The following is a 103,156-nucleotide window of genomic DNA, read 5'->3' as shown; positions in this document are numbered from 1 at the left end:
GAAGAAGACTAAGGCACGAGAATCGCTTGAGCCTGGGAGGCAGAGGTTACCTTGAGCCGAGAATGCACCATTGCACTCCAGCCTGGGCGACAGAGTGAGACTGTCTCAAAAAAAAAAAAGGAAGTCAGTGAAATAGAACGCGGAAAAACAACAACATCGACGACATAGAAAGTTTTTATTTATTCACTTATTGTTTTTCAAGACAGAGTCTTCTCTGTCGCTCAGGCTGTAGTGCAGTGGTGCCATCTTGACTCACTGCAACATCTGCCTCCTGGATTCGGCGATTCTCCTGCCTCAGCCTCCGGAGTAGCCGGGATTACAGGCGCCTGCCACCACGCCCAGCTAATTTTCGTATTTTTTGTAGAGAGAGGATTTCACCATGTTAGCCAGGCTGGTCTCGAACTCCTGTCCTCACGACCCACCTATCTCGGTCTCCCAAAGTGCTGAAATTTCAGGCGTGAGCCACTGCACCCGACCTGAAATAGAAAGTTCCTAGAAAGTTGTTTCTTAGAAAAGATCAACAAATTTGATAAATGTATAGCTAAACTGGCCAAGAAAAAAACTAAAATTAGGAATAAAAGAGGGGCTATCACTATTGCCCTTCCAGATACAGAACGATTGTTAGAGAATACTATGAACAACTTTATGTCAATAAGTCAAGCAGCTTAGATGAAATGGACACATTTCTTAAAGCATATAAATTGCTGGCCGGGCATGGTGGCTCACGTCTATAATCCCAGGACTTTGGGAGGCTGAGATGGGCCTCAGGATCACCTGAGGTCAGGAGTTCGACAACAGCCTGGCCAATATGACGAAATCCCGTCTCTACAAAAAAATACAAAAAAATTAGCTGGGCGTGGCAGCGGGTGCCTGTAATCCCAGCTACTCGGGAGGCTGAGGCAGGAGAATTGCTTGAACGGTGGAGGTTGCAGTGAGCTGAGATCAGGCCACTGCACTCCAGCCCTGGGAGATAAGAGTGAAACTCTGTCTCTAAATAAATAAATAAATAAATAAATTGCCAAAACCAACTCCCAAAGAAATAAAAAATCTGAATATAGCTATAAGGAAATTGAGTTCGTAATTTTAAGTCTTTCTACAAGAAAAAGAAAAATGCTCAGGCCTCATCAATTTCACAAGTGCATTCTACCAAAAATTTCGGATAGAATTAATTCCAATTCCAACCCATTCTATAAGGTCCATATTCACTTAATACCAAAGCCAGAGAAAGATATCACAAAAATACTACACACCAATATTCTCCTTTAATATCAATGTAAAAATTCACTACAAATTATTAGCAAACAGAATCCGGAAAGATAAAAAGGATTATACATCGTAACCAAGTGGGATTTATTTCAGGTACATTTTGAGGATTTTTGAGGATTTTTGTTGTTGGGTTTTTTGTTTTGCTTTGTTTTTGAGACGGAGTCTCGCTCTGTCACCCAGGCTGGAGTGCAGTGGTGTGATCGCGTCTCACTGAAACCTCTGCCCCACCCTGGATTCAAGTGATTCTTGAGCCTCAGCCTCCCGAGTAGCTACCACACCTGTCTAATTTTTGTATTTTTAGTAAAGATGGGATTTTGCCATGTTGGCTAGGCTGGTCTCAAACTCTTGACCTCAGGTAATACGCCTGCCTGGGCCTCCCAACGTGTTGGGATTACAGGCGTGAGCCACTGCACCTGGCCAGGAATGTAAGGTTTTAATATTCAAAAATGAATTAATGTTATGTACTAAGTTACTAGACTAAAGCACAAAAATTACACTATCATCTCAAGAGATACAGAAAAAGCATTTGACAAAATCCAATACCTGTTTACAATAAATATTTTTAACAAACCAGGAAAATGGTAACTTTTTTTTTTTTTGAGATGGAGTTTCATTCTTCTTGCGCAGGCTGGAGTGCAATGGTGCAATCTCAGCTCAACCTCCACCTCCAGGGTTCAAGCGATTCTCCTGCCTCGGCATCCCAAGTAGCCGGGATTACAGGCGCCCGCCACCACACCTGGCTAATTTTTTTTTTTTTTTTTTTTTTTTTTTTTGTATTTTTAGTAGAAACAGGGTTTCACCATATTGGCCAGGCTGGTCTTGAACTCCTGACCTCAGGTGATCCACCCACCTCTGCCTCCCAAAGTGCTAGGATTACAGGCATGAGCCACCATGCCTGGCCAGGAAAAATGGGAACTTTTAAATGCTTTTCCAGTAGCACTGGAGACAGGGTGAGATGTCTGCTCTCATCATTTATATTGTCACGGTGCTGGGTTTCTATGCAGTCCTCTCAGGCAAGAAGAGAAATAAAAGGTGGCCGGGCATGGTGGCTCACCCTGTAATCCCAGCACTTTGGGAGGCCGAGGCGGGAGGATCCCTTCAGCTCAGGAGTTTGAGACCTTCGAGACCAGCCTGGACAACACAGTGAGATCCCATCTCTAAAAAAAAAAAAAAATACAAAAATTAGCCGGGTGTGGTGGCTTGCACCTGTAGTCCCAGATACTTAGGAGGCTGATGTGGGAGACTCACCTGAGCCTGGGGGGTTGGAACTGCAGTGAGCTGAGATCATGCCACTGCACTCCAGCCTGGGTGACAGAGCAAGACCCTGTCTCAAAAAAAAGGCTGGGCACAGTGACTCACACCTGTAATCCCCGCACTTTGGGAGGCCAAGGCGGGTGGATCACCTGAGGTCAGGAGTTCGAGACCAACCTGGCCAACACGGTGAAACCCTGTCTTTACTAAAAATACAAAAATTAGGCCGGGCGCAGTGGCTCACGCTTGTAATCCCAGCACTTTGGGAGGCCGAGGTGGGCAGATCACGAGGTTAGGAGATCGAGACCATGGTGAAACCCCGTCTCTACTAAAAATACAAAAAATTAGCCGGGCGTGGTGGCGAGCGCCTGTAGTCCCAGCTACTCGGAGAGGCTGAGGCAGGAGAATGGCGTGAACCCGGGAGGCGGAGCTTGCAGTGAGCCGAGATTGCGCCACTGCACTCCAGCCTGGGCGACATAGTGAGACTCCGTCTCAAAAAAATAAAAAATAAAAAATATAAAAATTAGCCAGGCGTGATGGCAGGCGCCTGTAATCCCAGCTACTCAGGAGGCTAAGGCAGGAGAATCGCTCAAACCTGGGAGGTGGAGGTTGCAGTGAGCGAAGATTGCACCACTGCACTCCAGCTTGGGTGACAGGGTGAGATCCTGTCTAAAAAAAAACAAATCCAGTCAGGAACGAGAATGCTAAGGAATCAAGAGCAGCAACAACAAGCTAGCAGAACTAACAACTAACGAACAAGTTCATAAAGATCACAGGAAGAACCAGAAGACCTGCATTCACTGTCAATTTTATTTATACTTATTAACAATAAATGGTCTGAAAATAAAATCAAGAAGACAGCTTCATTCACAATTGCATAGAAGAATAAAATACTTTGGAGTAAAATTAACAAAATAAATGCAAGCCTTGTACATTAAAATCTACAGAACATTGCTGAGAGAAAGCAAAGACAACCTAAAAAAGTGGGGAGTGATCCTATGTTCACAGATTAGAAGATTCAATATTGTGGCCGGGTGTGGTGGCTCATGCCCGAAATCCCAGCACTTTGGAGGCCGAGGTGGGTGGATCATGAGGTCAGGAGTTCGAGACCAGCGTGGCCAAGAGACCAGCCTGGCCAATATGGTGAAACTCTGTCTCCACTAAAAATACAAAAATTAGCCGGGTGTGGTGGTGGGTGCCTGTAATTTTTTTTTTTTTTTTTTTTTTTTGAGATGGAGTCTCGTTCTGTCACCCAGGCTGGAGTGCAGTGGTGCGATCTCAGCTCACTGCAAGCTCCGCCTCCCGGGTTCACGCCATTCTCCTGCCTCAGCCTCTCCGAGTAGCTGGGACCACAGGCACCCGCCACCACGCCCGGCTAATTTTTTTTTTTTTTTTTTTTTTTTTTTTTTTTTTTTTTTTTTTTGAGACGGAGTCTCGCTCTGTCACCCAGGCTGGAGTGCAGTGGCGCGATCTCGGCTCACTGCAAGCTCCGCCTCCCGGGTTCACGCCATTCTCCTGCCTCAGCCTCTCCGAGTAGCTGGGACTACAGGCGCCCGCCACCACGCCCGGCTAATTTTTTGTATTTTTAGTAGAGACGGGGTTTCACCGTGGTCTCGATCTCCTGACCTCGTGATCCGCCCGCCTCGGCCTCCCAAAATGCTGGGATTACAAGCGTGAGCCACTGAGCCCGGCCTGAGAAGTAAATATTTTCATTTCATGTCTTATTTATATTTTTTATTTTTGGGACAGACTTGCTCTTGTCACCCAGGCTGGGGTGCAGTGGCGTGATCTCAGCTCACTGCAACCTCTGCCTCCTGGGTTCAAGTGATTCTCCTGCCCAGCCTCCAGAGTAGGTGGGATTACAGGTGCCTGTCACCACACCCAGCTAATTTTTGTATTTTTAGTAGAGACGAGGTTTCACCATGTTGGCCAGGCTGGTCTCAAGTTCCTGACCTCAGGTGATCCGCCCGCCTCGGTCTCCCAAAGTTCTGGGATTACAGGCGTGAGCCACCACACCAGGCCTCATTTCATGTCTTTTTTAGAGGCAGGTTCTTGTTATGTTACCCAGGCTGGTCTTGAACTTCTAGGCTCAAGCAATCCTCCTGCCTCAGCCTCTGGAGTAGCTGGGACTACAGGCGTGAGCCACTGCACCTAGCTAACATTTTTTTTTTTTTCTGAGATAGAATCTCACTCTGTTGCCCAGGCTGGAGTGCAGTGGTGCGATCGCGGCTCACTGCAACCTCTGCCTCTGGGTTCAAGTGATTCTCCTGCCTCAGCCTCCCGAGTACAGGCACCCACCATTATGCCTGGCTAAGTTTTGTATTTTTTTAGAGATGGGGTTTCACCATGTTGGCCAGGCTGTTCTCAAACTCTTGACCTCAGGTGATCCACCTACCTCGGCCTCCCAAAGTGCTGGGATTTCAGGGGTGAGCCACCATACCCCGCCGTAGCTAACATTTTTAACGCAATGGAAAAAAAACACTGCGTATCAAAATTTGTGAGATCTGGCTGGGCACGGTGACTCACACCTGCAATCCTAGCAATTTTTTTTTTTTTTTTTTGAGACTCGCTCTTGTTGCCCAGGCTAGAGTGCAATGGCGAGATCTCGGTTCGCCGCAACCTCCACCTCCTGGGTTCAAGTGATTCTCCTGCCTCAGCCTCCCGTGTAGCTGGAATTACAGGCATGCACCACCATGCCCGGCTAATTTTTTTCTTTTTTTAAATATTTTTATTAGAGACGGGGTTATGTTGGTTAGGCTGGTCTCCAACACCCAACCTTAGGTGATCCGCCTGCCTCAGCCTCCCGAAGTGCTAGGATTACAGGCATGAGCCACCGCGCCTGGCCAATCCCAGCACTTTGGGAGGCCAAGGTGGGCGGATCACCTGAGGTCAGGAGTTCGAGACCAGCCTGGTCAACATGGCAAAACCCTGTCTCTACTAAACATACAAAAATTAGCTGGATGTGGTGGCAGATGCCTGTATTCCCAGCTACTTGGGAGACTGAGGCAGGAGAATCGCTTGAACCTGGGAGGCAGAGGTTGCGGTGAGCCAAGATCGTGACATCATACTCTAGCCTGGACAACAAGAGTGAAACTCGGTCTCAAAAAAAAAAAAAAAAAAAATCGTGAGATCTTTAGTGATGCTTAGTACGAACTTTATAAGAAAACCAAATCTCGGATTCTCACTTCAAAAAGCCTACTCAACCCACACAGCGTCTCCATTGTCTGTGCAGAGCGCCTCCATCTGCTCAGTCCTTCAGGCCTCTCACTTTGCCGGCGCGCCAGGTTCCTCACCTCGAGGCCCTGTGTCTTGTCACCTCCATGTCTCTTCCCTGGTCCTTTCACCTGGCACGTGGCAGCCCAGGAGCCTCCTGGCTGATTATCCGCTTCATTCTACTGGTCCTCACCCTCCAATGGCTTCCCATCCCACTTAGATGGAAGGTGATCCCCCATCGTGGCCTATAACGTCCCACAGTGCCCAGCCCTGTGCCTTCTCTGGTCTCCTCCTGTCTGCTTCACCTGCTCTGTGCCGCACACTCCTACCCTGGGGCCTTGGCACTCGCCACCTCCTCTCCGCGGGACACTTTCCTCCTCCAGCATCTGCATAGTATCCTCTCATTCCATTCCGATATTGTCTCAACTTTTGGGGGAGGCATTCCCCAAAGCAGCGTCTGTATTGGCTAGTCGGTGCCCTATTGCCGCATAACGATTGACCCCACAACCCAGTGCTTTACTGTCTCCCCCAGTTCCTAGGGGCTGGCCACTCTGGTGCAGCACGATGGCGGCTCTGCCTCAGGGCCTCTCATGAGGTCACAGTGAAGACATCAGCCAGGGCTGCTGTCATCTGAAAGCTCCACTGGAGCTGGAGGCCCTGGAGCTTCCCACGTGGCTCACTCCCATGGCTGGCGCTGGCCACTGGATGGCATTCCTCTCCACAGTGGCTGCCTGAGTGTCCTCACTACACAGGGGCTGGCTGCATCCCTCAGAGCAAGTGAACAAAAAGGAGAGCAGCAGGTGGACTGTAGGTGTCCTTTTTTTCTTTTTCTTTTCTTATTATTTATTTATTTTTTAGATGGAGTCTTGCTTTGTTGCACAAGCTGGAGTGCAGTGGCTCGATCTTGGCTCACCACAACCTCTGTCTCCCAGGTTCAAGCGATTCTCCTGCCTCAGCCTCCCGAGTAGCTGGGATGATAGGTGTGGGCCACCACGCCCAGCTCATTTTTTTTAATTATTATTTTTATTTTTGGCCGGGCACGGTGGCTCATGCCTGTAATCCCAGCACTTTGGGAGGCTGAAGCGGGCAGATCATGAGGTCAGCAGATTGAGACCATCCTGGCTAACACGATGAAACCCCGTCTCTACTAAAAATACAAAAAATTAGCCAGGCATGGTGGTGGGTGCCTGTAGTCCCAGCTACTCGTGAGGCTGAGGCAGGAGAATGGCGTGAACCCAGGAAGTGGAGCTTGCAGTGAGCCGAGATCGCACCACTGAATTCCAGCCTGGGCAACAGAGCAAGATTCTGTCTCAAAAAAAAAAAAAATATATATATATATATATATATATAATTTTTATTTTTAGTAGAGACAGGGTCTCACCATTTTGGCTGGGCTGGTCTTGAACTCCTGACCTCAGATGATCCTCCCATCTTGGCCTCCCAAAGTGCTGGGATGACAGGTGGGAGCCGCCGTGCCTGGCTGCGAGGTGTCCTTTCTAGACCTCACCTGGGAGTCACACACCATTACCTCTGCCACACTCCATTCTTTAGAGGAGAGGCTGTAAGTGCAGGCCATGTATGCCTGGAGGGAAATAAATCTTCTGCCGAAGGGGGTGGTGTTAAAACCACCACCGGCTCCACCGCTCTCTGCCTTTTATTCTGCATTCTGTTTCTTGAGACTATGCGCCGCTACGTGGAATGGTCTCAAGTGCTCATGTGTTTGTGCTCCATGAAGTCAGAAAGTCCAGCCTTTGCACTGCTACATCCCCACCCTTAGAACAGCGTCTGGCACACAGTAGATGCTCAATCAATGTATCTAGTGGAGTAAATGTGTGTGTGCGGTGCTGCCTACGGTTGGATCTGTGGGGATCCCGTGATGGGGAAGATGGCTACCAGGAAAGGTGGAATTTGGAAAGTCAGGACCGGGAGAGAGGAGGGACTTGTGGAGGCAGGAAGGTATGGGAGCCAGTCCAGCACGAGGGCTGGCGGGAAAGCCTCGTGGGTGTCAAGGGCTGTACCTCTGTGAGGGTCCCTGGGCTCCCCCAGGTCAGGGCAGATGGCCAGCTCCATTTCCCCTGTGTGGCCTGGCAGCCCCTCCAGGAGCTGGCACGGGAAGCAGGCCTGTCCTCCACGCCCTTGGCCAGCCTGGGCTGCGATGGGTGGAGACACTTCTGCCCGCCCCACCCCGTCTGTCTGCCTCCTCCTCTCAAGCAGGCTTCCTCTCGACAGAAATGTGTCCGCAGGTGGCTCTTGAGCCCCAGTTCTCAGGGATTCACTTGCAGAGGATGTAGAGCTGGGGTCCCGTCCCCGCTTCTGATCGGCCCAAAGTCCTAGGGAGAGCTCTGATTGGCAACCCCTCAGCCAATGGACTGAGGCCAGGGCGGGTCTGCACCCGGGTTGACAGCCCTGACTAGAACCGCGAGGCTGGGGTGGGGGAGGAGGAGCAGCTCCCTCCCGCCGGGGCTGCAGCTGTCGGAGTGGGCAGGGGGGTCTCCACAGAGGGGAGACTGTCCCACAGTGGCCTGGGGTAGAACAGCCCTTCCCTCCCCACCCAGCACCTGACTGCTGGCCGGGGCCCATCCCAGGGCAGTGCCCCAGGTCTCTGGTCCTCCCCACAGCCTTTGTCTCACCAGGTCTCAGAGGGTTCTGAGTGCAGGCTTATCTGTTGTGGCACCACCGCCCCCTCCCTCACGGTTGTGGAAGAAGCCCACGGGGGGAAAATGCAGAGCAGAACCCAGGAAAGACTCGCTCGCAGGAGGAGCTGTGGCCTGGAGACGCAGCCTCCACCCCATCTCCATCATGGACACCTGCTAAGGGGTCTTGAACAGAAGCTTGGGGACGCACACGCAGTCTGGTGGGGGCAGTGATGCGCTGGCAGACCTGCTCCCTGAGTAGAAAAGAAAAAGCCCTGGTTTGTGGGGTTTGATGATTTCCGTGGCAGCATAAATAATCCCACTGTGGCCAATTTCAAGGCCTGACTGTGACAGCTGCTGGCAGGTGTCTGAACATTTAGCGATCAGCTCTCCAGGGTCAGCGGGAGTCGCTCCAGCACCCCATGGGGTGGGGGTGGGTGGGTGGAGCCAGGGCCTCTGCTGCAGCCTCCAACCCCTTTCTTCCACGGTGACGAGGCACTGTCTGGGCTCAGGTCTACCCCCACGCAGCTGCCAGGCTCTGGCCTGCCTGAGGCGGAAGTTTTGTTTTTTGTTTTTTGTTTTTTTTTTTTTTTAATGGAGTTTTGCTCTGTCGCCCGGGCTGGGGTGCAATGGTGCAATCTTGGCTCACTGCAACATCCGCCTCCCAGATTCAAGCGATTCTCCTGCCTCAGTCTCCCAAGTAGCTGGGATTACAGGTGCCTGCCGCCACGCCCGGCTAATTTTTGTATTTTCAGTAGAGACAGGGTTTCACCATGTTGGCCAGGCTGGTCTCAAACTCCTGGCCTTAGGTGATCCACCTGCCTTTGCCTCCCAAAGTGTTGAGATTACAGGCGTGAGCCACTGTGCCCTGCTGAGGTGGAAGTTTGGAGATGGGCCACAAACTCCTGGAGATGGGGCCAGCTCGGCCCCTCTGAGCACCCACACACACCCTCCGGAGAGCCAACAGAAGGAGTGAGGGCCCCGAGGCGGATGACCCGTGTGCCTCAACCCGAACGGGGAGAGGCGGGGGTCTGCAGCAGGGTACAGGCAGGTGATCCCCCAAGGAAAGATTTCCCTGTATTGAGAGAGAAGGGGCCAAGAGGAGGAGCTTGTCAAACACCACAGCCCCTCCCCCTCCTCTCAGCTCCAGGGGGTCCCTGGTGCCAGTGTTCGCCTGATGGAGAGAACGGCAAGCGGGAGAGGGAGTGTGACCCCTGTGGGCCCATGACTTCTCTTGCTGCACTGCTCCAGATAGCAGAGGTGTGGGGACGCCCCTGCTTTGTCCCATTGCGGGCGTTTGCTGTCAGGTCTGCAGAATCCTCAGTTGCTATTGGAAATGGTGACATCACTGGCAGGGGCGGAGCTTCAGCCATCCTTCAAGTTAGGGAGGGGGACAAAGACAGGGTGGTGTGGACTAGAGGGATGGGTAAGGCTCTGGAAAAGGGGGCGCTGGGAGCGCATTGCGAGGGGGCTGGAGACGGAGAGTGGAGCGGAAGCTGAGCGTGTGAAACGGCTGGCCCTGAACACACCTCGCGGGGCTCCAGTGATTCCTCGTGTCCGACCTCAGCCCCAGTCAGTGCGGGTCCAGTTTCCAGGCTCTCGCGGAAGGCTTGGCTGAACACATGCGGCAGCCACGGTCACCCTCCCTATTCCTCTTAGCCCGAGGAAAGGGGTCCCAAGTTACATGCCACGCAGATGGGGCCTCTCCCTCATTTCTGAACCTTGTGGGGAGGGGAGCACCCCCCAGAGGCATGGCTTAGGGCCTCCCCCACCCCTCTGGAGCTCCAGTCTGCAAGAGTCGGGACCCGAAATATCGCTGACTGTGGGTGACGACTCTTGCGCGCACACACACATACAAGCAGGCACGACGCGTTCGGTTGTATTAAAAGGCGCGCAAGGGTGCGGGCTGCACGCGGTGACACGGACCCCTCTAACGTTTCCAAACTGAGCTCCCTGCAGGTCCCCGACAGCACAGGCCCCTGTCCCAGGACCCCTTCAGGCACGCGCTCACACGCACACGCGCGCTCCCCGGCTCACGCGCGCTCCGACACACACGCTCACGCGAACGCAGGCGCACGCTCTGGCGCGGGAGGCGCCCCCTTCGCCTCCGTGTTGGGAAGCGGGGGCGGCGGGAGGGGCAGGAGACGTTGGCCCCTCTCGCGTTTCTGCAGCTGCTGCAGTCGCTGCAGCGTCCGGACCGGAACCAGCGCCGTGCGCGGAGCCGCCGCCGCCGCCGCCGGGCCCTTTCCAAGCCGGGCGCTCGGAGCTGTGCCCGGCCCCGCTTCAGCACCGCGGACAGCGCCGGCCGCGTGGGGCTGCGCCCGGAGCCCCTGCGCGTGCTCCCGCGCCCCTTCCCTCGGCCGACGTCCCGGGACCGCCGCTCCGGGGGAGACGTGGCGTCCGCAGCCCGCGGGGCCGGGCGAGCGCAGGACGGCCCGGAAGCCCCGCGGGGGATGCGCCGAGGGCCCCGCGTTCGCGCCACGCAGAGCCAGGCCCGCGGCCCGAGCCCATGAGCACCATGCGCCTGCTGACGCTCGCCCTGCTGTTCTCCTGCTCCGTTGCCCGTGCGGCGTGCGACCCCAAGATCGTCAACATTGGCGCGGTGCTGAGCACGCGGAAGCACGAGCAGATGTTCCGCGAGGCCGTGAACCAGGCCAACAAGCGGCACGGCTCCTGGAAGATTCAGCTCAATGCCACCTCCGTCACGCACAAGCCCAACGCCATCCAGATGGCTCTTTCGGTGTGCGAGGACCTCATCTCCAGCCAGGTGCCCTCCCCCACCTCTGCCACCCACCTCCTCCCTCCTCCATCCTGCAACCCCACACCCCCAGTTTCATTCCATCCTTTCCGTGCCCCCTTCCTCCCTGTAAGACACCACCCCGGAGTCAGCTGGCTGCTTCCGGGAGGCCTCGTCTCACTAGGAACCAAACACCAGGGTCTGCTGGCTCCCCTATCTTGGCCTGAGACCAGTCACCTGCCACCTTGGCTGATCCTCAGACGGTCCCTGGGGCTCCAGGCCCTGACTGGTGTGTCTAGACGTGGGGCTGGAGCGTGTCAGTGTGGGGGTGGGCATTCCGGGTATGAGGGCAGAAGTGCCTGTCCAGCTACACGCCCGCCCTGCAGAGCTTTAAACAGGACGGGGCCTGGGGCCATCTTTGTTTCTGCTTCCAGGTTCTCCTGCCCTTTTTTTCTTCCCTTCCCCCCACCCATGGGTCCGCCTGGGAAGGGAAATGGCTCAGGTGCTACAGCAGGGCGCTTTGTGGGGGTGGGAGTGGGGGTGCACACGCGAGAGGCGTCAGGGCATGGGAGCTGTTGGCAGCCAGCGCTGCGGGGGAGGACGTGGCTCCTGGGATTTTGCCCGTCGGAGCTGTCCGCCCCTGGGCCGAGCGCCTGCTGAATTCCAATGAGGCTGCAAGGATCTGCAATGCAGCCCTTTATGTAAGAGGCAGGACAGACATCCAGCCTAGCACCGCTCACACGTGCCTACCTGGTGGACACACCACATCTGTGGACACACCACATCTGTGGACACACATGCTCACACACACACCAAATGTTACATAAGCACACACTCACGCACCTCAGAATAGCACAATTTCGTATGCTCATTTGCACACATGCAGATCCATGGACACCTGCTCATGTGCCACACACAGCTTGGCATGCATTCCCAGAGGCATGTGCAAACATGCACATTTACACACACGGTTCCAGTCATTCACATGCATGTACACAAACAGACATGCCAGGACATGTGATGTGTATAACCATACCCTAGCACACGTGTGAACACCTGCATGGTCACACACGGACCTACGGGTCTCTGCCAGGCACCTGTGGGTGCAGGCTGGAGGCAAGAGCTGGGGGAGGAAGAATCACTTCAAACAGCTGCAGCTGCAGGGCCCACACCAGAGTTTTCTCAGAAATCCTCCCTCCCCACTTCACAAGCCACCCCCGTGCCCCAGCCCAGGACACCATGGGATGGGACTGGGGGGATGCATCTGTAGCCAGTGGCTGCGGTCACATATTCCATTTGGGACTGGGGAAGGACACGGAAGGTGGACTCGGGAAATCCAAGAGGGGCCATTCCTGGGGAATTGCTTCAACTCACGCCCATGTTGCTGTCTGTCTGTGAGCATGGCCTCTGCAGCAAAGGCCGTGCAGCTACCACTCACAGAACACACCCCCTGGCCAGGTACTGTTCTGTCCTGCCACGTGGGGCCATGCAGTGCACCCTGCCCCCATTCGCTGAAGCTCTAAGAGGTACAGGCAGAGTTGGGGACAGACGCAGGTCCTTGTTGTGTGAAGGTGGTATGGACCCCCAGCTGCCTGCCTCCCTGCCTTGGGAGGGGCTGGGGATAGAGGGAAGGCGTCATCTCCAGGGGGCTGAGCCGCTGGCTTTAGATCTGCCCCATGGGGCCTTGGTCATGGGCAGGAAGGCTGGGCTGCACCCCCAGTGCCTCCGTTCCCTTCCTTGAGGATGAGGCCAGCACTCAAAGTAAGGGCTGGGTGTGGTTCAGACAGAGCCCATCGCAGGCCCTGCCCCTGGAGACACCAGCAAAAGGGACCTCGGCCTCTTTGGCAGCTCCTAGCTGCTTCCCCCTGAAGTCCGGTACCAGCCTTCGGAGCTGTCCGCCCTGTCTCAGGATGTGGGCTGGCCCCACCCCTGGCCCATCAGGAAGGACGGGTGGGTTCTGAGCGTCAAGGCCATCATGATGCAGGACCAACCATCCTCCCCAGTCCACCCTGGGTGTGTCCCGTGCTCAGGGCCCCCAGGACATCCCAAGGGCAGGCCTTCACCTGGCCCTTGAGGAGCGCAGGGCCTGCAGGGCCCTAGTCAGCAACGTGAGAGGAGTGAGGGGAGGTCCGGGTGGGGTCTGCCCTCCCCTGTGTCCCCTCAGCCCCTGCTCCACCTCTGCCCCCCTGCGATTGGCTGATACAGGATGATAATGGGGTCTCCCTCCCCTGCCCTGTGGGCATGTGTGCATCTGGTCCTGGGCATGTAGCATGTACCCGAATAGTGCCCCCGGCCCCCCTTAGCCTACTGGGTTCAGCCCCTGCTGCTTCCACATCTCAGCCTCTAGCCCAGTGCCTGGCCCACCCCTGGCTCAAGCTGACCGTGTCTCCTGTGTCCACAGGTCTACGCCATCCTAGTTAGCCATCCACCTACCCCCAACGACCACTTCACTCCCACCCCTGTCTCCTACACAGCCGGCTTCTACCGCATCCCCGTGCTGGGGCTGACCACCCGCATGTCCATCTACTCGGACAAGGTAAGTCTGACTGCCAGACCAGGCCTGCCGGCCCTCAGCCCCAGGGCACAGCCTGGCCACTCCAGGAGCAGCGGGCTGACCCGCTCACATGGAACTCACACGCCACAAACTCACAGCCACACAGCTCCCCCACATTCATGCACGTCCACACGCTCTCACGTGTCCAACTCACACATCTGCAAACACGGTCACATGCACACTCACGTGCTCTTACACATGCAATACACACTCTCTTGCACATGGAGGGCTCACATGGAGCCCAGCACGTGCCCCCAGCCCAGAGCAGGCCAAGGAGAGGGGGCACATCTCACACTCACACGTCACACACTCACACATTCATACTCACACATTCATACTCACAGCACCCACACGCTACACTGCTATGCTCACCCTCCCCACACATGCACACTGACACACCCACGGATTCACACAAAGTCACACACACTCACTGGCACAGGCACCAGTGACACCACCTCAGGACGGGAGGGCCCGTGGGCTAGGAGAAGGGATGGCTGGGAGGCTTTCTAGACAGGTGGACTTTGAAGGGGAGTCTGGAGAGCTGGGGGTTGCTCCAGGAGGAAAGGGGAGTGCGTGCAGCCAGGGTGGTGGGGCCAGCCTTTCCCACTGCAGGCATGGGTGGAGAGCAATGTCTGTGGTTACAGCTCAGGGTGGGGGGCGCTGGCCTGGGGGCTTCCAGCCTCTAGGGCTGAGGGCACCTTGGCTTAGCCTCCTGGCCCACAGGCTATGAGGAGGGCCTCTGTCCAATCCTGGAACAGCAGCTGGAAGAGGGGAGAGGTCATCCAGTCAGTTTTGCAGGAATCTCCAAGCCAGAGAGCCATGGGGGCTTGCTCCAGGTCACACAGCCCTCCGTCTACCCAGGATGCAAACTGGGCACTGAGAGGCTGACCAACCTGGGGCCACTGGCAGACAGACCTGCAGGGCCACTTGGCAGGGGACATCCAGTTTAGCGCCAACGCTGAGGAGCCAGAGGGCTGGGCTGTGCAGCCAGGCTTCCGGGTCCCCCATCTTCTCCAAATTCCTCCTGCCCAGAGTCCACAGTCCTCGGTAACACTGCCTTAAAGCACAGGGGTCGCCCCAGCCAGGCCCAGGCTCCTCTGGGAAGATGGAAGGCCCCAGAGGCAGGAGCTGAGACTGAGGCTCTGAAAGCCCTGGCATGCCCCTCAGCACTCAAACTGCTCCTCCCAGGTGACTTCACCCCTGGCCGTGGGAAGGTGGGGGTCTCATTCCTATGCCCTCAGGCACAACCTCCTTCGCCTCTCTGGGCACCAGTTTCCTCACATGCGAAGGCGAGAAGATGGCCTTACCCAGGAAAGCAGCCAGTGGCTCAAATGAAAGGTGGGGGAAAGGGATGCCCCAGGGCAGGGCCAGCCCAGCACGTGCCCCCGGCCCAGAGCAGGCCAAAGGACGGGGGCACACTTCATAGCTGCACCCCGGCCTTACCACAGTCTATACACTACAACCAACCTGTGCCCAAAGCATGAACCAGCAAGGCCAGGTCAGAGCTAGTCCAAGACCTCAAGCACAACCTGCCTTGCAGCCACGTCGCCAGGTGGCTAGACAAAGGCAGGGGACATTTTTGCACCCCAAGGCACTGCCCCAGGCCACAAAGAGGGAGCAGGTGAAAAATAACCTGGAGGCCTCAGAAGACCACAAGATCAGTAAGAGTCCACAGGGACACTGAAGGAACCAGGGCTCACCTGGACAGACACAGAGAACTGAGGCAGAGGGAGGGCAGAGCCTGCTCCACTCTCCGCTGTGCCACGGCACTCCCTGGCAGCTTGTGGCCAGGGCAAGCAAGCATCACACTCTCTCCTGGGGAGATGAGGCCTTTAGCCCCAAGAGTGAATTCTTCTTCATACGTAGAGTTGTTTAAATTTGGGAGGTGGGGAGATGAAGCCTTTAGCCCCAAGAGTGAATTCTTCTTCATACATAGAGTTGTTTAAATTTGGGAGGTGGGGAGATGAAGCCTTTAGCTCCAAGAGTAAATTCTTCTTCATACATAGAGTTGTTTAAATTTGGGAGGACTCTGTGGGCAGTCCCAGGGGGATCTTCGAGGCGCTATGTGTCATCAAGAACTTCCTGAGCTCAGCTTGTCCAAAGGTGGTGGGCTGCAGGGTCGGGGGTTAGCTCACCCCAGGAACAATTCCACAGAAACCCACGTCCATTAGGGTGCTATGGGGCCAACACCAAACCTCCTCCATTTCCGAGATTATATGTGGGAGGAGAGGCCGGGGTGGGAGAAAGGTTCCCAGGGTCTAAAAAGTGTCCCCAGGGTGGTGGGGACATTTGTGGGAAAAAGGAGGGGTCCCAGGGTCTGGAAAGTGTCCCCAGGTTGGCCGGGCGCGGTGGCTCACGCCTGTAATCCCAGCACTTTGGGAGGCCGAGGTGGGCGGATCACGAGGTCAGGAGATCGAGACCATCCTGGCTAATATGGTGAAACCCAGTCTCTACTAAAAATACAAAAAAATTAGCCGGGCGTGGTGGCGGGTGCCTGTAGTCCCAGCTACTTGGGAGGCTGATGCAGGAAAATGGTGTGAACCCGGGAGGCGGAGGTTGCAGTGAGCCGAGATCGCACCACTGCGCTCCAGCCTGGGCGACAGTGTGAGACTGTTTAAAAAAAAAAAAAAAGTGCCCCCAGAGTGGTAGGGACGGGGTGGGAGACACGACGGGGTCCCAGGGTCTAGAAAGTGTCCCCAGGGGAGTGGGGACAGGGGTAGGAGAAATGGGGTCCCAGGGTCCAGAAAGTGTCCCCAGGGGGGTGGGGACAGGGGTGAGAGGAAGGGGGTACCAGAGTCTAGAAAGTGTCCCCAGCAGGGTGGGGACAGGGGTGAGAAGAAGGGGGTCCCAGGGTCCAGAAAGTGTCTCCAGTGGGGTGGGGACAGGGGTGAGAGGAAGGGGGTCCCAGGGTCTAGAAAGTGTCCCCAGGGGGGTGGGGACAGGGGTGAGAGGAAGGGGGTACCAGAGTCTAGAAAGTGCCCCCAGCGGGGTGGGGACGGGGTGAGAGGAAGGGGGTACCAGAGTCTAGAAAGTGTCCCCAGCGGGGCGGGGACAGGGGTGAGAGGAAGGGGGTCCCAGGGTCTAGAAAGTGTCCCCAGGGGGTTGGGGACAGGGGTAGGAGAAATGGGGTCCCAGGGTCTAGAAAGTGTCCCCAGCACGGTGGGGACAGGGGTGAGAGGAAGGGGGTCCCAGGGTCTAGAAAGTGTCCCCAGCGGGGTGGGGACAGAGGTGAGAGGAAGGGGGTACCAGAAAGTGTCCCCAGCAGGGTGGGGACAGGGGTGAGAGGAAGGGCGTCCCAGGGTCCAGAAAGTGTCCCCAGGGGGTTGGGGACAGGGGTAGGAGAGATGGGGTCCCAGGGTCCGGAAAGTGTCCCCAGCAGGGTGGGGACAGGGGTGAGAGGAAGGGGGTCCCAGGGTCTAGAAAGTGTCCCCAGCACGGTGGGGACAGGGGTGAGAGGAAGGGGGTCCCAGGGTCTAGAAAGTGTCCCCAGCACGGTGGGGACAGGGGTGAGAGGAAGGGGGTCCCAGGGTCCAGAAAGTGTCCCCAGCGGGGCGGGGACAGGGGTGGGAGGAAGGGGGTCCCAGGGTCCAGAAAGTGTCCCCAGCGGGGCGGGGACAGGGGTGGGAGGAAGGGGGTTCCCAGCCTCTGGTGGGTGTTCCAGCAGTGGGAGGTGGGTGGGAGGGCGGGTCCTCGCGGGTCCGCCTCAGCCCGCCGTGCCCCTGCCTCCCACAGAGCATCCACCTGAGCTTCCTGCGCACCGTGCCGCCCTACTCCCACCAGTCGAGCGTGTGGTTTGAGATGATGCGTGTCTACAGCTGGAACCACATCATCCTGCTGGTCAGCGACGACCACGAGGGCCGGGCGGCTCAGAAGCGCCTGGAGACGCTGCTGGAGGAGCGTGAGTCCAAGGTGAGGGTCGGCGCCGCGGGCAGGCGCCTGGCGGAGCCGAGGTGCAGGACGGGCCGCCTTGTGTCTGTGGCTCCGTGTGTGACACCCTCTTCTTTCCATCGTGCATGGTCAGCACCACCACGTCTGGCGAGCGCCCGCCCCAGCCTGTCCTCGGCTCATTTCACTCGCTTTTGCCATTAGTCGAAATCTCCTTCGTGTCAGTCCCTGCGGGGCGAGGGCCAGACCACCTGGAGCTCCGCAAACACCCCTGCCCCGCGCTGCCCAGCGCCCTCGTACCCTCCTCCTGCCCACGCCCCTCGCTCCCTGGAGGCCCCAGCCGGGCTTGGGACTCGTCACCCTTCCCGCCCACCCTGTCCTGAGTCCCCATAGCCTCCCTCTGGGCAAGGTCTCCCCTGTACACGGCCCCCACATACCGCCCCCGCAGGCCTGTCCCCTCCTGGCTGGGCCCATTCCCTGTCCTCCCCCGCGTGGCCTCCCTAAAGCTCTGCACCTCATGGTTCAGCAAAGCCCCATCCACAGACACCTGCCCCCCAGCCCGGACCGCCCCTGTGGGCTCCACTCCCCTCCTTGTCCCCACCACAGGGCTCCCTCCGCACTCCTCACCAAGACCAATTAGCCACCTGGTTCTAGGACACACTGATCCCCAACACAGCCAGGCGTCCACTCTGTGGGGCTGCAGAGAGATCAGAGCTGGGATTTGGGGGGGTCCAAGCGACCCCTGCCCCCTTCCTTACCATTCCCATTTGCAGTCTGGGGCAGAGCTGGTTCTCGGCTGCAGACTCCCGGAGCCCTGGGTGCTCAGCACCTGGGCCGGCTCCTGGTCAAGCAGAGGGAGGAGGCCCAGGCTGAGGAGGGCCAGACCTATGGGTGGCTGGGAGCATGTTTCGTGTCAGAGCTGGCTTCATCGAACTTAGGGCCAACCTGGCACCCCCAAGGCACCCCAGGCCCCGGGAGGGACCAGAGGGCATGGGTCGGGGGTAAAGCCAGGGGCAGACCAGAGGGTCCTGGGAGTACTGTCGTGGGGGGTCTGCTGAGTCTGAGGGGGGGAGGGGCATGAGCACCGAGGGCCCCACCCAAGACAGGGCCCCTCACCCCAGTGCCCGACAGGCCCCTCACCTTCTGGCGTGCCCACCCACGGCCACAGACTCCCATCACACACTCACCCCTGCACACCCAACCACCTGCTTTCACTCACAGGTGCACGCACATGTTCCCATCACACTCCACACCTCTGGCCACAGGCTCAGGCTTGCCTCCATGCAGCTCCAGCGCCACACACACACCTGGACACGCACACAGGTGCACTCCTCACACACACACCTGGACACGCACACAGGTGCGCTCCTCACACACACACCTGGACACGCACACAGGTGCGCTCCTCACACACACACCTGGACACGCACACAGGTGCGCTCCTCACACACACACCTGGACACGCACACAGGTGCACTCCTCACACACACACCTGGACACGCGCTCAGGTGCACTCCTCACGTGCATGCTCACCCTCACTTGCGCCGGCCAGCACACACACACACACATGCACACACGCACATGCACACACACACATGCACACGTGCACACACACAAGCGTGCTCAGACCATCTGGCCCTTCCCCAACCTTCACAGGCCTTTGTGGACTAGCCCTCCCATGCAGACACCCACAGGCGCATGCCACCCCTGCAGGCGCACATATGCACACACACCCTCTTGGGCGCATATGCGAGCCGATGGGCGTGGGCACCCCAGTTAGTGAGAACACCTTGGTCTCTTCAGAGGCAGAGGGAGACCAAGGAGAGGGAGGGGGAGGGACATGGGGACAGGCCCCGAGGGGCTGCTCACCTCCCACTCAGGACTGACACGGGTTGGAGTGGGCACTGCTGGGGCCACACAGCAGGTGCACGGCAGGGTGGGGGTGGCAGGTGGGGCTCCCTCCGAACGGTGGACGCGGACAGGGCCTCCTTTTCTCCTGAGAGCGACCGTTTCCAAGAGCACAGCTTCGTGGCAGGGAGCCTCCATGGCCCCACCTCCACGACCCTCACTCCCCAGCTCCACCCCGGCCCCCAGCCCCGCCCCGGGCCTCGGTGTTTGCGAGCTCCAGGTAGGAGCCCGTCTGCAGATGTGCCGAGGAGGTGGTGTGATTGCTTTAGCGCCGTCATTTTCAACCGTTTATAATCTTCTTCTGTGTCTGCATATTTTCTCTGTGCACATTATTCATCAGAGTAAAAAAAGGAACTATGAAAACCTCGACCAACTGTCCTATGACAACAAGCGCGGACCCAAGGTATATATGCATGGACGTGCACGCCACCCACGGCTAGGGAGCCCTGGCCTCGGCGCCTCGGCCACTAGGGCCACTGTCTGGCCCAGCCGCCGAGCCGCAGGCCCAAGCATTGAGGAGAGGCAGCCGGCAGCAGGCAGGAGAGGGCAGGCAGGAGAGGGCAGGCGTGGCGGCGTGGGTGCCTGAGGCCCACCCGCCGTGACCCTAGCCTGCACCCTCGAGGCAGGCGCGGCTGCAGGAGGAGCTGCTCTCCGGGAAGTGCATGCGAATCTCCGAGACCCCAAGGGTTTCCTCGTGGAACCCGGGAGGGAGCCCGCCCGCCTGGCCACCCAGTCGCCGGGGCCGGGCTGCTCCTGCAGGGGCCTGCGGAATCAGACCTCAGAGGACCTCCCAAGGTTTTGGAAAAGTCAGCCCCATCTCTTTTCCTGGTTGCATTCCAAAACTCTTTTCTGTTTCCCGTCCGCTGCACGCCTCCTGAGTCTGGGTCCACTACAGCTTGCATGCTCAGTGCAAAGATGAGGACAGGAGTGAGGTGGAGAGAGAGATCCAGAGAGAGCAGAGAGAGCACAGAACGAGCACAGGTGAGCGCGCAGGCTGAAGACAGGACAGGACCGGAGAGGCGAGGCCAGGCCAGGCGAGGACTGAGGAAGGCAGGCAGAGGCACAGGTGGCAGGCGCAGACCATGGCAGCACTAGCTAAGCTGCCTCGGGGTTCCCAGCGGCTCCGGCCCGACTCTCACCCCTGAGGCGCTATGTCCCCTGCCCCAGCCGCCTGCTAACACTCTTGCTCACACCGCAGGCAGAGAAGGTGCTGCAGTTTGACCCAGGGACCAAGAACGTGACGGCCCTGCTGATGGAGGCGAAAGAGCTGGAAGCCCGGGTCATCATCCTTTCTGCCAGGTGAGGCTGGGCAGGGCCCTACACACTCCACACAGGATGGCACCTGGGCCAAGCACCCGCCATCTGAGCCAGAGCTGGGACATTGTTGGGCACAGTGACCTTCAGCTTCCAAAGCACCTTCACCAAGGACAGCCACCCCCACCCCCACCAGCACCCACACTCCTATCGGCATGGCTGATGTGACACCCTCCATCTGTCCCTCCCTCCCTGGGCCCTTCCCCATTCCACAGGCACATGCTGCTGCTGCCCTGAGCTGGGCTGTGGGAGAGGGAGATGGAGGAGACCCTGCCCTTGGGAAGCCCCGCAACTCCAGGGAGCAAACCTGTGCAAACAAGGCCCAGGCCTGGGGCCAGGGACTAGACCCAGGGAAGTGATGTGCAGGTGTGCCAGGCGGAAAGGCCCACAGCAGGGAGAGGGCCAGACTTCCCAACTGAAGGATTCCAACAGCTGGAGCAGCAGCTTAAGGGGAAATCAGTCTGCTCTGGACGGCGTTCGGTGCCACAGAGCAACCTCGCGGAGGAGCCCACTGTAAAAAGCTCCGTATTCGCAAATGGCTAGGTTCTCCTGGGAAGGGAAAGGCTGGGTGACTGGGAATAGGAAAAGCAAGAGTGGGGAAGGGCAGGGTGAGGAGCCTTGCCCCATGGGACAGCCAAAACCCCACTGTCCCTGACCTAAAAGCTCTGCTAGACTCCAACAGAGCGGAGCAAAACAGCAGTGAAACACCCAGAGGAACACAGCCCAGCCCTCCAGCCCTGCATATGGGAAAGAGTCGGCGACACTCTCAGTCCCAGGGCAGACCACCATTTCCACAGTCCATCAAATGACCCTCTGGCACGGAGACAGGTGCAGCCCCCTCACCAGGGCAGAGCGCAGGGTGGGGCCAGCCAGGGCTCCTCGGGCTAGAAGGCAGGAATCTCCCCAACTCAAGGCAGGGTTGTTGCTTAGAGCTGCCCCCCGGGCCTTGCCTGCTCTTCCTGCAGCTGCTATAAAAAGGCACTAATCGTCCCCCATTAACGCCCCCTGCACTCGGCTTTAGGCTCATAGGTCACTTGTCCACTCCACTCATCCAACTGTAGGCCCCAAGGCGGGTTGGCCTGGGCTCCAGGAAAAAAGATTTTTAAAGATGTGATCAGGCAGTGTCGGGGTATGCACAGGTCCCAAGGAAGGAATGCCCCGCCCAGGGAAAGCTCCGCCCAGATAAAGGCCCCGCCCAGGGAAAGCCCCGCTCAGAAAAAGTCCCGCCCAGGGAAAGCCCCGCCCAGAAAAAAAGACCCGCCCAGGGAAAGCCCCGCCCAGAAAAAAAGACCCTCCCAGGGAAAGCCCCACCCAGAAAAAGACCCGCCCAGGGAAAGCCCAGCCGAGAAAAAAGACCCGCCCAGGGAAAACTCCGCCCAGATAAAAGCCCCGCCCAGGGAAAGCCCCGCCCAAAAAAGTCCCGCCCAGGGAAAGCCCCGCCCAGAAAAAAACACCCTCCCAGGGAAAGCCCCACCCAGGGAAAGCTCTGCCCAGATAAAAGCCCGCCCAGGGAAAGCTCCGCCCAGAAAAAAGACCAGCCCAGGGAAAGCCCCGCCCAGAAAAAAGACCCGCCCAGGAAAAGCTCTGGCCAGATAAAAGCTCTGCCCAGGGAAAGCCCCGCCCAGAAAGAAGCCCCACCCAGAAAAAAGCCCCGCCCAGGGAAAGCCTAGCCCAGAAAAAAGACCCGTCCAGGGAAAACTCCGCCCAGAAAAAAGCCCCGCCCAGGGAAAACCCAGCCCAGAAGAAAGCCCCGCCCAGGGAAAGCCCCGCCCAGATAAAGCCCCGCCCAGGGAAAGCTTCACCTAGGGAAAGTCCCGTTTAGAGAAAGCCCCACCCAGAGAAAGCCCCACCCAGGGAAGGCCCCGCCCAGGGAAAGCCCCACCCAGAAAAAGCCCCACCCAGGAAAAGCCCCACCCAGAGAAAGCCCCTCTTAGAGAAAGCCCCGCCCAGGGAAAGCCCCGCCAGACTGTCAGAAGTTGATTTTCTTTTTCGTTGTTTTGAGAGAGTCTTGCTCTGTCTCCCAGGCTGGAGTGCAGTAGTACAATGTCAGCTCACTGCAACCTCTGCCTCCCGGGTTCAAGCGATTCTCCTGCCTCAGCCTCCCGAGTAGCTGGGACTACAGGCACAAGCCACCACACCCGGCTGATTTTTGTATTTTTGATAGAGACAGGGTTTCACCATGTTGGCCAGACTGGTCTCGAACTTGTGGCCTCTTCTTTTTTTTTTTTTTTCTTTGAGACGGAGTCTCACTCTGTCACTCAGGCTGGAGTGCAGTGGCTCGATCTCGGCTCACTGCAAGCTCCACCTCCTGGGTTCACGCCATTCTCCTGCCTCAGCCTCCCAAGTAGCTGGGACTACAGGCCCCTGCCACCACACCCGGCTACTTTTTTGTATTTTTAGTAGAGACGGGGTTTCACCGTGTCAGCCAGGATGATCTCAATCTCCTGACCTCGTGATCTGCCCTCTTCGGCCTCCCAAAGTGCTGGGATTACAGGAGTGAGCCACCGTGCCCGGCCACTTATGGCCTCTTCTGTTATTTTCTGAATTGTTTACACTTCCCTCACTCATCACAGAGCTTGAGAGATTCTGTGGCTGTGATGGGATAAAAGGATGGATGGGCAGGCGAACAAATGGACAGACAGCTAGCTGGGAAGTGGAAGATTTCTTCATCCAAGATGGGTCAAATCAAGGAATCGATTGCCCTAAAACATACCTGTTCCACTGTTGGGCACTTTTGCAATAGACAAGTTGACATCAAGCTAGACCTGCCTGATCCCTACATTCTAACCAGAGTGACCAACAGGACACGGGAGAGAAAACCACATACAAAACCAATCCACAGAACCCCGCCATGGCCAGGTTCCCACAGAGAGGGGAGGGGGCGTTTTCTCCACTGTTTTTTCTCGGCCAATGGGCCCCCAAGCCATGCACTGTGGTCCCACAGGTTGACCCTGTGTTGCCAGCCTCAGGGTCAAGGTCACGTTTCCAGACATGGCCCTAAGAAAAAGGCCAGCCCAGGGAAAAGGACATGGTCAGGGTAGACGGGTGCATACACACAGGAACCATGTGCATACCACACATCCATGCACATGAGCACACACCACACACCACATGGGTATGCACATACCATACACACGTGCACAAATGCATGTACACACACTATAGTCGCACCATGCATACATCTCTACCCACACATGCAGCATCATGTACAGGCCATACACAACACATACGTGTGTGTGCACATGCCATATACACACCACATGTACCATGCATACACCGTACACACACGTGTGCAGATGCATGTACACACACCATCACACCACTCATACATCTCTACCCACACTTGCAGAATCATGTACAGGTAACACACAACACATACACACTGCACACATGCCATATACACACCACATGTACCATGCATACACCATACACACACGTGCACAATTGTATGTACACACACCATAGTCACACCACTCATAGATCTCTACCCACACATGCACCATCATGTACATGTCATACACACATACACATGTGCACACATGCCATATATACACCACTTATGTACACACATGCACCAAGCATACACCATACACATGTGCACAAATGTATGTACACAGACCATAGTCCCACCATGCATACATCTCTATCCACACGTGCACCATCATGTACAGGTCACACACAACACATACACATGTGCACACATGCCACATACACACCACATGTGTACACACATGCACCATGCATACGCCATACACACATGCATATATGCATACAGATACAGGCACACACACCACCATATACACCACATACAAAGACATCCACCGATATATGCACACCTACATACATGTACACACAACACGCATGCACATACATCACAACACACATGTGCACCACACACCATGTGCACACCCATACACCCATGCTACATGCATACCATACCCCACACATATGCATACACTGACCACAGCACACATCAACCACACACCCACCAACATACCTCTTTCTCTTTTTTGGGGGGATAGAGTCTTGCTCCGTTGCCCAGGCTGGAGTGCAGTGGCATGATCTCAGCTCACTGCAACCTCTGCCCCCTGGGGTTCAAGCGATTCTCCTGCCTCAGCCTCCCGAGTAGCTGGAATTACAGGTGCGGGCCACCATGCCCAGCTAAGTTTTACATTTTTAGTAGAGACTGGGTTTCGCCATGTTGGCCAGGCTGGTCTCGAACTCCTGGCCTCAGGTTATCCACTCACCTCAGCCTCCCAAAGGGCTGGGATGACAGGCGTGAGCCACTGCGCCCAGCTCCAACATACTTTTTTTTTTTTTTTTTTTAAGACAAATTCTCAGTCTCTCACCCAGGCTGGAGTGCAGTGGCGCGATCTTGGCTCACTGCAACCTCTGCCTCCCAGGTTCAACCGATTCTCCTGCCAAGCCTCCTGAGTAGCTGGGATTACAGGCATGCGCCACCACCCCGGCTAATTTTTTTGTTTCTGTGGAGACGGGGTTTCTCCATTTTGGTCAGGCTGGTCTCGAATTCCTGACCTCAGGCGATCCGCTCGCCTCGGCCTCCCGAAGTGCTGGGATTACAGGCGTGAGTTACTGCACCCAGCCTCGAAATACTTCAGAGCAATGGACGGCTCTGGACTGTCAGGGCTGGGAAAGACATGCTGAGCTCCTAACATGCTGAGCTCCTTGGAGTGGAGGCCAGAGTCCCACAGCGGAGGCCAACTGGCCCACCCAGCATGCCCATCTCCCAGGAGTGCAGAGAGGCAAGCCCTGGGCAGCGGCAGGCACAGGCTTTCTTGACCCGAGACCTTCAACCTGTCATATTTTGGCTCCTCCTTAGTGAAGGTTGTTGAGGGTGTTTTGCAGAGAGACATGACGCCAATCTTAATTTTTGACCAATTTCCCATAGCGGGCAGACAATTTGTTTCCAAAACTTTTCGTTTTCCTGAAGTTGCCTTGATTAGTATCAGCTATTTCCATAAAATGATCGGACGAGTTTTGATGGACAGATCAGGCTTTTGTTTACAACTGTTTTGCTCCTAATCATTCCACCACATCACATGTCATGGACCTGAATTGCATCAAGAAGACAGGCTTGTCCGTCAGGCCCTGGTGGGTACTGTGATAGCAGGCACGCTGCGCCATGACACGTGTGGTGTTGGGTCTTGCTGGACAAGCTGTGTTGTGTTCAGTGTGCGGAGCCTCTGCTAGATGCTCTCATCGGGGGACACTGGGCCAGTGCTACTGGGAGCACCTCTGTTTTGTGTCGCTGACATCCAACAGCATCATCACGTAGAGCAAACACGGAAGGGCTGCATTTCTTTGTGGGCTTATTCTCGAGAAAATTGGGGGCAGATCCCTCCTCAAGGAGGGGAGGGCCACCTTGGTTTCCACAGTCAAGCATTGTGAAAATTACCCAACACTCAGACGATCCACCCAACCCTGCTGCCCATGCCTGGAGAAGCAAAGTGTCAGGGGTAGTCCAAGCCCACCTGGAGACAGGTCAGGCCCTGCAGAGAAAGGTCTGACAGATGGGGGTGAGGGAAGACACCCCAAAGGCCTCCAGGTCCTTGTCATAACCAGAGAGGCCCCAGACCCAGAGGACCAGGTCCCCTGCTCCACTGTCCTCAAGGGCCCACCTGCAAGCACACTGGCAGAGCTCAAGACCACAGATGCCTGCAAGGTGAGGCCTGCCTGGGCTCTGTCCTCCTGCAGGCCCCAGGCCTGGGTAGCTGGGCGAAGGCAGCTGCTTGTGCAGACCCCAGGGGGAAAGCCACCTCTCATCTCTGGCCGTCCCCCAGGACGCTGGATCCACCAGTATCTCGCCAACCTGGAGAGCCCCCCAACCCCTCATTTCACATGTTTGAACATAGAGGACCAGAGGGGTGTGGCCTGTCTAGGAGGTCTTAGGAGCTTGGGTCCTGACTCTGCCACTTACCAACACTTGTGTGTCCCGTATGCCTCCGCTTCCCCTCGGGACACAGAGATATTGTGAAAGTTAAATAAGATAATCCCCGTAAAACACTTCGAGCAGTGCCTGGTATCTGGCCAGCAAGTGATCAATGGTGATCCATTACCATCCTGGGACCCCATCAGAGCCTTCTGAGGTAGAGGGAAGGGCGAGCTGGGGAGCACAGGTGCAGGCCACAAGTAGGAAGTCTGTCCCATCAGCCAGGAATCTAACCCCATCCCTGCTCCCCCAAGGTAAGGGCCAGCATCTAACCCCATCCCTGCTCCCCCAAAGTAAGGGACGGCAACGGAGGCCTGGGAGGCTCCTGGGTTCTGGGCCGCAGCGCCTCTGCGGGGTCTGCAGGCTTCGCTCTAGGAGGGGCTGGGGGCTGGGCAGGTCCCTGCTCCAGAGGAGAAGGACCTGCCTGGGCCTGCGGAGCGCCGCGGTGGGAGTGCCGGAGTCCTGGCCCGTCACCCCCGTCTGCCCCACAGCGAGGACGATGCTGCCACTGTATACCGCGCAGCCGCAATGCTGAACATGACGGGCTCCGGGTACGTGTGGCTGGTCGGGGAGCGCGAGATCTCGGGGAACGCCCTGCGCTACGCCCCGGACGGTGAGTGCTGGGCCTTGGCGGGGTCCCCGAACGGGGAGGCCCCCACGGGCTCTGAGTCGCATGCTCGCCCAGGTATCCTCGGGCTGCAGCTCATCAACGGCAAGAACGAGTCGGCCCACATCAGCGACGCCGTGGGCGTGGTGGCCCAGGCCGTGCACGAGCTCCTCGAGAAGGAGAACATCACCGACCCGCCGCGGGGCTGCGTGGGCAACACCAACATCTGGAAGACCGGGCCGCTCTTCAAGAGGTGGGCGGGGCCTCTCTGAAGCTGGGCGGGGCTGCTCTTCGGGGAGGTGGGCGGGGTCACTCCAGAGATGGGCGGGGCCGCTCTCAGGACTGCGCGGGGCCGCTCTTGGGGGGGTGGGCGGGGCCACTTTCCAGAGCTGGGCGGAGCAGCTCTCAGGACTAGGCGGGGCCTCTCTTACGGAGCTGGGGGAGAGCTCCTCAAGAGATGGGTGGGGGCACTCTAGGGGAGGTGGGCGGCGCCGCTCTCAGGGGTACTGCAGTGGAGCCTGCTGCCAACATCCTCTGGACACTGTTACTTCTCTCCTCTCCCCCCACACCCCCAGCACCACCACATCTAATGGCACAATCATCTGCCCTCTTCTCAACACTGACACCAGTACCTGGGCTGTCGCTGGAGTGGGGACTGGCTCCACTGCCCCCGCCCCTACTTTCCACACTGCAGCCCACCCTGAAACAGCACCCCTCTCCCTGTGTGGCTGGCAGCTTTTAGGAGGAGACTCTTGATGCAGATGGGGACTGAAAGCTTCCAGGGACCCAGGAGGCCAGACAAGGAGCCCAAGAACAGCACGGGAGCCTTAGACAGCCAGGGTTGGCCAAGGCCCGGAGACCCAAGTGAATATCTGCAGTGTGGCAGGAGTTAGCTCACAGCACGCCTGGACACCGTGCCATGCCAGCTCACCCCCAGATCCCCAACCATTGAGTAGCATGTGCAGAGCCACCATCCACAATGCCCACATAAGTGCAGATGTAGGCAGCACGTGTGCACACACGTGCACACGCATACACAGAACCATGTGTGCACACATGACACACGTGACACAAGCACATGCATGGGGTGCACCCCACATAGGGATCACGTGTGCACACAGGTTCACAGATGTGGCCCAATGGGTACAATGCACACATGCACACACAGCCAGACAGGGCAGCCTGGTCGTTAGAGCCAGCTCAACCTGTCCTTCACTTGCTGCCAAAAGGGCAGGCATCCTTCTGAGCTTCTGCCTCCATCTCTGTAAGACAGGATGGCTGTGAGGACAACGTCCTAACCCACGGAAAGCCTTTGAAAGCAGGGTCTGGCACCCAGAAATCACTCAGCTGTCATGAGCCGCACCGTCCATGTGGTGCAGGCAGATACCACGGTGTGCAGGGTCTGGCATCTGCTGATCTTTCCGTTCTTGGGACTGGGACAAGGGAAAAGCCGGAGCTGCTCAGCAGGCAGGAGAAGGAGCAGGGGGAAGGAGCAGGGAGGAGCAGGAGAAGGAGCATCTCTGAGAAGCCTCAGCTATGCTTCCTCCCCTAGAGTCCTGATGTCTTCCAAGTATGCGGACGGGGTGACCGGTCGTGTGGAGTTCAATGAGGATGGGGACCGGAAGTTCGCCAACTACAGCATCATGAACCTGCAGAACCGCAAGCTGGTGCAAGTGGGCATCTACAACGGCACCCACGTAGGTGGGGGTCATGAGGGGGTGGGGGCTGGGGCCTTAGGGTCCTGGGGCCAAGACCCCTGCGTGGCCACCCTCCATCTCATACTCCCACCCCCAGGTCATCCCTAATGACAGGAAGATCATCTGGCCAGGCGGAGAGACAGAGAAGCCTCGAGGGTACCAGATGTCCACCAGACTGAAGGTGGGGGCCCCACAGACCTCCCTCAGTGTCCCCACCCCAGACAGCTCATCCACCCCCTCTGGCCTAAAGGAGGAGGGTGCGGTGAGGTCAATGAAAGCCACTAAAGGAAGTGGGGGTGGGGCCTGCTGCCCCTGGACACCATCCAGCACACCTGGCACAGCACAGGAAACAGAGAGAACAGGAAGGAGGAGAGGAAGCTGCCCCCATCCCACAGGGGGTCTCCAGTGCCCCTCTTGACCCAGCCTTACTTAGGTCTGGGACAGTTAGTTGTCTTTTTTTTTTTTTTTTTTTTTTTGAGATGGAGTCTCGCTCTGTCGCCCAGGCTGGAGTGCAGTGGCGCAATCTCGGCTCACTGCAAGCTCCGCCTCCCGGGTTCACGCCATTCTCCTGCCTCAGCCTCTCCTAGTAGCTGGGACTACAGGCGCCCGCCACCACGCCCGGCTAATTTTTTTGTATTTTTAGCAGAGACGGGGTTTCACCGTGGTCTCGATCTCCTGACCTCGTGATCCGCCCGCCTCGGCCTCCCAAAGTGCTGGGATTACAAGCGTGAGCCACCGCGCCCGGCCGTGGGGCAGTTAGTTGTCTAACAGGACCCTGCTGGGGAAGAGCAGATGGGGGACAGCAGGCAGACCTCAGCTTCAGCACCCGCTGTCCCCAATCCTGGTCCTCCACACTCCTCGTCCCTCCTCCAGCCTTCATGGCCTCCTGATGGGACTGGGTCAAACTGTCCTCTTCCACCATGTGGGACAGCCCTTCCTGACTCCCCTGGGCCTCTGAGAGCCTCTGCCCTGGCTGGCTTCCTCCTCCGGAACATCTTTCCCTTGGCTCCCTGCCTACTCCAGGGTGCTCTCCTGGCCGTTCCTCCCCAGGCAGAGCCACACCACCCCCACTCCACACACACTCCAGTCCCGGTAGCACCACAGACCGCCAAAGGCAAGGACCTCATAGGCAACACGCCCACCAACCTTCTCTCAGTCATTCCAGGCCCTCAAATGTCTCTTGACCCTGTCTGCTTTGTGAGCCCACCCCTGAAGCCTGGTGCCAGCCCCTGTGGCCTCTCACCCAGGCTCCCTCCCCCGCTCTGCACCAGCCCCTGTGGCCTCTCACCCAGGCTCCCTCCCCTGCTCTGCACCAGCCCCTGTGGCCTCTCACCCAGGCTCCCACCCCTGCTCTGCACCAGCCCCTGTGGCCTCACCCAGGCTCCCTTACCTGCTCTGCACCAGCCCCTGTGGCCTCTCACCCAGGCTCCCTCACCTGCTCTGCACCAGCCCCTGTGGCCTCACCCAGGGCTCCCTCCCCTGCTCTGCACCAGCCCCTGTAGCCTCTCATCCAGGCTCCCTCACCTGCTCTGCACCAGCCCCTGTAGCCTCTCATCCAGGCTCCCTCACCTGCTCTGCACCAGCCCCTGTGGCCTCTCACCCAGGCTCCCTCCCCTGCTCTGCAGACAGGGTGGGGTTTTCCAGTGCCAGTGTGGGTTTCACTGCAGCCTAGACACCTCACACTGAAAAGTCTGAAAGCAGCGGTCAAACGCTAATGGCCAAAAGGCCCCATCTAGGCTGTGAGATGCAGATGGCTTTTGAGAAATTTGTTTCTGGTCTCACTAATTTTTTTAAAGTACTAGCATATATATTACCTGTATAACAGGAAAATATAATGAAAGTTTTATAAAGCAAATCAGCTTCTTCAATGGCTCCTGATCCCCCTGGGGATAAAAGACAAAATGCTGCCTGGAGGCTGAGGGTGGGCCTGCCCCCCTCTCAGGCTCACCCTCCCTAGGACATGCCGGCAGGGTGCCTCTCCCACCACCCCCACGCCTCCCTGCCTTTGCATTTCTGGACTGCAGGCTCCTCTGCTCCACCTGCCCTCAGGCACCTGCTTGATCCCTGCCCACCTTGAGGGCTCAGCTCTGACACCATCTCCCCTCAGAGTTCTGGCAGTGCGCTATGCTCCATTCCAGCCCCCTGTGCCCCAGATCCCTTCCCCACCCCCAGGCCATGGTCCCCTGAAGGACAGACAGGAGGGCGAGCCCAAGCAGGAGTGTGGGTCGAAGAGGCCACGGAGCGGTGGAGCATCCACACGGGCAAGAGGAAGGAGCCAGAGACCTACACTCAAAGCCTGAAGGCTTCAGGGCTGGGGGCCGGGACAGGCAGGGCGCCGGGATGAAGGGAGGCATGGGTGGGTGGCCCCATGGGTCCCAGGTCCTGTGCAGGTGCAGGGTTGGCTTCGTGGACGTGCCCCTGTCCTCGTGGCACAGCAGGGTGGGGGTCAGCCTGCAGGCTGGGCGGTTTCTCACCCCGGGAAGATGCCTGGCATACACGGGACATCAGCGGCTCCTCTGCTGCAGGGAATCATGTCTAAGGCAAGACTGGAGGAGAAGTGGCCAAGAGAAGGGTCTAGCGCTCCGGGAATCTTTTCTGAGTCCCCAGCCCCCACCCCCAGGGGCTGCAGGCAGATGATGCTGACGGTGGCTGGGGAGGATGTGTCCTGAACACTTGGGCTCGTGAAGAAGCTCCAGAGAGGGGCAGTGGCCGGCGGCGCAGGGCGGGGGGGGGAGGGGGCGTCGGGGATTAAGAAGGGCGCCAGGGGAGGCTAGGAGCTGAGAAGAGACTGCCGCCCTGGGCAGCCTTAGGTCGGTGGTCCAGGCTGGGTCTCCCCTTCCCCTCCAGATTGTGACGATCCACCAGGAGCCCTTCGTGTACGTCAAGCCCACGCTGAGTGATGGGACATGCAAGGAGGAGTTCACAGTCAACGGCGACCCAGTCAAGAAGGTGATCTGCACCGGGCCCAATGACACGTCGCCGGGCAGCCGTGAGTGCACCGGGCAGGGCGCGGGCTGAGGCAGGGCGCGGGGCGCGGGGCGGTCTGGAGCCCAGCAGTTACCGCCCGCACCTACCTAGCCCGCCACACGGTGCCTCAGTGCTGCTACGGCTTTTGCATCGACCTGCTCATCAAGCTGGCACGGACCATGAACTTCACCTACGAGGTGCACCTGGTGGCAGATGGCAAGTTCGGCACACAGGAGCGGGTAGGCTGGACGGCGGGGGTGGGGACCAGCGTGAGAGGGGGCCTGCAGGCAGGGTCGGAGTGGGTGGGACATGGAGTAGGCGGGGCCTGCAGATGGGGGGGTCCTGGGGTGAGTGGGGCATGGAGTGAGCGGAGCCTGCAGGCTGGGTCCTGGGGTGGGTAAAGCATGTGGTGGGCGGGGCCTGAGGGCTGGGGTGGGGCCTGACATGGGAGGGGCCTGAAGTGGGTGTCGGAGTGGGCGGGGCACGGAGTGGGCGGGGCCTGCAGGCGGGGGTCTGGAGTGGGCGGGATGTGGAGTGGGCGGGGCCTGCTGGCTGTGGCGGGGCCCGCCCCGCGTGGGGAGGGCCTGCGAGCCAGGGCGGGGCTGGAATTTGGGGTGGGGCCTGCGAGCTGGGTAGGGTCTTGGGGAGAAGATCCCTGGAGTGCTCTAGGGCGGCTTCGGTCGGGGGTACCTGTGGCGGGAGCTGGGAGGACGCTGCCTGCATCCCCGCCGGCTCTGTCGCCTCGCAGGTGAACAACAGCAACAAGAAGGAGTGGAATGGGATGATGGGCGAGCTGCTCAGCGGGCAGGCAGACATGATCGTGGCGCCGCTAACCATAAACAACGAGCGCGCGCAGTACATCGAGTTTTCCAAGCCCTTCAAGTACCAGGGCCTGACTATTCTGGTCAAGAAGGTGGGCAGGGCCCGGGTGGCGGGGGGGGGGGTCCCTGGAGGGCCCGGGCCGCGCTGACCTCGCGTCCCCCCGCAGGAGATCCCCCGGAGCACGCTGGACTCGTTCATGCAGCCGTTCCAGAGCACACTGTGGCTGCTGGTGGGGCTGTCGGTGCACGTGGTGGCCGTGATGCTGTACCTGCTGGACCGCTTCAGGTGAGCGCGACCCGGGGCTCAGACACCTCCATCTGCGGGGCGCGGAGCCGGCGAGGGGCGGGGCAGGGCCGCCTCTCCCGCCCTCTCTCCCGCCCGCCCTCTGCGCCCCGCAGCCCCTTCGGCCGGTTCAAGGTGAACAGCGAGGAGGAGGAGGAGGACGCATTGACCCTGTCCTCGGCCATGTGGTTCTCCTGGGGCGTCCTGCTCAACTCCGGCATCGGGGAAGGTAAGGCCCCGCCCGGTCCTCCCGGTCCCGCTCCGGCCCTCTAGGGTCTGACAGAGCCCCCCGCCCGCCCACAGGCGCCCCCAGAAGCTTCTCGGCGCGCATCCTGGGCATGGTGTGGGCCGGCTTTGCCATGATCATCGTGGCCTCCTACACCGCCAACCTGGCGGCCTTCCTGGTGCTGGACCGGCCGGAGGAGCGCATCACGGGCATCAACGACCCTCGGGTGAGGCCTGGCCGGGCTGGGGGAGGGAATGCGAGGTGAGCTGGGGTCGGCCTCGGTTAGGGGCCTGGGGAGCCGCCGCCGCGAGCCCTGCCCTCCGACCCTGCAGCTGAGGAACCCCTCGGACAAATTTATCTACGCCACGGTGAAGCAGAGCTCCGTGGACATCTACTTCCGGCGCCAGGTAGAGCTGAGCACCATGTACCGGCATATGGAGAAGCACAACTACGAGAGTGCGGCGGAGGCCATCCAGGCCGTGCGAGACAAGTGAGGCGCGGGCGGCCAGGGCGGGACAAGTGCCGGGAGGGGGAGGGTGGCCTCCACCGGGCAGGAGAGCGTGCGGGCCAGGCACCCCGGAGGGCGCGGGCTGGGGCTTCCAGGCTGGCAGGACCAAGGCCCCCGTGACTCCTCCTCTGCCGGCAGCAAGCTGCATGCCTTCATCTGGGACTCCGCGGTGCTGGAGTTCGAGGCCTCGCAGAAGTGCGACCTGGTGACGACTGGAGAGCTGTTCTTCCGCTCGGGCTTCGGCATAGGCATGCGCAAAGACAGCCCCTGGAAGCAGAACGTCTCCCTGTCCATCCTCAAGTGAGTGTCCGTGCGCCCGCGTCCCTCCTCCGCCCCTCTCCACCAGAGGTGGACGCCCTCCCCAGTGCCAGACCACTCCGAGGCCGCCACACATTTCCCACCCAGGCCAGGCGCTGCCCACTCCACGCCGCACCCTGCCCCGCAGGCCCCGCCCCGCCCCGGCCCCGCCCCCAGCTTGCCCCTTCCCGTCCTGGGCCCCGCCCCACTGCAGGCTCACTTGTTCCCACCCCCAGGTCCCATGAGAATGGCTTCATGGAAGACCTGGACAAGACGTGGGTTCGGTATCAGGAATGTGACTCGCGCAGCAACGCCCCTGCGACCCTTACTTTTGAGAACATGGCAGGTGCGTTGTCCTTCAGCCGTTCTCGGGTGGGTTCTCCGTGGGCTGCGGCCTCCCTGGCCAGCAACTGAGGCTCTGGGTCCCGGCACACAGGGGTCTTCATGCTAGTAGCTGGGGGCATCGTGGCCGGGATCTTCCTGATTTTCATTGAGATTGCCTACAAGCGGCACAAGGATGCTCGCCGGAAGCAGATGCAGCTGGCCTTTGCAGCCGTGAACGTGTGGAGGAAGAACCTGCAGGTAGGGCAGGCCACCCTCCGAGGCCTGGTGCCCAGGGCCCGGCCCGGCCACGGCCCTCCTCCATCCCCGAAGGCCGTGGCACTGGCTCTGGCTCCGGTGGGCAGGACTGGAGCTAGGAGCCATGGCCAGGGGCAGTGGTGAGTGCTCCCAGGGCACGGGGGCAGCGCTGGTGGGGGGCTGCCTGCAGGTGGCTGCCCACTGCAAAGCCGGGGCCAAGGGAGGCCACGCACCCTGCTCCAAGCCTCCGCCTGGCCCCTCTGTCTCCAGAGTCGCCCGCCGGTACCCATTCCATAGGAAGGCAATCAGGCAGGGTAAGACAGGGGCCCGCCTGTGTATGGCACGTGAGTCCAAGATGCATTTTGCCCTCCGCCGACCCAAGCCCCTTGACACCCTTCGGAGACCCCCCCTTTCCTGCTATGTCCTTGTGCTCTGTGACTCTAATCCGAATTGGGCCAGGTCCGGTCCTGCCTGGTGCCCAGGTTGTATCCATGAGAATTTGCCACCAGCAAGGGCAGCCACGGCCCACCTGGGACAGGGTGGGCAGTGGGCCTGTACAGGCCTAAGGGCTCGTGGCCCGCGGTCGAGTTCCGGTTCACTCCGTCTCTTCTCTTTCTCTGGGTGCCGTCCTGGAGCCTGTGTCCTGAGATGAAGCCGACAGTGCGGCCAGGGCTGTTGGGGGATGGGGTTGCTGGAGGCTCCACACCTCTCATCCGCCCGCTCTTGCTCTTGGCCCCCACAGGTCCCCTGGGGACCTGGCCGCAGCCACCACTGGCGGGCACAGGCCACCTGGCCATCAGACCTGAGGCCAGAGTCCCGGGAGCTGCCTCTGTCACTCCAATTCCACCTCGACACCTGCCTCCAGCTCTCGGCCCCTTCCTGAATCTTGGCGTGTGCCCCTTGGGGGTCAGTGGCCTCCACGCAGACAGCTGGTGTGGCCTGAGGGGCAACTCCTCCAGTCCTCAGAGGACTCCTCCTCCTCGGGACGCCTGTAAGCCAGGGCCACCCAGGAGCCAGGGAGCCAGGCGGACCTCCCAGGAAGAGCCAGCCGAGAGCCCCCAAGCCCAGCCCCAGCACGAGCAAGGTCAGGCCCGAGACCCCGGGCAGGAGAAGAGGCCACCCTCGAACGTCCGCTGTCGGCCCGTCTGTCCAGCACAGGGAGGCAGGCAGGAGCGAGGGCCCAAGTGGCCGGCCAGGCTGGGCAGCGGCCCACCCAGGAGCAGGCGAGGGCAGGTGTGGCCACCACCCTAGCCATCTAATCACTTATACATATTCATTTTAGGATAGAAAGAGTGGTAGAGCAGAGCCTGACCCTAAAAAGAAAGCCACATTTAGGGCTATCACCTCCACCCTGGCTTCCAGCTTCAAGAGACGTAGGTCCTCCAAAGACACGGTAAGGGGGAGAGCACCCCAGTCCCGCGTCCGACTCCACCTGCCCTGCCCTGCGTGTGTCTCCCGCCCCATCACCCCGCCCCGGACCCTGGGCTCCTGTGGCCCACTCTGCCCGTCTCCCTGCGGCGGCCGCTCTGCCCAGCCCGCCCACGCTGCTCTCTCTCACTCTCTGGACCTTTCTCCCCGGCCCTCCTGGGTCCTCGGCTTTCCCCGTGTGTCTCCGTTAGTCTGCCCGCCCACCTCCCCTGCCATGACCCACACGCCATCTTGAAGCCTGTCATCTCGTTGGTCAGTCAGTCAGCCACACCACCTCTCGGGGCCAAGTCTGGGGCCCTGGGAGCCCAGCGTGGCCCCGCCCTGGACTCCTCAGCTGCCGGGAGGCCACACCACTTCTCTGTTATGTCCCCGTTTCTCTTGCCTCTCCCAGAGGGGCCCGCCGCCTTCACTTCGCCCCTGCGACGGCCCTGCAGGGGGTGGCTGTGATGTCCCATCCCGTCCGTCTGTCTGGCCACTGGCCCCGCCCCCCAGACACCTGTCTCACCTGTCTCACCAGAGCCATGCGTGTTGCATCTTCATGTGGTCTCTGTGTGGGCCGGGGGCTGGGGGCCGGGCCTGGGTCCGTCTGGGTGGACTGCTGGGGCCTGGAGTTGGAACTGGCCCCGGCCACGGGGGACTGTCAGGCAGGGAGTGGGGTGGGACCAAAAGGGGTGGCTCCCACCCCAGGCTGAGCAGGGGCCCTGCAGGAGGTGTGGCAGCAGCTCCCAGAGGGTCTGAGAATGGGTAGGGGCGGCCCCACAAGCCCTGGCCTGCAGAGGCCCAGGACGACACTGAGGTTCCCAGACAGGGAGGCCTCTGGAAGGGAAACGAGAACCTCAGCTCCTGACCCCAGCAACCCCACAGGGCCCACCCCAAAGAGCCAGGCCTTCTGCCCTTTGGAGCCCAGAAGCCCCCTACCTCCTGCTCGGGGCAGCTTGTCCCTGTAGCGAATATGCACACTCGGACCAGAGGCCCCCAAAGCGAACCCAGCCTTGCTAGAGGCACCCTAGGCCCAGGCACCATGGTGGGGAGGGGCTGCCCAGAGAGGCAGCAGAGACCTCAGTCCAGTGGCCACCCTGCAGTCCAGGGGCCAGTCTGGCCCACAGGAAGCCCCCAGCCCATAAGCTGCATCACCAGAGAGAAGCTTACGCCCCGGGGAGGAAGTGCGATTTGCAGCCACCCGCCCCTCAATGCACCGGAAGCGGGGCAGACCTCCAGGGCACAGACAGGACTTGGCATCAAGCAAGCCAAATCCCGAGATGAAGCCACCAGGGTGCCCCAAGAGGGACCCATGAGGCCTGGCTGCTCAGCTTCCTGGGGAAGGGACCTGGCATGCAGGATGGGTGGACAGTGAGAGCCTGTAGGCCTGGGGGCCACTGGAGGCTCAAGGAGCAGGTGGAAGCACCATTCCTGGAGCCACCCCTGCTGCAGAAAGCGGGCAGAGCCGATGCTGCCAAGTCTGAGCCAGGAGTCCCGCAGGGAACAGGGAGGGGGAATAGCGCAGGGATTGTGGGCTGGGCAGGCTGGGGAAGAGGGGGTGTCCAGGCAGACAGGAGAAACAGCGATTTGGGGCAGGCAGCCACGGGGGGCAAGCACAAATGTCGTGCAGGTGATGGGCCACTTTCAGAGGGTGACACTGGGTCCCAGGGCCCTGCCTGGAGTGGGGCCAGGTGCAGCTCAGAGACCCTCATGGTGCCCTCCCGGGGACATGTTCCCAGCGGAACCCTCACCCGAGCCTCCCTGGGCACCAGGGACCGTCCTCTGGGGCCAGTTCTGGCATCACGTGGCATCTGGGGCTGGCCCTGCCCTGCAAGGCTGAACTGTGGGGGGGCACTGCCAGCTGGGGGTCTGGGCAGGGGAGGGCAGCCCAGATCCCACCTGGTCTCTGGGGCTGCGAGCTTGTTCAGAGGGAGGCGTGGGTGGGGGGCTCCTTTGGGCAGGGTGGGGTCAGTCCGGCTGCGGAGATCCCCTGCCCCTGTCCTGTGGCCGGTCCGGGCCAGGGCGGCACTGGGCGCTGAGGGCTGGGGTCCCTGGCGGCCGGCGGGGCCAGCGGGTATTGATTGTTGGTTCTTATTTATAGAGCACCGGGGGTGGACGCGGCGCTTTGCAAAACCAAAAAGACACAGTGCTGCCGCGACGCGCTATTGAGAGGGAGGAGGGCCAGCTGCAGCTGTGTTCCCGTCATAGGGAGAGCTGAGACTCCCCGCCCGCCCTCCTCTGCCCCCTCCCCCCGCAGACAGACAGACAGACGGACGGGACAGCGGCCCGGCCCACGCAGAGCCCCGGAGCACCACGGGGTCGGGGGAGGAGCACCCCCAGCCTCCCCCAGGCTGTGCCTGCCCACCCGCCGGTTGGCCGGCTGGCCGGTCCACCCCGTCCCGGCCCCGCGCGTGCCCCCAGCGTGGGGCTAACGGGCGCCTTGTCTGTGTATTTCTATTTTGCAGCAGTACCATCCCACTGATATCACGGGCCCGCTCAACCTCTCAGATCCCTCGGTCAGCACCGTGGTGTGAGGCCCCCGGAGGCGCCCACCTGCCCAGTTAGCCCGGCCGAGGACACTGATGGGTCCTGCTGCTCGGGAAGGCCTGAGGGAAGCCCACCCGCCCCAGAGACTGCCCACCCTGGGCCTCCCGTCCGTCCGCCCGCCCGCCCCGCTGCCTCGCGGGCAGCCCCTGCCGGACCAAGGTGCGGACCGGAGCGGCTGAGGATGGGGCAGAGCTGAGTCGGCTGGGCAGGGCCGCAGGGCGCTCCGGCAGAGGCAGGGCCCTGGGGTCTCTGAGCAGTGGGGAGCGGGGGCTAACTGGCCCCAGGCGGAGGGGCTTGGAGCAGAGACGGCAGCCCCATCCTTCCCGCAGCACCAGCCTGAGCCACAGTGGGGCCCATGGCCCCAGCTGGCTGGGTCGCCCCTCCTCGGGCGCCTGCGCTCCTCTGCAGCCTGAGCTCCACCCTCCCCTCTTCTTGCGGCACCGCCCACCCACACCCCGTCTGCCCCTTGACCCCACACGCCGGGGCTGGCCCTGCCCTCCCCCACGGCCGTCCCTGACTTCCCAGCTGGCAGCGCCTCCCGCCGCCTCGGGCCGCCTCCTCCAGACTCGAGAGGGCTGGGCCCCTCCTCTCCTCGTCCGGCCTGCAGCCCAGAACGGGCCTCCCCGGACGCTGGCTCGGGACTGTCTTCAACCCTGCCCTGCACTTTGGGCACGGGAGAGCGCCACCCTCCCGAACCCGCCCTCGCTCCGGGTGCGTGACCGGCCCGCCACCTTGTACAGGACCAGCATTCCCAGGGCCCGAGCGCGTGCCTTCCCCATGCGGCCCGTGCGCAGCCGCGCTCTGCCCCCAGGGTGCAGGCGCGCACCGCCCACCCCCCACCTCCCGGTGTATGCAGTGGTGATGCCTAAAGGAATGTCACGCAGTTTTCGGTCTGTGTCGCTTGTTAACGCCAGCAGACAGTGTAAAGGGAGGGCAAAGGCATGAGGGAAGCTTCGAGCGCTCCAGGCGGCCGCGGCCGCTCAGGCTTGGGCGGCGGCGGCGGGGCTCCCCGGGTCCGCGGGCGAGGCACAGCCGTGGGGGTCGCCATCAGGGTTCGGGTCCGGCGGTCTCGGCAGGCGGAGGGCGGCGGCGCGGCGGCGGCGGCGCGCACGGCACGCCGTGAGCCCGGAGCCCAGCGCCAGGCAGGCAGCCAGGCTGACGAGGAAGGAGGCCGGCCCGAGCGCGTAGACCACGGCCAGGTCCCGCAGGGCGAGCGGCTGCGCGCAATGGCTAAAGGCGGCGTCGGAAAAGGCAGTCAGGGGGTTGAGCGTCAGGCGTCCGGGCCACACGCAGAGCACCGTCTCGGCCTCTGTGGGACACAGACAAAGGCGCGGCATCAGGCGGCGGCGGCCGCACCGCGGTGCAGACCCCGACCCGCGTCCCCAACAGCTCACCTGACGCTGGCAGCGGGTGCCGGCGCAGCCAGGCGCAGAGCGGGCGCAGCGCGCACCCGCAGCCCCAAGGGTTGCCGCGCAGGTGCAGCGCGTCTAGGGCGGGCAGGCGGCCCAGCAGCCCCGGCGCGAGTGCCGTCAGCTCGTTGTCCTGCAGGCTGAGTGAGCGCAGCAGCGGGAGCGCGCCTAGCGCCGCGGGCTCCAGGCGCGCCAGCCGGTTGCCGGCCAATGAGAGGTTGCGCAGCGCGCGCAGCGGCGCGAAGGTCCCTGGTGCCAGCGCTTCCAGCTGGTTGGCGCTCAGGTCCAGCAGCTGCAGCGCCCCGAGGCCCCAGAAGGCTCGCACATGCACAGAGTGCAGCCCGTTCTCGTGCAGGTCCAGGCGCTGTAGCGCGCCCGCTCCTGCGAAGGCACCGGGCGGCAGCGCGCGGACGCGGTTGTGGTCCAGCAGCAGCGCGCGCAGGCGCGGGCTCAGGCCCGCGGGCACGGCGGGCAGCGAGAGTGCCGAGCAGCTGGCCAGGCCACCCGGCACGCACGTGCACACCTCGGGGCAGTCCGGGGCGCCCGGGGACCCCGAGGGCGAGGCCGTGGCCGACACCTGGGCCCAGACAAGCCAAGGCGACAGCAGCAGCAGCAACAGCAGCAGCGGCCGAGGCCGCGACCAGGAAGGGCTCCGCATGGGGCCAGCCCCCGGCACCCCCGGTGGGAGGCCCGCTGCCTGTGCGTCCCCGGAGCCCGTCGTCCGCGGAGCCCGTTCCTGCGGCGCCTGCACAAATATTAACTCTCTGGCCCGAGCTCAGGCAGTTCCTGTCCCACGGCTGGATCCTCGCTTGGGGCGGGGGCAGGGCAAACAGCCAACGCCCGGCACCGCCAGCCACCTGTCCGGGAGCTCCAAACTACTCTTGGCTCAGAGCCGGCCACAGCGCTATCAAGACCACCTCGCCCCGCCTTGTCCTCCACCGGGCGCCCGTCGAGCCCTGAGCAGCAGGACACCGCCCACCTGCACCCGCCCAGCTCACGGCTGCAACAGGGGCCCACACGCAATGCAACCCAGAGGTCCTGCTCCTCAACCGACTCGACCCCACCCAGGCTCAGCAAAGTGATCCCAAAGTGCACATACAGAGTGGCCCCCACGCAGGGATGGTCCTGTTCCCATGGTGGATGGGGCCGGGGTTGTAAACAGGCCTTGGGGTGGAGGGAGACAGCACACCCGAGGCAGGAGAGGCATGCCTGCCCCACCCCTCCCCCCAGGACTCTCCTGGGATAGAGGCACAGACCAGTGCAGTGGGGCAGGGGTATCAGCCCAAGTCCTCCTGTTAAACCCAGCGCCCTTCACAGTTACCAGTTGCAGGTCCTGTTCTAGGGGCTTTCCAAAGCGGGGTGCAGGAAGGAGCCGGGCTGACCAGTTGTGGCAGAGAAGGTGGAAACATTAGGGGTATGGTTTCCTGCCCTGGGGCAGAGGAACAGGGGAACCTGGTATGGGGCCTGGGCACCCTGCTTTGATGAGACCCATATGCGCGTGCACCCTGCATGATGCAGCCTTGAGGGATGTGAGAGCCTGCAGGGAGGACAGTGCACAACCACTAAATACACTTTAATTCCCCTTCCCCAGCTGCCCTCAGCCCTACTCAGGTGGTAGGGGTGGGGGTGGTGGCAGCTCCTCTGGAGAAGCCTCCATGGGGATGGCCACAAGGCTCTGATCCTCTAGTGGTGGCATCACAGAGACCTCCAGGTCAGCGTCCATTAGCTGGGACTCCATGTATACCGGGTGCAGGTCCATGCGATCTTCCTGGACCCCAAAACTCTCCACCAACCTGCATGACAGGGGCCAGGTCAGCACGAGCTGGTAGAGTCCTGGTCCCCCAGGACAGGCCAGTGTCTGGGACAGTGCACCCCCACAAAGGGCCTCCCCTGAGACAGCACCCCTCCTCCTCCAGGGACAGCACCCCTCCTCCTCCAGGGACTCCCCTGGGATAGCTTCCCCCACCAAGGGCCTCCCCTGAGACAGCGTGCCCCCCCGAGGGCCTCCCTGGTGCTCACCTGTTGTCCACTAGCCTCGGGCATGTTTCACTGAGGGGACGAAGGCCGACATGAGTCCTGGAACAGTGCTGGGCCCCCAGACCTCCCCCAACACACGCCTAGGAAACGCCATTCCTACCCCAAGTGACAGCCCACCCAGGGGGTAAAGGCCCCTCTTGCAAGACCAAGGGCCCAGGGCGGGCAGCCTGGCCTCACTCCCATCCGCTCCCAGCCCCAGGGTTCACACACCCCTTGGCCCGCAAGACACCAATTGCCACGATGATGAGGGCACAGAAGCAGCTGGCGCCGACACCCGCCAGCACCACAAGGAGGGCAATGAGGGCCTCGCGGCTGAGGCCAAGGCTGCATTCACAGTAGGTTCCAGCTGCAGAGACAGGGCCGCATGGCCACGGGCTGGTCACCTGCCTGGGGAGGGCCCCCAAGCCTGCCCCTGCCCTGGTGGCCACCAGAAGGACACCAAGGCTCCCGCCTTGCCTGGTGAGCTATGGACTCCCCAAGGAGAGCCATGGCTGGGAGCAGGGTGCGGGGTCAGGAGGAGGCACCTGCAGCAGGGATGAGCAGAAGGGACAAACATGTGAGGCCCAGGGGGCCTCCACGCAGGCAGCACGCAGGCCAGGGACCAGGGGCCATGTCCAGCCCTGGCCCCACTACACACCTCTGACGGAACTGTTGGAAGGCGCTGACTTCACAGTGGGACTGTGAGGTGGGGGTGGGGGGGCTCTCGATGCCAGTGTGTCATTTGCCCTTGGGCACCGCAATTCGGGAAGCCATGGACAAGCAGCCCTGGGAATGGGACAGGTAGGGTGGACAGAGGCCTGAGAGCCCGGCCAGCTCTGAGGCAGAGGCAGCAGTGGGGCTGGCCTGTTCTTACGGGCAGTCCTTCACACTGGTTTCACCATGTTAGCCAGGATGGTCTCAATCTCCTGACCTCGTGATCCACCCGCCTCGGCCTCCCAAAGTGCTGGGATTACAGGCGTGAGCCACCGCGCCCGGCTGGGTCCTTCAGAGTGAAAGGGGGTGGGCAGCACTCCAGGCCCTGATGTGGGTGCGGTGGCCTGGCAACCTTGGGGGGTGGGCGGCAGGCAGCCTCGGCCTCAGCTCCCTCCCAGCATAAGGGCTGCGGCAGCTCAGCGTGTGGGCTGGGCTCCAGCTGGCTGCAGGTCGCCTTCCTCCAGGGCTGGGGCAGGAAGGGGCCAAGGAGGGCTAACGGGGTGGGCTTGCACCCAGCCTCCCTCCCCACCGCTTCTGGGGAAGTCTGACTCACACTCTGGCAAAGCTCAGGTCAGAAGGGCTGCTGGCACCCAAGAGAATCCCCCATCAACTTGGAAAGGTCTGGGGGACACTGGCCACCCCGGTCTGAGCAGGACCCCAAGCCCTGCCTCCCGGACATCCCCCATCCAAGGCTGCAGACTAAAGGTGTCACTGAAGGTGGAGCTCCCAGGAGCTTTTCCCTCTGCAGAAAAGGCAAGCGTTGCCCATGGAAGTCAATCACAGGCCGGCATGGCCAGGGTTAGTTTCAGCCTCCTCCCTGAACCTGCTGTTCCAGGCTGGGAGAGAGGGCCCTACCCTCCCAGCCTCCCCTCCGCTGGACCTGCCAAGCAAACCGCCAGGCAGCAGAAGGAAACACCTGTCCCACAGCCAACCCAGGCCAGGCCTCCTGCCAGCTCAGGACCCATGGGGTGTGGGGGGCGGGGCAGGCACAGTCTGGCCCCAGTGGCCCTGGTCACCAGGTTGACAGGCATCCTCCTGCTGGGGTCCTCCGACCTCTGACTTGCCGAGTGACGCCGTGACCTGAGATGCACCCTTTGCCCTTGTCTTCAGGACACATCCAGAGATGGAATCCACAAGACACAGAACAAAAGGTGTACCAGAGCCAGGCTGGCAGTGACACCTGACAGGCCAGCCCAGCAGGTTTGTATCCTGGTTAGGACAATGGCACACCCAGCCTGGGGCCAGGTGGTGGCCACGGACAGCGGGATCCAGGCAAGGCCACCGCCTGAGGGGGGACAGTGGGCATCAGAGCAATCGGGACCCCCCCCACCAGAATTCAGGAGAGGGGTCCCTCTTTTTGTGACAGCAGCACAGACAGCCTTGGAGTGGAGCAGGTGGCAGGGCCCAGGGCTAGAGGGGAGATACCGCACTGGCAGAAGCAGCCCTCCTTGGTGGGGCAGAGGCCTGATGGGCACAGGCTGTGCATCTGGCGCCTGCCTAATCCCGGCCACTTCCTCCTTCAAGCCCCGAGGCAAACAGAGTTCTCCAGAGCAAGGAGGGTGCAGGGATGTCCATGGAACAGGACGGCTCAAACAGGCCAGAGCTGGAGAGGTGGGAGGGTGCTGGGCGGCAGCTGCAGGAGCCCAGGACAGTGGACATGTGGGAACCAGCAAGGGCATCTGGGGACAGCGGTGGGAGCACTGAAACCAGGCACAGCTCACAGCCTGGGAAGGCGCTGCAGCAGGAGCGGGACTCCAGGCACCAGTTCAAAGGGCCTTTGTCCCCCTCGAGGATGGCGCCATCGGGGGGGAACGCGTCTGGCCTGGAAACAGCACCTCTGGACAGAGACCCAGGTTTTAGCAGCAGAAGAGCCCAGAACTGGACCCTAGGGCCCTTGCTCAGTTTTGCGGCATCTCCCTCTCCTAGTGCCAGCCTCTGGGACAGGACCTGGGCAGCCTGCACATGCGTGACCACACGTGGGGGGACGTGGGGGCGACCTGCCTTTCCAAGGCACAGCTGTGAGGCTGAGCCCTGTGGCCACCCTGCCCGAGTGTGAAACAGGGGACAAGGGCCCAGTCCTCTGGCCACCAGGGCATAGCCTTGGGCAGAGCCTTGCTGCCAGAGATGAGGCGTGTTGGCCTAGAGGTCATTCGCCAGCCTCAGCAATTCCAACCGAACCCACACAACGTCCCAGCCTCGCCCGAGACCTCCTGGCCCGGCACGTGGAGGTGGGCACAGGCTGAGCAGTGGGTGACCCCAGGGCTCCTTCTAGAGGCCAGAGGTGCAGGGATGGAGCTGGAGGTCTGGCGGGTAGCACCAAGCCCTAGGACGTGGCTGCCTGAGCCGTGGCCCGGGTGTGACGTGGGCCTTCATGTGCCACTTCCTGAGCACCCTGGGAGGGGGGCGGCCCGGGATGCTCTCAGGAGGCCATGTTCCCAGTGCAGATGTGCAGGCCTGGGTGGCCCCTCACCTGCTGCTGAGGAGCAGGCCCTGCCAGGCTGAGAGAGTGGCCCAGGCTAGAGGGGGATCCTGGGGGGCCCCACAAAGCCACCAGGACAGAAAAGGATGATCTGACTTGCTTTAATCTGCACACTGTGGGGGTGGGGGTGGGTGTGCTCCTAAGCAGTGCATTCTGGGACACAGGTAGGCGGGGGCTGGCACGGGAGGACGAGAGCACCTGCAGGGCAGCTCCTGGCGGGCAGGCGGGTGGGTGTGTCAGCTGCAGTTCTTGGGCAGGCGGTAGACACCGGCCGAGTAGACGAGCTGCTGGTCCCGCACCTTCTTCTGCAGGTAGCCCTGCAGCTCCTGCAGGTCAATCTCGGCCAGTGCAGGCCCGGTCACCACAAACATGCGGAGCATGTTGTAGATACGATCCAGCGAGAGGCTCTCCAGGTTGGTCAGCATGGCCTGGATGTACGTCCAGAAGAGCTGCGGACACAGGCCAGCCCGTCAGGCACCTACAAGCCTTCCCCCCGCCCCCCGGCCCCCCGAGGGGCCTGCACACGCACCAGCAGCTCCTCCTCCTTCTGGTCGGCCTGGGAGGCCATGCCGGAGTCGCTCTCATCGTCACTGTCAATGAGCACCATGTTGTCCCGGTCCTGAGGCCGCTCCTCCTCAATGACAGAGAAGGTGCCGGGGGGCTCCTCGCGCAGCACACCCTGTTGCAACCACACGGACATCCGCCGCCGCAGCAGCGCCACGGGCATCTTCACCGCCTTGCTCAATTCCTCCAGGGTCCAGCTGGCTGCGTGCAGAGTGATCGGGATGCTGGGCAGCCTGGGCACAGGCTGCACCTCCCCTGCCTCCTGTCAGCCCAGAGGTCGGGGGGCTCCCAGACCACATTGCCTTGCCCGTGGGAAAGGGAAGGGTGCTGCCTGCTGGCGCAGCTGCCCCAAACCACACCCTCACTGAGGAACAGCCCCTCACCCACAGTTGGGCCGTCTGGCTGGGGCAGACCAGCTAGGGGCTGATGGGCTCACCTTGGTCCTGAAAATACAGCAAGATCACCGCCTGTACCGGGGTGACCGCCACAGAGAGCGTGCGGTCAGCCAGCTCCACATCCATGGTCACCAGACCCAGGGTGTGCTTCCAACTGAGGGTCCGCATGGCCTAAGGAGGGCTAGGGTCAGCATGGGCAGCTCAGCTGCAGGGGGCTGAGGCCCATGGGCTCTGCCATCTGGTACCCAGTGAGAAAGGGGCTCCCAGAGCCACCTGCCCCACCCCGCCCTGGCAGGCAGGTGAGCAGCGAGAACACAGGACTGGGTGGAGTCCCCACCTGCTCAGCCACCATGAAACAGCAATGGGGCCAGCATCATAAGGTGTGTCCCGAAACGGCTACATTGGCCTCCTGACCCCCAGTGCTTGGAAATGTGGCCATATTTGTAAACAGGGTGGATGCAGATGTAACTGAGGTCACAATGGAATGGGCTGTACCCTAATACAATTGACTGGGGTCCTTCTAAGAGAAGGAAAGATGGGAAGACAACAGGCAGGCAGGCAGGGGCCACACGAACAGAAGCCGCCTGGAGCAACATGGCCACAAGCCAAGAACACCAAGGCCTGTGGCAAACACCAGAAGCTGGGGGCAATGGAGGTCTCTAAGAGGTTTCAGAGGGAACGGGGCTGCCAATACCTTCATCTTAGACTTCCAGCCTCCAGAACTAAGACAATCTATTTCTGTTTTTTTAAGCCACCCAGTTTGTGGCACTTTGTTACAGCAGCCACAAGAAATGAACAGATTTTGATACCAGGAAGGGTGCTGCCAAAACCTAACACCAAGAATTGTGGCAGCAGCTTTGGAAGTGGGTGATGGGGAGAAGCTGGAAGAACTGTTGGTAGAAAGACATGAAGACAAGCCTGGAAACAGCCGGGAGAGGAGAGCTCCTGCCGTCTTGGAGAATACACATAGCATCACAGACTGGATGTCAGCAGCAATGCCGACCCAACAGGTGCTTCCAGTGAGGTCTCAGGTGGAAATGACCGTGCTACTGGGAACCGGAGGAGGCAGCAGAGAGCTTGGCTGGCTGCCGCTCTGCCGTTGGGTGCGAAGTGGGGCCTGCAGCTGATGAGCCTGGACATCAAGCTGAGATTTCCAAGCAGTGTGGAAGGTGCCACCTGGCTGCTCCTTGCTACTTACAGCAGAATGCAAGAGGGAGACCATCAGTGAGGCAGGGACCATTAAGCAAAAAGGCACCAGCCCTTGGGGATCAGAAAATGCTCTATCCAGGCAGCTCTGAGACGTAGCCAAGGGTGTGGCTGGACCAGGGTTTGCTAGACGTGAGGTGTGACCTGTGTATCCAACTAACCATCTCAGCAGCAGACAGGGACAGGTGGGGCCTCCGGGAAAGGGCTGCGGACCCGCCTGTCTGAAGGCTTCAGCACTGGTGAGCTGCATGATAAGCCAACAAGGTGTGAGAACTTTATACCAGCAGAAGTGCTGCCAGGCTGGACTGAAAGGAAGGCAGGCTCCAAGGGCAGAGCCGCCGAGGCCGAGGCTGGCGGGGTGGGGCTGCCCCTGCAGGCCGAAGACAGAGCAGGGAGCCAAAGAGGATTCACAGGCCTGGAAGTCAAGTGGAATTTCGGCTGGTGGGTTTGGACTCACTTGGGACCTGCCAACCTTTTTCCTCCCAGTTTTCCCTTTTGGGGTGGGAATGCCTATGCTTGTCTTATGTTTGAACTTTTTTTCTTTTTTTTTTTTTTTTTGAGGCGGAGTCTTGCTCTGTCGCCCAGGCTGGAGTGCAGTGGCGCAATCTCGGCTCACTGCAAGCTCTGCCTCCCGGGTTCAAGCTATTCTCCTGCCTCAGTCTCCCAAGTAGCTGGGACCAGAGGCACGCGCTGCCATGCCTGGCTAATTTTTTTTTGTATTTTTAGTAGAGACAGGGTTTCACCAAGTTGGCCAGGATGGTCTTGATCTCCTGACCTCGTGATCCGCCTGCCTCAGCCTCCCAAAGTGCTGGGATTACAGGCGTGAGCCACCACACCCGGCCACGGTTGAACTTTTGAAACAGATCATCTGTTGGCTGATTTCATGGCATCACAGCTGGAGGAATGGAGCACACTCCAGCCTCCCCTGTACCTCGTTTAGATGTATTTACGGTCTGAGATGTGTGTGGACCTTTGTGTGGATGACATTTAGATGACATTTTGGACTTGGAGCTGATGCTGAAATGCTGAAGACTTTTGGGGACATTGGGGCTGTCACTTGCATGTGGGAAGGGCCTGCCACGGGGCAGATTGTCATGCACTGAATTGTGCCCCTCAAAAAAAGACCCATGAACCCCTAACTCCCGGTGCCTCTGATGGGATCTTATTTGGAAATACAGTCATTAAAGATATAATTAAGATGATGTCACCCTGGAACAAAGTGAGTGTCCTTCTAAGAGGGAGACAGGAACAGAGACACGGGGGAACATCACAGGCGACGCGGCAGAGACCAGAGCGAGGCACCCACAGGCCCAGGAGCTCCTGGAGCCCCCAGAAGCTGGAAAAGGGGAGGAAGCAACCTCCCCTAGAGCCTTCGGAGGGCCCTGCTGACACTGACTTTAGACTTCAGACCTCTATAAGATGATACGTTTCTTTTAAGCCCCCTGGTTTGTGGTACTTTGTTCCGGTGGCACCGGGGCACTGACACACCTGCTCTGTGGGCCAAGGGTTCCTGAGTCCTTCCAGGATCCGGCAGCTTTTAACGGAAACAAACCCCTCTTTATGGACAGAAAATGGAGGTGGAGTCAGTGGCTTGCCTAGGTCCTAGCTCTGGCTCCAAGGCCGTGACCTCCACAAACACCACTGGTCAGCCTGCAGCAGGGCGGATGCAAGGACTCAGGAGCAGCCGGCTCAGGGGTGACGCTGTGGGCTGCCTGGCCAGCCACGTGCCCAGCAAGGTCGCTCGGCCAGGAGCTCTGCTGGTGGGACCTCTCAGCACAGCCCCGGGGCCTTCCTGAGCCACTCCTATGTCCCGCTGAAGTTAAGACAAAGGGCACTGGAGTGTGGCTGTCCCAGCACATCAGGCCTGAGCAACAGGCAGTGGCTGAGCCATGCCTGGGACCCAAGGCGGGACCCTGGAGGGAGGCTACTGGGGCCTTGTCTGTAAGCGACGCTGGAGAGCCTGAGGCAGCCAGAGGGGCAGGGGGAAAGGGACCGAGCACGGGGCCCAGGCACCCAGATGATTTGTACCAGAATGCAGTGGGGCACGGTGCCTGCAGGCTCCAGAGACACCAGGCTGTAGCACAGGCCAGAGCTCGAGGTGCGGGGATGGCCTGGGCGCTCCTTTCCACCGGGAGCGGGCATGAGCCACATGAACCCTCCACAAGCTGCAAGGGACACCTGGACTCTTCCAGAGCCAAGCTGAGGCCTGGAGGGAGGCAGCAGGCGTTCACCACCGTGGTCAGCAGCCCGGCCCTACCACAGCCCCTTGGCCTCCCGCCCTGGGGGCCTCTGCCTGGCCCTCCCCTTGTCTGTCGCTGGAAGGAAGCTTCCCCCTTGGTTTCTAAAGTGGGCACATCGCCCTGCCATCCCCTGGGAGTAAGTTCCCTTGGTCTGTCAACACAGCAAGGCCCTCTTACTTGCAAAAGAAAACACATCTAGGTCCAGCCTCCTTCACAGTAGACCTGGAGAAGCTGTGGACCCTCCCTTGAACTCAGCCCTACCCGCCGGCCTCCTGGCGGCTCTGTCCTGAGGCTGCTCCTTCTGCCCAGGCTGAGGCTGAACCATCCCCCTTCTGGGGTACCTGGGGTTGGGGTCTGCAGACTGGATGCCGGCTGTGCCCCAGGACCCTCTCCTCACATGTCTCCCGCTGGGGTGCCCGGCTCCCCCAAGTCCTGAGCACTCGCTGGGCACACCAGAGGCCTCACAGGCCCCACACATCAGACTGAAAGCCCTGTCTGTGACCTGCCTGTGACGACCATCGTAACCCCTTCCTCCCCGAGCCGACACATCTCACCTGACTATGAGCTCAGGGAAAGAACCTCCAAGCCTAGTTCCATCCCTCAGGCTCTGGACGCCTGTCCTGGGACTGCCGGGATCAGCGGTGCTGCCAGGGGAAGTGAGCCAAACGTGGCCAATACCATCCTCTGGGCACACTGTCCCCATCTGCCAGTGACCTCCAGGCCAAGGCTCGCTCCTCCACTCCCCACATCTGCTTCCCTCCGACTCCCACCACAGACCCATAGCCCCGGTCCTCAAGCACCACTGGAGCCTGCAAAGGCAGTTCTGGAGGAAACAGACGTGGAGAAGGGGCAGGGCTGCGGTCCCGGGGGTCAGGTGCGCTTGGGAGCACTGCCTTGGGCAGAGGGCAACCCTGGCTCCCTAGCTGCCTCCCTGCAGTGACGCAAGGCACCCCAAGCCCTGGTTTTGAGAGGCAGAGGGTGGATAGCGAAAGAGGAGAAAACGCCCAGAGGGCAGGGCCTGCTGTGGCCACAGGGGTCCCCATGAAGCAGCTCAGGAGACCTGGGCCCAGCACAGCCCACCCAAGCGCCTGTGGGCCGCGGGGACGCTTGGTCACAGGGGGCACAGGGGGCACGGGCTCGCTGGGAGGAAGCCCGCGGGGATGCTTGCTCACAGGGGACACGGGGTTGCTGGGAGGAAGGCAGAGAGAGCGTGGGCCAGGCCCACTCCCTCTCCTGCAGGGGTGGCTGCGAGACGGGACCAACCCAGAGACACTCAGGTGACAACGGGGCAGCCACAGGCACCAGGCTGCTGGGAGCCCCACAGTGCAGGGTAGGGATGCCGAGAGCCCATGGGGTGGCCTGGCATGGAGGTACCTTGAGCTGCTCGTACTTCTTGCAGTAAGCCTCCAGGGCTGCCCTGATATCCTCGGGGACCTCCAGCTTCTCGTCCTTGAAGGGCGGCCAGAACTCACTGGACAGGATGACAGCATAGACCCCGAACGGTGGCTGCTCCTCTGCTGGCCGCTTCTCATCCTCCTCCCGGATGTTGGCGTTGATGCGGCGGGAATCTGCCATGTCCTGAGGAGAAGCCGGTGTCACGGGGGACCTGCGGGGTGGCCGGGCAGCGGGCGGGGCTGGGACCCACCTTCAGCATGACTTCACAGAAGTGCATTGGGGCCTCGCCAAAGCGCAGCTTCAGCAGCTCCACATTGCGGATCTCCCTGGAAAGACGAGCATCTGGGCAGGGGGTCGCGATGAGCCCCAGCCCCAAGGAGCACCTGTGGCAGGGCACGGGGGTGCCCCCCAGGCAGAGCAGGGGGCCTGTATGGGCACCCCGATGGCTAGCACACCCCCAGCCAGGAGTGGGGGCGGAAGCACAGCTCCAGCCAGACCCCAGGCATGGCGTCAGGGCCCTGTCCCGACAGAGGCTCGGCAAAGTCCCCAGCACCTCTGGAGACGGCCAGCACATCACAGGCCTCACCGCTCGGGGCTGAAGCTGAACTGGTGCAGCAGGCGGTCGGCCAGCAGCGAGCGGTACTCATTGATGAAGAGGTCCTTGCTGCCGTAGATGCTGACCAGCAGGCTGATGATGTCCGATGAACGCCGCTTGGAGCTCGACTTCCCTGGCATCGTGGGGGCAGGGGTGTCACCTGACAGGCACCTGGGCAAGGACAGGGCCGCCCCGCTCCCAGCCAGATGGCACAGCCCAGCACGGCTCTCCCTGAAGGCCCGTGAGGCTGGGAGCAGCCCTGAGCTTCCTGGGAGACCTGGAGTCAGGTCCTGGGGCAACAGCTTCAATCCCCAGCCCCTCTCACCCCACAGGGACCTCCCAGGACTCCCATGCAGGCTTAGGGGACAAGCCAAAGGTCCTGGGGTTTTCCTCTGAGAGAGACTAAAGATGTGTTGAAAACTTATCATCTGTGCCAGGGCAGGGGCCAGGCCTGGGCCCCACAGCCCTCAGAGCCCTTGCAGACGAGGGCCAGGCACAGATGGGATCTGAGCAGGAGCTGGCACCCTAACGGGACTTTGAGGCCCAAATCAGTACAGAGCTCAGGGGTCACCCACGTCTTCACTCCTCTGCCAGGTGCAGTGGCGGGGCAGGGACACCCCACAGCTCACAAGCGGTGGGAGGCAGGGCATCCCCCATGGCCAGAGTGACCAGCCACAGAGGAACACAGCCCATCACGGGCCTGCCCAGGCTGGCAGGCGGCGGAGCACTGCCCTGACCTTTGACACCCTCAAGCCTCTGAGACACTGGCCACACCTGACACGGCCAAGCTCTGTGACAAGGGATGAGTCCAGAGCAGACGGCCTGGCTGAAGCCCCCCACTCCATTGGTGAAATGGACCATGCGGGGCAAGCTAACCCGGATCAGCATCCACAGGGTCTGGGACCCAGTCCTCCGGCTCGCCCGAGTCATCCTCGCTGTCCTGGCCTGTCTCCAGGCTCGCCGGGTCGGTCTTGGACAGCTCAACAGCCAGGTCCCCTGTCCCGTCCGAGTCCCCCGTCAGCCCAGCCACAATCTGCCGCACCGTGTCCTCCCGTGTCCTGCCGACGTGAGTGCTGCTGTGGCCCACAGTGTGGACACCCCGCGTGCACCTTCCACCACTCATTCCAGTCCCCGCCCCATCTAGGCCAGCACCACCGACCCTGCCTCTACACTCAGTGGTGACGGGCTATGTACTAAACACAGGCCTGTCAGACTCCTTAAAAACAAACAAACCCGCCGGGCGCGGTGGCTCACGCCTGTAATCCCAGCACTTTGGGAGGCCGAGGCGGGCGGATCACGAGGTCAGGAGATCGAGACCATCCTGGCTAACACGGTGAAACCCCGTCTCTACTAAAATTACAAAAAATTAGCCGGGCGAGGTGGCAGGCGCCTGTAGTCCCAGCTACTTGGGAGGCTGAGGCAGGAGAACGGCGTGAACCCCGGGGGGCGGAGCCTGCAGTGAGCCGAGATCGCGCCACTGCACTCCAGCCTGGGTGAAAGAGCGAGACTCCGTCTCAAAAAAAAAAAAAAAAAAAAAAAACAAACCCAACACTACATGGGAGCAGCAGGAGCTGCAAGTGCAAGGCCGGCCTGCGCACCTGCGATCCCAGTACTTAGGGACACTGAGCCAGGAAGACTTGAGCCAAGGTGTCCGAGACTGCAGGGAGATAGGATTCTGCCACTGCACTCTGACACAGCGAGAGCCTGTCTCAAAAAAAAAAAAAAAAAAAGGGCAGGGCTTAGTGGCTCACGCCTGTAATCCCACCACTTTGGGAGGCCGAGGCGGGAGGATCGCAAGGTCAGGAGATTGAGACCATCCTGGCTAATACGGTGAAACCCCGTCTCTATTAAAAACACAAAAAGTTAGCCAGGCGTGGTGGCGGGCGCCTGTAGTCCCAGCTACTTGGGAGGCGGAGGCAGGAGAATGGTGTGAACCTGGGTGGCGGAGCTTGCAGTGAGCCGAGATCGCGCCACTGCAGTCCAGCCTGGGCCGACAAGCGAGACTCCATCTCAAAAAAAAGAAAAAACAAAGAACTGGCTCCGAAGACAGGCCAGCTACAGCCACAGAGCACCAAACAAGTCCAGGTAGGAACCAGATTCCACCGGCTCCTGCTGCTCAGCTCCTGGGGCCACTGTGCCTGCCAGCCCCGAGCCAGGGCCTCTGCGACCCCTGAGGAATTCCCAGGCAGCCATGTCAGGGTCCTCATTCCAACACATTCTCCACCAAACAGCCCCAGGGAGTGTCTGTTCCTTGTCGTGGGAAAGGCCAGGACAGCAGAGCCCACTCTCCTTGCCTGGTTGGCCTTGGGGACTGGTCAGCACCAAGGCAAGGCCAAATGTAAGAGCTTCTCTCTGTGCTGGAGATGGGGAGGCTGAGCAAGGGCTGTGGTGGGCCTCTGGCAGCTGCACACAGAGGGCACGGTGACACCGTGTGACAAGGACAGGTGCCCGGCACGGGCAAGAGGAAAGGAAAGAGCCCCAGGCCTGATCCCATGCACTCAGCCCGGCCGGGGAGACCTTGTGTCCTGAGGCCCAACACACCCTCCGGCTGCCCCCAGGACCACGCGGAGCTCCACAGGATGCCTGGGGTCCCAGTGGCTCTTGGGCCGGCTGCGGCCCTCACCTCAGGTAGCGGCGGATGGGCTCACAGGCCACCTCCAGGATGACCATGGAAGGGTCCAGCACGCGCAGCGCCTTGATGGCAGAGATGTAGAGGGTGATAATGTCACATGTGTTGACACCTACAGCCAGGGCAGAAGCCAGTAGTTATGCAGTGCCCGGGACCACAGCCTCCCAGGGGCAACGCCCGAGTAGACAGCTGGCCATGCCGGTCGGGTGGTCTACAGGGCCCCACTGCAGCCTCATTCTCTTGTCCCCCCATCCCCACCTCTACCTGCTCACAGGCCCTGCCCTGCAGGGAGGTCTGTTCTGAGAACTAAGTCTCATCACCTCAGACCTACCGGTCAGTCCTGACTCCCTCCAAAGAAGAAACAAGCAAGCTGACGGGCACCTCAGATCCCCTAAGGACCTCGTCAATTGCTTCTCAACCCATTTCTTCTTTAGACCTACAAGTCCAGGGCTGGCAGACTGGGCCCCAGGCTCCCTGGACATGGGCCCCCCGGTGAGTGTCTAAGCCCAGAGTGCTGGGTAGCCGGGCAGCACACAGCACCTGGATGCAGGAGCCGAGTCTCCAGGGCAGCCTTGAGGGACACGAGCAGCTGCTGCCTCTGGTCCGTCCTCTCCAGGCAGTACTTGAGGTCCTCGATGGCTGGCCGGGAGTCTGGGAAGTCTACAAGAAGAGGAACATCCCTCAGGGACAGACACGGATGCATGCGCATGTGCTGGCTGGTGCAGAGTGTGTGCAGTGTGGGAGAGGACACACGTTTGCCAGCCCCAAGACGACGACGAGACCACCTGCTAGGCACCAGACATCCCCCGACACTCTGGCGTGCTGATGCATTTGACCAGAACGCCACAGGGTGGACAGAGCAACACCCAGGGGCCAGTCCCCAGCAGGAGCAAAGGCCAAGGGAGCACAGCAGTGGACACCCAGAAGCACCGTCCAACATCTGCCACACCTGCCCTGATCCAGGCACGGGGGACGCCGTGGTGGGGAGGGTCCCACCTGCCCCCCTGCAAGAGCGACAGTGAAGCACAGGGAGCCCAGACGCAGACACAGAGGAGACACAGCAAAGGCCCTGGGAAGACTCCCCAGACGGGAGAGTGGACCCCGAGGCCGGGGCGGGACGACCTCGGATGATGCTGAAGAGCTCCTCGATGCGCAGGCTGGCGTAGATGCGGTAGAAGAACCTTTGCACGTGGCAGCGCCAGCGGCGCAGGGTGTTACCGGCCTCAGGAGACGCAGGCCTGGTGGGGCCATCCTGCAGGAACACCTTGCCGAGCCAGCCGACCACCCGCTCGATCCACTGTCAGGAGAACACCAGTGTGAGCTGCAGGAAGGCATGGTGAGCCCCAGGCTGACTCAGAGGCTGGGAGGAGCCTCGCAGCCACCCACCCTATCAGCCAGGACCGAGGGGAGCCTGAAGGCCACCTGTGTCTGGAGGCTGGAGCACATCAAAACCTGCAGGGTGGGTGATGGCCCAAAAGGCGACGTCCTGGCCCCCCTGCGGTCTTCATGCCTCTCACATGCACCAGTGCCCACACTTATCACTGGCAACAGCAACCCTAGCGTGAGACGTGATGGACACACACGACCTGTGCGCCGTGCCTGGTGGGCACACTTGCCCCCACTTAAATGGATAAACACGCCCTTGAGACCAGACGGGGGGCCCAGGCGAGCACAAACCTCTAGGCGGCAATTCCGCCACGGGGCCCAGGCGTGCTCATGCCCCACAGACCTGCTACCCAGTGGCAAGACCGCATGGATGTACACCCTCTCCACCCACTACCCACTCTTGCCCACTGCTGTGGCGACACCCTCCCTCTTTGAAAGCCCAACACCACAGCCAATCTGCACCTCAGTAGAGGGACTCCGAAGCACCGAGGAAAGGACAGGTGACACGTGGGAACAGGGTGGGGGGACCCACATGGCTGGGCCCAGCTCCCCTATGGCTCTGGGAGCCCAGAGCAGAGCCCCAGACCCCACCCCAACAGCACAGGTGCCTGGAGGTCCCCTGTGAGGGTGTCTCGCTTCCCGCTGTGGTGCAGGCTGGCTGTAGGTCAGTCCAGGAGAGACCAGCCCAGCGAGTCCACACTCGAGTAGGGCAGCAAAGAAGAGAAGGGGGTCCATTCAGTGGCTCCTCTGGTGGGCCCAGCTTCGCCACACCTGCCTGAGGCAGCCCCCTCGGGATCCTGGCCCGGTACTGCCTGCAGCCATGGGATTCTGCGCAGATCCGAAGAGCGCACCTCAGATATGTCCTCACTGTCACCAGGGCCCAGAAGTACTGGTCTCTACCCCACATCAAGACAGCTCCAGCCACCATCCGGTCTGGGCCCACCTAGGCCTTCGTGCTCTGGATGCTTCTGAAGCCAGGTGTCAGGTTTGCCAGAAATCTACTCCCCTGTCCCCAGCAGGGCACAGCCCAAGGGAGGGGTCCTCACCTTGTGGAACTCACGCAGGAAGGAGCGCTCGTACTCGCCTCGACAACGGTCCTCCATCCTCTCCCGGGTCACCTGGTGCAGGGTGGTGGTCACGGCCTCGGCACTGACCCGCTCCAGCAGACTGAGCCTGTGTCTAGAGGAAAGCCCTGGCCATGGGGCACCCACAGCACACACCTGCCCCTCTAGCCCAGAACAGCCCCACGCCAGGACAGCCCTGCCTATAGAGTGCATGCAGCATGCACACACACACACACACACACCCAGCACACACCTCCCCACAATCCTCAGCTGTGGGGGGCAGTTGTACCAAAGGCTTCAAGAAGCCACTGGGAGAACAGGGCACTCCCAGGCTCTGCTGTCCCCACCCAGCTGGCCTCTGTCCAGGTAGGGACACTGGCCTTCCCCATGTGATCAGTGGCAGCAGGTGTGGCTGTCGGGGGCCCTAGCCTTATCTCCTACGATCAACTCTGAAACCACAACCAACTGCACTGCTACCCTGGCCGCAGAGGTACAGATGCCACTGTCTGTGCCTTTCAGTGCAGTCTCTGGTCTACAGTGATAAGAAGACTCAAGAGGAGAATGAGAAAGGTTGCCATGTAACTTTTGCAGGGATGAGCCAAACAGAAGCCCTTCTCCCTGACCCCTGCCAGCAACAGGACCACTCCTTTAGTCCGCCTTTAGTCCACCTAAAGCCTCTCAAATAGCTGCGTGGCTACACCTCTGTTCAATGTGACAAAGCCACCACAAATGGCCAAGGGTGTGACAATTGCTAGAGAACTACAACAAGACTTGTCTCTCACAACAAAACCCTCTCCTCTCCAAACTAACAAGAGACTGCTTGCCCTCACAGTGACCTGATCTCCCTGGAGAGAAGCAGCAGCAAGCTTCTGTTCATAATTACAGGGCAAGGAATGTCGACGAGGGTGAGAATCATTCCTCCCCAGGATCGACAAAAGGCACAGTGGAATTCTGCAGAGTCCAGGAAGTTTGGAGTTGCTAAGAAATTTGCTGCTGCAGACACAAGCCAAATAAGGCCTTACCAGGGTCAAGGCATGAATCTGTGGGACTGAAGATGAGTGATAGAAGACAGACACCTGTGTCCAGTACACACTGCACAGGAATCCTTGGGACTCTCTCTGTGTTATGTTCCTGGTTATCAGGTCGGCTCACCAACTTTCTGCAGAGGCCAGCTGGACCCAGGGGAGCAGCGGGGAACCAGAAGGAGCAAGGGCATGGCCATCGGGACAGACTACTCACAAGACCTGGCTGAGTTGATGGAACTGCTCCAGAGCCTGGCGACACCAGCACTGTTGCTTGTCACTGCTGCACCCTGCACACAGCGGACTCTGCAGGAGCCGGTAGTACCGGCGACGGGCATACCGGCTGTCCAGCTCCCCCTCCAGTTCCGGGTCTGTGCCCCCTTCCCCCTTCCTCTTACTCTGCATATAGACTCTCAAGAAGCACCCATACAGACGCTGGATCATCTCTTGGAAGGTTCTGGGGGTGCTAAAGAACAAGACTCCGCGCAACATAGTGTGGACTTTTTCTCGCAGCCCCTGAGCACCAGTGCCCATCAGCAAGCCCAGGCGAGTCCATTTCTCCAGCAGCTCTAGGCTACGCAGGTAGGGATCCAGGCGGCTCTCCAGCAGGCCAAAAGCGTCAAGGAGCAGCAGAAGGCACTGGGGCTCATCCGCAGAGTTCTCGCATTGGGAGATGGCATTCCAGAACTCAGGGGAGATATTAGCCTGCAGGTCATTCTGCAGCACCTCTACGAACCACTCCTCCAGGACCGAGTGTAGGCCGTGGCCCCTCAGAACCTCCACCGCCGCCCGGAGCTCCTCTTCCTTTGGCGGGACTGCACCGCTGGTCCGGGAAGACACCTGGAGTGCAGAAAACCGTGAGGCGAAGGGAACACAACATAGAGGTGGGGAGAGGAGGGGAAGGGAAGAAGCTGAGGGGGAGGCTGCAAAAACTCCGCTGCCCCCTGTCCGTGGTGCCCGGACGTTGGGCCGAAGCTAGGGAAGGGCTGCCAATGGAGCTGAACGAAACGAAACGAAACGGAAAGGTAGTGGAAAGTGGCAGGACAAGACAGAGGCGAATGACGGACAGAGCCGCATGAACCCGAGGGTGGCCGCCCCAAAGCGCGTAGGGTCCCGGAAACTCCGCGCGGGGCCGCCGCTGTCTTCCCAGGCCTCACCAGCCCCAGCGCAGCCGGCGGCACCAGGCCGGTGCTCACGGTGTTCCAGGCCACTAACAACTCCTGTCCGGGTCGGGAGTCGCTGTCCCCCTCCGCCACCACAACTGCCGCCGCCATCTGCATCTGCACCCACCGACTCCGAGATCCGCTCAGCGCGGCGCGCGGCGATGACGCACGTCTGCACGCGTAGCCATGACGCGCACAAGGCGCTCAGCGATGACGCGCTAGTTCGGCGCGCCATCAGGGAGTCGTGCGCAGGCGCGGACAGCGCTGCTTCCGCGGCGGTTGGGGTGGCGGGGCCCCGGGCGGCGTTGACCATGACCCAGCAGGGCGCGGCGCTGCAGAACTACAACAACGAGCTGGTCAAGTGTGAGCGGCGCAGCCGGGACGGGGAGGTCGGGAGGGCCGCAGGGCCGGGTTCCCGGCTCGCAGCGGGGTGCCCCTGGACCCGCCTCGCTGCGGGCATCGCGCGGCTGAGCAGAGCCCTCCGTGCCGGGGGCTGGGTGTCCGTGGCCCGAGCCCTCGCTGGCTCGCAGGCCCTGCGCCGGGCGCTCGGGGGTGGTGCCTGACTCTGGCTTCCTCGGGTGGAAGGAGGCCCGCCCTCCGCCGCCGCCCTCCTGCCCTGGGCCCACAGCGCCGCCCCTCCCGGCCCCCCAGGCATAGAGGAGCTGTGCCAGAAGCGGGAGGAGCTGTGCCGGCAGATCCAGGAGGAAGAGGACGAGAAGCAGCGGCTGCAGAATGAGGTGAGGCAGCTGACAGAGAAGCTGGCCCGCGTCAACGAGAACCTGGCACGCAAGATTGCCTCTCGCAACGAGTTCGACCGGACCATCGCGGAGACGGAGGCCGCCTACCTCAAGGTGGAGCTCGGGAGGCCAGGCCGAGCATCAGGGGATAGTCACGGCAGGGGTGTAGCCACGGCAGGGCGTCAGGACCGTCTGGGGCTCCCAGCTGTGGGCAGTCTGTGCCTCGCTGGCATTTCGGGCAGGGGCAGCGTGGCCAGGCCCATTGAGGAACCCAGGCTGCTGTGGGAGTGACCGTGGGGCTGTCTGTGGGGCCTGGGGCATCCTGGGTCCTGGTCTTTATCCGGTTGTCGCTGGGCATGTGGTTCTTTCTGCTCAGTGTGAAGAGCCAGGTCTTGGGCAGAGAACCCAGCACGGGCCAGTGCTAACCCAGCCTGGCTTTGAGGGTGGAGAGGAAGTGTTTTGGGTCAGATTCAGGAGGGAAGAGGGCCCTGCCACCCCGTCTGCCAGTCCCCTTGGGCTTCCGCCTTTCCCCACGCAGGATCCCTTGGCTACAGCACCCCCAGCCAGGTCCCAGCACCTGAGTGTGAGGACAGCTGGGGCTTAGGACCTTACCAACAGGTGAACGTTAACAACCTTCTCACTTCTCTGGCCCCAGATCCTGGAGAGCTCCCAGACTTTGCTCAGCGTTCTCAAGAGGGAAGCTGGGAACCTGACCAAGGCTACAGCCTCAGACCAGAAAAGTAGCGGTGGCAGAGACAGCTGACCAGACGGACAGGGCCTGCCTCCATGCGCCCCTCAGCTCAGCCCCAGCAAGTGTGTCCTCAGAGCATCTTTGTTCTTCACGGCAGCAGCTGCCTTCCTTCACTGTCTCAGGTGCCAAGAGGGGCAGCTGCCAGCCTCCACTGGCATCAGTGACAAGCCCAGGGCACAGCCCACCCGGGGGGTCCTGCTTTCGTGCTCACACAGGCTATGGGGATGGTGGGCTCCGGGTCAGCTCGGCAAGGGGCCTGTCTCTGTGGCACCCACACTCCTGCCCTGCCAGGGAGGCCCTGGTTGTCTGAGCACCATGGGGGCCCCCTCACCTTGTCCCTCCTCAGCCAGCAGAGGCCCAGGGCAGGGGACAGGGGTTCTCCTTCACCCCAGAACTCAAACCTCAGGTCTCACCCCTGTGGCCTGTGATTATCAATAAAGATTATCTTTGTAAAGATCCGTGCAAGCCTGCTGCTTGCCCCTGTCAACAGCATGGGGCTGCCAGACACCCGCAGAGCCACAGCCTGAGGCTCCCCCTTGGGAGAGGAGGGAGGAGGGTCTGGAGTGGCCTCCCTGTGACTGCCCCACTAGCCTCAGGGACACCGCTGAGGGTGCCCACCCTGCCCAGGCCAGCCCCACCCTCAGTCCTCCCCAGCAGGGCCGCCGGTCCTCTTCCCCTGACTGGCCTACGGCTCACCCTTCTCTCAGGAGCTCTGCTCACTCGTCCTATTCTCTGCCACACTCTGGTGTCCAGCATAGGACCCAGCCCAGAGAGACAGCTGGGGATGCCAAGCATATCCAGCAGCTGCCTCAGACTCAGGTGCCTCTCAGCAAGGACTGGGGGGCTTCACACCCCCCACCCCCGCCGGTTCCTCAGTTGCAAGTTCTGCTTGGCCTGATGACACCACTGCTGCCACCAGGTCCTGCTGCCCCCCTTTCCCTGGCCGCACACCAAGCACTGGCCACTTCCATGTGCCCTGGGGCCTCTGTCTTGTCCCTGCAGCAACCAAGCACTGCCCGAGGACTGGGCTGATTTGGGAGGCATGTGTTGATCCAGAGGGTCCAGAAAGGAGCTGGGCCCAACCCCACCAGGGAAATACACCAAACTCTCCTTCTGCCAGAGTCTGGCCAGACAGCATCTCTTTGCTCTTAAGTTTGATTCTCCAGGGAAGAAATGGCACTTGGGTTCAATGGGTTGTAAACAGCCCCAGCTCCGGCTGCCCAAGGCAGGCACTGCTCCCCACCTGCCTCATCCTGTGGGTCAGGGGGCACGCCAAGCCCAGCAGAAGACACCGTCCCCTGTGCTGCCCTCATGCTGCCCTTCCCTTGGTCCCTCCCCAGGCTCTGGGCCCCTCAGAGAAGCCACTTCAGGCCCAACAGCTGCAACACTCTCACCCTCCCACCTGAAGTCTAGGCCCCTGACAGCAGGCCTGGCATCCTACCTCCCACAGTGCCAGCTCTGGGAGGCTGGGGTGGAGGAGCAACAGGTTAACAGGCCATGGAAGTTGGGAGGTCAGAGCCTTGGCCACTGGGACATGAAGGAGTGGGGGTACCAGATCGGGGTCACCTCCCAAACACCCTGGCACAGACATGTAAGCTGGGGCCCACTGTACCCCATGTGGCCTCTTCCTGCAGAGACCTGCCCCTGCTCCCTTCTCAGCCAAGAACCATGCCGTGGGGACACCAGCAGCCTTGTCCAGTGCTGTTTATTGAGTCCATCATCAGAGGGAGGAAAGACGCCACTCATCACAGAGGGCATGTGGGCTGCGGGCAGGGGCTTAGGGTCCTGCAGAGGACAAGTAGCTGGGATAGCCCTTCACCCCAGACACCCCATGGCCGCTGGGAGGCAGGCTGAGGAGACAGCACAGGGAACGGCCAGGTGCAGAATCTGCACAGCCCCCTGCCGGGTCGCAGATGGCTACCACCCAGCAGGCCCCTGGCCCTCACCCACAGGCAGTTCCCCACCCCACTCCCTGCTTGGACCCTCCCAAACCAGGGCCAGGGAGTGAGACCCAGACCTGGCCCCGATGGCAGGAGGCACCCTAGCTGCTTCCAAGGCCAGGAGGGGTGGGTGGGATACAGTGAGGCCAAACAAGGCAGAAGCGGGTGCAGTAGTCCCTGGCTACTGCCCAGCTTCCGGGACTCCCACAGCTGGGCTCAGCCTTGGTCCTGGCAGTGCTGGGCTCAGAAATACAGGGCGGGCTCACTGCGGAAGTCTGAGAGGTCATTCTGACTGGCGGGTGTGAGCTGAAAGTGAGAGGACAGAAGGTGGACACACGGGCTCGCCCAAGTGTCAGACTCCCCCCAGCGCTCCACTCCCCCGCAGCTCACCATGGCCTCCACGGGCGGGGGCTCTGCCTCCCTCGGGGCCTGCTCCAGCGCCTGCTCCTGCCACTTGCTGAAGGCCACAGAGTGCTTCGGGGTGTAGCTGGACAGGCCTGTGAACGGAGGTGCACACGCAGACATGTGGACACAGACCAGGCTCCACCCCTCCTAGGCTGCCTGTCCCCCTAGGTGAGCACTCACCTGAGCTACCCTCTGGCAGCCGAGAGCTATCGGGTCTCACGCCGCTCACAAACGTGGCCCGGGGCAGGAAGAGTGCAAAGGGCTTCTCCTCTGAGCCAGATCCCTCTTCCTCCTCTTCCTCTTCCTCTTCCTCCTCCTCCTCCTCCTCCTGCTGGTCCACCTCTTCCTCCCGTGCTAGGGAGCTCTCGGAAGGGTACTCAAATGTGGTCTGCAGGCTTTTGTCGTTGAAGGAGATCTTCATCTGGGAGTGAGAGTCACGTGAACGAGGGGTGACGGCCCACATGGGCACAGCGATGCCAGGGGCTCAGGTTCAGCCCTCAGGATGAGGCTGACCCAAGTGGGGCACCAGACACACCATCAACCGTTCCAGGGGCTCCAGGAGGGGGGCAAAGACCTCTCCAGCTGGACCCTGCAGGCATCCATCCCCTCCACCCTGGGGGCCAACTTCCCTTCCCCATTCCAGCCAGGGACCAAACTCTGACCAGGACCAGGAGCCCAAAGCCGTTGGGTCCCCAGAAGCCTCTAAACCAGCTCCCAGAGCTACCATCTCAGGCCCCTCCTGCTCTGCTGTCTGGGCAGAGCGCCAGCTGGGGGGAAACTGGGGTGGACACATCCCCTCCCACCAAGCAGCTCTAGAGCAGGAACAGGGTGGAACAGAGGCCGTCCCCTCAGGGGCCTTGCACTCTAGGCTCCAGGCAGCTCCTGCTGGTGTCTGGGGCCTCTCTCTAAAGCCAAGTTCATGTCCTGGCTTACTGGATGCCTGGACAATCCAGCAGAGCACGGACCCCCCACTGCGGACAAGGGCCTCTGTGAGGCGTCAAGGCCAGGCGGTAGCCCCAGGCACCATCACCCACCTAACATAGTTGAGAGTTGGCCTGAGGCTGTGCAGAGTGGGGGGCCGCCTCCACTGAGCCTGGGTGCCAGAGACCCCAGCAGTGACCCCTTCCTCACCCTGCTGCCCCTCTGGCCCTCGTCCTCCATCCCCACTTCGTAGGCTGCAGGATTTCACATCTGAGCAAATTCTTTCCTTCTCCTAGTGGCCTTGAAGCCCAGGCAGGGCTGCTGGTTCCCAGGAGTAATGGGGGCAGTGGGGACCAATGGTCAGGACTCTCCACCTCCCCTGACCGGGGCTTGCATGGGGCTAAGCTCCCCACAACAGCCGAGCTCCCACTGCTCAGCTGCACTCAGCCCGGCCCCAGTGGTCCCTAATGAATATGAGCGGCCCCCGCCTGCAGCAGATGGAAGCAGCCCGGCCGGAGCTCGAAATATTAAACTCTTCCTGGGCACAGGACACCAGCAGCTCAAGTTCCTCCTCCTCCCCTAGAAGGACCCGGAGGCAGGAGCCAGGCCCCAGGCAGAGAACCACCGCAGCCAGGCACAGTAGGATGAGACAGCCTCTCAGGAGGCAGCCGAGGAGGCCACACAGGGCTGCCAGGACAGGGCCGAGGGCACACACTCTTGCCATCATGCCCTCTCCCGCAGCGGCCACACGGCCCACACAGCCAAGCACACCCTTGGGTCCCTTCTCACCACGAATACCCCAACCTCCCACAGCTGGGGGGCCATCCTTTGTGCCCAAACCCCCAGCTTCCCCTCTCAGCACAGCTCACACAGAGCCCTGCTGGACAACTCAGCTGCCTGCTTGCATCCTTACCCTAGGCCTCGGCACCCCAACCGTCTGCATGAATGAGTGGGGGAGGGGGAGACCACCTGGGTCAGACAAAACAAGGAGAAAGGCACCTGCTCCTGTCCCTTAACTGCCCTGCCTCTGGCTAGGCCCACCTGGCCCTCCAACGCTCATCCCACAGGAGGCCAGGCAGGGAGAGGCTGGGACAGACCCCACAGGCACCCACCCACTGCCAGCCCACTTGGGGATGGGGTCACCCAGCCCTCCCAGACTCATGCTTTGGGACAGATACCCCGGGTGGAGGTGCTCAAGGCAGGACAGGGCTGGTGGGCCAGAGGTCTCCCACAGCCCCAAAGTCCAGCAGCAAATGGGGTTTCCAGTCGCCCTGGATACATGGAGCTAACCCAGATGACCCCGAAGCCCTCCAGGCCCAGCCCCCACGGCTGAGAACACAGAAGGGCTGGCTGCCAGGGCCGCGGGATTAGTGCCCTCGCTCGTGCACATGACCGGTCCCAGCAGGGGGGCTGCGGGGGCTGGGTGCACATGGGCCCTGAGCCTGGTACAGCCTGGCCAGGCGGTGGGGGGCGGGGGGTGGACAGGCAGCCCGTCTGCCCTCAGCTGGGGCCCAGGGCTCTGGTCACGTCCTGCTTCCCCAGGTCTCCTCAGCTGGGCTGGTGCCTGCTGAGCCTCACAGCCCTCCCCTCCCACTGTGGGGACAGGTCAGTGGGTCACAGGACACCCCATGACTCATACTGTGGGCAGCCTGAAGACCCCGGGACGCAGGATGGGCAGAGGGTGTGGCCAGGGTCTGGCACCGCACACACCTGGCCGCAGCCTATCAGGGACTTTGCCTGGCACAGACAACAGAGAGCAGGCAGGTGGGTCCCGGCTCAGCCCAGCCTCCCAGCAGAGCCCCCCGGCTTTTCACAACTCTTTTGTTCTTGCTCCACCCATCCTGCCTGTGAACACCTAGCTTTGGTTACCAAAGGGCCTGGCCTTCACCCGGGACAAAGGGCCAAGCAGCCAGCCCCAACCTGCTAAGACGGAGGTGTGAGCTGAGCCCAGCCCTGCCTCTCCCTCCTCCCTGCACACAGCTACCTGCCTCCCATCCCCCACGCAGCCCCAGCCAAGGCTCCCACGGGTGGCCAGACCCTAGACCAGGCTGCATGAGTGCAATGTCCACAGCAGGCTCCTGGGAGGCTGGGTGCTCCCTGAGTCAAGTGTGGCCCCAGTGCCATGCACAGCCTCCGCCCATGAGAAAGCTGAGGGAGGAGGGTCCAGGCAGCTCCTGGGGTCCCCGGCTTCAGAAAGACCACCTATGGGAAGAGCTGGCGGAGAGGTGAGAAGGAAAGGAAAGCTGACAAGAAGGGACTCAGCCAACAACAGTGAGAGCCTCTGGCCACCCAGGATCTGCCCTGCACAGGGGTAGAGGCAGGGAGGAGCCCAGCCTGGGGCTTGGTGCTGGCTGGGAGGTGGTGTCAGTAGGAAGGGCAGATGTCAAGGTAGCTCTTGGGTCTAAGGATCAGAGAGCGAGGCCTTGGGAGTGGAAGCGGAAGTTGCACAGCAGGTGAGGGCGGACGGCCCTGGGTGTCCAGGACTGAGCCCTGGGGACACTGACATGCTCCAGCTGGGCGGGCAGACAGCCAGGAGGGGAGGAGGGCAGAGGGGAGGGGAAGGGGCAGCCAGACAGGTAGGAGCCAGGCCAGGTGGCGCTCCACGAAGAGGAAAGGCTACAGCGCCGAGTCTCAAGGGAGGCAGGGTGTGAGGATGAGAATGGATGCCCCACCCTCCAGGAAAGAAGCCCGGGCGTGGCTGCAACAGCACACAGCAGTCTGCCCCAAGCTCAGCCCTGCGAGACGGGGCACCTGCCACTTCTGCCAATGGATAACTTAAGCGGGCCTGTGCCTGCCAGGCAGGCCCCCCCCGGCACACAGGCCAGCAGCCCCCCACTGCCCAGAGCAGGGCTGCACCCCTTGGAGGCGGGCAAGGGCATCATACCCTGTGCAGGCACAGCCAGCCCCGGGGCAGGCCCCTCACCGACTCCCAACACCCAGACAACTCCACTGAAGAGCTGCCCTTCACCTGTACCCCAGGAAAAGCAGCAGCACCGCCAGCCGCTGAGGTGCACAGTGAGCCATCGGCCCTGCTGGACTCCAGGCCCTGCAATCCCTGTGCTCCACCCTCATGCCTGGGGGTCACAGCCAGTGGTCCCAACCAAAGGCTGGGGCCAGCACGGTGACTCACTCCTGTAATCCCAGCACTTTGGGAGGCTAAGGCAGGCAGATCATCTGAGGTCAGGAGTTCGAGACCAGCCTGGCCAACATGGTAAAACCTTGTCTCTACTAAAAATACAATAATTAGCTGGGCAGGGTGGCAAGTGCCTGTAATCCCAGCTACTTGAGAGGCTGAGGCAGAATTGCTTGAACCCTGGGAGATGAAGGTTGCCCTGAGCTGGGATCCTGCCACTGGCCTCCAGCCTGGGCAACAGAGCAAGATTCCGTCTCAAAAAAACAAAAAATAGGCCGGGCGCGGTGGCTCACGCTTGTAATCCCAGCACTTTGGGAGGCCGAGGCGGGCGGATCACGAGGTCAGGAGATTGAGACCACGGTGAAACCCCATCTCTACTAAAAATACAAAAAAAAAATTAGCCGGGCGTGGTGGCGGGCGCCTGTAGTCCCAGCTACTCGGAGAGACTGAGGCAGGAGAATGGCGTGAACCCGGGAGGCGGAGCTTGCAGTGAGCCGAGATCGCGCCACTGCACTCCAGTCTGGGCGACAGAGCGAGACTCCGTCTCAAAAAAAAAAATAAATAAATAAAAATAAAAATAAAAAAAGGCTGGCTAGGGTGGTCAGACAAGGCCAGGCACAGGACCCGCAGGGGCACCTCGCACCCCCACCTGTGAGTGCTCCTGGCCCAGGGGCCACAGAGTACATGGGACAGCCCTGCCTCACAGCCCACCGTGCCGAGGCCAGCAAGCCATTCTGAAAGGCAGGCAGCCCCACGCCTCCGTCCCCTCCTGATGGACATTCTGGCTCTTCCCAGGCAGGGCAGCTGGCCTGTACCCAGGCAGGAAATCACAGCCAGCAGGTCATGCTGCTCTGGCAGGACCCGGCCTGGGCCACCTGGCCACGCCAGGCATCATCCATCTGGACCACCACCCCTTCAGGCTGGCCCGAGCTCCTCCCTCCTGCTGGTCCAGGGCCTGATTCCCAGGCTCAGCCTCTCCCCCACTGCATCTTCCTGCTCCTGTTGGCCCTCCGGCCCCCACCCTGTCCTTCTGACCCTAACCCAGCCACAAGTGACCCCCACAGTTCTGTCCCTTCTTTGCTTTTTTTTTTTTTTTTTTTGAGACAGTCTCACTCTGTCGCCCAGGCTGGAGTGCAATGGCGCAATCTCGGCTCACTGCAAGCTCTGCCTCCCGGGTTCAAGCAATTCTCCTGCCTCAGCCTCCTGAGTAGCTGGGATTACAGGCGCCCGCCACCACGCCCAGCTAATTTTTTTATATCTTCTTAGTTGAGACAGGATTTCACCATCTTGGCAAGGCTTGTCTTGAACTCCTGACCGTGTGATCCACCCGCCTCGGCCTCCCAAAGTGCTGGGATTACAGGCGTGAGCCACCACGCCTGGCCCAGTTCTGTCCCTTCTGAGGGCAAGACGGCCATGCTCTAGGCAGTGGCCTCTAGTCCCAGGAAGAAGCCAGGCTTCCAGGGATGGCCACACAGGTTAAGGGGAGGGGCTCTAGAAACAGGAACCTGAACTCAGTACTCGCCCCACAAGCTCCATGACCCCGTCTGACTCCCAAGCTGAGGCGCAGTTTCTCTCTACAAAGGGGGAGCTGTCCCCACTGCCACCTCTGGGGCAAGCCCAGGAGGTGCCCACCTCACCCAGCAGCCAGGGCCAAGGGTATGGATGCAGGAAAGGGAGAGGCAGACAGGAGCTGGAGGAGAGAGGCAATGGCTATCAGACCGACCCCACCTTGATTGGGCTGGGGTGATGCTCGGGCGAGGGTCGGGGAGATAGACCCATGTGGCTCCAGGAGTGGGAGGGGCCCTGGACCCAGCCCCAAGCCCCCACTGGAAGCACCTCAGGAGGGTTAGCACGGATGCCTGGGCCGGCAGATAGAGCCGGAAGGAGCACCAACGCCCTGGTTCCAGGAGGGGAGGATGGCACAGGGAGAGGCGCAATGCCAAGGCCAATCCCAGGCAGGAAGCGAATGGAGGGAGGCAGCAGCCTATCTGCTGAGGGAGCCTGCAAGGTCCCATCCCCAGCCTGGGGAAACTGAGGCTGGAGGACAGCCCGCCTCAGGCGTGAGCCTAGCTGGCACTGGCTCTGGGGCAGTGCCTGGATAGGAAGACCCAAGAGAGGTGCCCCAAGCCCCCCCTCAGTCCCCAGGGAAGGTACACCTGCTTCCTGACAGGTCACCGCAGACAGGGAAGTCACGTGGAGCTGCCCTTGGAATTTGCCCCGGGGAACAAATGCAGGTGCAGGAATGACCGGGAAGAATCTGAAAATTTTCTTTTTCCTGTGCCCAGAGGGTTCCAGGCCACTGGCCAAGAGGGAGACTCCCCTGCCTGGCTGGCTCAGAGCTTCCGAAGTCCCCTTCTCCCCAGCAAGCTTCCCAGGCCCAGAACAGGCATACGCTAGACGCTCACACGGCATTCCTGCCCAGCTCCCAACCAGTGTGCCTTCTGGGGAGCTGATGGCCCCCTCCCAACTGGCTGGTGGGCTGCACCCCAGGGCTGACTGTGATGCAGGGATCCAGCCAACCCCGATCATCTGGCCCTTCCCATTCATATCGTGGCGCCTGGCACCCATGCAGTGGGCCTCCAGGAGACCATGTGAGGCCACCCCCTCAAAGCCAAGCCCGGGGAGAAGCCCACAAGCCCAGGTCTGCTTCTTTCAGCTGGACTCACAAAGGGACAGACCCACCCAGCTAATTTCCGATGAGCCACAACAACTGGCAAGGGGCACAGCACTGTCTGCCCCAGCGCTCTCCAGCAGCCTCGAAAGGCACACAGCAGGCCAGCTGTCCCCACGGCCCAAGTCAGGGGGCTCCACTGGGACCCTGGACCTGGCATGGCCCACCCAGCCCCAGCTCGCTTCAAGTCCATGTAGAAACCATCCTTTGCCCAGGCCAAGTGTCCTGGGATCAGGGCAGGTGCTGCCCCCACAGTTCTCTGAGCTGTCACTCTCTCCCTCCTGGCCAGTGGCCCTGCCCCCACCACTGACCTTCTTTCTTGAGGAGCCAGCCTTGGTGAGGCAGGACTTCTGCAGGGCCAGGTAGCCGCCAATCACCTCGATCTCATGCACGGTGGGGTAGCGCTTCTTCAGCGTGGGCCCCAGGAGACAACTAGCCTCCTCCTCCTCGGCCTCCCGTGGCCGAGGCTCCCCGTTGGCCTGACTGAAGTGCTGGTCCTGCAGGGTCCCTGGCTTCCTCTTGGGCACCACTGTGAAGGTGTTGCTGCCCCGGGGCTGAAGCTCTGCCATGCACCCGGGCCTGGCAGAGTGCAGAGGCCTGGCAGGGTGCGGGGGGTAGGCTAGTTTGGCTGCTTGGGGGGCCTCCTCTGAGTCTACCTCGTCGATGAAGGTGACAGGCAGCCCCGGCCTCCCATATTCCCGGCTATTCTTGGCCAAGCCAGGAACCCTGAGGCCTTCAGCAGGCTCAGCTTCTTCCGCAGCAGCCGACAGGAAGGGGGGCGGTGAGGACGGCCTCTGCCACCTGATGGCCCGGTCAGCGAGGGCGGTGGCTGTCCTGGGACAGGCCCCCTCCTCGACTGCCCACTGTGCCTCGACCTCCAGGGGGCTCTTCCCGAGGGCAGGGGCACCATCCCCTCCAGGCACCGACTGGGATCCGAGCTCCTGGCTCGGGGAAGCCGGGCCCAGGTCTCCCTTTGGCAGCTCCACGGACTGCCTCCCCTCAGGAGGAGGGGCCCCAGAGGCCTTGCTCTTGGGGATGATCATGAAGGAATTTCTAGAGTTTGCGCGGAGGCTGGCCAGCGCCCGGGCCTGGAGGTCCCCCGAGGGGATGGTCTCCATATCTGGCTTGGGGGCCGGCCGTATCTCGAAGGAGTCGTTGGCGCTGGTGGCTGCGGAGACGCACTGGCGCTGGCTAGGAGTGGCACTGGCAGGGGGCGAGGCTGGAGTGGCACTCGGGGTCCCGGGGCTGGAGGGCGGGTGGAGGGAGGGATCCCCCGACTCCACCTTTGGCTTCCACTGTCCCGACCCAGGCGGGGAGCCCGCGAGGCGGTTGGCAGGGCCGGCCCGGGGCTCAGGGGCCGAGGGCCCGTTGGAGAGCAGGCGGGCGCCCGCGCCGCGGTGCAGACCCCGGGGGTGGACGGTGAAGGAGTTGCTGCCGGTCTTCTGGAGGAAGTTGCTGCGCCGGACCCCGGCGCTCGCCCCGCCACCGCGGGGCCCGGGCGCGGCGGGCGGGCTGGGGGCCGAGGGCGGGGGCCGGGGCGGCGCGGGCGGTGGCGGCGGCGGCGGGGGGCGGGCGCGCTCGGGGCTCCCACGGCGGCGCGGCGCAGCGGGCGGGTCGAACCTCTCCAGCAGGCGGCTGACGCGGCCGGGCGGCGCCCCGTACACCAGCACCTCTGCGGCGCGGATCTGCGCGGCCCCCGGAGCGGGCGGCGCGGGCGGGAAGCCGGGCACCGTCTCGATGATGAGGACGCTGTCGGCGCGGAGGGCGCGCACACCAGGCACGCGGCGGTACCGCTCCAGCAGCCGCGCCCCCGCCGCGCCCCCGCCGCGCCGCCGCTCGGCCTCCAGCCGCATGAAGGGGTTCTCGCGCAGCGGGCCCAGGCTCTCGGCCAGCACCCGCTGCTCGGGCTCCGCTGCCCCGGGCCCCGCGCCCCCGCCCAGCGCGGCTAGCTTAGCCCGCTTCCGCTCCAGGATCTCGCGCTTCCAAGCGGGCACCGCAGCGCGCGGCCCCGAGCCCGGCCGCCCCAGGGCGGCCATGCTGCGAACGCGGCCGCGGACGGCTGGACTGAGGGCCGGAGTGGCCGCCGCCGCCGCCGCGGCGAGCCTGGGCGCCGTGGCCACGCCCCCTCCCGGGCCACCGACCATTGGGGGAAGCCCGCTCTCCCCGCCCCACGCGGGAGGCCCACCTATGGCAGGGGAGGAGGGCGGGCCCCTCAGGTGACCCTACCGATTGGACAACACTCGCCTCAACCCCGCCTCCCAAGGGACTTCATTGGACAAGGCCTATCACCGGAGCTGGCCTCCATTGGGGAAGGGACACACCCCGGCCCCTCGCGCCGCTCACTGGCAGACCCCACTTCCGCCTCTGCGCTCTCAGCTCCCGGTGTCCCTCGGGGGAGTCAGGTGGGCGGCCCCTGGGCCCTGGGCCCCGAGTGACCTTGGCTGAGCTTGGGACTTCCTCATGCTGCCAGCACCGAGGCCGCCTGTTCCCTCCGCTGAGAGCGCGGTGCAGGAAGGGGGCTGTTCCAGGACCGAAGGCACCCGCGTCCGTGGACGGTGCACAGGCCACACTCTGGCCCGGACCCTGCTTTCACCAGGGGTCCTCCGACCTCCGGCAGGTGCCTGCGGGGCTTGGAAATGCCAATTCTGGAGCCCGGAGCAGCCCCAACGAACCAGTTCCTCAGAAATCCCTAGTTTTTATAGGCTGCCCAGGTGGGAGCCTCTTAGCCCAACCTTGCCATCCGTGGTCCCCAAAAAGCATCTGCAGGAGCAGGCACAAAGGAAGCAGCCTCTCCCGCCACACGCAAGCAGGCTCACCAGGGCAGGGCCCTGCATGCTTGGACAGCTCTCCAATGCCTTAAGAGCCAAAAAAAAAAAGCCAGGGTAACGGTAGGCCCCATAGGGCCGACCCTGTGTCTGATCACTCCACTCTGCCGCCACGTTAAGGCTACTCCTCTCCCATCGGTTGAACGTCCGCCCATCAAGGCTCCAGATACCATGACCCTGAGGGCACAGCCTCCCAGCTGACAAGGCCCTTCTGCCCCAGGGAGGGCTTCGGAGTGCTTCCCCGTCTTTGAAGCCTGCAGACAATAGGAAGATCGCTTGGAGCCATGGGGAGAAGGGGAATTGGAGTGCACGGACATCACCTTCTTTCCATCACCTGCCCTGCAGTCAGCAGCCTGCTCAGTAGACACTGCTGTTTCCCACACCAAGGTCACCTGGGTCTCTGCAAAGACGCACAACAGGTTTTTTTTTTTTTTACTTGGGGATGCCCTTCTCAGCTTCTGTGCCCCATGACAGTCTGCAGCAGCCGCTAGCTTAATGCTTGCCTTATTCTCCTGCCACTCCATTAAGCTGGAGAAAATAAACTTTTTCTTTTTTTTTTTTTTTGAGATAGAGTCTTGCTCGTCACCCAGACTGGAGTGCAGTGGCATGATCTCTGCTTACTGCAACCTCCGCCTCCCGGATTCAAGCGATTCTCCTGCCTTCGCCTCCCAAGTAGCTGGGGTTACAGGCGCCTGCCACAACGCCCGGCTAATTTTTGTATTTTTAGTAGAGACGGGATTTCGCCATGTTGGCCAGGCTGGTCTGGAACTCCTGGCCTCGTGATCTGCCCGCCTTGTCCTCCCAAACTGCAGGGATTACAGGCGTGAGCCACTGGGCCCAGCCAGAATAAACTTTCATTTCAGCCTTCCAGAAGCCAAGTGTCTCCTCCCTTAGGGCCCTCCTCAAATCACCTTTCTAAAGGAAGCGTCTGATGTTCATCACTTCTACCCTAATAGGGTTGCCCAATTCTGAACTACCAAAATAAAACAGGGGAACACACAAAACACAAAATCTAGAAATAAATAACATTATGAGGAAACTCACTCCCGCTGTTTAGCTTGAATCTGGCTTTGACAAAAGTTATGCCAATCCCAGGCCGGAAACATTGTCATAGCTGTGCAACAAACCAGATAAGCTGCCTCCAACGCAAGCCCCTCCATGGTTTACACAACTAAGCACACATGCCAGACAGGGGCTGACACCGCACCCCGCTGGCCAGGCTGATGCATGAGAGCAGAGGTCAGCACACCTGTTCTGTAATGAGCCAGATAGGAAATTTTTTTTTTTTTTTTTTTTTTTGAGACGGAGTCTCACTCTGTCGCCCAGGCTGGAGTGCAGTGGTGCTATCTCGGCTGACTGCAACCTCTGCCTCCCAGGTTCAAGCAATTCTCCTGCCTCAGCCTCCTGAGTAGCTGCGATTACAGGCATGCGCCACCATGCCCAGCTAATTTTAGTATTTTTAGTAGAGACGGGGTTTCACCATGTTGGTCAGGCTGGTCTCAAACTCCTGACCTCTTGATCTGCCCACCTCAGCCTCCCAAAATGCTGGGATTACAAGTGTGAGCCACCGCATCTGGCCTCAGACAGGAAATATTTTAGCCCACTGGTTTTTGCCAGGGACAATTTTGTTCCCCAGGGCCCTTAGCAATATCTGGATAAACATCTGGTTGTCACAAGTGAAGGTTGCTACTGGCATCTACCCAGGAGAGGCAGGAGCACTGCGAAACAGGCTGCATCCTCACTAGAGAATCTTCTGGCCCCAAAGGCCAAGAGTGCCAATTAAGAGACCTTGGACTCTGAGGGTCATATTCACTCTCTGTCACAAGTTCTGCTTTTGCTTTTGTTTTTTTTTTTTCCTGTGACAGAGTCTCGCTCTGTCGCTCAGGCAGGAGTGCAGTGGCGTGATCTCGGCTCACTGCAAGCTCCACCTCCCGGGTTCACGCCATTCTCCTGCCTCAGCCTCCCAAGTAGCTGGGACTATAGACGCCTGTCACCACGCCCGGCTAATTTTTGTATTTTTAGTAGAGACAGGGTTTCACCATGTTAGCCAGGACGGTTTCAATCTCCTGATTTTGTGATCTGCCCGCCTCTGCCTCCCAAAGTGCTGGGATTACAGGTGTGAGCCACCACGCCCGGCCTGCTTTTGCTTTTAATTATTTAGGGGTGTAAAAACCATCCTCAGCTCAAGGGTCATACAAAAACAGGCCTTAGGACCTTGTTTGCTGATCCCTGCTCTACAGAGTGCCAACAAGGACCACACACCGGCAAGAAGCCATGGGCTCTGGGGTCACAAACTATTCAACGGGTCTTTAACATGAGCCCAGACTGTTGTCTTCACACGGGGTGGGAGGGGGGGTGCCTGAGTTACCCACCTCCTAGAGCAGGAAGGAGGGATTCTCCAGAACAAGTGATTCCCACCACCACCATCCACTAAGCTCTAGCCACAGGTTTCAATCCATTTAAAACTGCAGCTCTGTAACCAGTTACACCATGTAGCAGAGGGTATCTCAATATTCATCCTATTTAACCCTTGAGGGTTACAGGCAACCACTATTCATTTCAGGAAAACATTCTCTTACTTTATTTGCATCTCAGCAAAGGTTCTCATTTGGCACCTGACTGGCATCAAACCAAAGTTCGTAGGCCAACAAAGCTGGGCCACTCACAAGCTTCCCATTTGTAGGTCTCAGTGCCTATGAGTATCCGACACCTGTTCCTCTCTTCAGTCTCTTAGGGAGGCTTAAATCTGTCTCAGGTGTGCTAAGAGTGCCAGCCACAAGGTGGTCAGAAGTCCACAAAACTGCAGTCTTTGCTGGGATAGGAAGCCAAGCAGTGCCTGGACAGCAGAGTTCTTTTCTCGGGCAACAAATAACCAGACAGGATCCTAATCGTGCTCTTATTCAACATTCTTCTGTCTCTGCCTAGACTGGAATAAAAAGCCAATCTCTCTCGTGGCACAGGGAAGGAGATACAAGCTCGTTTACATTTGACAGATCTAACAAAGGCATCTACCGAAGCCTCGTCTGGATAGACGGCACAGGCAGCTCTTAGGTCAGCGCTGCTGGTTGGAGGACACTCCTGCGTCCAGCTTTGCAGCCTTTGTGCAACAGCACTTTCCCAGGATCCACAGGAAATACGCAGAGTCCACCTGGACATTTTACTTATATTCAGTTTCCAAGTGTCAGAGGGGTTCAGGACTGTCTGGCCTGGGGGCCTCCTCATGACCTCAATTCAGGATTATCTATTCAAAGCATTAAACAAAAGGAAATACATTTTCAGGATGAAGGCTGCTCTTTTAAGCCCTGCTGAAGAAACCATTTCAAACAGGATTGGAATAGGGAAACCGGGCACTCAGCTCGGCGCAAGCAGGCGGTGCCTTCAGACTAGAGAGCCTCTCCTCCGGTGCGGCGCAAGTAGGCCCTCGGCGCGAGGTCAACATTCTAGCCGTCCAGCGCTCCCTCTCCGGCACCTCGGTGAGGCTAGTTGACCCGACAGGCGCGGATCATGAGCAGCTGTAGGAGAATGAAGAGCGGGGACGTAATGAGGCCGAACCAGAGCTCCCGAGTCTGCTCCGCCAGCTTCTGGCACAACAGCATCTCGAAGACGAACTTGAGACTCAGGACCGTGAGTACCCAGAAAAGGCGGAGCACCGCCAGCCGCTTCTCTCCATCCTGGAAGAGGCGCACGGACACGATGGTGGTGAAGTAGGTGCTGAGCCCGTCAGCGGCGAAGAAAGGCACAAACACGTTCCACCAGGAGAGGCCCGGGACCAGGCCATCCACACGCAGTGCCAGCAGCACAGAGAACACCAACAGGGCCAGCAGGTGCACGAAGATCTCGAAGGTGGCGAAGCCTAGCCACTGCACCAGCTCCCGGAGCGAGAAGAGCATCGCGCCCGTTGAGCGCGGGCCGGGGCCCGGCCGAGAGTGCCACCCGCGGGGCTGCGTCTCCTCCCCCCGTGGCCCTCGCCCGCGCCTGCCGCCGCTGCTGCGAGCGAGAGGCAGCGAGCGGCCCCGCCAGCCCCAGCCCTTGGCCCTGGTGCGCCGGTAATCCCCCGGCCGCGACCCGGGACTCAACCCTGGCCGCCCGTGGACGCCCGCCTCGATTGGACGCCATGCCCCCACCGGGCGCGTCCCTAGTGCGTCACTTCCGGTCGACGGCGGAAGGCGGAAGGCGGAGCGGTCCCTGCAACCCGGCCCGGGGGAGCTGCCTTCTAGTTCTTAGTCTCAGACCAGGACACCCTCGGGCGCTCCCAGATGCCGAGCCCGCAGCTTCTGGTGCTCTTCGGCAGCCAGACAGGCACGGCTCAGGATGTGTCGGAGAGACTGGGTCGCGAGGCCCAGCGCCGGCGGCTTGGCTGCCGGGTGCAGGCCCTGGACTCCTACCCGGTGGTGAGGGCTCGCTAGGGCCTCGGCGTGGGGGACGAGCAGGCCTGGCGTGCCGCCTCTCGGGGTCATCGACCCAAAAGGCGTTGCATTTTCTCTGAGAGCGGTTCTTTCCCTTATGGCGGATTTAGGGAAAGGGGAGACTTGGGAAGGGGAGTTCAGTTTAGCACCTGGAGGAGGTTGGAACCTGAAAGAGAAGACGGTCTGGCTGCTCACATAAATGCCTCTGCCCTGTCAGCCTGAGTGAAGGAGAAGGGGGTCAAGTTTTGGGAAGGACGCCTGGTCCTTACAGCCGGAGGTCTTACGTGTGTGTGTCTTTTTGTTGAGGTGAATCTGATTAACGAGCCCCTGGTGATATTTGTTTGTGCAACTGCAGGCCAAGGAGACCCGCCTGACAACATGAAGGTAAGGCTGGCCTGATGCGGCTCTTCAGATCCCTGCCCTCGACCTCACCCCGTTTTCATTGTCTGGAGTCTAGGTGCAGTAAATAGCTCTCCTCTATCTCATGCACCTTCAGAGGTGGATTTGAGAGCACGTCCGTGACTGGAGCTGGGGGCTCCGGTTGCCCTCTCTAATAAACTCTTCGTAGCCACCGAATAGCCTTATTACCCATTTTAACCTTTCTTATTTTTCCAGGGCTATCTATATGTGCATCTAGTCTGGGTCTTGTGTGTATTTCTAGACTGTATGACCCTCAGGGAACCTTGCTGAATTCTCTGACCATCTTTTAAGCACCTATTCTATTCTTGGCACAGTCTGGTGCTGGGGATCCAGCTGTGAACCCAGCAGCCGTATTTCCATCCTGGCAGAGTTCACACTGTAGCAGAAGCAGCTAACGGGCAATGACAGTGCCAGCAAACACCTGCTGCTGGGGAAAGTAGCATTTGTCACAGGAGCACTGATAAGGGGCATCGAGCCTTATCTCACCCAACCTTGGGGCCCAGGCAGAGGTTTCTGGAAGAAAAGAGTGTAAGCTGAGTCATGGAAGGATGCGTGAGGGCTAGTCAGGCACCAAGGAAGAAGGAGCAGTCTGTGCAGAGGAAAAAGATGATTTGGCTTGTGTGAAAAGTGGAAAGCAGCTCAGGGTGGCCAAGCTGAGGAGTGCACTGGGGCAAGAGGGGAGGAGAAGAGAGGCAGGAAGCCAGGCCCAGTCCAAAGAGCCTGAGTAACCACAGCAAGGCAGATGGGCTTGAAATGAAGGGCTGTCGGAACTGTAGGGGTGACACAGTCATGTTCCTATGCTAGCAGAACCGCCACTGGTCTGCAGCAGAGTAAGAATAATGCCATGAGATGCACAGGACAGGCAGGAGATGCTACCGGTCTGAGCTAAGGTGGTGGCAGAAGATAGAAGTGGACACATTGCAGGGGTGTCAGGAAGAGAGAGTCCCCGGGACATGGAACGGACCCGATAGGTCAAGCAGAATCGAGACAGGGATTTGGGCTCTGGAACCAAGGTGGATGATGGTTCCATCCACAGAAGTCAGAGAACAGGGTGGGAGTAGGGGGCTGTGCAGGAAGGGAACCTGGAGACACTGAAGTGGAGAAGTGCAGTAGGACTAGCACTCCAAGGAAGATCCTGGGGCAGAGGTAGGTGTTGAGGTAGCCACAATACAGAAGTGTGAGAAGAGGAAGCTTCTCTCTCCCCACAGGACGGGCTGCCCAGAACGTTAGAGCACAGGAGGGCAGGAGAGTGACCAAGCAGCTAGAAGGGAGGGCACAGCACCCCAAGGAGAGGACTGGGGAGTGGGTGTTCCAGGAAGGGCTCCGGCATGTACAGCTGCACAGAAGTCGAATAAGATAAAGCCTGAGAGGTATCCATGGGGTTTCTTGGCAAAGGGATTGTTGGTGATACCAGGAAGGGCAGCTTCAGTGGCTCGTGGGGAAGAGAAGCCAGATTACAGGAGATCAGCAACTGAGAGAGTGAGTGGAGAGCATCTTTTAAGAATGTCTTGAGTGCGGGCCTGGTGTGGTGGCTCACGCCTGTAATCCCAGCACTTTGGGAGGCTGAGGCAGGCGAATCACGAGGTCAGGAGTTCGAGACCAGCCTGGCCAATGTGGTGAAACCCGTCTCTACTAAAATTACAACGATTAGCTGGGCGCAGTGGCGCGTGCCTGTAATCCTAGCTACTCGGGAGGGTGAGGCAGGAGAATCGCTTGAACCAGGGAGTCGAAAGTTGCAGTGAGCTGAGATTGCGCCACTGCATTCCAGCCTGGCGACAGAGCTAGACTCCGTTAAAAAAAAAAAAAAAGGCACTGTGGCTCACACCTGTAATCCCAGCACTTTGGGAGGCCAAGGCAGGTGGATCACGAGGTCAGGAGATCGAGACCATCCTGGCTAACACGGTGTGAAACCCCATTTCTACTAAAAATACAAAAAATTAGCCAGGCGTGGTGGCGGGCACCTGTGGTCCCAGCTACTTGGGAGTCTGAGGCAGGAGAATGGCGTGAACCCGGGAGGTGGAGCTTGCAGTGAGCGGAGGTTACACCACTGCACTCCAGCCTGGGCGACAGAGTGAGATTCCATCTCAAAAAAAAAAATAAATAAAAAAAGTCTGGCTGTGAAAAGGCTAAAGAGTTAAAAAGAAGGAGTTTTTTATGAGAGAGATTTGTCCAGGCACAGTGGCTCATGCCTATAATCCCAGCAATTTGGGAGACTGAGGTGGGAGGATCGCTTGAGCCCAGGAGTTCAAGATCAGACTGGGCCAACATAGTGAGACCTCATCTCTACAAAAAATTCAAAAAGTAGCTGGATGTAGTGGCTCATGCCTGTGATCACAGTTACTCCAGAGGCCGAGGCGGGAGGATCTCTGGAACTTGGGAGGTTAAAGCTGCAGTGAGCTGTGATCACACCACTATACTCCAGGCTGGGCGACCGAGCAAGACCCTGTCTCAAAAAAAAAAAGATGGGAGAAACTTGGCATGTTTTTTTTGTTGTTGTTTGTTGTTGTTGTTGCTTTTTGTTTGTTTGTTTGTCTTGTTTTGTTTTTTGAGATAGAGTCTTGCTCTGTTGCCCAGGCTGGAGTGCAGTGGCACGATCTCAGCTCACTGCAAGCTCCGCCTCCTGGGTTCACGCCATTCTTCCGCCTCAGCCTCCCAAGTAGCTGGGACTACAGGCGCCTGCCACCACGCCTGGCTAATTTTTTGTATTTTTTTAGTAGAGATGGGGTTTCACCGTGTTAGCCAGGATGGTCTCGATCTCCTGACCTCGTGATCCACCCGCCTCAGCCTCCCAAAGTGGTGGGATTACAGGCGTGAACCAAGACACCCGGCCGAAACCTGGCATGTTTAATTGCTGGCACGGGAGAGACGGGAGAAAGAGGCTGAAGACTGAGTAGGGACGGCAGGGGATGTGCAGCGGCTTGGGGGAGAGCTGAGCATAGGTCGAGGGGTCTCAGATAGAGCGGGATGGAAGAGAAGGGGGTTCAGGGTGGAGCACAGGCTGGGGAGGGGAATGGTGGGATAGGGAAGCCCCAGAGCGTGGGAGAGAAGAGGGACTGGGGCTGGGCTGGGCATTCAGTCAGCCAGTGGCAGGAAGCTGGTGCTCATGCCGGGACGCAGGTCAACGAGGAAAGGAAGAGTCCCAAGCATGGGCACCCACAGAGAAGACCAGGAGTTGCAGGGGGCAGCTAATGCCCACAGCAGGAGCTGGGAGCTCCTTGAAGAGGCCATGGACCCAGGGCCCATGGCCTCGGAGGCAGGGGCGAGTCTTAGTGGCTGTCCATAGCTAAACCGGAGGACGCTGGCTCTCTATCCACAGCGAAACAGGAGGACCCTGGCTGCTTGCTGAGGATGCTGTAGATGAGGCAGGTGCCCCCAGCAGCAGACAGGAGAAAACAGAGGAACCACAGTGAAAGGCTGAGTGACCAGGTCCCTGCCTGTCTGGTGAAGAAACCCACGGGGCACTGGGCGTGCTGGCTCACGCCTGTAATCCCAACACTTTGGGAGGCCGAGGCGGGTGGATCACCTGAGGTCAGGAGTTTGAGACCAGCCTGGCCAACATGACTAAACACCATCTCTACTAAAAATACAAAAAATTAGCTGGGTGTATTGGCGCACACCTGTAATCCTAGCTACTTAGGAGGCTGAGGCAGGAGAATCCCTTGAACCCGGGAAGCGGAGATTTCAGTGAGCCAAGATCACACCACTGCACTTCAGCCTGGGTAAAAACAAATGCACCAGGAAGAACCACACCCCACCCAAGGAAGGACCCGCGTAACAGGTAGAGACGGGCAGAGGCTGAAGCAGCTGAGGATGTGACCCCCGTGGGGTGAGGGCAAAGCTGGAGGCTCAGGAACGGGAAACAGTTCTTTTTCTTTCTCTTTTTTTTTCTGGAGACAAAGCTCTCTCTCTGTTGCCCAGGCTGGAGTGCAGTGGCAGTGATCACAGCTCACTGTCCCCTGATCTTCCAGACTCAGGTGATCCTCCCACCTCAGCCTCATGGGTAGCAGGGACTGCAGGTGCGCACCACCACATGCAACTAATTTTTTTTTTTTGTATTTTTTTGTAGAGATGGGGTCTCAAACTCCTGGGCTCAAGCAATCTGCCCACCTCATCCTCCCAAAGTGCTAGGTTTGCAGGTGTGTGCCGCCATACCTGGCCAGAAATAGTTCTTTAAATGGACATGAAAAAACTTTAAAAGATTAGAAGAGGCTGGGTGCAGTGGCTCAAGCCTGGAATCCCAGCGCTTTGAGAAGCCAGGGTGTGGGAGGATTGCCTGAGCCCAGGAGTTTGAGACCAGCCTGGGCAACATGGCAAGATCCAGTCTCTACAAAAAAAAAAATAATAATATATTAGCTGGGCGTTGAGGCCGGGCGTGGTGGCTCACGCTTGTAATCCCAGCACTTTGGGAGGCCGAGGTGGGCGGATCACGAGGTCAGGAGATCGAGACCACGGTGAAACCCCGTCTCTACTAAAAATACAAAAAATTAGCCGGGTGTGGTGGCGGGTGCCTGTAGTCCTAGCTACTCGGAGAGGCTGAGGCAGGAGAATGGCGTGAACCCGGGAGGTGGAGCTTGCAGTGAGCCAAGATTGAGCCACTGCACTCCAGCCTGGGTGAAAAAGCAAGACTCCGTCTCAAAAAAAAAAAAAAAAATATATATATATATATATATATATATTAGCTGGGCGTAGAGACACACACCTATAATCCCCACTACTCGGGAGGCTGAGGTGGGAGGATTGCTTGAGCCCAGAAGGTCAAGGCTGCAGTGAGCTGTGATTTCAAGACTGCATTCCAGCTTGGATGACAGAATGAGACCCTGTCTCAACAACAACAACAAAAAAACCCAGGCGCAACGGCTCACGCCTGTAATCCCAACCCTTTGGGAGGCCGAGGTGGGTGGGTCACTTGAAGTTAGGAGTTCGAGACCAGCCTGGCCAACATGGTGAAACCCTGTCTCTACTAAAAATACAAAAATTAGGTGGGTGTGGTGGCGCGCGCCTGTAATCCCAGCTACTTGGGAGGCTGAGGCAGGAGAATCACTTGAACCTGGGAGGCAGAGGTTGCAGTGAGCTGAGGTCACGCCATTGCACTCCAGCCTGGGCTACAGAGTGAGACTCCATCTCAAAAAAAGATGAGAAATCCTTCTAGAAAGTATGACAAAAAGCAAGATAGAAAATGGAAGGAAGCAGATACCAAAATTCAAAGATAATTCCAGTGGCCTCAGAATGAGAAGACGACGGTGGAGAGGAAGTTATCCAGGAGAGTAATGATGTCCAAAGCTGGGTCTGCGGCCAGAGAGCCCCATGCCCAGGAAGGGCCCTGCTGAGAATGAAAGGGCTCCCCCCGGGGCATGTCACTGTGGGTTTAGCCTCTGGGGACAGAGTGCCCTACACACCCTAAGGGCGGCAAGTGGGGCCCTGGCTTTTCAGCGGTGGTGCCAAGCCCAGGACAGACCCAGCCACGTGCCATTCAAGTGAGGGAAAAGTCACAGGAATGTTCTCTCCGGAACCCTTTTCTCGGGAAGGAGGAAGTTCACCAAACGGAGCAGGGAAGAGAGTCTTTTGGAATTCAGGAAGCAAGGGTGTCTCAACGGCAGGGTGCTAGGGAGGGTCGCGGGGGCAAGAGGCTGGGTACGTTTACTCACACAGCGTGGCCCAGAGAGGCAGCTGATGAGGCAGTGAGGTCCCGGGAGGCCAGGGGTGGTCCAGGGCCAGGGTCAGAGCTGTGGACTGACAAGGCCAGGGCCTCTCTGTCCACACGGGCCCGGGGCCCCTACTCTAGCCTCCATGCTTGGCCACGGGCAGGGGAGGTGGGTGGGCGGTGAAGACCACGCGCACAGGCCACCCGGGATCCAGGTACGGAGGGGGCAGTAGGTTCCTTGGGGGGCCTCCAATCAAGCTGGGAGGCCACCGTGGAAGGCATGATGTGGAACCAGAGGATCTGGACCCTGTTGGCTCGAGGTCCTGCAGCCACGGAAGGAGGGGGATGTGTCTCAGCGGCACTGGAACCTCAGAGGGCTGAGTGTGAGAGCCCCTGGGATGGACCTCAGAGGTCTGGGTATAGGAGCCTCTGGGATAGACCCACTCAGGGAGCAGAGGCCCATGGTCTGGCTGGGAAATGACAGGTGGAGGTGAGGGACCCCTGGGGCGGTGGACAGTTTGGAGATCAAGTGCAGAGCTGCTCCTGGCAGCTCAGAGCCTGGGGCACAGGAGGGTGGTGTCCCAGGAAGGGAGCCCCACGCAGGCCCGGAGTGCACAGCAGGGTCTGGCTCCTGTGGGCAGGGTGGGCCCTGGCCTCCCCAGGCCCTGGACCAGCCCTGCCTCCTCCCAGTGCCCATCATCCTGTAGGCTGGACCCGGGCCCTGCCTTTTGGCCAGATAGGTCCAGTTGCATTCTGCCCCCATCCTGCCCCCTGCCTGTTCCCGAGACCCTCCCCTCACCCCCTGCTGTGGGGCTGGCCTAGAGGCTGAGGACTCTGACTTGGAGTTTCCTCCGGCTCTAGAACTTCTGGAGGTTTATATTCCGGAAGAACCTGCCCTCCACTGCCCTCTGTCAGATGGATTTTGCCGTCCTGGGCCTCGGGGACTCCTCATATGCCAAGTGAGTAGGGGATGGGACAGTGGGCGGACGGAACAGTTCTGGGGGTTGAGCAACAGGTGCGCTGGCAGAGGACAGAGACCGGCTTCCAGGGTCGGCCCCTGCGGGCCTCAGGGCCCTTGCAGTGGTACTGGCTTCTCCACAACGCTCCCTGGTGGGCACCCCAGGCTTCACGCTGCGGGGAGGGCACAGGGGAGCAGGCAGGGTGGCAGAGGGCTGGGCTCAGAGCCACGCTGACGTCACACAGGCCTACCTGGCGCCAGTCGCCACTTACAAAAAGGCGTGCTGTGAAGTGTTCACGACTTTGAGCCTGGAGGAGGACCCTGTATGCTCCTGCCACCCCGGAGGCCGCCTCTGCCTTTTCTCCTGCGCATTTTCACAGTGCTCCTCTGCAGCATAAGCAAGGAGTGGCGTGTTCAGTGTGCAAATGGTATCTTTAGACCCCGCAACGGTGAAAACCCCGACTGTCCACGTAGGGCCCAGGTCCGCTGAGCACCGAGCATCAAAAGCCGTTTGCGTAGCCGGGTGTCAGTCACTTCAGATGAAAAAGAATGGGAAGATCGGAGACAGCTCCCCCCACCCCGGTTCTGCCGGGAGGTTTTGTGCCGTGCGTGACGTTGTTCTGTGCATGACGTTGTTCTGTGTGGGATGTAGTGTTCGTTCAGGAGACGGAGGGAGCTCTGCTGCCGACAGCATTCCCGGGGAGGAGCGTGACCCGGGGCCAGTCATGCCTCTCGGAACCAGAGTGAGAAGTGAAACTGACCCGTGGGACGATGCCTGGCTCTCTCCCCAGCACAGAGTTTCTTAGCTGAGGAGTGACCCACACCTTGGCTGGGGGCCTGGAGGCCTCAGCTGCCTGAAGTCCCTGCCCAGGGATGAGGGCCCACCAGTGGGACGAGGCCGCATACTCCCGCCCACACAGGCTCATTCTCCGTGAGCAGAGGACCTGCTGCTTGGGGCCCTGGCAGCTGCCCTGGTCTCGGCAGCCCCTGGCGTGTGGAGGCCCTGCCCCCTCCTAGGGTGCGGCCAGCGTGGAGTGTGTTTTCCACCCGAGGGAGGCCCTCCCCAGCCTCCACTCTCCGCCCAGGCTCCAGCCCAGGACCAGCCTCACTGTCTCCACAGGTTCAACTTCGTGGCCAAGAAGCTGCACCGACGGCTACTGCAGCTTGGGGGCAGCGCCCTCCTGCCCGTGTGCCTGGGCGATGACCAGCATGAGCTGGGGTGAGTCTGCAGGCGTGGCACCCACCTCCACAGTCTGGTCTGGCCACACGCAGGGTCCGCTCAGGCCAGCGCATGTGCTGCCTCCCAGGCCCGACGCTGCTGTGGACCCCTGGCTGCGAGACTTGTGGGACAGGGTTCTGGGGCTGTACCCGCCGCCTCCGGGCCTCGCCGAGATCCCTCCTGGAGTCCCGTGAGTGGGCCCCGGGTCATCCACAGACACAGCAGACCCAACCCGGCCTGGGGATCTCGCCCTGGGTCCCTCCCGTGTGGGTGGGTGGCCCCTGGGGAGTGGGTCCTGGTCTGACCAGCGTGCCCTCCCACAGCCTGCCCTCCAAGTTCACTCTGCTGTTCCTCCAAGAGGCGCCCAGCACGGGCTCTGAGGGGCAGCGGGTCGCTCACCCCGGCTCTCAGGAGTCCCCGTCAGAGTCGAAGCCCTTCCTAGCACCCGTGATCTCCAACCAGAGAGTCACCGGCCCCTCCCACTTCCAGGACGTTCGGCTGATTGAGTTTGACGTCTCGGGCTCTGGCATCAGGTGAGGCCTGAGCACAGCCCAAGACACCAAGCGGGCGATGGGGACTGCTGGGAACCGAGGAGGGCAGGGTGAGGTGGGCCGTAGGTCTGGGGTTCGGAGGATGCTGGGCCGGGCTGCAGGGGATGACTTCCATCCGGGGCCCCCAACGTCCTCCCCACAGAGTCCCCACGGCCCTGGTGGCTTCTTCCACACAGCTTTGCTGCTGGTGATGTGGTGCTGATTCAGCCCTCCAACTCGGCTGCCCACGTCCAGCAGTTCTGCCAGGTGCTGGGCCTGGACCCTGACCAGCTCTTCACGCTGCAGCCACGGGAGCCAGGTGAGCCTGGCCTCGGCCACCCCGACTCTCTGCCCTCTCCCTTGCCCTGGGCCCCCACCCCAAGGGCTCTGCCGCAGCCCACGGAGGCCTCCCGCTCACCCTGCAGATGTCTCCTCCCCCACGAGGCTGCCCCAGCCCTGCTCCATGCGGCACCTCGTGTCCTATCACCTGGACATTGCCAGCGTGCCTCGTCGCTCCTTCTTCGAACTTCTGGCCTGTCTGTCCCTCCATGAGCTGGAGCGGGAGAAGCTGCTGGAGTTCAGTTCTGCCCAAGGCCAGGAGGAGCTCTTTGAATACTGCAACCGGCCCCGCAGGACCATCCTGGAGGTGAGGCGGGCGGGCGGCAGGCCCAGCCCCTGAGCTACAGCCACGCTGCAGCCACCCTGAGACTCTCTTTGCCTAGGTGCTCTGTGACTTCCCGCACACAGCTGCCACCATCCCTCCCGACTACCTGCTAGACCTCATCCCTGCTATCCGGCCGAGGGCCTTCTCCATCGCCTCCTCTCTGCTGGTGAGGGGCCCAGTGGGTGGAGCCCAGGACCGGCCCTGGGAAGGCTGGGACCCGAGCTGTGGGGTTTTGTAAGCAGAGGCTGCCCTCTGACCAGATGATGTTCCCCCACTCGGACTGCCTCTGGGGGAGGGAGGTGGGGCCCATGGCCCAGGCACAGGTGAGGGCAGCCTCGTTCCACCACCCCCACCCCGCCATCCTCCCCAGACTCACCCCTCACGGCTGCAGATCCTCGTGGCTGTAGTGCAGTTCCAGACTCGCCTCAAGGAGCCCCGCCGGGGCCTCTGCTCCTCCTGGCTGGCATCCCTGGACCCTGGGCAAGGTGACCCCTGCTCCCGTGGGCCCATATCCCCTTCTCTCCCATGCTCACGCAAATGCTGGGCTAGGGCCCTGGCAGACTCAGCACAGGTCTTTGATCCTCTTCCTGCCACCTCCATCCTGCAATAGGACCTGTCCGGGTGCCCCTCTGGGTGCGGCCTGGGAGTTTGGCCTTCCCAGAGACACCAGACACACCTGTGATCATGGTGGGGCCTGGTACTGGGGTAGCCCCCTTCCGAGCAGCCATCCAGGAGCGTGTGGCCCAGGGCCAGACTGGTGAGCACCCAGGGTCCCAGGGCAGGGTTATGGCCGGGGCTCCCCAGCTGAACCTCAAGGACCTGTGGCCAAGAGCACCCTGCATTTCCCTAGGAAACTTCTTGTTTTTTGGCTGCCGCTGGCGGGACCAAGACTTCTATTGGGAGGCTGAGTGGCAGGAGCTGGAGAAGCGGGACTGTCTGACCCTCGTCCCTGCCTTCTCCCGGGAACAGGTGTGTATGCTAGGGGCTGGGAAAGGAGTGGAGGGGGCTCAGACTCAGCCCCCAGCCCTGTTCTCTGCCCTACAGGAGCAGAAAGTATATGTGCAGCACCGGCTCCGGGAGCTGGGGTCGCTTGTGTGGGAACTGCTGGACCGCCAGGGTGCATACTTCTACCTAGCAGGGTGAGCTGGCCTGCGTGCAGCAGGAGTGGGCCCAGCCCCTGAGTGCCGGGCCTCATTGAGCCTTCTGCGACCTGCCCCTCTAGCAATGCCAAGTCCATGCCAGCGGACGTCTCGGAAGCCCTGATGTCCATCTTCCAGGAGGAGGGTGGACTCTGCAGCCCAGACGCAGCCGCGTATCTAGCCAGGCTCCAGCGGACACGGCGCTTCCAGACCGAGACGTGGGCCTGAGGCCCACGGCTGCACGTGCCCCCTCTGATGGCCATCCTCCCGGGAGCCCAGGAAGGCATCCACGAGGGAGCTCCTGGCCAGCAGCTGCCTTCCTCTCGGACCAGCCAGCTGGTGCTCTGGGAACAGCCAGCTCCCGAGCACAGCTGCATTCCCGTTGACTCTGCATCCCACCCTTTGAGCCCTGACCCCACTGCAGCCTCTGCCCAGCCAGCCCTGCGCTCCCCCACCCTGACAGTGAGCTGTGTCCTCATCCCCCAACCCCCTTCCCGGTCAAGGTGGTGGCCTGGACCGCTCCACCTTGCCAGTGCAGTGACCCAGGACGGCATCAGCAGCCCAATGAGCACCAGGGGTGGCATAGGGCACCCACGAGGCTGCACTGCACTCCTCTGCCCTGGGGCCACCTCAGCCGCTGCAGCCTGTCGAGCAGCACATTCCAGTCACTGCCCCTGCACTCCCATAGGGCTCACGCTGGGCTCAGAGGCCACTAAGATGCCAGCTCCTTGAGAGCAGTGGGGGTGTCCCAGGCCAGAGCAGCTTCTTCCTCTCCTGGTCCCAGAAAAGCCCTTGCAGTAAATGGTGGCCTCTGGGTGGCTACTTCTAGCACAGGCTTCCTTCCTTCCTCTAGCTCCTCCCGGTGCCCTGGGTGCTGGGTGCTGGATGGGTGGGCGCCATGGGTGCTGGATGGGTGGGTGCACCCTTGTTGGGCTGCCTGTACCCGAGTGGCCTCTGCAGCTCTTCTGTCTGCCTCTAATGTGATATGCGCTCTGACTGCCTCGTTCTCAAGGGCTTAATGGGTCGGCTAAGATCTGATCGCCAGGACTGGGTTCTGGGCAGGTGCTGGGAAGGCGGAGCAAAGCCATCCGTGCCGCTAGGGAGCCGAGGCTTCCGGAAAGAGGAGCGGTGGGAGGGGGCGTGGTGATGCAGCCCCGCCCCTGGGAGGGGCTTTAGGCACTGGGAAGGAAAGTCCTGTTGGAGGAGTCCAGTGGCTGTTCACACCCACCTCGCTGTCTCGGAGTCTGGATCTGTGGTCGGCGGGTCGCTGGCACAGGACTAAACATGGCTGAGGCTGGGCTCCAGCCAGATCTGGCTGGGGAGGGCACCGTGTGGGCCCAGGATCCACCTAGAGCAGGCCGGCCTTGCTGGGGCCCCAGTAAAGTCCACTTGCCGTGAGGAGAGCCAGCCGGGAGGTCAGTGCCAGAGCCCTGGTGGAGCCCAGACCCTGCTTCCCCTTGAGGGCCGCCCCTGTCGCCGCCCTGGGGTCCCTGCCTTCCTATCCTGACTCCTGCCCCAGGGCCACCACCCCTGAACTGTGCCCTGGGGCCACCACCCTCCACCTGGCCGACTCCAGCTCTGGGCCTGTCAGTCCACCTGGGTCCTCTCTGGGCCCTGAGTGCCTGGACCCTCTGTGCCAAGCACCAGCAAGTGAAGGGGATAATCTCGGGCACCCCCAAGGTGCTGAGACTACAGCCAGTGAGCCCCTGCTGGGGGCCGTGGCTGTGGAGGGTGCCTGGGCCCTTCCAACCTGGAAGGAGGAGGGGGGAGAGCAGGCAGCGGGGCAGGGGGAAGAGGAGTGCCCGATCTGCACAGAGCCCTACGGGCCTAGAGAGCACCGCCTGGCCCTGCTGAACTGTGGCCACGGCCTGTGTGCAGGCTGCCTGCACAGGCTGCTGGGATCGGCCCCCAGTGCTGACCTGGGCCAGGTGCGCTGCCCGCTGTGCCGCCAGAAGACACCCATGTTGGAGTGGGAGATCTGCCGGCTGCAGGAGGAGCTGCTACAGGCCGACAGGCCCTCACGCCAGCCCCGCCGAGAGGCCTCTGCACCCCAGCACCGAAACCCTGGGCCCTGGGGCTCCCTGGAGCACCGCTACCAGCTGCGCTTCCTGGCAGGGCCCGTGGGCGGCCGGGGCTGCCTGCCCTTCCTGCCCTGTCCACCCTGCCTGGGTGCCCGGCTCTGGGCTCTGCGGGAGCAGGGACCCTGTGCCCGCCGCCTGGCGCTGCTGAGCCTGCTGGCTCTTGAGCTTCTGGGGCTGCTGCTGGTCTTCACGCCGCTCCTGCTGCTGGGACTGCTCTTCATGCTCCTGGATCGCTCCGGCCGCTGAGCAGAGCCCAGGACAGCCCCGACGCCAACAGGCCAGGGGGCCCAGACTGGCCCCTGTCCCAATGCCTGGGTGCTATGAGGCCTGATGACCAGGCTGGAAAAACCCAAGGTTGGGTCCAGGGCGGTGGCCTTCAATCAAGACCTCCCATTGCTGAACCCACAACCAGGGCTACCCAGAGGCCTGACCCTGCCAGAGTCCATGGCTGCACTGCTGCCCAGACACTAGCTGAACCCAAGGACACCAGTGCCCAAGGACAGCTCCTGGAGGAGGCCGGCCCAGCAGGAAGGTCTGCGAGCAGGACCCCATTCACCCTGCGGTAGACGGGCACCGTACTGGCCACGGGCTGACGCTGGCCACACTTCCCCCTCCGAGGGCCAGCCAAGCACAGCAGGCATGAAGGTGAACAGAGATATAGCAGTGAGTCAGTTCCTTGGAGAGGGCAGAGACTCCACCCACCCTGTGTTCAGATAAGGGCCAGCGTGTGTCCCTGAAGGTCAGGCCAGCCGGGGGAGGGGCCCATGCTGTGAAAATGCAGCCTGCAAAGGTTCCTCTCCCCACGTGGTCAGGCCCAGACCAGCTGGGGGTTGGCGCTGGCCTGTGTTGCAGGGGACAAGGGCCCACCCAGGCCTTGGAACATAAGCTCTGCCCCTGCACACCCTCATGTTGCCACGCCTGGGATGGAGACATCGGGTGGCCCAGCGAGAGATGGAGCACTGAGCCTTGAACATGAAGCAGCTTTCAATAAACCAGCTCCTGGGGATGCCATTGTTACTACTTGTCTTTGTTACCCCATCTTCACCATCTGGGCAGGTTTTTTTTTTTTTTTTTGAGACAGAGCCTCACTTTGTCACTCAGGCTGGAGTGCAGTGGCACGATCTCTGCTCACTGCAACCTCCACCTCCCGAGTTCAAGCAATTCTTTTGCCTCACCCTCCTGAATAGCTGGGATTACAGGCGTGCACCACCACACCTGGCTAATTTTTTTGTATTTTTAGTAGAGAAGAGGTTTCACCACGTTGGCCAGCCTGGTTTTGAACTCTGACCTCGGGTGATCCATCCGCCTTGGCCTCCGAAAGTGCTGGGATTACAGGCGTGAAACACTGCACCCAGCCTGGGGCGGGCTCTTCCTCACACCCAGGTGGTCTAGGTGCCAGACAGGAGGCGCTGGGTCCTTATTCCCCTACCACCATCTCAGCCAGTCTTTGTCCCTAATCCCTGCACAGACGCCCAAAGGCAACTCCCACACAACCTTGGAAGACCCAGGTGGGTGCTCAGGTCCAGGTGGGCACCAGGAGGGAAATCAACTGAGTTGTCCCCCACACAGGCACCCCCACACCATTGAAAATGTCCTCTTTGCTCAGTTGGGGTGGCTCTGCACACCCACCACGTAGCCCTGCCAGGCGCACACAAGCAGCCCACTCTGTACATGTGGGGGTTTGCACCCACACTCACAGCCCACCCGGCCCTCGTGAGCTGCATGCACAGCCCAGCCCGGCCCCCAGTGCTCAGAGCAGGCCCACCCCGAGCAACACTGGGCCTCTCTCTGGCAGCTCCAAGCTGGGCCCTGTCTGGGTTGCAGCCCTGGGTGCCCACCCTAGGCCCAGGCCTGAGCACAGCCCACAGGAGCAAGCTTCAGTCCAGGGAACAGGTGCAAACTTTGGCAAAGAGTTTTAATGGCAAAGTTGGCTGCAGCGACAATGCCACTCGGGGTGGGGCCGGAAGCCATGGTGGGGAAGGAAGGGTCGGCGGGCGGCAGGGCAGGGCCGGGTCCCTGAAGAAGCAGCGAGCGAGGCTCAGTGGGCAGTGGCGGGCGGGCAGGCGCTACTACATGATGGAGCAGGCGGACAGTGGGTTCCGCACGTGGCAGGTGCACGCGGCCCCACAGTACTGCCGGAAGGTCTGGTAGCAGCTGCCCTCGGGCTCGGCCCCCCACTGACCCCCGGATGGGGCTGTCAGCGCCTCAGGCGGCAGGCGGCTCAGGATGGACGTGTTGACAGCCAGCGCGGCCAGGCCGTAGTCGGTGAAGAGCACAGTCTCGCGGCGGCAGGTGGGGCAGGAGATGAACTTGTACTTGGGGCAAGACTCATAGAGAATCTGCAGGCACTGCTCACACACAGAGTGCAGGCAGGACAGCACTCGGGGCCTCCGCTGGGTGACATTGTAGGTGTGCCCACAGGTGGGGCACTCCAGGGGCTCGCCTGCCGCTGCCAAAGAAGCCGCTGAGGCCGAGGGGCCAGGCCGAATCACGTACTGATTCACAATGACCTCATCCTCTGGGGCCACGCGGGGAAAGCCCAGCTCCGAGCTTCCCTTACGGGGTCGCCGTGGCAGTGGCGGGGTATGGGGTGCCCCTTCCAAGGCAGGCATGTCCCCCCCACAGGCCTGGTTGACAATGATCTCTGTGTCTGAGGGCCAGGCACGCTTGGGTGCCAGCGTTGGGGTGGGCCGGGGAGCAGGTGGGAAGCAGGGGGCAGCCGGTAGCTCAGGGAACTTTTCAGGGTGGACGATCTTCATGGCCTCCATCTTGAGGATGACATGGGGGCCCTTCAGGCAGGACATGAGGAGCCCCGGCCAACCACTGCCCGCCTCGGGCCCGGGGTCAGAGGGCATCCGGCTGTCTCCAGTCAGACTGGATGTTCGGGTGGGTGGGGGCGTTGTGTGGGGCTGCGGGGCAGGTGACGGGGCAGCATCCTGGTCCCGCCAGGCCTGGGGGGGGCCCCGGCCGGCCCCTGGACTCCTAGGGACAGCCGGCGAGAGTTGGGGGCGCAGGGCCCCCCCCAGTGGCCACAGTGGCTTCTCTGGTCCAGTCCTGGGAGGAGGAGGAAGGGGTGGGGGAGGGGGAGGCAGGCGAGGGCAGGGAGGGGTGGGAGGCTGCCTTGGGCTGGGGGTCTGGCCCAGGGTCTCACCCAGGGTCTCTGGCTGCTGAGGCTGGCGAGGGGGCGCGGGGGGGGCTCCCCCTGCAGCCGAGGTCAGCAGATCGCGGGCCGGGACATCGGGGCAGGCAGGGCCGGGGTGGGCCCCATGGCTCCAGGACAGGGCGCCCAGGGAAGGCAGCTAGCCGAAGCGCTGGCTGCAGGAGGACCCGGGCGGCAGGCTCCGCGGCAGGAGCAGAGGCGAGGCCTGGGCCAGGCCTGAGCTGCAGGTGAGAGACAGCATGAGGGCAGTGCCCAGGCCACCCCTACCCTAGCCCTCGCCCTGCACAAAGGACCGGGCATCCGACCTCTGACCCTGACCTCAGCCGTGGGATCCCGACCTCCGCGGGCCTCAGAACCCAACCCCCTCCCCGGTCCCCGCCTCCAAGGCCAGACGCACCTTCCCGAGGTCCGACCCCCATCGCGTGGGGAGGGGCGCTGAGTCCGCCCCCGGCCCCCGCCCCCTGCGCTCACCTGCCCCAGCCTGGCGTCCCGGCCGCGCGCCGCCGCCGCAGAGGTTGTCTCAAAGGCAGGCCCGGACGCGGCGCCCGCGCCTCGGCCCGGCAGCTCGGGGGGGATCTGGCGGCTCCGGCGGCGGCCGCAGCGACCTCAGGCGATGGCGGGGTCCGGGCGGCACCGAGGGGCGCGGGCTCGGGCGCGGGGCGCGGGGCGCGGGGCGCGGGTTTCGGCGCGGCGGCGGCGGCGGCAGGTGCGTGCGGAGCGTGGCGCGCTCTGCGGCGGAGGCGCGGGGACCGCAGTGCGCGCGGCGCCCGCCCGCGCCCGCAGCGCCACCCCCCGTCTGGGGACCCGCGCGGGGTCCGCAGGGCGGGGCCAGCCTCTCGGCCGCCCCTCGGTCCGCTCCCGGCGTCGCCCTCGCCCGCGGACTGCGTGGGGGGCAGGACCCCCGCGTCGCCCCCAGTTCTCTCCAGGCTGACTCTGGGTCCTGGTCAAACCCTCCCCAAATTCAGGAGGGGAATCCGGCTGTTCTCCTCCCTCACACTAGGAGGCCTCAGGACGCTGGAGTGAGAAGGAGGGGACCTGCGCGGAGGATCCCAGGGGAGCTGGTCCCAGGGCCCACCGGTGCCTAACCCCGACCCCCACCCCATGGGAAGGCCCCGAGTCCTCCAGCTCCGCCTGTGCCCGGTGCCGTAGCTCAGATAGGTCGCTGTGACCCTAATGGGCAAGAGCGGGGCGGGCGGAGCGGATCAGAAGGCCGAGGCCGGTGGACGGACGGGCCCGGTGGGAGTGCGCGAAGGACAGGCTGGCAGCCTAGTGTGGGGCGGAGGCGGCCCTGAGGACCGCACCTGCCCGGACAGGGTGGCCCCTGGCACTCCAGCGCGCAGGCCCGGGCCTCTCCGCTTCCTCACCCGGGGCTTCCCTGCCCTCCTGGGTCCGCCTTCTGCCTGTGGAGCCCTCGGGCTTGCTGGTCACCGTGGGGCAGGGGACCAAGGCTTCGAGGGCCTCCGCTGCCACGCTGTGACCAACTCTGGAGCCCGCACCTGGCCCTGGACAGCCTGGCCTCCTTCAGCTCCTCTCTCCGCTGGACTGGCCAGGCCGCACTTGCTCTAGGCAGAGCCCCAGGGCCTGCAGAGTGCTGAGCCCAGAGGGGATGGTGCCGCTGGTGCGGGAGCTCGCGTGGGCAAAACAGGCTGGAGGAGCGGCCCTGCGCATAGGGTCTGGCTTGGCCCCTCCGTGGGGCCTCGGGCGAGTGTCACTCATAAGAGCAATAGGAAGAGGTGTGCAGGTGACAGGGGCGCTGCTGGAGGGGTCCTTACGGGGCCCTGGCAAGATGGTGGGGCAACTGAGGCAGCCTGGGCCTGGGGAGGGCCGGGAGCCCAGCTCCGCCGCAGACTCTGCTCACCGACCGGGCGCGCGCCCGAGGAAGCACCAGGCCGCAGGCCCCGCCCCCTCAACGAGACCCCGCCCCGTAAGGGATGAGACCCCGCCCCCGCCACGAGGCCCCGCCCCCCAGGCCGGGCCTTTTCAGACCCGCCATTCGGAATTGGAGAACCCCAAGCCGAGTATTGGTCACATCCGAACCGGGTCTTTCGGGAAACCCTGGAGCGCAGGGGCTTCTGGGCAACAATATTTCCACGGCCGGTTCCTGCCTTGTTCGCGCATGCGCTATAGGCCCCACGCAAGGGGCAGGCAGGGAGGTGGGCGTGGCTTCCGGCGCCTGCGCAGTGGACCTCCCGTCTCAGGCCTCTCGTTTTGGGTCCCCAGGAGCACCCAGTTCTCCCCAAACCGGGGCCGGGTTTCCTGAACTCATGTCCCGACCGGTCTGACTGGCCCTACACAGCCACGTCTGACTGGACCGCGCCCTTGCTGGTGCTCCCCTGGGCCCCAAGGGCCCCACTGCCCTGGGTCGCCCCCGCGGCACTCGCTGGTGCCCGCTGCACCCCTGCCTGCGCCGGTGCAGATGGAGCTGGAGCTCGGCTGGAGGCGGGGGGCCCAGGGTGGGGACGCTGGGGGGCGCGTGTGGCCCCCACGCCCGCCAGGCAGAGGGTAACTGCAGTTTGAGAAATGAGCTAAAAATATCAGTAGTGTCTAAAGTCCGTGTCACTGATTGTAAGATAAGACCTGTGACAAAACGTGCAAATCAAACATTTTTTATCAGTGAAAAAAGCAGAAAAGCCACTGGGCACGCTGGCTCACGCCTGGAATCCAGCACTTTGGGAGGTGGAGGCAGGCGGATCACTTCAGTCCTGGAGTTTGAGATCAGCCTAGGCAACATAGTGAGACCTACGTCTCTATAAAGAATCAGCCGGCGTGGTGGTGCACCTGTAGTCCTTCCAGCTACTCAGGAGGCTGAGGTGGGAGGATCACTAGAGACCAGGAGGTTGAGGGCGCAGTGAGCCAAATCATGCCACTGCACCCCAGCCTGGATGGCAGAGACCTTGTCTCAAACAAAAATCGGCCGGGCGCGGTGGCTCGCGCTTGTAATCCCAGCACTTTGGGAGGCCGAGGCAGGCGGATCACCTGAGGTCAGGAGTTTGAGACCAGCCTGGCCAACATGGTGAAACCCCATTTCTACTAAAAATACAAAAACTTAGCCAGGCGTGGTGGTGGGTGCCTGTAATCCCAGCTACTCGGGAGGCTGAAGCAGGGTAATCACTTGAACCTGGGAGGCAGAGGTTGCAGTGAGCTGAGATCGCGCAACTGCACTCGAGCCTGGGCAACAGAGCGAGATTCTGTCTCAGAAAAAAAGCAGAAAGCCTCCAAGAGCCTGTGGCTCTCAAACAGCTTGGTCTCTGTTAAGAAGAGGCTCAGAGGCTCAGAAGCCCTGCCTCAGCCGAGGCTTTGAGGTGTGTGAGCAATGGCTGAGGACTGCAGGCCCGGGAATCTGAGGGCCTCACCCCACTTCCTTTCCGGAGCCATGACCTCAGGCTCACCTCCTGCCCTCCTCTCTGGCAAGCTGCAGATGCCCTTTAGGGCCCAGGCCATGCCCTGGATGTGAGGGGCTGAGTCACTGGTTTGGCAGTGCCCCTCAAAGCCCAGGCCTGGGCTGCCGCCCACCTGAGGATGAGGGGTGGGCCAGCTGCCGTGCTCCAGTTGCTGGGGCCTCTTGGGATCTTGGGAACCCCATCTCTGAGCCCCGCCCCATGGCCCCGCCCCTCCCAAGGAGGGAAAAGCGGCTGCCAGTCGCTCAACTCCGGCACTGGGACCTAGAGCTCAGAAGACCGAGAGGACAGACTGCTGTGTTGCCACCACAGGTAAGCCCTTGGCTGCCGGGACTGCCCTGAACTCAGGGGCACTGCAGGGTCAGCCCCCTTCTCTCCCATCTCTCAGCCTCCCCGACCCCATTCCCAGCTCCATCCCAGGACCAATGCCACCAGGGGAGGGGGAGGATCCCTGGCAGGGGTGGCAGCTGGGAGACACCGGCCCTTGCTGCTTGCTCACACTTGGCTCACGCCCATGACACTAGCCTTGCACACACAGTTGGAGGTGACCGCACACCAGGCACTGGTGCCTTGGAGATGCTGGCCTTGGACAAGGCACGCTGCTCCTGGTGGGGGCTTTCTTGGGCCGCAGGCTCGTGGGCAGCCATCCCACTCCACTGAGTCCGTGTCTGTCTTCTCTGCCCACCCCTGCAGGCTGGACCATGGACCCCCAAGAGATGGTCGTCAAGAACCCATATGCCCACATCAGCATCCCCCGGGCTCACCTGAGGCCTGACCTCGGGCAGCAGTTAGAGGTAGCTTCCACCTGTTCCTCATCCTCGGAGATGCAGCCGCTGCCAGTGGGGCCCTGTGCCCCGGAGCCAACCCACCTCTTGCAGCCGACTGAGGTCCCAGGGCCCAAGGGCACCAAGGGTAACCAGGGGGCTGCCCCCATCCAGAACCAGCAGGCCTGGTGGCAGCCTGGCAACCCCTACAGCAACAGTCAGCGCCCGGCCGGACTGACCTATGCTGGCCCTCCGCCCGTGGGGCGTGGGGATGACATCGCCCACCACTGCTGCTGCTGCCCCTGCTGCCGCTGCTGCCACTGCCCCCCCTTCTGCCGCTGCCACAGCTGCTGCTGCTGTGTCATCTCCTAGCCCAGCCCACTCTGCCAGGGCCAGGACCCAGACCTCAGCAAATGTGGCTCAGGCAGTGCCCGGACATTCGGGGTGGCTGTTGTCATGGGCGTCGGCCCCTTCACACCAGGGACTGGGGCACGGACCCACCAGGAAGGTGGCCGCTCAGCCCGAGCTCCTGAAACGGAATCCCAGGCCCTAGCTGGAGAGAGACACCCCTGATTACCTTAAGGCCCAGGCAATAAAGCAGGGTGATCTTCCAGCAACTCTTCTTTGCTGCAGGCTCCTTTGGGAGGGGGCTGTAGCTGGGCACAGGGCATCTGCCCCTTTATGTGGGCCCGAGGACACACACGCACAGAATCACCGTGGACGTTGTGGGGACAGGGATGCCACTGCCTCATGACGTCCACACTTTCCCCTGGCCTGCAGGTCCCGGGTCTGCCCAGAGGCTGCACGAGGGCTTGCAGCGTGTCCACGGCCCTGGCTGAGCCAGGTCTGGATTTGAGCTGACTTGCGCTCCCTGGGGCCCAGGCTGAGACTGTGAGCTGGGGTCAGTCCGTGAGTCGGACAGCAGGAGGATACGGCGCATGGAACTGGGGGGACCCCACGAAAGGCCTCCAAGACGAGGAGCGTGTCGACAGGAGGGTGGTGGGTGCGGTAGGTGCTGCAGGTTTCAGGGAGTGGAAGGTTGGGACAGGAGAGGCCAGACAGCCAGGACCACGCCCTGCCCACTGGTGATTCACCTCCCAACCTCGGCTGGGATGTTTTTCTAGTTTCCCAGGAAATATCTAATTCCTGCCCACCTGCTGTCCTGCCTCGGGGCCTGGGCTTCCGGGAGGAGGTGGCCTGGACCAGGCCTGGAGGACGAGGCAGGAGAAGGCTGGGGCCGTGGGTGCTGGGCCGTCTTCTGGTCTGCTGAGCCGGGTGGGGGCCTCTCTGGGGCTGAGCACGAGGCGCTAGGCTGCTCTGCGCAGGTACTGCCTCACCACTGTAGGCCAGGGTGCCAGGCAGGGAGTGAGCATTGAGGCCAGCTTGGGGCGCCCTGGTGTTCCGGGCAGGGCAGAGACAAGGCGAGGAGGTGGCAGCCGAGCTGGCCACGCAGGACAGACGGGTCCTCACGCCATGCCAGCCCTTCCCTGACGCATGGTGACCGGCTCCACAGCAGGGCAGGGCAGGCGCGTGGCATGCAGAGGTCTCCAGGCATGGGACGGATGGGTCACTGCCCTGACCCTGTGCCGGGACTTAGCGTGCCAGGCTCCCCGCCTTGCCCCGTCACTGGCCCCCACTGGAGGGTGACCGCACCCAGGCCAGCCACGGGAACTTGTCTGACCAGTCCTGGGGGCAGACTGCCAAGAAGGTGGGCAGGGGTGAGGAGGGGCCATTTGCTTCCACCCAGTGGGGCTGTGAGTGGTCCTGGGGTCCTGCCCACCCATCCCAACCCTTTTTGGTCCCTCAACTCTGCTCTGCCTGTGGTCCAGTGTGGACACACTGATCACACCTCCCGGAACCTGGGCCTCCCGGGGTGGCCTGGAGGCTACAGAGCAGCTGGGAGCTGCCCACCAAGGAGGCATCTGGCGCTGCCTGGGGTCCCGGCTGGGAGCGGGGATCCCCAGACACGGAGCTGGTGCGCCACCTGGAGTCCATGTGGACTGGTGCAGCCCTCTGCCGTCCAGATCCACAGACAAGCAGAGTGGCAAAGTCTGCAGAGGGCTCTGAGCCAGCAGGGAACCCTGGCAGGCTTCCTAGAGGAAGAGACGTGAGCAGAGACCAAGGCAGGAAAACATTCCAGTATGGAGGGGAGGTTAAGGGAAGGAGAGGGTAAGGGTAAGGGAGCCGAGGGAAGGGGAGGGGAGGGGGAGGGTAAGGAAGGGGGAGGGCAAGGGTGGAGGAGAGGAGAGGTGAGGGAGGTTTTGAGTGTGGGGAAAAGTGTGAGCATGGAGAGAAGGCCTGAGAGTGGGGGAATGGACCCCAAGGCCAGCCTGGATGAGGTGTTAGCAGAAGCTAGCTGGGTCTGGACAGGAGGGGGTGGGCAGGGGGCGGGGGGCACCTTATCTCTTGCAAGTGGGTGGTGCCATTAGATCTAGTTTCAAGGCTTTGTGGCTGAAACGGGAGCCCACGCCCGCCACAGCTGGCCACCTGCCTCTCTCCTGACTCCCGTGCAAGGCCAGTAATGCAACCCAGGAGGGAGCCGCAGGGCGCCCTGGGTCCCCCACCCCCTTCTCCAGCCACCCCGTGGCTGTACATAGCCACCCAGCAGAGCCCATACAGGTAAGAGGCCTGGGCTCAGGTCAGCCAGGAGGGTGGGGGCCTGGGGCTGGGCCAGGGGGTTCCTGCAGGAACAGGAGGCTGCCCGGCTGGCGCCCACATGAACCAGAGGTGTGCAGACCCGGCTGTCTGCCTGTGCCCCAATGCCATGCTCCCTCCCAGATCTGCACGCACCAGCCCCACAGACCCAGCGCCTGACCTCTGGGGTGGGCTCCTGGGGCCAGCACCCCATCCAGGCAGAAGGTCCTCGAGGCGGCCTGTCCACTGCTGGCTTCCCTCTGGCAGGATGCTGCAGCCAGAGGGCCCCCAGGCCTCGGAGGAGGGGGGCCCCCGGAGGAGAGACTGCATCATCTGCTGCTCGGGCTGTGATCTCTCCGGGCACCTGCCCCGCCGCCTCTACTGCGGACGCACCTTCTGCCAGGCGTGTGTGCGGCGGCTGGACGCACGGGGACCCGAGCAGTGCTGGATCGCCTGTCCGCAGTGCCGCCAGGGCACGCCCACGCCTCGTGGAGGGGTGGCTCTGCTAGACCTGGACCTGGCTGCTTTCCTGGCAGTCAAGGCTGAGCGGGAGCCAGCAAGACTGGAACCCCTGCCCCTCACCTCCCTCAAAGGCAGTGCCATCACTCAGCAGCCAGCTGGGCTGTGCCCTGCCCTGGGCCCCCAGCCCCACTTCCCCCGGCCCAGATACTGCTGCTGGGGCTGTGGCAGCCTCTGCTGCCCACCCCTAGGCAGCCCCGAGGTCTGAACTCTGGCCATTTCCACCCCTGCAGGGGAAATGCCTGCCTTGGAACCCCTGACCACGCACCATCATGGGTTCAGCCCACTCAGAACAACCTGGCAGTAGCGTCCTATACGCAGCTTCGTGTGGCCCAGCAGGGTGGTGTCATCCCAGCCGTGAACATCCCAGGCCACAGCCTAAAGTTGGGGACTGGGACGCTCTGCAGGAGGCTGGTGACCTCCCACCTGTCCTGGCCACAATGAGCAGACCCCAGACTAGCCCGACCGGATGTGCCTGGTGAGGACACTGCTGTCTGAGTGGGCGGCAAGCCCGGCTTGGGCCTAGACGCAGCGCAAAGGATGGCTCCCACGAGGATGCGAAGGCCACTTCCGGGGGCCTGCGCTGCAGGCTGGAGGGGCAGGGCCAGGCCGGCTGTGCCTGGTGGGCTGCCCAGAGCAGGTCTCCCCTCTCCCACAGACGTCCCCGGGGTGTACCAGGAGGGTGGCAAGACCACCTCCTTCCTCCCTGCTCTGCATGGCAGCCCTGTGAATTCACCCACTCAACAAAGCTCCTGGAGTTCCTACTGTGTCGGGTGCGGTTCTGGGAGGGTCTCGTGCAGGCATGAAGCCATACGGGCACTGAAGAGGATGCCTTGGCGGGGCCTGCCTGAGGTCTCACAGCCCAGTTGGTCTCATCCTTGGCTGAACCTTTCCTGTCTCCGATCAGCCACCACACGGACCCTTTTGAGGGGCCGGGGCTGGGGCCAGAGACTGTGGACAGCAGTGACCACCAAGTCAGTGCTGCAACACCGCCACCCCCACTGGAAGCAGCTGTCACTCAGGAGCCCCAGGGAAGGACTGCTGCCCCCCACCCCCAGAGCGAGGGCGCAGGAGGGAGACGGAAGAGAATTTGCTGAGCGGACACTCAGAAGCTTCTACCTTCTCCAGGGCAAAGTCCCCATGTGCGCAGCGGGGGCTGGGCAGCAAGCAGAGCAGGGCACCAGCAGCCCCTGGGCAGGGTGAGCCTCTGGGGGAGCTGCCCCACACCCCAGGGCAGGAAGAGGCCCTGTCCTCCTAGGGGACACCCCACAGGCGGTGGGGCCGGCTGGGATTCTGCTGGGGAGAGCTGTGCGCTGGGCCCGGCAGTGGGTGGGCAAGGTGGTCTAGGGAGCTCTGTCCTCCCCTCTGCAGATGGAGGCTGCCGGCCGCCGTCGCTGGCTATACCAGGGCCAAGCCCGCTAGCAGCCTGCTGGGCCCAACCCTGCCCTGAACCCGGATCTGAACCCTCTGACCTCGGGCTGGGTGCCCTCCCTGGCTACATGAAAAAGCCCGTCCTCCCCCACCGCCTGGTGCAAAGGGCTTCCCTCCCCTGCTCTGCCGGGGGCAGGGATGACCCTGAGAAGGTCTGGGGAGCCCTGAGGTGCATGGAAGTGGGGGGGCTGGCGTCTCTCGACTCCCGGGCAGACCCAGCCATGCTCTAGCATCCTGCCTGGCTGGGTGTAGTGTGTCTCTTGGGTCACACGGATGCCTGCTGGGGATGCCCAGTACCGAGGGCCGGTGCCCCGCCCTGCAGTGCCCTTGGCCTGATTCGGAGCCCACCCCTGGGAGAAGCCCCACTCTGGGAGGGTTGGGCTTGGTCTTGGAGGTCCTAGCCACACAGTGACAGGATGGGGACGAGGCCTAGGGGCCTTGGGGCCAGGAGGGTACCCCCGTGAGGGCCTGGGCTCCTGGGTAAACATTAATGGGCTCAGCACCCAGCAGGTCATGTGCGCGATCAGGGGATCTTTGACCTGCAGCTGCTCCCGCCCCGTGTCTCCTCCCTGCAGGTGCCCCCTCACCACCCACACAGGTAGGAGCTCCTAGGACCAGGCTGAGGCCCAGGGACAGTGAGGCCAAGGCTGGGTGGCCCCATCCTGAGCCTCCAGGACCCAAGGGCAAGAGACGCCAGGCTTGGGCAGCAGGAGGGAGGGTGAGGCAGAGGACGCCTGGACCTGAGCCCAGGGCACTAGGTGGAGGGGGTCCAGGTGGGGGGCCCCAGGGGTGGGGTGACCAGGCCCAGGAGGCTAAGGCAGCAGCTTCAGGGCCAGGAGCCTTAAGGTGGTGTGAGGACCCCACCTGCTCCCCATCACCAGGGCGTGGGGCCCTTATCAAGCCGAGACGTCACTGTTCAGTATCAAATGCCAAAGTCTAAGTCGGGACCATCCACAGTGTCCTCGATGACACCTGATATGGGAGGTCCCCAGGTTCCCCAGCTCATGGCCTGAGCCCCGGCACCCTGCACCCTCGGCACTAGCCAGGCCTTCCAGTCAGGACCAGCAAGGGAGCCGGGGAGCCGGAGCCCCCTCGAGTCTACCCCTGAAACGACTGGGCTCGCCTGACAACTGCTTGAGGTCACTGTAGCCATCCCCCTGCGGATGGAGAAAGGGGGATGGTCACTGAGGCCTGCAGGGGGTAGGGAGGGAGGGTGGCGGCCAAGGGCTCAATTCAGGGGACCCAGGGGTGTGAATCCAGCTTGTGAGGACAGGGCCGGGGCAGGAGGAAATGTCTCTTGACACGTGCGTCCCCCCTAGCAGATCCGGACCTGGGTCTGGGTCTGTCCCTGCCCGAAATCCATGCCGAGTTCCCTTCCGGGCAGCCAGGTCCCCCACCCCACTCTGGACGTGGTTGACCTAGTGGAAAGGACTCTGAGGAATGAAGGTACCAGCGGCCCCCATGCCCCAGGCCTTGACCAGTCTGACCACCCACCCCCCCAGGCACTGGGCAGAGACAAGCCAGGTTTCCTGTGGGCCTCCCGGGAAACCCACAGGGCTCATGATGCCTCCGCTCAGGTCCAGCCCAGCTGGAGCCCCGTCTTCCCCGCTCCGTTTCTGTCCCTCACTCCAGGCCTCTTACGCCTCACCCCGTCCTCCGGCCTGTGCCCTTGTGCCCCCAGTTGGAGGGAGGTGGTCCTGGAAACAACTGTACTCAATTCTACCTCCACAGGGACCTCCAGTTCTGCTCCAGTCTTGGAGGAGGGGGACACAGACCCCTGGACCCTCCCTCAGCTGAAGGACACAAGCCAGTCCTGGAAAGGTGGGTCTGGAGGTTCTGGGGGTGGCAGGCTGGCAGGCCTCTGTCCCCCACGGGACTGGGG

The 103,156-nt window shown here is 61.4% G+C and overlaps 13 protein-coding genes across 39 annotated transcripts in view; 7 read left to right on the top strand and 6 right to left on the bottom strand.

The window, feature by feature from the left end:
* The first annotated feature begins 10,401 nt into the window (after positions 1-10,401).
* On the top strand, positions 10,402-39,533 carry GRIN1 (glutamate ionotropic receptor NMDA type subunit 1). Of its 11 annotated transcripts, none has more exons than XM_055270243.1 (21): positions 10,540-11,130; positions 13,502-13,636; positions 17,387-17,563; positions 19,788-19,850; positions 20,646-20,746; positions 27,203-27,324; positions 27,397-27,571; positions 28,871-29,015; positions 29,113-29,196; positions 31,863-32,004; positions 32,094-32,221; positions 32,731-32,895; positions 32,971-33,089; positions 33,203-33,315; positions 33,390-33,538; positions 33,645-33,802; positions 33,959-34,120; positions 34,354-34,463; positions 34,554-34,699; positions 35,979-36,089; positions 38,569-39,533. In XM_055270243.1, the coding sequence occupies exons 1-21, from the start codon at positions 10,873-10,875 to the stop codon at positions 38,635-38,637; spliced, it is 2,832 nt and encodes a 943-aa protein (XP_055126218.1). In that variant the 5' UTR covers positions 10,540-10,872; the 3' UTR covers positions 38,638-39,533. The 11 variants fall into 11 exon arrangements, with proteins under 11 accessions (XP_055126215.1, XP_055126218.1, XP_055126220.1 ...); XM_055270242.2 differs by having other exon boundaries at positions 10,776-11,130; positions 38,205-39,533; XM_055270250.2 differs by lacking the exon at positions 35,979-36,089 and adding an exon at positions 34,967-35,010 and having other exon boundaries at positions 10,776-11,130.
* Position 39,534: 1 nt separating this feature from the next.
* LRRC26 (leucine rich repeat containing 26) lies at positions 39,535-41,527 on the bottom strand. Its single transcript, XM_055270263.2, has 2 exons — positions 40,045-41,527; positions 39,535-39,959 (listed from the first exon to the last, which is right to left on the bottom strand). The coding sequence occupies exons 1-2, from the start codon at positions 40,715-40,717 to the stop codon at positions 39,631-39,633; spliced, it is 1,002 nt and encodes a 333-aa protein (XP_055126238.1). The 5' UTR covers positions 40,718-41,527; the 3' UTR covers positions 39,535-39,630.
* Positions 41,528-41,616: 89 nt separating this feature from the next.
* Positions 41,617-42,737, bottom strand: TMEM210 (transmembrane protein 210). 2 transcript variants are annotated; one of them, XM_055270265.2, is made up of 4 exons: positions 42,621-42,737; positions 42,307-42,442; positions 42,079-42,108; positions 41,617-41,852 (listed from the first exon to the last, which is right to left on the bottom strand). In XM_055270265.2, the coding sequence occupies exons 1-4, from the start codon at positions 42,706-42,708 to the stop codon at positions 41,663-41,665; spliced, it is 444 nt and encodes a 147-aa protein (XP_055126240.1). In that variant the 5' UTR covers positions 42,709-42,737; the 3' UTR covers positions 41,617-41,662. The 2 variants fall into 2 exon arrangements, with proteins under 2 accessions (XP_055126240.1, XP_063492757.1); XM_063636687.1 differs by having other exon boundaries at positions 42,079-42,160; positions 42,553-42,689.
* Positions 42,738-45,353: 2,616 nt separating this feature from the next.
* Positions 45,354-59,155, bottom strand: ANAPC2 (anaphase promoting complex subunit 2). 6 transcript variants are annotated; one of them, XM_055270252.2, is made up of 13 exons: positions 58,922-59,155; positions 57,982-58,604; positions 56,725-56,857; positions 55,415-55,589; positions 54,833-54,952; positions 54,287-54,404; positions 52,540-52,721; positions 51,655-51,796; positions 51,319-51,394; positions 51,048-51,251; positions 46,269-46,398; positions 45,798-46,033; positions 45,354-45,717 (listed from the first exon to the last, which is right to left on the bottom strand). In XM_055270252.2, exons 1-13 carry the CDS (start codon positions 59,042-59,044, stop codon positions 45,505-45,507), a joined length of 2,475 nt encoding a protein of 824 aa, XP_055126227.1. In that variant the 5' UTR covers positions 59,045-59,155; the 3' UTR covers positions 45,354-45,504. The 6 variants fall into 6 exon arrangements, 5 of the variants coding, with proteins under 5 accessions (XP_055126227.1, XP_063492742.1, XP_055126228.1 ...); XM_063636672.1 differs by having other exon boundaries at positions 54,833-54,943; XM_055270253.2 differs by having other exon boundaries at positions 56,725-56,851.
* Positions 59,156-59,162: 7 nt separating this feature from the next.
* SSNA1 (SS nuclear autoantigen 1) lies at positions 59,163-60,869 on the top strand. The gene is made up of 3 exons (XM_055270264.2): positions 59,163-59,290; positions 59,579-59,778; positions 60,320-60,869. The coding sequence occupies exons 1-3, from the start codon at positions 59,239-59,241 to the stop codon at positions 60,425-60,427; spliced, it is 360 nt and encodes a 119-aa protein (XP_055126239.1). The 5' UTR covers positions 59,163-59,238; the 3' UTR covers positions 60,428-60,869.
* A 1,235-nt stretch (positions 60,870-62,104) lies between these two features.
* Positions 62,105-72,070, bottom strand: TPRN (taperin). Of its 2 annotated transcripts, XM_055270256.2 has the most exons (4): positions 69,797-72,066; positions 62,941-63,181; positions 62,746-62,852; positions 62,105-62,661 (listed from the first exon to the last, which is right to left on the bottom strand). In XM_055270256.2, exons 1-4 carry the CDS (start codon positions 71,627-71,629, stop codon positions 62,599-62,601), a joined length of 2,244 nt encoding a protein of 747 aa, XP_055126231.1. In that variant the 5' UTR covers positions 71,630-72,066; the 3' UTR covers positions 62,105-62,598. The 2 variants fall into 2 exon arrangements, with proteins under 2 accessions (XP_055126231.1, XP_055126230.1); XM_055270255.2 differs by having other exon boundaries at positions 62,105-62,852; positions 69,797-72,070.
* An 82-nt stretch (positions 72,071-72,152) lies between these two features.
* On the bottom strand, positions 72,153-76,200 carry TMEM203 (transmembrane protein 203). The gene is made up of 2 exons (XM_055270266.2): positions 74,890-76,200; positions 72,153-72,710 (listed from the first exon to the last, which is right to left on the bottom strand). Exon 1 carries the CDS (start codon positions 76,198-76,200, stop codon positions 75,790-75,792), a length of 411 nt encoding a protein of 136 aa, XP_055126241.1. The 3' UTR covers positions 72,153-72,710; positions 74,890-75,789.
* A 237-nt stretch (positions 76,201-76,437) lies between these two features.
* Positions 76,438-90,374, top strand: NDOR1 (NADPH dependent diflavin oxidoreductase 1). Of its 9 annotated transcripts, none has more exons than XM_055270257.2 (14): positions 76,453-76,701; positions 77,023-77,100; positions 83,639-83,736; positions 84,856-84,954; positions 85,043-85,144; positions 85,278-85,487; positions 85,682-85,803; positions 85,910-86,130; positions 86,207-86,314; positions 86,519-86,633; positions 86,759-86,905; positions 86,999-87,117; positions 87,193-87,287; positions 87,371-90,374. In XM_055270257.2, the coding sequence occupies exons 1-14, from the start codon at positions 76,567-76,569 to the stop codon at positions 87,513-87,515; spliced, it is 1,794 nt and encodes a 597-aa protein (XP_055126232.1). In that variant the 5' UTR covers positions 76,453-76,566; the 3' UTR covers positions 87,516-90,374. The 9 variants fall into 9 exon arrangements, with proteins under 9 accessions (XP_055126236.1, XP_055126232.1, XP_063492747.1 ...); XM_063636677.1 differs by having other exon boundaries at positions 76,466-76,701; positions 87,193-87,265; positions 87,371-88,115; XM_055270260.2 differs by having other exon boundaries at positions 76,467-76,701; positions 86,540-86,633; positions 87,371-88,115.
* LOC129478257 (RING finger protein 208) lies at positions 87,543-90,374 on the top strand. The gene is made up of 2 exons (XM_055269885.1): positions 87,543-87,790; positions 88,690-90,374. The coding sequence occupies exons 1-2, from the start codon at positions 87,543-87,545 to the stop codon at positions 89,612-89,614; spliced, it is 1,173 nt and encodes a 390-aa protein (XP_055125860.1). The 3' UTR covers positions 89,615-90,374.
* An 890-nt stretch (positions 90,375-91,264) lies between these two features.
* Positions 91,265-93,461, bottom strand: RNF208 (ring finger protein 208). 2 transcript variants are annotated; one of them, XM_063636671.1, is made up of 2 exons: positions 92,926-93,461; positions 91,265-92,749 (listed from the first exon to the last, which is right to left on the bottom strand). In XM_063636671.1, exon 2 carries the CDS (start codon positions 92,221-92,223, stop codon positions 91,438-91,440), a length of 786 nt encoding a protein of 261 aa, XP_063492741.1. In that variant the 5' UTR covers positions 92,224-92,749; positions 92,926-93,461; the 3' UTR covers positions 91,265-91,437. The 2 variants fall into 2 exon arrangements, with proteins under 2 accessions (XP_063492741.1, XP_055126213.1); XM_055270238.2 differs by having other exon boundaries at positions 93,000-93,260.
* A 1,016-nt stretch (positions 93,462-94,477) lies between these two features.
* On the top strand, positions 94,478-97,303 carry CYSRT1 (cysteine rich tail 1). The gene is made up of 2 exons (XM_055270239.2): positions 94,478-96,238; positions 96,620-97,303. The coding sequence occupies exon 2, from the start codon at positions 96,628-96,630 to the stop codon at positions 97,060-97,062; it is 435 nt and encodes a 144-aa protein (XP_055126214.1). The 5' UTR covers positions 94,478-96,238; positions 96,620-96,627; the 3' UTR covers positions 97,063-97,303.
* A 2,182-nt stretch (positions 97,304-99,485) lies between these two features.
* RNF224 (ring finger protein 224) lies at positions 99,486-100,059 on the top strand. The gene has a single exon (XM_063636670.1). It carries the CDS (start codon positions 99,593-99,595, stop codon positions 100,049-100,051), a length of 459 nt encoding a protein of 152 aa, XP_063492740.1. The 5' UTR covers positions 99,486-99,592; the 3' UTR covers positions 100,052-100,059.
* Positions 100,060-102,593: 2,534 nt separating this feature from the next.
* Positions 102,594-103,156, top strand: part of SLC34A3 (solute carrier family 34 member 3) — a 4,916-nt gene continuing 4,353 nt past the window's right edge. Inside the window, exons 1-2 of the mRNA XM_055270212.1 lie at positions 102,594-102,720; positions 103,006-103,095. Of these exons, the coding sequence (XP_055126187.1) occupies positions 102,636-102,720; positions 103,006-103,095 (175 nt within the window). The 5' untranslated portion in view covers positions 102,594-102,635. The remainder of the gene's footprint in view (positions 102,721-103,005; positions 103,096-103,156) is intronic.

This window comes from Symphalangus syndactylus, chromosome 3, assembly GCF_028878055.3.
Source record: "Symphalangus syndactylus isolate Jambi chromosome 3, NHGRI_mSymSyn1-v2.1_pri, whole genome shotgun sequence".
Lineage (NCBI taxonomy): Eukaryota > Metazoa > Chordata > Mammalia > Primates > Hylobatidae > Symphalangus > Symphalangus syndactylus.
Note: the sequence above shows the minus strand (reverse complement) of the source record. Positions and strands in the feature narration are given on the sequence as shown.

Coding starts and splice junctions, on each gene's coding strand:
- RNF208 (XM_063636671.1), bottom strand. CDS start 92,223: ATGCCCTCTGACCCCGGGCCCGAGGCGGGCAGTGGTTGGCCGGGGCTC.
- CYSRT1 (XM_055270239.2), top strand. CDS start 96,628: ATGGACCCCCAAGAGATGGTCGTCAAGAACCCATATGCCCACATCAGC.
- LRRC26 (XM_055270263.2), bottom strand. CDS start 40,717: ATGCGGAGCCCTTCCTGGTCGCGGCCTCGGCCGCTGCTGCTGTTGCTG. Junction 39,960..40,044: donor GCACCCGCTGCCAGCGTCAG/GTGAGCTGTTGG, acceptor TGTGTCCCACAG/AGGCCGAGACGGTGCTCTGC.
- ANAPC2 (XM_055270252.2), bottom strand. CDS start 59,044: ATGCAGATGGCGGCGGCAGTTGTGGTGGCGGAGGGGGACAGCGACTCC. Junction 54,953..55,414: donor GCTCTTCAGCATCATCCGAG/GTCGTCCCGCCC, acceptor CTCTTCTTGTAG/ACTTCCCAGACTCCCGGCCA. Junction 46,399..51,047: donor AGAAGTACGAGCAGCTCAAG/GTACCTCCATGC, acceptor AGCCCTCCTTAG/GCCATGCGGACCCTCAGTTG.
- RNF224 (XM_063636670.1), top strand. CDS start 99,593: ATGCTGCAGCCAGAGGGCCCCCAGGCCTCGGAGGAGGGGGGCCCCCGG.
- TMEM203 (XM_055270266.2), bottom strand. CDS start 76,200: ATGCTCTTCTCGCTCCGGGAGCTGGTGCAGTGGCTAGGCTTCGCCACC.
- SSNA1 (XM_055270264.2), top strand. CDS start 59,239: ATGACCCAGCAGGGCGCGGCGCTGCAGAACTACAACAACGAGCTGGTC. Junction 59,291..59,578: donor CAACAACGAGCTGGTCAAGT/GTGAGCGGCGCA, acceptor CCGGCCCCCCAG/GCATAGAGGAGCTGTGCCAG. Junction 59,779..60,319: donor CGGAGGCCGCCTACCTCAAG/GTGGAGCTCGGG, acceptor CTCTGGCCCCAG/ATCCTGGAGAGCTCCCAGAC.
- TMEM210 (XM_055270265.2), bottom strand. CDS start 42,708: ATGGCCCCTGGTCCCTGGCCTGCGTGCTGCCTGCGTGGAGGCCCCCTG. Junction 42,109..42,306: donor GGTGTCTTGCGGGCCAAGGG/GTGTGTGAACCC, acceptor TCGTCCCCTCAG/TGAAACATGCCCGAGGCTAG. Junction 41,853..42,078: donor CCGAGGCTAGTGGACAACAG/GTGAGCACCAGG, acceptor CCTGTCATGCAG/GTTGGTGGAGAGTTTTGGGG.
- TPRN (XM_055270255.2), bottom strand. CDS start 71,629: ATGGTCGGTGGCCCGGGAGGGGGCGTGGCCACGGCGCCCAGGCTCGCC. Junction 63,182..69,796: donor CTGGCTCCTCAAGAAAGAAG/GTCAGTGGTGGG, acceptor TCTCACTCCCAG/ATGAAGATCTCCTTCAACGA. Junction 62,853..62,940: donor GCTGCCAGAGGGTAGCTCAG/GTGAGTGCTCAC, acceptor CTCCGTTCACAG/GCCTGTCCAGCTACACCCCG.
- GRIN1 (XM_055270240.2), top strand. CDS start 10,873: ATGAGCACCATGCGCCTGCTGACGCTCGCCCTGCTGTTCTCCTGCTCC. Junction 32,005..32,093: donor TGACACGTCGCCGGGCAGCC/GTGAGTGCACCG, acceptor GCACCTACCTAG/CCCGCCACACGGTGCCTCAG. Junction 34,121..34,353: donor GTCTCCCTGTCCATCCTCAA/GTGAGTGTCCGT, acceptor TCCCACCCCCAG/GTCCCATGAGAATGGCTTCA.
- LOC129478257 (XM_055269885.1), top strand. CDS start 87,543: ATGGCCATCCTCCCGGGAGCCCAGGAAGGCATCCACGAGGGAGCTCCT. Junction 87,791..88,689: donor CAACCCCCTTCCCGGTCAAG/GTGGTGGCCTGG, acceptor TGCCGTGAGGAG/AGCCAGCCGGGAGGTCAGTG.
- NDOR1 (XM_063636675.1), top strand. CDS start 76,567: ATGCCGAGCCCGCAGCTTCTGGTGCTCTTCGGCAGCCAGACAGGCACG. Junction 84,955..85,042: donor GATGACCAGCATGAGCTGGG/GTGAGTCTGCAG, acceptor GCTGCCTCCCAG/GCCCGACGCTGCTGTGGACC. Junction 86,131..86,206: donor CCCGCAGGACCATCCTGGAG/GTGAGGCGGGCG, acceptor CTCTTTGCCTAG/GTGCTCTGTGACTTCCCGCA.